Here is a 103,162-nt window from a genome sequence, read left to right on the forward strand (position 1 = left end):
GTGCGTGCTTCAATTCTTGGGCAGAATATTAGTTTAATAAATACTGAGTGTGACTCAGTCATCTGCCTGCCTGCCATCCTCCTGAATTCTCCTTCTGCAGGCTGCTGCTGTGGCAACTCAACCGCTGCTCTGGGTGTGCCGTGGCTGCTCCGCGCCACTGTCACTGTTCACTGCTGTGTGTCACAGGTAATGCACACACACAACTGCACATGCACTGATTCTCTATACACTCATTCTTAGCCCCTGTATCTCTGTGTAGCACTGGTTAATATGGTTTGTACTGTCCTTTCAGTAACATTCAGTTTTACAATATGCAGATTGTTCACTTTAATACCTAATATTTTACCTCTTTCCAGTTAACCTCACTTACAACACATTCAATTCCTAGCAGAACTCCATTCTTAATGAAACTGAGAACTTGAATTACTCCAATGACTAATCTAGATTTGCAGCATTGCATATTGTTGCTTTGTAAGAAATAAACTGAAGAGCCAATGTCTAATTAAGAGCATGAGCAACCTGAAGAAACTCAAATTGTACCAAATAAGTGTATTTTTCATTACTCCAATGAAGCTCTCATTGTCTTTACTTGCAGCTGCAGACCTTCAGAGATGCTACATATACACCCCAGAAATCAAGTCAAGACCCATAAAATAGGACACACTTCAAAAATATGAAGCCTGATTAAGCCCCTCACCAGAGCAATGCAAGAATGGCCAGGCAGACAGGTACTTTCCCAGAGTTCCTAGAATCTGCTTAATCATTTTCATACATCTTGCACTTCCTCAACAGGAAAGGTAAGGTTCCTACTATGGACAAGCTGCATGCTGAAGGAAAGCAGGAGCAAGGGAGAAATGAATGGTGATCACAGAGACCTCAGCCAGAAGCAAAAGCTGTGAGGGGCCAGGCCATGCTCTGGAGGATGAGACATGCAGTCCAGTCACATGTGAGGGCTGTGAGGGAAAGGACTGTTCAGAGATGCTCTGTGAACATTAAGATGAATTGTCACTGAGAAGGGAAATTGAAGGCTATATTTGCTTTATCAAATCAAGTACGTACAAGCCTTCTTGGTTTACCAGTTTAAATGTGGCCAAACACAAACTGATTATCAGGAATGGGAAGAGACACTTTCCAATAAAAATTTTGCTCTTTCTCAAACTTTAAGCCTATTTAAAAACAAAAAGTGGCTTTCTGCAAAAGCCTCAATTCAATCTTTCAACTTTATTTTTCTCTAGCTTTGTTCTCAGAAGCAACTACCATTTTAGCACAAGGAGCAGTATTCTCCAAGCTTGTCATAGCTACCTTGCACAGAAACCTATATTCCCAAAATGTTAAACTTTGTCCAACTTGGAGCAAGGCAACGGAAAACTGGCTTCATAATAGGAAGTACTGACCAACAGCACTGAACAGTGCTACCAGACTTGCTTACAATAATTTTGGTGGAAGGTTTTCCTCAAGAGGGAAACAGTGACTTATGAGCGTATGTAACTTGACTGAGACCATTTGTATGGAAATCTAGACAGGGCGTCTGAAGGAATTTAGCAGAATTGTTTGAAGTGACCCTGTCAAGTAGTTCATGCTGGTAGGAAATCTGTGTCACTGGAGGTGAGCATCACAAACTACCACAACTGGAGCAGCTAGTACTGGAGCCACTACTCTGAACAGACTTCTAGGCACTGGTAAAAAGCCAATAATTAATCAGAAAGCATTGAAGGAATTTATTTCCAATTTATTTGCAGAATTTATTGCAGGTTTTGTTGCAGAAATCCAGCCAGTGAAGATAGATGTTAGGAAAAAGGTGCTTGGAAAAGGAAGCAAACTGAATGTCTTGGCCAGAGAAATGAGATCTACCGAAATAATAAGTGCAGGCTATGTGGGAAGAGATCTCTTGAAACCATTTGGGAAACAGTCTTAAGAGCACTAAGAAATTAAGAACAGGAAATAAATCAAGCTGCATGTCCTTATGGGAGAGAATGGTTTCAAAAGATTCTATCTAACCAATGCTAAAAGATAAATTTCTCTCAAGATCACCACTTGCAAGTTCCCAATTGTCATTGTGCTTTCATACTATTGATCCAGTTGCCTACTGACTTTGATTTCCTTAGCTCGTCTAACTTACTTAGTACTCAGTCACTTCTATTTACTTACCTCAGACTTTGTCAGATGCTCCTGACTACAACAGATACAGTGTAACTGTGTGTGTGCATAGGACCAATTAACACATATCTCAAACAAAACAAAAAAAAACAAAAAAAAACAAACAACACCCCAAACCCTAATGCATGACTAATTTACCACCAGGTCATTTTCCTTAACATTTTAATCTTCAGCTATTTTCCTTAACATTTTAATATTTAGCCAAAATTAGCAGTAGCTGGCTGTTTTCAGCTGTGGAAGAAAGCAAGCTAGAGAAAGACTGCTAGAGCAGGAAGCATAGGCTCCACTACCTACAACACTCTTTCTGGCAGCAAAAGCTTTGAACTATTTTAAGAGTATTAACACCACAAAAGAGGGAAGCACTAAGGAAGAATGTGATACATCTTTTTTAGCCAACAGCAGAAATAGCTTCAGCATTCACCCTGACAAGATAAATGAACAATCAGCTTTTCTAAGGCTAGCCAAAAGAACATTAAAATTGTATATATAGCTGAGAGAAAATGTGACTACTTGAACATGTTCATTTTTACTGCAGATTACTCAGTCCTTCCACTGGAAATGAGGGCAAGATGCACCTGATGATGATATGATAAAATGCAAGATTTTGTCTACACATAGTGTAGACATTTGTGAAAAAAAGAGTGGATTTAATGAACATGTTACTTCTGAAATATGCTCAGACAGACAACTTCAGGGGGAGAAGGGAAAGATACAGATTGATCAAACCACTATGCCTATTCAGAGAACTGAGGGATGGATCCTAAGGTGTCATACCTTACCAGAGATGGAACAACCACCATGGCAGTACAGGCCGAGGACTGACCGAGAAGGAAAACTGGAGGTCCTGGTCTACTGTGTGATGGACAACAAGAGTAGGGCCCATCCATGAGGGCTGATAAGCTGGGAACCAAGCCTGACCACAGGACAGGCAGGGCAGTGCCCTCACCAGCCAGGGTGCAGTTCCATAGGATTTGAGCAGGACTGGATTGGTGATAGGTCTTCTTGAGAGGCCAAGACAAAGTAAGATAATGAGTGAGGTCCAGCCAGAAAGTCCAGCCATGAACAGCAGAAGACAGAATCAGAGACAAGGTCCACATGGGAGAAAGTGCTGGAGACAAGGCTATATGTTATATAGGCCCATCCAGGAAGGCTAACTGATAACCCAAGACAACAGGAGACTGCACTTGGCACAGGTAAACCTACAGTTCTGCACATACAAAGTCCCAGATCAGAGTGTCACAGCAATTAAGGCCCAGTCACGCTCTTTATTTGACCCTGACAGATACCAAGCTAAACATGAATGAGCAGAATGCCACAGCAGTGAGCAAGGCTAACTTTTACAAAGACATACTAGGTTGTTTTTACAGGCATGAAGCCAGCAGATTGAGAGAATTATTAGTCACCTTCACTCAGTACTTGTTAGATCACATCTATAAAAACACATCACACTTTGGGCTTCCCAGTATGAGAAAGACATTGACAAATTGCCCTGAGTGCAAAGAAGATGGTGAGGGGGTGGAAAGGCTGAGGGAACTGCATCCAGTCAGAAGGCTTGAAGGAGAACCCAGGAGCTTCCTTCCAGTACCTGAAGGTACTTCTTCTCCATCAAGAAAATGGAGCAAAACCCTACTAATGTGCATGGCAGCAGGATAAGAGGCAATATTCACATGGGGAGGTTCTGATTTAGGGTCAAGAAACTTCGCCATAACAACAATCAAGTATTGGCACAGATTGTGCTGTGCACTCTTCATTCTTGGAGGCTTTTAAGACGCTGCTGGACTAACCTTTAAACAACTTGGTCAGAAGGTTGGTCTAGAGACCTCTTGAGTCCCCCCAACCTGAGCACTATTTTATTTTTATTACTCGCATGGCTATTTGAGAGTGCTGCTGAACACACGAGTCCACAGGAGAATGAAGGACCTCTGAGAATATGGAAGAAGTTGTTGAAGAATCTCATTTTGAATGCAAGCTACAAGCACAGAAATCTTCCACTGAAATAGTCCTTTACAGAAAACAGAATTCTTTAAAACAGTGTTTTTCATACTCTTCAGGTTTCTTAGACATTACCTCTTTGTACACAAACTTCTAAGTCTTTAGCTTGTCTTACTGTTCTTGAAAGCAAGACTCATTGTACATTGTATTGTTTGCCCAATAAACACACTTCAGAATTTGTGTGTTGTCACACTTTCACTACCTTTGAACCCCTCCATCTCTGACTGTTGGTTCAATTTTCTTCATACTCAGCTCTCCTTTCCTGATCTCCCCACCTGCTTCAGCTGTGAATTGAATGTTACCCTGAAATACATTTTATGTTTTAACAAGAATTACATTACCTCCTAGGTAAACCACAAAATCAATCTTTTACACGGTTCTGTTGATACTTGTAATCTTGTCTAGTAGTGGGCACTGCCATACCCTTTTCAGCATTGAAAGCTGTCATTTCTTGGGAAAAAAATACTTGCGTTCTTCTTTTGAGTACGAAAGATGTATTTCTTGCTGTCATTCCATTTCCTTGATCCTCTCCTCTGCCTTTGGCTATTACATATGTGTCACCTCCATGGAAACATTGCACATTTACACTCAACTTATGTGAACAATCTGTGAGCGTTTAAGACTTTAATCAGACTGCTCAGTCAGCTGGTATGTCCCACTCTTTGCGCAAAGTTCAGTACTAGAGATCAATGTCACCTCAAGGCTGACACTGGCAGGATGAGAAACCTCACTCGAAAGACCTATTGCTAGTGGAGTAGTGTAGTGGATCTGATGCTGCTCAGTGGTCTGTGCTGTACAGGGCTAACTGTGGAGATCCAGCCTGACCCTACACACTGGTATTTGCAGATCTTCTGATTTAGTTTCATCTGAAGGTATCAAGGCTCCAAGCCTGCCCCAGTGCACAAACTGAAGTGGAAACCATCAGATTTTATTAAAAGGCAAACTCCTAAACCAAACTGAAACACAGGCACAAGCACAGAGCTCATTTGCTCCTACAGGTGTACAACAGTGTATTTTTCAGAGGTGACACTGTCTTGTAACTCACATCTAGTAACGTGACATGACCCCAAGATGGAGTTACGTGGAGAAAAATGCATTTCAGATCAGTTTTAAGCCTTGGCAGTTCCATTTGTAAAGACACTGGCCAACTTCTCCACTCCCCATCACTTTCTAAACTGTATTTAAAGACTAATCCCGCTCACCCTACTGAAAACTCGCCAGCACCTCTAAGCGACTGGCGCCCGCGGTCTCGCTAACGCCCGAGTTCACCGGCCCGCCCTCGGAAACACGACCGAACCGGGCGGCACCCGAACAAGGCTCCCGCCCTGCCCTCCGCCGCTGCCGCCTCAGCCCTGGCCGAGCGCGGGTCGCAGGTCCTCAGCCTCCACGGGCGGCACACACACCCGTAGGCCCCGGCAGTGCGCGGCAGCCTCGAACCGGCGATGGGCGGTGTCGGGCCCCGCCCCGGGGCTCCGCGGGTCCCGCCGCGTGCCCCAGGTCCGCCCCGGAGGCGGGGCGGGCGGGTGCGCGGGTGAGAGGCGGAGGAAGGCCGGTGGTGCGCAGGGTGGGGGCTGCCTTTGGCAGCGACGCGGCGCTTCCCCGGCTGGTGGCGGGCGGACACGCTGCGGCGCCGCCACCGCCACACCTCCCCGCCCGGGCCGAGCCGGGCCGGGCCGGGCCTGGCCGAGCCGAGCCGAGCCTAGCCTAGCCTAGCCTAGCCTGGGATTGGCTGCGCGGTCGCCTCGTCCCAGAATGCAGCGCATGGCGCGTCATTGAAGAGAGACCATGATGGCGGCGGCCGCATCGGCGGCGGGGGCCCCCGAGGTGATCGCCCAGCTGGAGAACGCGGCCAAAGTGCTCATGGTGAGGCGGCGCGCGCAGCGCCAGGACAGTCCGCGCCGCTCCCCTCTCCCTTTCCCGTCTCCGATCACGCCGCCCGTGGAGCCTCCCGCCGCCCTCGCCCCTCAGGCGCGGGGCTCGGGAGCAGACCGCCGGGGCGCGGAACCTTCGCCGCTGCCCCATCCGCGCCTTCTCCCTCTTCAGGAATCCCTTGCGCTGTACCTGCTCGTCCTTGTTGCCCCGCAGCCGGGGCTGGCCACAGCCGCGCACGGCTTGCCGGTCCTCCATGTGCTGCCCGCGCTGCCCCCGTCTCGGGCAGGTTGCTGGTTTCCCGCCCCGGCGGGGTGTCCCGTCCCCTCACGCCCCGAGCCCCTGCACCACCATTGTCCGCCGCAGAAACCTTTGCCGAAGTTGCTTGCGGGTAACTGTCTCCTGGCACAGGAGCTGGGCCCTGGGGCGCTTCCCGCGGCGGCGACGGCAGGGCGGAGGGGGTCCTGCCAGCTGCGCGGTCCCGGCCCGACGAGGGCAGTGAGACACCAGCGGCAGCGCGGAGGCCACCTCGGCCGTGCCGCCCAGCGCCTCTCGCTTCCAGTTTTCCTTTCAGCAGAGCAGCGCGGGGCGACCAGAGCTCACGGTGATGCCGCCTCGGAGCGGATAGTGGCACTTGGCGTCCTGGTCTGCTTATTAGCAGTTAACTGTCCGTGCCACTGTGAGTGTGTTGTGTGCCGCTTTCCATGACTGCGTGGAGAAGAAAGTCCGTGCGGCAAAGAGCAGAAATGGGATGGAGTTGAATGCATGTAGTGACCACTGGTGTTAAAACATCCTAGTCACACATCCTTGTAAAATTTGTTTGCATGAAAAGCTGTATACTGAGCTATGTCGTTTACAGGTTAGTCGTTAACAGATTTAGATCTTCTAAAAATGTTCAGCTGAAAACCTTCCCCACAAAATTTATCTTATCAAACTGTGATTCCAGCAGAAAGAAAGTTTGCAAGTTGTTCGCATCAAAAGAACTTCAGAAGAACCAGGCAACCAGTAGGAAAGTTTGCCTGGTATCTGTAATTGATCAGTGGCAAGAGCCTGGATGATTGTGTTTGATGTCTGGCTGAAGCAGCCTCACAGAAGTGACAGGTGATTAGCTCTGCTCATGAGTGTTCTCATCAAAATACATGCGTGTTGCTCCTTGTGAAATCAAAGCCAGAAAATCACCGACTGTTTCCAAATGGGAAAGTAAAGTTGGATAGCTTAGCAACAAGCACTAGCCTTTTTAGAAAAAAGCTTCTCAAAAGTATATGAACAGTGATAAGTTTTAAGCTGTAAACTGCCTTTGGTTCATGCATACCTTGGCAAAACATAACTGCGCACATTATTGCACCTTCTTGTAAGGTCTGTGTATCTCAGTTTTAAAAATAACGCAGTTGCTGAAATTACCAGCAATGTTTGACTGCGTAGGGGAAATCTGTAATGAGTATTATTATGAGACACAACACGTGTGTGGAAGGAAGCTGGCGGTTAGGTAGTTTTCACTATCGAGCTGATAGCACGTGAGGTGGCACCTCCAAAGTTTTGTAGCTGTGCTAGAAAAGTTAACATTACTTGTGTTGGCATCATCTCCCTAGCATATCCTTGCTAGCATAGAGGGAAAAGCAACTTAATGTGGAGTTAAATAAGAGTGCTAATACAATGAAAAGATGTGAGCCTCTTACACTAACATTTGTGCTTCTGTTGAAGAGTAGCTACTAAACTTGCTGGTAAAAACATGTCTTGGTTCTGCAGGCATGTGGTTGTTGGGATCCTTGTTGAATTCCTAGCTTCCTCTCTCCCTCCAGTCTCTGATAGAATGAAAACTGACTTCTGCAATCATTAGCTTTTTCTTGTTCTTTTCCATTTTCCACAAATGCTCTTGGAAATTTCATAGGCAGCACTGAACTGACAAGAATTAGTTAGATGGCTCTTCCGGAGGAAACGGATATTTAGTAAAGCTATCACTGAGGCTAAAGACCCAGAATTGGGCTTTGAACTGGGCTGGCTGTAGAAGAGCTGTGAAAACTGTTTAGGGTTATTGCACTGTGCTCCTTCTCAAAAATCATCAAGTCTTTGGAGTGATGGAGGAGAGGAGGAGTGCAGCTAACTGCGTGCTTTACAAAGGCAGATGTGAGACTACAGAGACTGAAAGGGTTATGTGCACTGCTCCTGTTCTTTCTCACTAGCAACTATGAAAGAACCTGAACAGTAGTGATCTTAATTTAATTTACACTGTTTGGTAAAATCTGGTAAAAGGTCTGCTTTGGGCTGAGGGTAGGAAGTAGCTGTATGAGGCAGTTTGAAGGTGTGAACTGATGAAGCCATCTGGTGGGATCACTTGGAAAGGTATTTATGTGAAAATATGAGTACCTGGGGGAGAGTTGTGCAAGTAATGGGGGTCCTGGGTAGAGCCTGGCGCCTTGCAGTGGAGCCATATCTGAAGTGATGGCTGAGGGCAGAGCTGTGAATTGTCTGACAATAGGTGGCAGCAGGTTTCAACTGGGCAGGGAGTTGTGCAGGGATTCAGGGAGGTTTTCTCGTGGCAGATCTGTGGCAGCTGAGACAGTAGCAATTCTTGCAAAATACAGATGGCTGGGGAGGCATCAAAGGTGGTGCAGTGTATCTGAGGATGGAGCAGGGAGTGGTGGTGGTTCATGTGATACTTGTCTTGATTTCAAACTGAAATACTGAGCCTTGAGGAGACTAATGGACTAGAGGAATTCAGACATGCTAATAAAAAAACCTGAATGTGTTCTTTTAGGGTAAGTATAGGTTACTGTGAGCTCTCTGTACCTTTGGTAAGTGTTTTTTGGTTTGGTTTTGTTTTTTTCCTGTTGCTTTGGATTAGTTAAATTTTCCTTTGGAAAACTGCTTTTTATACGTCAGATAAGAGATAAGCTAGCTCTGACCTCATAAATTGCTAATCTTTATGGACTCTACAAACCATGGTGTTCAGTGTATGAAAACTGGAAAGAGTCAGTCTGTTCTCTCATAAAGTGCAGTTACCAGTACCACTTACCTTTGTTACCAGTAACACCTTTTAAAAAGTTTTTTGTTAAAAAGTTCAAAACGTTCAAAAACCTTAGCTTGGGAAATTACTGAAATTTGCTGTAAGTTGAATTGTTATAAAAGGTGAAACTTGAGTTGTCATTAGCTGTCAAATATGACTTTGAATGCTGGTCCTGTGACAGTTTTCTCTGGTGTGTTTAAAAGCATTTCCTATATGAAAGAGTATGTGCTTTTGGGGTTCTTAATTCCTCTCCATCAAAGCTAAATGATGTTTACTTCAAGTAAGGTCCCCATGGTGCATTGTAACTTAAATCATAAAATGGTGTGTGGCATTTCAGTGCCACAGGCTGATGTACACCTTTGATCTTTGTGACTTTGGCTTGGTGAAGATCATACACCAGCATCTGTATGAATCACATGAATTTACTGCTCCTCCATTTCCAACTGGCAAGGCATCCCCCAACCAAATGTATAGGGTTTCTATGTATTATGTTCTGTGTAGCTCAGGTGCTAATTAATGCTGAATATAATTAGTTAAGCACTGTCTTAATAGCTGTCTTCATGAATCACAGAAGACATAGGTTGCATTATTAAGGAAAGAAGTGTAAATGTCATCCCATAGGTGAGAGGATGAAGTAGGAAGCGTAAGACTGTTCAGTTTTTGATTAGAGTGTATTAGAGCAGGTTGAAATTTTATAGCAGGTGATGTGCTGTGACACCTAAGTGTAAATTCACAGGTTATAGGTTATTGTTCTCACCCCTCCAAAAAGGAGTGCTCTGTTCCTACCTACAGCTTCACTTTTTCCCTTGTGCTGAACATATTAATATTGCTGAAATGACATAGGAATTAAAGAAGGGAATGGATTTCTGTCAGGTTAGCAAGACAAATTGGCTGTCTGTGCAGCCATTTAGGTTGCAGGGCTAGCCCAGGAGGGGAGGGCCTGAAATTAGATTGTTGAACATGTACAGGGCTGGTCCGCTACTGTTAGTAGTGGTGAGCTGTAAGGTTGGCTCAGGTGTATCATATACCTTCACTGTACAATCTACTTGTACAATTTTCTTAGAGGTGTACAGTGAAAAAGCAAGAAGTTATAAGTTTCAGAAAGGGAAATTCCAGCTGGAGAGAAGGCAAAAAAGAAATGAACAACACCTTAGTAAGTGTGGTTGGTGAATGCAATGGTGCAGGCTGCCTGGAGAGGCTGTGGGATCTCCCAGCTTTGGAGGTGTTTAACTCTTGACTGAACAAGGCCCTGAAGAGCCTGATCTAACTTTGAAGCAAGTTCTCTTTTGGATGGTGGCAGGGTTGAATGAAGCAAGGTCCAGAGGGCCCTGTCATCCTAAACTGTTCTATGTGATATGGCTGGGTACATTAACAGGTTCAAGAATATTTGAGCAGATTTTTTTTTTTCTTTTTTTTAAGTTTGTAAACTCTCATCTGTTTGGGGAGTGGTGGTAAGTTCTCTGGGTACTACTTAGTTTGTGGCTTATTCTGCTCTTCTGGGGAGGTTTCAGGGGAGTCTGACAATGGTCATACAAACCTCTCAGATGTTGAAATAAGTTTATAGAATAAGAGCATAAGGGAGCACATTAGTATCCCTAATTTCCAAGACCAAATTGTTTATATCATCTACCCCAAAAATTTGTATGGTTGGCTTTTTTTGACATGTCTTTCTTGGACTTAAGGGTCATGACAATCCTCATTCCATGAGGAATTTCAGTTTCTCATTGCCACCTGTCTTGTGAGACAGTTTTTCCAGCCTGTGAAGCATGAAGGGTGAAAGGGAGAGATGGACTAGCTCTGATTTGTTATGGCAGGTTACCTGTTGGAAGAAATCAGACAAATAAATCATTCTAATGCTGAGATTTGTTGGAAGTCCTCCACGTCAATACCCAGCAAAACAAGCTCTCTGCTGTTACAGTTTTGGATGAGGCCAGATGTCTGCCCAGCTGAGTTCTGTTTCTAGTGATGGTCTCTAACTGCTGATTTGGAGAAAGGGCCTGAAAAATAATCCTTTCACTAGTGTACACTTTACCTTACTTGAATTAGCAATTTCAGGAACTCGAGGTAGCATCATTGTGTTTAATAATTCTTGGTCAACTTTTCTTCCATGAATTTGCCCAGCTGTTTCTGTAATGCATTTATATTTTATGTTTTCTTAGTATTTATATTATACTTGTCTGATAGCAACGAGTTTCACAGGTGATTTTGGAAAAAAACCCCACATTATGTTCTTTGAGAGAAGCCTGCTGTTTGATAATTTAATTCCTTCTTGAATTATAAGAAATGCCTGATCATTGTTCTGATTTTTCTTCTATGATACTGCATTGTTCAGTCAACTGTTAGTTAAACTGAAGGCTCTTGTCATTTTTTTTGTGTGGTAGATTCCCCACATACCTAATCATCTCTGTACTCCTCTATAGCTTTTCACGATACCATTTTTGAAATGGGCTGATCGGAACTGCATTCTTTTGTTATGTGGGTACTTGAGGATTTTAGATGGTTGTAAATTTTTGGTATTCTTCTGTATTTTTTTCCTAATAGTACTTAACACTGTGATTTTCTTTTATTCAGAGCAGCAAGGTGATGTTTTCAGAGGACTAGGCCTGACTTAATCTGAACTTCAGATTAAAGGTTGGGAGATAAGTATGTGCAGTGTGCAGTATGCTAATGAAACTTTCATTTGGGAGCTGAGAACAAATGTGCATGGAGGATACCCAGACTAAGGGTGAGGAGCTGGGAATAAGAATATGAGGTTTGATGGAGATTCTGATGTCTTTGGAAAGTAAACATAGCATCTGATTAAATGGGATTCTTCATGCTTAGAGCTTGTTTCCTGTGGCTGTTTCATAGAGGGAATATTCATCTTTTTGAATCAGGGTGTTGTTTCACACTCATTTGACATATCACTGTTTCATTGGCATATTTCTGTATTTTGTTCTGAGTCGTCAATGGAAATACTGTGTGTCTGCTGCTAGATTTGCCTGCTGGGGAGCTTCATTAGTCTGTAACTCCATCTGGATAATTCTTCTGGCACTACCTACTGCTATCTTCCCTTTAACCTGCTTCCTAAGAGTCTTATCGTTGTTATGCTAATCTGTGTTCATTAGTTAGTTAACAGCTTTCCCTATGGAGAGGTAGAATAAATCCTCCTGATTATTAAGTTGAGCTGATGCTGTCACAAGCAGCTAAGTAAAATACTCCTTTTCATCAATTTCTGACATTGTCTTGGTAATAAAAAGTATGTTTGGATGAGGTATATATAAGATCTCCCCTTCTGTGTCCTGATTTGATGTAGGGGTGGAATTCGGGGTTTGGATGACCATGTCCTTTTCCATTTTTCCAGAGGAAAATGGTGTTTTTTGTACTTACCTTCTTTTCTGCTTTCCTCAGCTTCCCCAGAACAAACCAAAGCGGAACTGATGCCAGTGTTGGGGCAGTGAACTGATAGATGGAATGGGGTAACATTTGGAGTAATTTTGATGCATAGTGGAGTGTATGGGTAGCATAAAAACACATACATGCTGGGAAAGGTGTCGTAGAAAGGAGGGTGCCAGATCTGAGCTGTAGGAGATGTTGATAGGAATCTTCAGTTCTTCATCCAGTTAAAGTCTGCCAAAACATCTGTTGAATGACTAGCTGTTCAAATAGGGATTTTAATAGGGATTTTGTTTGTTTCTTTAGATTTTTAATGGAAAATACACTTAAAGTAATTTGGATTAATATAGGAGCAGGTGAATGAACATTTTATTGCTTTTGTTACTCTAGAAATTAGGTAAACTTGTTTAGTAATACCTATCAGATTGAAAATTTACAGAACTATAAAAGTGAATGTGAAGAAAGGATAAAGATTTATCATGGTTTGTGCTGAAATTATGAATGTCAGTATTTACCATCATGTAGTAGAGCTGTGTTATGTGCAAGCTGTGGAAATGGTGGAGGCACAGCTGTAGTAGTGTTGAAAATATGCCTTATGCCATTGTCTCCTGAAGGCTTTCTTGAAGTAATTTGTGGCTGTGAAATAAAAGCATTGAAAGGTATTTTGCCATGGAATTTTACTGTTTATGACAGGTGTTCCTGGGATTTCAAAAGGTTTGGCCAAAGTGAGGCATATCTGGATTCCAAGGCTTGCAAGTGTGACATGGATATAGGCTAAGTTTTCGCAGAAGCCTAATAGTGAGTGGCTGAGGAAAAACATTACTTGTCTTTTTACTGCATTGATTATCTGCTAGTTTAGTGAGCTGGACTAGCTAATGAAAGGACCTGCCAGCTGCCAAAGCTAGCATGAAGTAATAATGTGTGTCTAGGAGTGGAGAGGAATTAACATGGTTGGAAGGAGAGGAAGAAACTATCCGTCACTGCATTGCCTCTCAAAGAGCCACAGTCTTGGAGCTCTGGAGAGGCAGCCCCTGGCCACTAATATCAACTTAGTGATAGGATCTATCTCAACACTAGGCTTAGGGTCCTATTGTAACAAAGGAAAAGAATACCAGCATTCTTCCTAAATGCGTTTTGAAACCTGTTAATGGGAAGAGCTGCAGAAAAGTTAACATGATAGTTGTCTATCTGTGTACTTTCGTGAAGTATTCTGTTTTCTTGGTAAGAGAGGACAGTAATACTTAGAGTGCTGGCGTTCTAAGGGTGTTGCTGTAGAATGATGTTAAGGCTGTATTGGAGTGAAGGAGGGCAGAGGCAGTTTGTAGAATTCAAAAACAAGGTTACAGCCTCATTAACACAAGAGTCTGAAAATCCAGTAGCTGGGCGTACTGCAGAGGCTGGTGCATTGGCCTGTGCCACAGGACATCTGTGGCTCTGGATATAGGCATCTGTTTGTACAGAGATCAGTGGTGCAGTTGGATGAAAACTGTAATTGAATTATACCATCCTTTATTATTATAAAACTATTGCAACTATTGTGGCATTAGTGATGATGTGCAAACAGTATCAAAGCTAACAAACAGCAGAAACAATTGTACAAACACAAACCACACTGGCTCAATTAAGCACTTTTTGATGGATTACTGCAGAACTGCCACTTTTCTGTCACATGGCAGCACAAAAGATATCATACCTCCATGCCATGTGGCTGGGGACAGAAGGAAGGTTCCCATGGTGGTGATGTGGGGACAAGCATCATCCTCTCTGGACGAGGATCTACATGTGTAATTTCTCTGCCTCGGCCACACAGTGAAGACTGTTCTGGTTTTGCTGATTTTATCTGGCTCTGCAAATAGGTGGTACTCAAGGTTTTGGAATGAACTTCCCAAAACTTGATCTACCATAGCTTGAGCTTGTGTCAGTGGTCTTGGCATCACGTGAACCCATAAGTCAGTTCCTCAGTTGTCTTGCTGTGATGTTACCCAGACATCGTTGGCACTGGCAGACCCTGCCTGCTGTGGGTTTCACCTTACAACTCTGTTAAGTTTCCTCTTAAGTTACACTCCTCATCTTAAAGCTACATTTTGCACGTTTGTGACTGGTGGATTTCATGGGGACTCCTCCACAACATCTCTCTATATAGATGTGTATATAGGAACTGGAGATGCCCAAATGGGAGACCGAGTCTGTATCTCAGTTGCAACAGGACTGCAGCCCTGACAGGGAAAAAGGGGAGATGTATGTTCACCTTTGCAGCTACAGATGCTGGTTTGATATGAGGTGCCTTAAAGCTGAATTTGTGTGTTGCTAAGCAGTGGCTGAAAAGCATTACTTTAAACTTCACTGATCTTATGTGCAACCAGAACTTTGGGTATTTTCTGCACTGATCATAATTATGTTTTGTTGTTGTTTTTTGCTTTTTTTTTTTATTTCTTTAATTAAGGTGTTAACTGTTCACGTTTAGTTTAGTTTAGTTTTATAATCTCTTCAGTCACTGACTTCTACTGTTTGCTCTGCTAATAATGCTGCTATTTAACTTTTCTTTCAACCATTATTTTTTGATAGCTTCCCATATGGGTACATCTTGCGTTGTTATTGAGGAAATGTGCAAATAGGTTTACAAAACACATACAGGTCTCCCTAGTGAAGAAAACATGAATAGTACTCTCCTTACCCATCAACAGCAACAGCAAAAGCCCAACCCAAAAACCAAACATGCTTTGCCCTGAGAGAATTAGGGAGGCTTAGCCTTTATTTTGTGAGGTTGTTTAAAGTGTGATTAAGAACAGATGTTGGGTAGCTTCAGGATAATAAATTGTTTAGTGGAGAATGTGATATTAGAATTTAATATTTATATGAGAAATGGCAGTATGGTTTCTGGAGCTGTTCTCCTGTTCATGTTACAATAACATTCCCTCTAACAGTGCTGACAATAAAATATATAATTGTGACCACATTTCTTCACAGTCATTTTTCGGTAAGTATGTAGAGCCTTGTGACTGTTCAGAATTTAAGACTTTGTTAATTTATGCAGGTTTCTTAGACTGAACTCAGGCACTCAACTTTAAGGGAGTCTCAGAATTATCACTTCTAAATACAACCCCAAAATGTGTGTATGTGGAATAAAAAAATTTTCATTAAAAAAATATGCTTTTTGGAAGAGGATTTCTCAAAATACGTATTGTATGTCTGCTCCTCTGTATATTGAAGGATGAACACAGAGATATGTGACTTCTTTGGTAACCTGGTTCAGTCTGTATCTGCAAGAACAGAACAAAGTAGTAAACCAAGGTACAAGTAAATGACATCCTACCTTCTCAAGTATGTACAATTCTAGATACATTTTTGCCATGTTCCAGTAATGGGTAAAATGTTAGGGAAAGGTGCTTTTTCCAGGTGTATTTAGAAAAGGCCAGATTTTTTCCTGGTTTTGAGTGAAAGAAGTTATTCACTTCATAAAATAATTTTCAGTTTCACAATTTCTCTTGGCTTCCTTATCTTCCAGGCTGGCTTAGGTGATGAGCTTCCTCCACTGGCCTCTAATCGGTTTCTCTGTTTTTACTAAACTTTGATTTCATCTCTCTGGAGCTACATTTCGGTTTGCTTACATGATTCAGGTATTGTTTTGCATGTAGTTTACTTACGTCTTCCTGTAAGTTTTCATTAATGCCCCAACAGTTAAAAGCCATTAGTAAATGTGGTTTAGGCCATGCCATTTTGAAAGCACACTAAGCCAAAGAAGTTTTCCATATCAAAGTTAGATAAACTTTGAAAACGCTAAGATCTCCCTTATCTTGCCTTTAATCTCCTCCTTCTAAATAACTATGATGGGACAAAATAGTTACGAAATTTTAGCAAGGTTGATGGAGGAGGAGGTGCTGAAACCTGGATGTTGGCAGAGAATCTGGCTGTCGTGCCTGCCTTTCTTAGTTTGGTTAGAGGAAACCCTTCTGTGATAACAGGCAAAGCCTAAACTCTCAGAAAACAAAATGCATTTGTTTAAATCTGTCATTGAGTGATGACTTCTTTGTTGAGGTTGTAGATGAGGCAGATAGGGGGTTACCCATGTGATGTCCTGTTTTGTCTGTGACATGCTTACTGTAGAAGGCTAGATGTGAGTAAAAATAATTCCACCCTTGCAGCAATGGGTGGTTATAGTTGCTCTTTCAGCAAGTATAATTTGAAATTGGACATCAAGAAAAAACATACTGTAAGGCACTTCTTCACAAACTAATAATATTGAAGTTTCTCTTGCTAGAGGAGAGCTGTTGCTGACTATATTTCATGTACAGTGGGCCTGAAAATAGTTTGTATATCATGACCATCCAAACTTGTGCACTTTGGAAAATGAGTATTGCCACTACCAGGATTATTATGATCTGTTGTCTAGTAGAAGGGGGGGGGGTCACAATGGTTCTTTACTTAAAACTTTGTCTTGAAATTCACTGTTACAATCCTGGCATTTTTTGTTAAGCTATGTTTTATAGTTACAGAGATGAACTACCTGAATCTTATGATCAAGTTGCAAATTAGGATTTCAAGGGCTGTGGATGGGCTAGAGTTCAGTCTTTGGAGAACCAGGACCTGTCATGGGGGATGATCCACCCTGCAGCAGAGGCTGCGATATGTGTTGATGCTGAGATTCAGAATTCTCCTTCTCAGCCTCTGCAGGCTCTTGGCCTGAACTTAGGATCCATATTTCTTCTATGCCTCCTTGCAGGGGAAAAAAGAGAAGCACCTGTAGTTGGTGGCAGCTGGGGGGACAGTTTGGTCCATTTCCACCAACCTTTCTTGCTGCAGGATGAGGAGCTCAAGTTCAGCTCCAGGAGACAGGGGAAGGAAGCAGGAGAGCAGGACTTGAGTGAATGCAGTTGCAGTAAGGGCACTTTATGGCTTTTTGTATTCTTTTTCTATCCTTTAGTAATAGGATAGAAATCCTTTTAGGGTTCCTGTGCAACCAGAGTAATGATATGTCATTCCTATTGACGGCATGTTGCTTTGTAGGATCTTACTGACTTCAAGGGACTCTGCATGGATTTGCCCATTGCCATCAGCCAGGTGTTTCACATTACTCTGCTCAACAGAACTGTGGGTCAGACCTTGCTTGTGCTTTGAAACATTAGAACAGTGCATGTGGAGATTAGCAAATAAATAACATGTAAGTTAAGGGTCTGAACTGTAACCTTGTGTCAGCATTCATCCTCTGGCTGTCCACAGCCAGAAGGCTACCATAAGCTAAGTTACAGGACAGTTCTCAGATTTATTGGTTGTTAGTGTGCTTAAACTGATGTCCTAACTGCAGCTATGGAGGAAACAGTAACAAATGGGTATGAAGCACGCAAATTATTTTCTAAAGCATTTTGTGTTCACTGCTGTGTTATTGCTGTATCCTGATTTTCATTGTCTAAACTTACAGAAGTGTAAGACTATTTAACTTTACACTGAATCATCTTGAAACCAATTCAAAACCTTTTCTCGACCCAGAAATTATAAAGAAAGCATTAAAGTTTAAGAAGAAAACCAGATTTTGATTGTAGTATATGTAAGTTTTGAGATAAGTCTGTGTGCTGGTTTTGTGATTACTTCATATGAGTCTTTGTGAGTTTGGTCCAGCACTGACAAGTTTGACTTGTAGCTCTTGGGATACAAAGAATTAAATAATTTTTCCAAATTCTGTTGGAACAGTCATTTGTTGGGTGTATGAAGTCTGAGCCAATCCTGATCACCTCATTCTTCCAGAAGAGCATTTTCAATGGCATGAGTCAATGTCCTGTTACCTTAGTTGAATTTGTGGATTTTCTTGTTGAGCAATATGCGCTGTAGTCATTGTAGTCACTGTAGTTTCACTGCCCTGGACTTCAAGAGGGCAGACTTTGGCCTCTTCAGGAGCCTGCTTAATAAGGTTTCATGGGATATAGCCCTTGAGGGCAGGGGGACCCAAGACTCTTGGTTGATATTCAAGGATCACCTGCTACAAGCTCAGGAGTGTTGCATCCCAACTAGAAGGAAGTGCAGCAGGAGGGCCAGGAGACCTCCTTGGATGGATAAGGAGCTGCTGAGGAAAATTCAATTGAAAAAAGAGGCTTATAATAGGTGGAAGCAAGGACAGGCGGCCTGGGAAGAATACAGGGATGTTGTCCGGGAAGCTGGGGACCAGGTTAGGAAAACTAAGGCTCAGTTAGAATTAAACTTAGCTAGGGATGCTAAAGAAAACAGGGAGGGATTCTGCAGGTACATAGCAAATAAAAAACAGACTAGGGACAACGTAGGCCCCCTCAGGAAGCTCTCGGGAGAAGTGGCTACCCTCGATTTGGAGAAGGCTGAGGTTCTGAATGACTTCTTTGCCTCGGTCTTCACTGGCAAGGGCTCTGACCAAACCACCCAAGTCTTGGAAGGCAGACGCAGGGACTGTGAGAATGAAGACTTTGGGCCACTGTAGGAGAGGGTCTGGTTTGAGACCATCTTAAAAATCTGAACGTGCACAAGTCCATGGGACCTGATGAGATCCATCTGCGGGTCCTGAAGGAGCTGGCAAATGAAGTTGCTAAGCCACTGGCCATCATATTTGAAAAATCATGGCAGTCAGATGAAGTTCCTGACAACTGGAAAAAGGGAAATATAACCCCCATTTTCAAGAAGGGGAAAATGGATGACCCAGGGAACTACAGTCAGTCTCACTTCTGTGCCTGGCAAAATCTTGGAGCAAATTCTCCTGGAAGGCATGCTAAGGCACATGAAAAACAACAAGGTGCTTGGTGACAGCCAGCATGGCTTCACTAAGGGGAAATCCTGCCAGACCAATTTGGTGGCCTTCTATGATGGGGCTACAGAACTGATGGACTGGGGTAGAGCAGTTGATGTCATCTACCTGGACTTGTGTAAAGCATTCGACACTGTCCCACACGACATCCTTGTCTCTAAATTGGAGCGACATCAATTTGATGGATGGACCACTCGGTGGATAAAGAACTGGCTGGATGGCCGCATACAAAGTTGTGGACAATGACTCAATGTCCGGCTGGAGACCAGTAACGAGTGGTGTCCCTCAGGGATCGGTGTTGGGACCGGTCTTGTTCAACATCTTTGTCGGTGACATGGACAGTGGGATTGAGTGTGCCCTCAGCAAGTTTGCTGATGACACCAAGCTGTGTGGTTCGGTTGATAGGCTGGAGGGAAGGAATGCCATCCAGAGGGACCTTGACACTCTTGTGAGGTGGGCTGATGCCAACCTCATGAAGTTTAACCATGCCAAGTGCAAGGTCCTACACCTGGGTTGGAGCAATCCCAGGCACAGCTACAGGTTGGGCAGAGAAGAGATTCAGAGCAGCCCTGTGGAGGAGGACCTATGGGTGCTGATCGATGAGAAAATGACCATGAGCTGGCTTCTGTGTGCGCTTGCAGGCCAGAAAGCCAACCATATCCTGGGCTGCATCAAATGGAGCGTGACCAGCAGGAGGTGATCCTGCCCCTCTATTCTGCTCTTGTGAGACCTCACCTGGGGTATTGTGTGCAGTTCTGGTGTCCTCAACATAAAAAGGACATGGAACTGTTGGAACAAGTCCAGAGAAGGGCCACGAGGATGATCAGGGGACTGGAGCACCTCCTGCATGAAGACAGGCTGAGGAAGTTGGGGCTGTTCATCCTGGAGAAGAGAAGGCTGCATGGAGACCTCATAGCAGCCTTCCAGTATCTGAAGGGGGCCTATAGGGATGCTGGAGAGGGACTTTCCATTAGGTACATAGGTACGTAGACCAGCTATGGACATCTGTTTGTCAATGTTGTACTACAGGTACACCTGAGGGCTTCATTATCCTCTATTCTTTCTTCTTGCATCTCTATGATCCTGCTTTCTTAAAAAAAGACTCCATCTTCCTCCCTTTTGCTTTTCAAGTTCTACCCTCTTTTCTTCAAGTAGCAGGTCTTGGGTGCCTGTTTTGGTATGGAGAAGCAGACATGAGCAGTGGAGGCAGTTCCTCTGCAGACTGGTTGCCACAAATGATGTATCTGTATGTGTACGTACACATGTGTAGTGAACACAATGTATTGTACGTATAAATGAGTGGTCATGTCAGTGGAGAAGCCGTACCAGTCTATATTTGAGGGTTAAATTGTTTAGTGGAGAAATAAAATCTTGATAGTTTTTGTTGTTTGTCTTGGAAGTCTTACCTCAGAAAACGTATTGATGGTAATGATTTTCTCTGGCTCCCTAGTCAATTAATGTGTGTGTAGATATATATAAAGATATATATATATATATATATATACGTATATGCATAGTATCTTAGATGAGACCATTTCAGAACTGAGAATAGATCTTACCTTAGACCACAATTTATCTCCTGGTTTACTTACAAAAGACTAAAAAGTACTTCAGCTCCAAAATACAAAGCAAAAACTGATTTAAAAAAAAGAAGTATTTTTTTCCCCGATTAAGTCTCTGCATGAAAGCAAGATGTGAGTGAGTAGATGTGTAGGAGGCAATTCCTCCAGTAGTCACGCATTTGTTCCAAATATACACTGAAAAATACTGGGCACCTGGCGGTTTAAATAATTCATAATTACTCTTGTGAAAGATAGTTTTTTTAAGAGAAGTTTTTGTTCAGGAAGACTTAAATCTCCACCATGTTGTCTCTACTGCAGGTCTGGTCAGATGCTGTCTGCTGCATCTTTCTTACGGATCTTTAGACATGTTCTTTGAGTATCTTTTAAGCTGGAAGATGAGTTACTGTTCTAGCTTAAATGATTATTTGAAAAACAAGTGCAAAGGAAGTAATGGGCACATAGTTGAAGTTGTTTATTACACTAGCTAGGTTTTCTGTAGTAACTTAGCTATTACTCAAGCTAAGTAGGCTCTGGCAGTCATGTAACGAGAGATCTGGATTGCAGAAGCTTCTGTCGATATCAGTTGTCTAAACTGCCTTCTGGCCTGGTGCCCAAGGCAGGAACATCTGATCCACTTGTAAAGCAGTTACTGAATGCTGCAGAGCTGAGCATCTTCGTGTAGCCTGAATTTTGTCGGCTGCTGGCATCTGCTTCATGAGTGGATCCTTTCATTGTTAGGTATCAACATCTGCTAGAGAAGTAGAGTGAATAGCTGAGAACAAAAGTGTGGATAATCATTCAGCTGTCTGTGTCTGACCCCTGTATTCGATCTCTTTGATTAGATAGTTTATTTTATTAGCTATTGGATGTGCTGTGATACACTGTAGGAAAAAAACTTACTTAAACTCTTGAAAAGTGTTACTGCTAAAACTGCAATGGAGGCCCATGACTTCCACAGAAGTCAGGGAAATGTGGTTTTTGGGTGTGTTGCTTGATGTGACTTTGGTAAAGTTGGAATCTCCTTATTCTGAGAATCTGATTCTTTTGTATAACTTGCCTATATAGCAGAATTTGCTGCAGAGTAATTCTCTTCGGGTATTGTTATTTAAGATACAGAAATCTGGTTTTAGGGCTTCTGCATCTTAGTAGAATGCATCTTAGTAGAAGAGCACAGTAAGTTAAAATTTCATAACTTTTGATTATTCAAGGATGTTGCAGCTAAAACAATTGCTTATGTGGGTAGAGTAATATATTTTGCTGTCCTAAATGTAGTATGTGCCCTAGTTAAAAATTATTGCTTGGGCTTGTGTTTGATAACATTTTTTTTTTCCTCTTTCTCTGATTCCCCCCCCCCCCCCCCCCTTACTCCTCAGCCATGTTATCACCATCACATGGTGTTCCCCTGCACATGCTTCTCAAGTTCACTCATGATCTTTCTTCTCTGCATATGCCTCACTGTTTCTTGGCTTCCCTACCTCCTGGGACATGTTGGCAAACCATCTGGGCTTCCTTTCTTCCTTGCTTCTCTGAGCATGTTTTGCCTGATGGTGGCTGTCAGCAAGGTCCAGGCCCAATGGTGCCATTGCCATCTGTGGTGGCTTGTGCTCATCCTTGTATATTGATAGAGATTCAGTTTCTTATTCTTGTCTCTGTTGGGCTTCAAGGCTCTCTGCAGTCTAGACACCGTTCTGACGAACAACTGATGTGTTGAATTGTTTTTTCATAAGCTGGTAACAGCTCACAGACCAGAGTTCTAGAATAGTTTTATTTTACCTCTTGATTGCAGGGAAGGCAACAGTCCCCTACATATTTGGTGAGGCTTGGTTTGGAGAGTTTGTGGTGCATTTTGAGTCACACTTCAGTAGAAATCTCGGATTTTTGTTTCTATCCTTGTCAAGTTTGTAATCTACTTTACTTGTAGACATAAACATTGCCTTTGGCAAGAAAGTTCCTTCTTGGCTTTAGTAGTAGCAGGTACAAGCAATTCGATCTTCTTTTTTTAAACCCAAGAAAATTCTCTTAGCAGGCATGTTTGCCTTTCCATAATCCTACTGGTGTTTGGACTGTACTGTTCATAGGGGACTTCTTTTTGTAGGTGGGAATAGTGTGGGTGTCAGCTGAAAACACTCTGGTGCAGACTCCAGCAAAGTGCATAACTATTGTTTGTGACTTGCTAATAAGCAGATTTTCTCCAGTATAATTGTAGGAATATGCTGGGTTCTGTTTGTTCAGTGCTGTCTTGCCATAGCAAAAATCTATGAAAAATTAGACTTTGCCTCTAGCAAACGTCTCTGCAAGCAAATGGGAATGCCGTTTATCCCATCCTTCATTATGTTTATACACCATGATGGGGAGGATTTTTCTTAATAAAACCAGATGCAGAGATAACAGTGTAAACTAGCTGACTAAATCTTATTTATATAGAAAAACCTAACCCATTATTGATTTTAATAGTAATATCACGTGAATGTTAGAAGTTAATTTTAAGATACTGTCACTGTCTACAAGTGACCAATAAGTAATATTTTCTGGCACCTAAAACCATTAAGAAAATATTGTCACTTCTAGTATATAATAAAAAAATATTATATTTTGTATGTGTGTGATCATCAACATGAAACTGCCCAAACAGAATCACCTGGGGGAGGGATTTGATACTTCTGATTGTTTTTTTTAAAGCAAAAACTGTGTTTAGAAGTTGGGGGAAGGAGCAAAAAAAGCAGACACCACTTCAAATATGGATGTGGTGGTAGTTCTTCGGCCTGTTATTGGCGTATGCATGGTGACTTCAGCTGTAGTCTTATGAGGAGAGAATCTGATTATTTGCAACCCATTTGCTGCCTTTCTTATGGCTGAATTATCTTCACTGCTTGGCACTCTCCATTGTGACAAGTCGAATTACAGATATATTTTTTAAAAGGTATATTACTGAGGTAATAAATGCTTGTACTAAGCATGTTGTTCTGAATATGTATGTGTAACTTCAGATTCGCTAAATGCATCTAATTACTGATTCAATTTAAGACAAAACTGAGCCCTCAGGCCTCTTATTTTTATCCCTTATTTTTCCATATGTACATTCACCAGGTATCTTCTAGCTCTGTGTGTGTTTTTCAAATGACAGTTGGTCCAACCCTTTCTCATATCTACTTCTTTTCTGTTCTGTCACTATGAATTTATATGTTTGCGTTAATCAGTTTCTTCCTGGGTAACATATGCCACATTTTTAGCCTTTTTAATCATTTCCAGTTGTTTTGTCCTTTCTTGTAGCATCAGTGAATAATTGATGGTGTACCATCAAGGGAGGAGCAGAGAAAAAGACAAAGTTAGAAATTAGAAAACTGTGTTATATCAGAAAGAAACAAAGATGGTTTATTTTGGAGAGGAAGTATCGCCATTTATATATAAGTGGCAGTAAATAAACTTATGGAATTAAATGGTGCTGCTGTTTCAGGTGCTCTTCTTTATTTTCCCATAGTACAAAAGGATGGTTTCAGGCACAAAAAGATTCTGCATTTTTCAGATCAGTGGATTGCCACTTAGCTAAGGTTGGTAAACAGTGGCTACAATGTTGGTGCACCTCCTGTTTTGTTAGTAGGGAAGGGTGGAAGATGGAGCTTCATCTGTGATATGGTTACTTGTAACATTCTCATACTGGGGAGAAAGGGGGAAAGGAGGTTTTAAGAGGGTATGCTGACCTTGAACTCATTGGGAGAGGCTTATTTCTGATGGAAAGCTGAAACCACTTTTTATCGTGTTCCATACTGGAAAGAAAAGGTATTTGCATGGAAGTTATGTGGGGTTGTTTTTGTTTTTGTTTTTTTTTAAGAAAGTATCTGGTCAAATAGTCAAGGAAGGCAAAACCTGACTTAGAATTAGTTTTACACAACAGTTCCTGTCCTTCCAAAATAATACACTTTGCTGTTAGTAAGCTGAGACAGGTTATCTCCTGAGAGTGGGCTGATTTATTTGTTGGTGGTTTTTTAGGTGCAAAAAGTGTACACAGAATATGTGTATGTATATTTCCAACCCAGACCAGTCTATGATTCTATGCTGCGCTTTCCTTTAAAGCTTTATATTAGTAGTACTTTACTTCCAGTGTACTAGATAACCACTGCTGGAATGCAGTGAAGGCAGTGTACTGTAAGCTGTAAGCTCCCTCTGGTGGCTATATAGTTTAAAGCTCACCTGCTGCACTTGCCTGCTCTGGACAGTTTTGAGGGTCTAAGTGCATAATGTATTGTTGTGCACAGTTAAAATAAGTAAAATAAAAATTATTGTAATTTAAAAAATTAATACAGGAATATGATGTGTCGTGTGTTTCCAGGGTGCCAGAGGTCTCCTGTAATCAGACTTCAGAGAAGTAGAAAAGTTAGAGTTCTCTTCTAGTTATTGTAAGCATAAGGGGATATTTCCTGTAAAATTTTACTTTTCTTCTTTTAAGGGTGGCTGTTGATGTCCCTGAGAGTACCCTTAAGTATTACAGAACACTGAAAATAGATATGATCTCTGTATGACAAACTGAAATATTCTTTGTTAATTCAAAATTAGTTCAAGATGAGGTAGCCATGATTTGCTGCTCTTGCTCTAGGAGTGTGACTATAAATGACCTCAGACTTCCAAAATGTTTTGCTTTGTCACACCCAAAGGATTCCTTCTAATGTGGCTGTGATTAGTGAGGCTTTATGAGACTGCAGAGCTGTGAGCTGCAAGGTCAGTGCTGCTGAGAGGGCAGCATCACTCCACTCCTTTTCTCACTGTTGCACTGGCTCTGGCACTTGTCTGACTTCTTGAAGATTAAAGTAACAAAAGAGTGTTCATTGCGTTTGTCTTCTCTTCCCCCCCCCCCCCCCCGCCTTTTTTTTTGGGGGGGGGGTGGGCTAGTTATTAGATGGGATAAAGCAAGGAGGTGACAGGACCATGCAGGTGAGAGCAGGAAGAGAGTGGGATCTCTCCTTTTGATAGCAGAGAGTTACTAAAATAACTCAAGAAATTTGCTTCTTAGTTCTCATGAAACTTCACTGACTAAAGCTGTGTGTCCCAGAGACTTCAGAGTATTCCCGTTATTGCACTGCAGGAGAGGCTGTAGATTAAATGCACTTTAAATGGTAATTGGCTCTGAGAAAAGCAGCATATCACTAGCTGCTATGTCCTATATAATGCTAGCACAGCCTTCTGTGCTGGCTTCTGGTGAGCCAGGCTGGGGAACTGATCCAGAAGAAAATAACCTGCCTTTGGTGGGATGCTTTTCAGTGATTGCTTCCCCAGTCTTGTTCTCTGTGCATTTGCACCAATGCTTGCCCATACAATGGGGGAAAAGTGGGGACTGCTTTTTTGTTTGGTCTGGTTTATTTGTGATAGTGCTGACTGAAGTGCATGTGAAGGTGTTCCTGTGTAGATCATTCCTGCACTTTTGATAACCTGCTCCAGCTACTCTCCTGGCATTTAGTACAGCTGCTGGCTCTGTTGCAGTGAATGTAGCTAGAGTCCACACAGAAGTACTGTCCTTCAAACTGCAGAAGGAGGTTGGGAACAGTTCCTGCTGATGGCTGGCTGCATGCAGAACTGAGATTTTATCTCGGAAGTGTCGCATGCCCAGATTTGGTGAAGCTGCTTCTTTACAAGTTTAAATTTGCTTAAAAAGTTATTAAAGTTTGGATTTCTGCATTGGGTTGGAGTTCACTGAACCTCAGTGTCCTGGAAGGACTCAGGTGCTGCCACGCAGCTTACTTCTGTCTCAGTTGTTCAGCAGTGCATAATGCCCCAAACATCTAAAAGCTTTTCTCTGCATGCATCTGCCTGCAACCTGCTGACTTAGCCCTTGAGATGCTGCTCCCAGCACGCAAAGACAGGCATGAGCTGAAAGCATGCTGCTGTCTGTGTGTGTGCACAACCTAACACAAGCTGCTGCCTGCCCACAGGGGTGTACGGGCAAACACTGTGATGTTGCCCACAGAGCTGTTAAGGGCTGTCCTGGGGAGTTCTGCCCCCAAACTAACTGTGGAGCAGAAGAGCAGATTTGTGAAGGGACAGAGCATGTATTCTGGGTCTCTTTGCAGCCACTTTCCTGTGCTACTTATTTTGTTCCCCTCACAGGCATTCATCATATCTACGCAGGAAAAGTTCTGAGCATCAGAAGTTTGCTGTGCAAGGAGGAGCACAGCTGTTCAATAGGACCTTCTTGATCCAGGAATCAGCAGCCTGCTTTCCCTTGCTTCATTTATTCAGATTAGTGACTTTCAATCTGTGGTGTTATGTGCTTATATTTAAATCTTCTGCTGTCTTATTTTTTATCACGGATGAGAGAATTAAATCAGATTTTATATGTTTTATTTACAAAACTCTTGATCTTTTTGCTGAGGCCTTTGTGCTTTTTTCCCAAAGCAGTAGGTATAAATCAAACCAGGACTGGAATTTGGAGTTTGGAGTTCAGCTGAAGTTCAGTAACCTATGCTCTCACCTTGGTCTGGTTCTGCAGCTTGTATGCAACGAGTCTATGTTTGCATGTTCCTTTCTCAAAGGCACACCAGTTTGTCTTATGCAGCTTTGTGGTATCAGTCCGCTGTCAGAATATTTTGTGCTGTGTGCTTGCTCAGATAAATCCCAAATAGCAGGAATCAGAGGATATTAGCAGCAAAAGTGGAGAGCAGTGTGGTGTTGTGAGCAGCTGATGTTTTCTGCAGGGTTTTTACCTTGGGCAGCAGAGGGAATATTGGGGTTGCCCAATGAAGCAGGGCTGTAGTGCAGGCAGTTATCTCTCATTTGAGCTCTGTAGGCAGTATCCCACCTTACAATGATCCACGTTGCTGCATAGTTTTATGCTTTACATGTGGTTTATTTTCAGGTAGAAACCACCATGGAGCTGGCTTTCAGCAGCAGTGGAGCAGCAGGTGTTAACCGGGCAGCCAAGTTGCTCATAATGCAAGGGGATGGGTATATAAAAGAATGGGCATAAGCACCTGAGGAACCACTGTAGTCATTCCCAAATGGGCTGACCCGTCTTCAGCCAGATTCCTCGCTGTCTTTAGGTTGTCAACTTTAATGTTAAACGCTAGAGGGTAGCATGTTACTGCCAATACTTTATTTTAGAACATATGCGTAGTCAGTTACTGTCATTTCCATAGTCGAGACTTTTTTTTTTAATCCCTTCAATTTATTCTACAGTTCAATATTTAAAAAAAATGTAGAACAGCAGAAAAAATAGTGCTTTATTTCCACAACTGTGGGAGTGTGTAGCAGAATTTAGTGGTGTGTAAAGAGATCTTTTGAGTAGAAAAATATTTGGATTGAATTTAGGTCTTTTATCTGTCTCCAGAAGTGTTACTAGGAGCACAATACTTAGAATTATTCATTCTCTGCCTTATGTCTCAATATTGACCCTTATGTGCATGATATAAGTACACAGTGGTAATAAGAGGCCATGACCGAGAGAGAGCAGGTGATTTTACTAGGAGATACTAGGTTTTGATGTTCAACAAGGCAGATATTTTTAAGTTCATGACATTGCTCATACATTTACAACTGGGATTGGGTTTTAGTGCTTAAATAACTTATTTTTTTCCCCTTTTTTCTCTCAGGCACCACCTTCCATGGTCAATAATGAGCAACGCCAACATGCTGAGCACATATTCTTATCATTTAGAAAATCAAAATCACCATTTGCTGTTTGCAAACACATTTTGGGTAAGTTTTCATCAGGAAGTTGAACATGTACCTGTTTTTATAACTGCAATTTTGCTGCTGTTCTGTGGCCGGGAATATGAGCATCAGTTTTGATTTTGATGAGGGGTACTTTTGACAGAAGGTGAAGCCTGTTGCTGCCCTTTCTGGTTTTGTTTCTGGTAGCTTTAAAGCTATAAGGTGTGTAGCTAAGTTCCTAAACTGATTTCATAAATTCAGGTTTCCTCTGTGACTTGATTATTGTAATACTGTCTAAACTGTGGAATTCACAGGACTGCCTGTAGTGTGATCGCTTGGCTTGAAGCTTCCTGTTAAATCAGCCAACAGGGCAATTTTACACACCAGATTTTACACTGGTGCTGAAATTTTCCATGGTGGCAATTTATTAGAATGTTCTAGTAAGTTGCTGTTAACAGCCAGCTGCTGTGTTTAAAAAAAAAAAAGAAAAACTTAACTTTGTCACCTGGTAGAAGCAATAGAGTATTGGTTTGAAGTTCTGTGTAATTATACCTGTGGAGGAGGGAGAGAGATGGGTATGCATCATTTTTTATCAGAAATTTCTTGGGGTTTAATGGAAATGCTGTAAGTGTGGTTGTGTTACAAGATTTAAAAGAAATGTTTTTATAGGTGGACTTATTAGAGTTTGGCAGCTAAATAATCTGGAAATTGCAGGAGCAGTAAGCTTCCAAGATTCTTAATCAGTATCACTACATGTGAGTGTTGGGGGGAAAGCAAAGGAGAACATACAGTTCATGAATATTAGGATGTCAGTATTGCAGGCCTATGACTGTGTTGTTAGATTACACTGTGATATATAGAGCAGGGTATGCTTCCTTTCCTGCACCCACTTCCCAAACGCATTTTTTTCTACAAATTAGTTTCTTCTGGTTTTAATATATTATAGCACTACTTCATCTGGTCTTGAAGTCTGGAATCACACTTTTTGCTTTATGGGTCAGCAAAATCAATGCTTTTTATTTCCACATTAATTTTTGGAGATTTTTAGGTGGGCAAAAGAGCATGCTGAGTAACTTTGTTTGCAGACCATTTTGATCTGTCATGATATGTCGCTAATCAGAAATAATGAAAGTTCATTAAATCACCACATCGTTGTCTCAGAAGAGGGAATTCAGTGTAGCATTAATAATGAATGCTACATTGCAGACAGTTTTATTTCTGAAATGTGGCTGGTTGGAGGAATCCTGTTTATAACACCTTTTGGATGTCTAGTCTAGAAATCCTTAAACTGCTCATATGCTACCACCATTGAGAAAACAGTATACTTCTGCATGGGACAAGATTTTCCTGGCAGTGCAGGCAGTTGTGACACTGAGGCCTGGAACTGAGAGACTGTTCCCAAAACTCTGTGCTTCTTGAGTGTCTATACAGCCTGGACAAAAAGAACAGCTAGTTAAGACTTGGGAATTGAGAAGGGAGAGGCAGGGATTATGAAATTAGGAACCAGGGAAGAGAAACAAGCTGCTCATGCTGAAGAATAAAAGAGTTGAAGTGTGCTAATGGGCTGTGTGCAGGTAAGGATGGGCAGGAACCAGATGGCTTTATAAAGAAATAGAGGAAAAAAAAAAAAGGTCAAGACAAGAATTAGAATGTAGATAGAGGGAGATAACAAGGATCTTGGTGGTGTTCATGGAAAGAAGAATGTATGAGCAATACAGGGAGAGCAGTGATGAGGATGAGCATAAGGAAAAGGGGAACAGCCACAACCATGCAGTTTCTTTGAAAACCTGGAGTAGAGCCCCGGAAGCATGAGGCTCTATGTTCTTTTTCTTGCAAGTTTGTAGCTGTTAAATGTACTGGCAAAACTTGTCCTGCCTTTCTTCAGTAACTTCATGTAGAGGATAGTGGCACTCTGACTAATTATAAGCTTATACTGGGTGCTGGAGGCCTGCACTGTTAATGACTGCAGTTGGTAATGATTTGTTCTTGAAGGAGGAATTTCATCCTCTTCTTTTTTAATAGCATTCTCCTTTTGTGTCAGCTTTGTCTAGTTTGAAAAGCCAGAAGTTAACAACTGCCAGAATTAAAATTCCTATCCAGGAATAATTTGGCTCACTTTGTATGTGTTGGACATATGCATTAATCTTAATTAAGTGGTTAGTTAGTTTTCCAGATTTAGCTGAGTAGATTTAAAAGTGGTTTATTTTGATTTAAGGATGTTTACCTGTGGAGGGTTTAGGTTTGGAACCTGATCAAGTTACTTAAAAACATTTTAGCAAATTTGCTGCTATTTTGGGTATAGAACTTTTATATAAAGGAAATGTATATTACAAACTTGTGTGTATATAATTGGGGAAAGAAAGTTTGTTTTGTAGTCATTTAAAGCCCATCATCTCATGAGTGAGGATTTCTGAAACAAACCCAGTTTTAGCCCTGGCACATTGCCCATCATAGCTCAAACTCTACTTCTGGTTCAGGAATTTTGTTTCACCATTTCGTATTTTATGCTTTTGACATCTGGTGGATGCATCCTTTCTGAATATTCTTAAGTTTTTCTACAGAGTGTTACCTTCTTTTGCAACATCTTTTTCTATTTTCTGTAGTGCATCTATATACAAATTAATCAGATATTCGGATAAGAAGAGCTAATGATTCCTACACTGTGGTTGGGAGTTATATTTTCATTGCCTCAAGATAAATATAGGAGCTTGAGCATGATGTAGTAAACCTTAAGTGCACCAGTCTGTAAAACTTTTGCTGTGATCATAAAACGTAAATGTTTTCTTTGGATGTAAGTGTTTCTCATTATCATCTGTGAAATACACAGAATTTTATGCACTGATGGTTCCAAAGGCAAGCATGCAAATGATAGAGGTGTCTTCAGTTCTGGCATGCATGTCAAATTAATCCTATTTTAATGTATCAGGACTAAATCCATCATAATTTTTATTTTGTTCCACAGTTGGTTTAGCATTCTTATTCCTGATCTTTGGCCTAGTCTCCTTGTGCAGCCAACTTTTCTTCCCGAGTCACTGATTCATAATGTTGGACCATTTGATAATTGGGTTGATTATTTTCTCCTCTTTTGAGTTGTAAATTATTTGTGCTCTTAGCAACAAAAGTCCATTTAATAATAAAGAACGGTAAACGCCATTAATTTTTTGCTGGAAATACATACCAGCTAAATACATGTATGTTTTCTCATACCCAAGTTGCCTTTGTTTTTCTCCACAGAAACTAGTAAAGTGGACTATGTCCTTTTTCAAGCAGCTACAGCAATAATGGAAGCAGTTGTAAGAGAATGGATTCTCTTAGAAAAAACTAGCATTGAGTCACTGCGAACATTCCTTCTAACGTACGTCTTACAAAGGCCTAAGTAAGTATAGAAAATATACCTCTGAACATAAAGGATTTGCATAAAGTCTGGGTTTTCCCAAGGTAGTCTTTGGTTTCCCAGGGAAGTGGTAGAAGACCATTTCAACAATAATTTATCTTCCATTCTTAACACTCGGTTGATTTCTGTAGGGATATCAGCTTTCACTTACCAATTCATGAAAAATGTTTGAAAAAGAATTGTGTTGAAAATGTTATTGAGCACTTATATTCAGAATTATTTGCAAATATATTTTTGCAATGTGTTTGCAGCCTTCAAAAGTATGTTCGGGAGCAGATTCTATTAGCAGTAGCAGTGATAGTGAAACGGGGATCATTAGACAAATCAATCGACTGCAAAAGCATTTTCCATGAAGTCAGCCAATTGATCAGCAGTGGGAACCCCACTGTGGTAAGTATTTTGGTTTGTTGGTTTGTTTTGGCTTTGGTTTTGTTTTTGTTTTTTTTTTTCAAAATTTAAGCAGTCTGTATCAGCAGCATAAGTTACATACTTAGTGATGGTAAAGTCTTGTATGCTTCTCTTACCTAAGAATTAAAATTAGTAGTGAAGTTGATAGCTATTCAAGCAATCATTTTTGAATATTTTGGGACTAGGAGTAGTATGTGTAGCTTTTTGGTACACAATTACACCACATTTTCTTAGGGAATAGGTTTCTCTGAGTAGCTGCTTTAAGTGCCCCTGGATTTTTGTGGTTTCTCTGGGTTTCTTTAATAAATCAGATAGTGTGATCTAGAATGGATTTTCCATTAGCTAACAGCTTTTCACACACTGTTCCCTTTCCTTCTGTATAGTACTGCACCCTCCTGTAGCTCAGCTGTTGGAACAGGCTGTGAGCAAGAGGCATGGGCCTCTGCTGTTCTCTGGGTGACGGGTAGGTGGAGGGAAAGGGGCGTGAGGAACTAAAATGTGGAATGGAAATACAAAACTTACTCTTGATTTAATGTCATACTTCTAGGGCTAAGTGTTAACTTCCATACTGAGCTCAAAGTGGAAACAAAGTGTCCAATATCTATATATGCATTTAGTGAAATTCCGTTTGCTATGCCAGGAGATAAGTTTAGAATAGGTCATAATAGAGGCATGTAACTAGAGATTAAAGAGAGGTGATTTTTCTCCTACCAAACGAAAATTGAAGTGTGTGTAGATTCCATGCTGAAACTTTAACTGAAGCTTTTTTCAAACAAAAAAAAAAAAAAATAGAGGGAACCAACCCATCACACTGTTGAGTGTTTAGAGCAGCAGTTGTACAAGATGTGAGTGGCAAATGTTTAACTCTGAAAATTCCATCAAAGTGTACCAGCAGTAATGCAGCTCATGTCATGGTCCTAAAAATAGTGCATCACCTCTTGAGCACAAGTGATACCCCTCTGTGGTATGGAAATTACAGTTACACTTGTAAACTTTAATTTCACAGTTATTTAGCTTAAGGTGAACATTTTAGCCTTTTGGTTGTGTGTAACTCTTGATAGAAATGGGTATCTGTTTAGAACAATGCTGAGTTCATGTTTGTTTTTTTTTCCCCCAGGAAATATAGCCTTGTTGTTAAATGCAGTTTACAGCTAAGGTTTTAGATTTTTATGCATGCCAGTTTATATGATCTTTCCATGAAGATACAAACCTGTATCTACCTGGAGTAGATACAAACCTGGATGTTGACAGAGAAGTCCTTTTTGAACTAACTCTTGCATAGTTACATTGTATTCTGTTCAACAGTTGTATTCTGTCCATGCAGTAATACACAGGCACACTACACTGAGCAGCATACATCAACCTAAGACTGCCTGTTGTAAGTGCATCATCCCAGCCTTACTGCAGAACAGGGCGTGTTGCAGACGAGCTCTGGCTGGGTGAAGGAGTAGTATTTCACTCTCCAAGTTCCACTGACTGCCACCATACAGAGACCAAGTTAGACTCAGTTTTTAATTTTCTTTTATCCACCTCCTTTCTTCACAAGTTTTAATTTTGTCATAGTTTTTTCAGAGTATTTGTGTTCAAGCTTGAAGAATGGTATTGAAAATGTCTTGAGTATACAAAGATGTTTTCTACTGTGGTACTCTAATATATCTCGGTAGCAAAAAATGACGTGTTGATGCTGAATCACCTTTTCTGTAAGGCACAGAGTATTTGTTAGTCTTTGGCAGGCAGATTATAAACATGTATGTATGAGGTTTTTAAATTATAAAATAGTTATTAATAAAAATTTTCTTGTAATCTTCTGAGACTTTAATATAAGAGAAACGGGTACTTGCACAGCTTCATGTGACACAGGTCTTCGCGTATGCAATAATAAGTGGTAATAAAATTGTGTGTTAACACAGTGTCTGCCACAACTGAGCACTAGGGGTTCAGGGCATGCCTTTTATATAAATATATAACAACTTTGAAAGGTTGTATAAAATAAGTAGTACAATGAAATATCCACTTACCTTTTCAAATATGGTTGGGTGTGTTTTGTATTTGTGTCCCTATAATGTACAGCCATGCCCATCAGGCTAGATGGAACCATGGTGCTGTGGCTGCCTTGCTGCTGTGTGAAGTCTCAGGTAAGGGTGCTTCAGGGTATGGTATGAAGCTAAAGATTCGAGATGCCACCAGGACAGTGCCATGTACATGTCACAGGTGTTTCTGCACTTCACTGGAGGCATGTTTGCATTAGTTATTTATAGAAACAGGCCTCCATCCACGTCAGGGTGGAGGCTAGGGTATGGGTGTTAGGAGAAAACAGCAGATGTTTTCCAGCCCTCTGTGCCTGACTCCTTCCAGTTTCTTAACATGTCTTCCCTGTGATGTGATGTGCACTCTTCCCTTCAGCCTTGTATACCCAAATTTCAGAAGTCTGTCATACCTGTGACTCCTGATTCTCTGCCAAGTCTCTTGGTTGGTTTTTGTATTCTTCACAGGCTTCTGCTCCATGTTCCCTCTGACCTACTGCCTACCCATTTGTATCCTCCTGCCTGAGGACTTGGCAGCTGCCAAGTAACATACGGAGTCAGCAGCAGATCACTTCATATTTAAAAATATTTAAAACTCTCGAACATGGCTCTTAGCTATCGATAATGACTTTCTACAGGAGTTTATAGTTGAGAGAAAGTCCTTTTTAAAAAAGCAAAGTAGTCTCTCACCTGCTTCCCACTTGCTTTCTGCTCTCTGCTGTCTCTGAAGCTTTCTGGCCCTTAGCTTATAAGAATAAAATAGGTATTTAATCTTTTCCAGTCCCTGCAACCCTCCACCCAGTTCCTGTCAGACATCTGTACTAGTTTTACGTGTGTTAGGCACTCCTGCTCCGTGAAATCTTCAGGACTTTTCAGTAACATCTTTTCATGGTCAAGTCAGGAAGACTGGTGTAATGACAGCAGAGAATGTAGGTGGTACTTTTGCATGTGTCCTTTTGCAGGATTTGATGTGCTTAATACCTTAACTTCTCAAGTATTAGTTTAGAATACCTTTAGAAATGGATGTACTTTGAGGGTGGAACCTGAAGGTATGTTGAATAATGCTGTGGCAAACTGACATGGGAGCAAAACTGATGGATGAACTATTGAGAATGAAAAAAACACAGGAGATTGGGGGGTGAGGGGGGAAACAAACCCAAAACAAAAGAACACAAAGGAGATTGGAAGGAAGAGGGAGGAGAGGAATAGTGATGAGAAGAAAGCGGGCAGGAGATGAAAAAGATGGATTTGGTATCAAACAGTCTCTTAATAGTGGAACACAGTGTACATGTTAAGGAAATAACAGGGCACTAAGGAGAGGTAATACTACAGGGATGAGAAGGATGTGTGGTTAGAGCCGGGGTTTGAACCTGGAGCACTGGATCTTGCTGCCACTTCTCTGCCATATGGAGCTTTATGGATCTCAAGGACAAAACCCTTGTCTGAGAAGGGAAAGCAAACTAGAGAGAGTCTAGTTGTCTGATCATTTATAAATGAGTTTAGGTGGTAAGCCTCTGGGAGGACAAGGATTAGCTTTGTAGTTCTTGGTTTTGTTTTTCCTGGCTCCTACTGTAACATCAGTACAAGCCATCCTGCTGCTCATGAAGGAGAGTCTGATCTCCTTCCAATAGCAATTTTAGGATCTCTTTAAAAAAAATGTTCATCTCTGGGGGACACAGCTTCTGGAAGTAGACACAGTATCATAGGTGAATCTTAAAATGCCAAATACATATTTTCTATCAGCAATTTAAAAATTTTGGAGAACTTTGTAGGCCAAGTTCTTCTCAACTATAAATGCCTTTAATTTCTTGGTATTTGCTTTTTCATTAGAATATTTTGCATTTGCATAACTGATTTAATTTGTCTGTCATCCATGCCAGAAGGATAAGAATTCTGGCCACCAAAGTGATTGATTTCCATGAGGAGGAACTGGAACAACCATCAAATGTATTTTGTTTGAAACTGGGCTAGGATACAGGTCACACCTCTATTTCTTCTGGATTATAGGTAGGCGAATGCAGAGGGGTCCAGTTGTAGTCCTGACACTGGACTGGGAAGCAGCAAAAGCTGTGTTTTTTAAGATCTACAGTGCATATAGTAAAATGTAGTCTAGTATAAAGCTGCATACCTGAAGCCTAAATTTTTCTGTAAATGCAAGACTTGTCAGGAATTACTGGAGTTGCTCTGAGATCCTAGAAGTTCCATCTATCTTAAAATCTGTAAATCTGTTGTTCTATTTCCCAGTGTTCATGGTTCGGCTAGAGTAGAGATTCTGATGCATCAGGTTACCTGAAACTGCTGAAGAATGTGCTGTGGATGGATTTTACTCTAACAGTAGGAAATGTTAATAAGCAGAACTGTAGGCATTGATCTTCATTGAAATGTCAGTAATGGCTGCACAGATAACTACTTACAGTTATTTAGCATTTATTGTTATTTTTATTCTTTAAGAGGAATTTTACTTCTGTACCCCTGTCTAGCCGTTGCTGTCTCATATGGTAGGGTAGGATTTGGAGAGGCCGTCATGACTTTCACATTTTGACAAAAACATATATCGTTTTTCTCCCTATACCCTTAGCTGTGTCTTCTGGTCTAATAAAAATATTACCTGGTCCTATGAACCTTACTGCCTTTGAGACATGTTGAGTATAAAAACCATATGGTAAACCAGGATATTTAAGCTGTTTCCTTCATGCTGACAAGTACTCTATAAAGGCCTAAGTTAGTGTGTTAAAGATAGGTTTGGAAATCTTTGGGATCTAGAAACTACTCTAAATATGAGGTAAAACTCGCTAATAGAAGCGTAAGAGAACTTTAAAACATAAGTAATTTTTAGTAGTTTTATTAACCAGTGTGCCTTTTAAAGTTTTCTGATCCTTCTTTTGAAAGAGAGCCTACCTTACTGGAGATGTAGTACAACGAAATTACAGCTTAATATTCGAAACTGGTAGCTCCCAGTATTATCACTAACAGTAGAGCACAGTTTCAAAGACCAGCTTGGGAAGTGAGGAGACATGATCCAGAGGCGAGATGTGTGACCCCTGTTTTATGTGTGGCATCCAGGACCCTTCATTTCCTCAGTTCTGCCATCTTGTGCACATGTACACATGTTGAGGCCCTCACCTGAAGACCTCAGAGACTCACAGGGAAGGAAGAAATAATGTCTTTTCCATGTGTTGCACCTTTCTTTTATTACTGTGGTGACACAGAAATAAACAGGCTTGAGGGAAAAGCCTCTTAAAGAAGTTCATTGACCTTTGCTCCATCTTTAGCACCAATTTGTCTCAGGGGTACTGTCCTTCTGAATATATATGTTCAGTAATAAACTGGATATCTGTGGGACTCTACTTAAAAACAGCTTTCTCCCTTCTAATCTCCCTTTTTTCTTTAATTTTTTTTTTTCCTTCTTTAAGCAAATCTGCTGTGCAGCACAGCTACATAACAGCTCATTTGGCATATATGGCAGGCAGAGGTGGGCAAGAAGGATTAGGAATGAGTACTGGGAAAAGTGGAGAGAGAGGGAACACCTGCTACCAAAGAGCATTTGTCAGAATGATGAATATTTAAAGATGGGCAATACTGATGGTGAGCTGCCTGGCTAGTCTTGCTATTAATTATTTTGAATTTAATTGGAAGTCTTGGATTGCAGCTACTGTAGGAGTGCAGATTCAGCTGGTGCATATCAGACAAGAACCTGGAGGATATGTTACCCCTAGATAAATGGTTTTCAGACCTTCACTTCCCCCCCCCCCCCCCCCCCCCCCGATTTCTGCTTCACAACCTCACCTGTCCCGAGAGAAACAAAGAAAAGCATGTTTTATACCCTATGTTCCAGCAAACTCTGCCTGGACCTCTTTCTGTTATTAGTAGAGGCTGCTACTTCCCTTCTGTCTTTGGCCAAAGCCTGCATGCTTCACATGCCACAAGATCATCTTCCTGTGGCCCCCAGGGAGTCACTGAGGAATTGATTAATTTTTTTTTTTTTTTTTTCCTGTCTCAGCTCAACCTTGGGGGTTTCCCTTGTCTTGGTTTGCCTGGTTACCCCCCAAGGAAGGGAAGCAGGGTCTCGCCTGTTGTGCTGTTGTAGGCTTGGTGTGTTAATGTGGTTCCAGTCATCTTTCTTTGCGCTGTGGCAGAGGAAGAATGGGAAGAAAGGGCTGCGCTGTCTAGCCAGTCCCTTAACTGCTGACAGAACAAAACTGCAGCTGTGGGTCCTATTCCTATCATCCTGTCCCTGCTCTATAGCTTTTTTCCATCAGTTGGCTCATTTGGGAAGGATCGAACACATAAAATCCAGTGGGTTCTTCCTGGTCCTTGCTTATATTTCTTCAGAATATACTCAGGTTTTCTTTGGTTGGAAACCACTGCTTCAGCTCCTGTGTTTCTCTTTGTACATAATGGTATTTCTTTTGGCCCTGTGGCCATCCTGTTAACCTTTAGATTTGGAGTTGCTGCTTACATTCTGGAGATTTAGATACTCTGAAAATGTTAGCAAATACAGCTGTGCTTATTCAGGGAAGTTAGGGAAGAAGTCTATTACTGCCTTTATAAAGGAAGCCTTGCTTTAGACAATTTATTTTGTAAATTTGGTTTTGATACATTCTCATAGAGTTGCATCACCTAAGAGCATAACAGCAGAGTCTGCCTCTGGTAGATTTACTCTTTGATTCTTCTTGCTCTTGTGCAACTTAAAATTAGCGTGTTTAGGGATAGCATTAAGTGCTTCTTGTGGCTTCCCTTTTGTTTCAGTTACAGAGTTTACATTATATGAATGGAGATAAAAAGTCCTCTAAATGCATATTCTAATGTAACAGAATAGATGTTATGATTTGCTCTGTTCAGGTGAGACTTATTCTTTTAAATATACTTTCTCATTTTTCTGTAGATAGACACTTGCAGAAGGTGAGAGTGTGTTGCATGATAATTTATGCTTTGTAGTAAAATGAATGATTTAATCAAACCTCGCTGTATCTCTGCTCTGACTTCCAGAACAGAAGAAACATTTTCAGTGAGGTAGTTCGTTCTGCTTTGTCTGTTGGCTTTTCTGCCTCAGAGCTGGTGTACCACATGTCCATTTTTTCCTAAGCTGTATTTGAACTCTTCTTCCTTTCAAATGCTTTGTAACCTAACTACTCACAAATGAAACTGTTAACTTATTCCATGGGCAGTCCAGGCACAAGTGTGAAATCCCTTCAAACATTATGGCTTTAACTTTTGTTATAGGGTACATTCCATTTGGAGGAATAAGCTACGTTTAGTTGCATCTGAATTTCATTAATGATATATAAATGTTTTTTTACGGTTAAAATGGTGCATGGTCTTTCTGTAGTGTCTCTTTTACTGAAGTAATTCAAAAAGAAAACCACTAAAACGATGTTACTACTGGGTGTCTGATTGCCAAGTTAATCTCTTATCACAAGTCCCATTGATATTCTGTTTGAGCAGCTGAGAGTCTATTTTATGTATAGCGATCTTTCTTAAAGTTTATTCCTGGTAATAAAGCTAACTGGGGTGAGTGCCAAGCTATTCTCAGAGGCAGCCCGCTCTCAACAAGAGAAGTATTTTATTTTGTTAGATGGGGTTATTGTTTGGGTATGTACTTGTGGCAGAACTAGCGAAATTGCTAGCGAGTGAGTCAAACTAGGTTCAGAGGTGTACTCTTACTGGTATGGGGTTAATGGCATTACTGCGCAATAGACATTCAGATCTGACTTTTAATATGATGCCCAGAGTCATGTGCATTTTCTACTTATTACTGTATGGTATTACTAAATTGGATTTTTAATCTCTTCTAACCTTAAAAAGAAACCAAACAAACAACAACTCAAAACCCCCCAAAACTTATACTCTAAACTTTACAGGTATTAAGTGCATTTAATTTTATTATGTGTAAGGAAGTAATTTTATTTCATGTACCACAACTGTATTGGTTTATCTGAAATTATGTCGTGTTTCAGATTTTGGAAATCTTTCCAGTAGCTTACATGTATGTTGAGGTACTTAGTGTCTTCATACCAAACAAAAGTGCATTAAAAAAATGAATTTCAAAATATTAGTAGTTAAACTTCAATAAAGTTACTTTTCATAATGTAAAATTTTACTTTAAGTTTACTTTAGCTTTATACCAGAGTTTCTGAAGTATTACTGTGTATTTGGAAGAATTCAGTAGGTCTTACGGCAGTTTGAAGAAGCAGTGGTGGTTTTGTATGCAGCTCTCGTCAAATGCTTGACATTGCAGTGACAGGTTACAGGTCTTGATGTGTTCCTCTGCTCTTGTCTGTAAGCTCAACTCCTGGGGATTTGCACTACCTTCTAGGAAATAAATCTCAAGCAATCTCCCCTCAGCCTGTTGATGCAGTAAATTTTAAGTTATTGGCCAATAATCTTTGATCTTCTCTTGCTCTGGTGACCTGGATACACAGGAGTACTTACTATTCCATGTGGATTCAAGGGGTAAGCGCAGATGCAGATAGTGACAGAAGTGGATGTGCCTGCAATGAGTACAACACCCTTGGGATGGTGAGGGAATGGGGCAGGATTTGCACCCCAGGTATTAAATTATCAAAGTGAAAGAGTTGGTGGGATGCTGGGAATCCCGTGGAAGAGGGAGAGCAGAGGGATGCAGTGTTCCCTGGTGTTCACTGTGAGCTAGGGTGCTGGAGGGAGTAATAAACGTAGTAATTTTATGCTTTTCCTTTCATGCTCAGAGAAGGTACCGATGTCAGAACTACATGAAATATCTCCTACTGAAATCAGGCGAACAGGTCACTGCTCAAGCTGCTTTATCAGACTCTTGGATTCAATCAGCCTAGCTGTATCTATTGCTCTTTACATCTTTGAAGAGATTTCCTTACCATCAATCATAAAATTTAACCTTCTTTTTAAATTTCTCCTTGAAATCAGGAGAGAAGCACACAAACAAAACCTGGAATGCACTTTACTGTCCAAACAGAAAGGGATAAATTATTATATGCCACATAAACCCACTGGAGAAATTGGAAAGAGAAAAGGATCTATTATTTCATCTTATGTTAACTATTTGTAATCACAGTGGGAATAAATCTTTTTTCCCCTGTTGTTCCTTAACTGTCACTTGAATTTATGATTTATTTTCCAATGACTGGCAGCCAACTGCAAGTGCTGGGTGGTCTGCATCAGTGCTCTGCTTGTCCTTCATGGTGGTTTGGTGCAAATATCTCAGCATGATAAATCAGAAGCAGCTTAGCTTTAGCAAGCCTGTTTTACTGTTGTAGTCATTAATACCACATGGTAATTATGGTATGTCATAGAGCATCAAACTACAGATTTGTAATTGCAACTAATGATGTCTGTAAATCATGCCTTCTCTGAGCTGAAAAGTGTCAGTGTGCCAGTAATTCAAGCGCCAAATAAAAGCCTGCATTTAAAAGTATTTAGACAGCCTTGTTGGATTTCTGCATCTCCTGGTACATAATGAAACTGGGCAGTGTTCTCTGGCAACTTCACATGATTCCTTCAAAAACATGTATTCTTATCTGAAGCATTGTTCTAGAGCCAAACATGGGGAGATGGGGTGGATGGTGGAGGGAGAAGGTTTAGTTTGGAGGTTTTTTTAATCCAGATTAATTATTTTCATATGGAACTTTTACTGTTGGATTAAAAACTCAGCGTTAGACTACACTAATTTTTTTATATTGTATCAAATGGATTTTCTCTAAATAAAAAATACTTATTGTGTAAATAGCTTACACAGAAATTTGGAAATAAGATACTGAAATGTTTGAGCTAATGAGAAATCTTTCTAAATCCAGTACAGAACTGACAAAATTGCACTTTTTACTTGAATAAAGTGTGATGCTGTTTTTCACTGGCAAAAATGTTTTTTTTATCATGTGATACGTGACAATAGTGACTGTAGATGAGAAATAGTCACTTGAAATAAACAGTTATTTCTTTAAAATGGGAAAGCATGGATTTAGCAACCGAGGAGCAATATGCTAGTCCATTGCACAGCTTTATTATACAATAGAAGAGAAAACCATGTATTATCATGAAGCCGCTATGTTGGATCTGTCTGGGACTTATTTAGCAAGTAAGAATGTTAATTTAGTGTATACTGGCTAAGATAACTAGTTGTCTGGGGGGTCAAGGTACTGACTTCAGAGGCATTTCTGAACAAAGATGTTGCAGTTGGTGGGTGGATGGCACTGGTCTCAGCTGTTGTATGAGCTTGCATAAATAGTATCATCTCCACTTTAATCTTTCGGGTGTTCAGAGGTAGTGTGCATATTTCTGTTTAACCCCTGGACACTTGCTGGCATGCATGACCCTTTAACAATTCCTGTCCCTCTGTCCATCCCTGGCACCTTGGCTCCAAACAGTCTGGGAAGATAGCCAGTAATTTTGAAGGTTTTTGTTAAGAACATCTCTTTAACAAGATATATATATATCAGTATACACTTTCAGTAGTGCTTATTACAGTAGTGTATAGCACACTTCAGAAGTACTACTTGCATCTTCACTGTACAGTATCTACTCCCCTTTGTGTGTTGTGATCACTTAAAAAGAATATATTCAAGCTGGTGATGATGGTTACTGGACTTTGGCATCAGGAAAAAAAGCTATTTTAATTTCAAAAAGCAGCAACAAAGGCTGGAGCAGTGTGTTTCATAAAGGAAAGTTAGGTTTTAAGTTGTATTTTAGGATAAGCATTTGATTTACCTTACCATAAATTTTGAGAATGAAGAAGATACTTAAATCTTCAGTGTTCATGTATCATGTATCATGTGCCTTTTTCTCACCAATTTTTATATTGCTTCAGAGATGTCGTTTTAGCAGAGTAGCTTCACAAGCCTCAGAAATTACCTTTAAATGTTGTGCTTTGGAGGGAGGTATCCAGAAGCTTTCATGCATCAAAGCCTTCTGCATATTCCTCTCCTTTTTCTTTGTGGGGGAGAGGGAAAAGATGCAGTTGATGGTGTATTGTAGGTGTTACTTTTGACTAGCTTTTGTCACTTTTGGTGGTATACTTTTAACCATGATTAAATACCAACATGGTAAGTGTAGCAAATGCAAAGAAGGGCTAAAGCAAACTTCAGAGTGGCCTGAAGTATCTGATAAATAAAAATTAGTGGAAACTGAATCTCCCTTGCAACCTGTAAAGCCCTGTGCACAGGGAGAGAAGGTGAACAGCAAGGCTGGGAAATGTATTGCAGTAAGTTTGTTTCCATTTTTTTCAGTGATGATCTCACAGGTGCTAGCTTTTGTATTGCTCAAATACTGGAATTTCTTTTGTAAAGATGGAGCCTTGTCGAGTCCAGAGGTGGTTCACCCAAGGATCTATACTTCTGAAAGTTCTACTTACTCTAGTTTGTGTTAAAAGAAACTGAAGTACTAGTTGTAGAAAAATGCTAATTAAAAAATTCAAGGACAATGTAGGTGGTATTATGTTATTGGACATATTTTAATTATGTTACCCCTCCCCCCCCTTTTTTTTTGTAAAGCAAACTTTGGCCTGTTCCATTTTAACGGCGTTGTTGAGCGAATTCTCAAGTTCAAGTAAAACCAGCAACATTGGACTAAGCATGGAGTTCCATGGTAACTGTAAACGTATATTTCAGGTAAACTAGTTCTGTATAGTATATACTACCCGTCTTTCTAAAATTTAACAATTGGAAGCAGAAGTATTTTCTTGTGCCAGGTGCATTCAGGTACAGTATGTGCCTAACAGCATTTAATGGACAAATATATGCAGGTGTTGGCTACTGCAGGAAAGTTGATAATGTATTTTTTAAAAAACTTGTATCAAAAAAGTGAAATCCCTTTTTTCCCATTTTATTAATGGTAGAGCTACAGATCTTTATGTGGTTGGACTCTTTAATTCCTTGGCTACCAATTGCAAACAAAACGAATACTCTCTGGAACAATGATAGTCTTAAATATAGCTTTGGTTTAAAGCCAAGGAGAGCTATGTATTTAAAAATATTATTGCAGATGGTGTAGTCTGGTTGTCTCAGATGTATTGTTTGGCCAGGCAGAAATGTTTTTGTGAAGGCATTGCTTTAAACTGACTGTGAAACAACTTACCAACTTTTTTTCATGCCAAAGACCAACCCTCTCCTCCACCAGCTGTTAAAACATATTGTTAAGTTTTTCTTTTAGTGACTAGCATTTATGAGAAGGTTTTTATTTCTTATTCTTTAAAAACACAATCTAGTAATTTTGGCAAAAGTATGTGTGTGGGGGGGGAGTCTGACTTACAACTTCAGATTTTTTTCTGTGTTTTAATGAAAAATAGAGTGAAAACAGAATTGTTTTCTTTTTAGTAAAGTATTTCTTTTTAATCAACATCTGAATTAATGACTGACTCAATATATTGTGTTTGTCCTCACTATAGGAGGATGATCTGCGGCAGATCTTCATGCTCACAGTAGAGGTACTTCAGGAATTCAGCAGACGGGAAAACCTCAATGCTCAGATGTCTTCAGTGTTTCATCGCTATCTTGCACTAGCCAATCAGGTCTTAAGCTGGAACTTCCTTCCTCCAAATTATATCCTTTTCATGTCAGACCCTGTATTACAGCTGACTTAAGTCACTTCTACTGGCTGACAGGTAAAGTCTTTGTGAGGAGAGAAAAATGTAAAACTTATAAGCCTTTTATTTAGTCCTTGATTTATGTTTTCTTTCATTAGTGCTCTTGGTAACCCCCATGCTTACTAGTAAATGCTTACATACAGAAGCTGCTGTTGCTCTTCGTTAAAGTTGTAAAGTATTTTATATAAAAGGCAAAACCAGTTTGGCAGAGCAGCCACCAGTTATGGGTTGATGGCTTATCTGGTTAGTGCAGGGGAGAGGAAAAGCGTAATATGGTACTTTAGTGCAGAGCCAAATGGTGAAGAAGTCCAAGGTCTGTCAAATTTTTATGTGGAGATCTGATCTGTCCTACTTCTCTCTCAGAGAAGAGGAAGGGGCAGCTAAATGCCCCATTATCTGGGAATGTGCATGCTCTACTGACTCCCCGTAGAAGAGTACGGTCATATAGTAAAACATGCAGTAGGTTCACTTCAAAATGAGGAAAAAGTATTTGCTAGCTAAGAGGAGAAATGGCATCTCATTTTTACACAGGTGCAGTTGCTTCCATTTTGACACCTTTGTGATGTGTGCTGATTGTTAAAGTCCAGAGAAAGGTGGAGATGGAAACTAGGGGATGAACCATGATTAGAAACAGTCTTAATGAGGGGGAGAATTAAAAAGATACAAAAACGTTCAACCCCCAAAATGGGCTATAAAAATATTGTAGAAATAGTCGCATTCTGTAACAGAGGGTTAAGACAGCACTTGCAGTAACACATTGTGGTGCCTCTTAATAACTAGGGTGCTCAGCCAACTTTCCAAGAGCCAAATTTTTCATCTGGTTTATAAACTTTTTCTCTTAAAACCTTTTGAAATTGCTAGTAAATTATACATACTGCAGGAATCTTGATGTTGCCTTCAAATTTATGGTAAAAGATTTGTTTACTTTCCTGGTTGGATGGTTAGAAGATGGTATCTGAGTGTTACTGTTGTCTTTGCCTCTGTTCATTATGCAGCAGGCAGGAAAAATGAAATTTATTTGAAACTGGATGTTCCTTGGCTCACATCTGTAAAGCCGGATATCATACGTGTTGCCTTTATGGAAAGTGTCATGAATTAAAAGTAAATATCCCACTCCTGTCAATCATTGAAGTGCATGTGCCTACAAGACTGAAAATGGAGTCGAATTATTGCATCTTACAAAAGTTTTTGGAAGATGATTTGGGATTTGTAAGAATTCAAATAATATGTGAACACTTTCTTTGTTTCCCTAAGCTGTAATCTTAAATAGAAGGAAAATGCTCTTGTTGCACAGTGGTGGTTCCCTCTGAATTTGTCTTGCTCTGTGCAAACCTCTGATGTAGTGCTAAATACTGATCTTGTTAAAGTTTGACAATGAAGGCTCTAGTTCTTCCTGAATGCTTTATCCTAGGCCAAGGGTAAGTGGTGGAGCTAGATGTATACAAGCAAGATGTGGAGCCTTGGGAGTTCCAGCTTTCATTTATACCTCTGTATAACATGAAGTGATTTAGTCTATAGGTGCTAGTAAATAAGTGTTAACTGAAATAGCTGAGCAAGCCATACTGCTGCTTAAGGTTAACAGTGTTTTCTGCTACTTAGTCTACTTTAAGTACTGCAGCTGTTAGACAATTACAACTTCTAGAGACCAGATGGACCTTTAGTCTAAGCCACAATTGCTCTTACATGGCTACATTTCAGACCTTTTCATAACTTCTGCTGCACTTGATACCATCTTTGTGTTTTCTACCACTGCACATTTAATTTTGCTGTAGGAATTACAGCACTAGTTTGGGTCTCCCTTGTCTGTGTAGCAACCTGTTTTCAGAGAAGTTGGAATGGCTTTAATCAGCCTTGAGAAATGCACGTCTTAGCTGATGAAGATTCAAGAACTGCTGGCGTTTACAGCACCATGTTGATTGTATTGTGGCATAAATCTTCCTTCAGAAGACTGATTTAAAAGTAAGTGATGACATGGTTTAGTGCAAGGTGTCCCTGCCCATGGCAGGGGGGTTAAAACTAGATGATCTTAAGGTCCTTTCCAATCCTGACTGTTCTATCATTCTATGATAGCTTGTGGGTAGTGAAACTTAACTTTGCTGCAGTTTCTAAGTAGATAACACATTTCATAAGAACATAAGAACTGCTGTCTTGATTGATCAGTTGGTATCCTCTTGGTATTCTTTCCAGATCTTTACAGTACATTTGCTGAAGCAGGGGCATAAATTTAATACCCCAAGGATGAAGTAAAATGATCCATTGCATCCACAGCTTATATCTTTCTTCCTTTAGCTGGCATTTCCTGTGTCAAGATAACATTCATTCCCATATTCCCTGCAACATAACAATAACCTGCAGTATTTGTATGTAATTTTAGCAAGATTCTTGTATCTCCAAAAAAGGGAAGTAGCATAAATGTGTATTAACTCTACAGTGACCGTCACCAGGAGGTACATTATTTAAATCACGAGGTTGTGAGATTTGTATCAAAACATAACACTTCTCAAGAGTTTTTGTGCTGTTACAATGTAACAGCATTGTTAAAGTCTTGGACAGTGCTGTCACCAGTCATAATAGAAGAGTTGCAGTAAGTCTGTATTGTCTATTGCTGGCATGAAAGATGCATTCTGGAATAGTCACTTCATTGGAGCATCAGAAGAGAGGCTGGGACCTACCTACTTTTGAGTTGGAATTCAGTATTTTTCAAGTGTCTTGGCTTATGGTGCCCGCAGTGGGAAAGGCAGGGTATGATGAGCTAGGAGACCTTTTTTCAGTCATGTGCAGTTTCTCCCATTTCGTTTTTCTAACACACGGGTTTTTTTTTAATCTGCTACCCCAAGCTATTAGTTCACGCGGCGTTTGCAGATGCTTCAGAGGGTTTTGGCAGTACTGCTGGAAGTGACAATAACATAAGATTCCTATATTGCACTATGAACACATAGTAGTTTGTTGTGGCATGTTGGCTTCTGTAGGGTTTCTTTTTTCAGGGCTGTTACAGTGCTGTTAAATGTTGTTTACTTGGATTGAACTACTTCGAACTCCATCTTTTCTTAAATCAATGTTTTGACTAAGTGAGGAAGTGCAGGTGATCACTACTGAGAAGTACAGCCTTCTGCTTCACAAGAGTGCTTTCGGGGATCCTGCTTCTCGTACACTGCAAATGTCCGAAGTCTCCAGTTAAGGAGCTGAATGTTGCTGGGCTTTAATGCATTTTGGCATGGACGTACATGTCCTGTGGTGTCAGGATGTAATTATAATTTGTATTCTTTTACCTCCAGAGATATATCTCATTTCTCCTTGACTTGGGGATTTATCTGTTCTTGGCAGCCATATTCTAATGGACTTTGGATAAATGTCCTTAAATGCAAAAGTTCTTAAACAGAACATTAGGTTTTTGTCCAGCTGTCTTCCATCTACAGAAGGGTGTCTACTCCTGTCAGTAGGAGCTGTCATAGAATTACTTATCCTTTATGCATTAACATATGGATTATAGTATATGAATGAAAAGGAACTTGAGCTGCTTCTTGTTTTGGATTTGATGCCTCTACTGGCTTGGTGACAAGCTGTCAAGTGTTCAAGCAAATGTAAGAATAGGGTATTGGACATAAAATACAGGTTACATAAAGCCAATGGATGCACTCCATTAACATGCATCGTTGCTGTTCCATTGAAATTAATGGTGAGATGGCAATTGCATAAACTGACTGAAACTTTTGTCTGATCTGAACACTTTAAGTATGTGTGTTCTTTGGCCACACAGTTAAAGGAACAAAGCTTTTCATATCTCTCTTTTGAAAGTGTATCAAGAATGAGACACCTTTCAGAGAGATCCTGTGAACCATATAGCTCTGCAGACTTTCAAGATTTGAACTTGGTCCAACCCATATTGGTAGCATCTGTTACGCATAATGGAAATGCGTGAAAAACACATAGAATGCCTCAAGAAAACTTGAAGCTTGTTTTGAGGAATGATTCAAGTTGGCATTGCCTTTGAAAAAGCATCCTGCCTTGACACCTCCAGTGGGCATGATACTGAGGAGGGTACCACCTGGTTGAAAACTTATTTTAGCCGATTGGGGTCCCCAGTTTGATTTGTTGCATGGCTGCAGAAATGGTTGAACCTGTACCAAGGAGTGACAACAGATTTCCCTCAGCAGCAGGGCTGCTTTCCTTAGGTCTTGTGTTTGTTAGCAGCCTGGGATTATTCTGAATTTACTATAGCAGTCTGTCCTTATCTGGAAGATGAAAGGTTGGGGTAACATCCTGGCTATTGTTTGGGATATAAAATAAAATTCAGTGTAACTAAATAGTTGTATTTAAGAAAGTGCAAAAGAGAGCTGCATTTATCAGACTTACCACTCTTAGGTAAGTAGTAACTTTGAAATCCCTGAAGCTTAGAAATTATTTTGAGAGTGCTATGTGTTTTCTTGACAATCATTCTTAGCAACTTTTTAAGACAAAGTTGGGCAAAACCAAGATAGACACATCCCCTGAATTTGATCATATTGGCACTAAACGTATTTGTATTTATATTGGATTTTTCAACATTTGGGTTTACCTGAATGAATCCTGAAATCAGTTGGCAGTGAGAGAGCATCTTAAAAGCATTAAATCAGAAGAGGAAAGCAGACCATTAATGACCCTCTTTACGAAGGGGAACTGTTTATATATATGTAAACATAGAATAGTTAGGGTTGGAAAGGACCTTAAGATCATCTAATTCCACCCCCCCTCCCATGGACAGGGACACCTCACACTAAACCATGTCACCGAAGACTCCATCCAGGCTGGCACTGAACACTGTCAGGGATGGAGCATTCACAACTTCCTTGGAAAACCCATTCCAGTGCCTCACCACCCTCACAGTAAAGAGCTTCTTCCTTATATCTAACCTGTGTTTTGCTCTTCTGTTCTCTTGCCCCAGTGGTTTTACGTTTCCAGTTTTGCAGTGATTTGTCATCACCTTCCTAAATGGCAGTGAGTATATAGTGGAAAGGTGTGACTCCTGAGCTGTATCTGCATGGCAGTCACTTTGCATATGTGCTTTTAAGTGTAAGTTGGGCTTAAAGTGATTATCCTTCACACTACCAGCTGTATAACCATAGCAGTAAAATGTAGCAGGAGTTGCAGAATCCACTTGAGTGGGCAACATGAGACTTGGTACTAGCATGGTTGCACTGCATGCAGCTTCGGAATTGACCAGTTTTAAAATTAGGCTGGGTCTTCCAGCACTTCCTACACCTGTTGCTGCAATCTGAGTCCAGTGTCTCCAACACAAAGTAGCTGTTTCATTCTCATGACAGTTAATAGTGTTTAATAATTAAATATTTAAGCATTCATTCCTTCTCCTGAATCCTGAATATATTTGCTGGGAGCATTAAGCTATATAAAGATTTGTTTCTCCATAGGGGGCAGCAAGCCTCTGCATCAGTTTAGGCTGTTGCTCCCAGATTTATCCCATGTGTTCAGCTGACTGGCTAGCAAGCCAGAGGAGATCTTAAAAATCCGAACAAAATCAGTATGTTAACATTATAACACTGGATGGCAGATTTCCAGGCAGTTACCTTTCTAATGCACTTTTTGATTTATAAAATGTAAGTCTGACTGACACAAAGCTCTCCAGAAAATGTTCCAAACAACAAAGGTCAAGTGATTAAATGAATATTACGAAAGATATTCAGGCCTTGGCACTCCAGGAGTTTTCCCTCCATTTCTGAGTAGTTCTTTGCAACTGTAGACACTTGTGAATAAGGGTCTGGCAGAGGAAATCTCAGCTTTGCTTTTTTGAGTTCTTAATTTACAGCTTTGTGGAAGGACAAGCCTTGATGCTTCCAGGAATAAAGACTGGGATCTGTTCTCAGATACTGGAATCTGTGGGAAGTTCTGAAGTGAAATGTCTCATGGCTGCCTTAGGATAAAAAATATTTTGATATTCATCTTCAGCTATCAGCCCCTTCCTTTAACAGAGGCAAAGAGTGTGAGGAAAACTGTAATTTTGTTTATGTTTGATTTTCTTTTTAAAATGTGTTTCTCCAAGAAGCATATAAAACTTTCTTTTCTTCCAAAATTACAAATTTAGAACTTTAAAGAGATTGCTCTTATTCCTCTAACTCATGAAACAAAGCCAAGCATAGAACTAATGTCTATGTACATAAATTTAGGCAAAGAGAAAATAAAATCCATCTTAAAGAGTATGGTTTTCTCCTGTTCTCTAGGCACTAATTAGTGAGCATATCAGCCTTATTCACACAGGCATCTAATAACATTTTTATGCTTTTCAGTAGAGCTTGGTATATGTTATTGAATAATCTGTTCTGATTCAAGCAGAAGTTTCTTTGTAAGAATCAGTGTCCTCAGACTTGTAAACTGTGTGAAAGATTGCTGTACTTCTAGTAGTTGTTACCTAGCTTGAATTTTCATGTCACTTAAAGTGAACTGTTACTCATTCTTCAGCAGAACTGAGAATGTTACAAACGGTATTTGTTACCACAAGTGGTTTACAATTGTCTTTCATTAAAAAAAAATAAAAATAAAAAAAAAAACAACAAAACCAAAAAACCCTTCAGGACGTCATAGTACAGACTGATCTATGTTTATCCTAAGTCTGTGTTATAGCTTGAGAAGTTACAAAAAAGTGTTGTGCTAGTTCTGTGCTTTCTGTCTCTTTATATGTATTGAGGGGTAGATTAATTTTTGAAGACTGAATTTGGCCCACGTACACCCATGTACTATATAATTTAGTGCCAGTTTTTTTTTCAGGTTTGGCGTAACTGGACCGCTGTTAATAAGGCTGAACTATAGCACAGAGTAAGTTGATGTGTTTCACAGAAGCAAGCATCTCCGCAGCTAACTTTGCTAATGTTTGCATACATCCAGTACATAATGGAAAATGGGTGTAAGATCTTCATGATAGCTGCAGGCATAATTTGTATTATTCAGTGAACAGATATTTTGCCCACAAATCTGCTATTGTCAGATGTGTCATCAGTCCATTAGTATGAGAAATGGTACTAAAAATAACAGGATAGGGCTGCTAAATACTGAGGCTTGTTAAAATAGTGACAGCAAAGGAGCCCTTCTTTGATTCCATGTGAAAATTGTTATATAGCTGGTCTCTGCAGACTTAACCTAGCAAAGAGCAAATTGATTTCCAGAGATTGGTAATTTATCTAATATCATCTTCTAATGTCGATGTATTACGAAGCCAGTCATTTATTGGAGAATTACAGCAAAGGATACACATGTCAATAAAAAAAAAATTAAAATACTGTATTTTCTAAAATGTTCCAAATGAAAAAGGATGTTTGCATGTGGAATTCATCCTTTTATTTTTTTAATCTGGGAGACTTGAGGCATTTTCTGTTGCTTAAATTACATATATATTTCAGATATGAGTAAAATAGACAGTTCTGTGATTGGTATAGTTCAATACACACTGATAACTTTGAAAATGGTGAAATGTTTTACTCTAATATGAAAATCCCTGATTGTTCTTACATGTTAAAACATGCTGGCAACAGTTCTGGACATGTACCACCAGTGAAAGTCCACCTGGTACTGTGCCATGGAGAAAGTCACGCTTTTGAACTGTGATTCTGCACACTGTTGCTAGGAATTTTGGGTTTTGGCAGAACTCGGAAGACAAGTGTAAATAAACTAAAATTGTGCTTTTTGCCTTGTGCAACAATTCGTATTAAGCTAGATGTTTGCTTTATATAAAAAAAAAAAAAGTTAAGGCGTCTTCTTTCTAGAATGATACCATTGTGAAATTTATTTTCTTCTAGACATATAAATAAATCTTGATACACAATTTTTTATAATACCTTTTGACTTAGAATACAAACGTTAATGTGGTTCATTACCAATAATTAAATTGCATGCAGCTGAGCATGCTGTTACTTCTTCTGATGGTTGTGTTAGAAAGAGATCAAAGAGGATAATAAAGGGCTTAAAAAAGGCATAAGTTGCCGAGTTAAAGCAGTTTTACTGCTGCTCAGATTGGGGATGTTACAGAAGGAATCATTTTCAAAAATCTTTGATAAATATGTCTTGCATGATCAGACTGAAAGACTGAATATAACTTGTTTGTTTAAATGTTTTTGCTGATTTGCATTTGCAGAATTTTGTAGATTAAAGTTTTGCCAGAACACATGGTAAGAGCTGAAACAAGTGCAGGAAAATTGTGGCTTCATGGTGTGCATGTTTTACATGTGTGTCTCTTACAAACGTGCTTCGTATGACAATCCTTGTGGTGTCTTAAGCTTTTGTTCTTCACAGTGTGATTAGAAAATGTAGATTATTGCAGGGCTAACCTATCTGCATTCTGTGACGCATATTTGGCTATTTAGAAAAATAGGATATAGATTTCAGTGAGCTATAATTAGATCTCATAAGGCCTTTTTAAAAGCTGCCAGGAAAATTTTTTAGAAAATGATTTCCTATTTTGCATAAATTTTAACACCTGTTAATTGCGGTTGCTTTTTTCCCTTCTCGCTGTGTCACATTAGACACCCTGGTTATCAAAGTGATCGTATCACCATGGTATGTCTCATAATTATGATCAAACTGTTATCTAACATTCCTGGAGCATTCTTTTTTTCAATACTTAATACCTTTTATTCCTTGGCCTCATGCATGAATTATGCTGTGTATGTGAAGAGGCTTAAAGTTTGTTTCCATTACATTCTTTCTGAATGGATCCTGTTGTATCTAGGATTTTTTTAAAGCCAAGTAGGAATGTTATTGTTGACCTTGACACCAGATAACTGGGCAGACATTATATAGCTATGTTTGAATCCTCGCAAAATGTGATGCTAAAGCCAACAGAATCCTGGCGCGAGACCCTCCTGGACAGCAGAGTTATGGAGCTTTTCTTTACAGTAAGTTTCTTTCTTCAACTTTCATAGTCCAGACCACAGGGAAAGCAGCTCCTTCCTGTTCTAAAACGGTTTTGTTGGACTCTTCCTTTTGCAACAGGTAGGACTGATTCTGTTAACTTCAGCTTGCTTATGAAAGCAAACAGAAGTGTTGTATTTTTCTTAGGTTACAGAATATGTATTTTGCCTATAAATTGCCTAAAACTGATGATCATTAACAAAAGTAGAAGGTGTATAGTGATCTAAACTTTTACACATTTGATACTTCTTTACATGTACTCATCAAATGAGAAGCATGATGAGCAGTAATAGAGTATCTTTCAGATACAGTGTAATGGCTCTCAAAAAGATCAAATGAATGTTATGTGTTTGCTGATCTTAAAGCACTTGCTCAGTGAAACAGCTGAAAATAAGTAATATATTTGCAATTTTCTAGCCAGTTTCAGCATAGAGTTTTGCATCTCTTTCCTCAGCACAAAGTAAATCCAAAAAAGTTAAGATAAATTAAGTTAGGAAGGATGGGGAAGAGTTGGGAAAGGGTAATATAATACTCAGTTTCTGTAATTTAAAAAAAAAATATTAAACCAGATAAAATTAGCAGTATGTTCTTTCTACAACTGTTGGAAGAAGTTTGTAGTCACTGCTGAGCTATGGGTTACTGCAGCAGCAACATGTATTTGCTTATAAATTCATTTTCTGTGTTATTGTGTCTTGTTACATTTCTTAGAACCTCAGAATTGAGCATTCTCAGGCTATTTTATTTTTTGTAAAGCAGAGAAATAATGTGCTCAAAACATGGATAGGCAAGGTCGATATCACTCTCCAGCGCTCCTTGAGAGCTGTCTGATATGTGTTTGGACACATGTCTTTGCTTTATGGGATTTTTCAGTAAGTTATATATTTTTGGGGTTTGACTGCAAGTTTTTCTGTTCCAGCAGTTTTGAAAAGGTGAAAAAATCATTGGCAGAACTCTTAGCAGCTACACTCAATCTGAACAGCTGTCTAGACTATCCAGACAGTTGCTACTGTCAGCTGTGAACCTCCACATGCAAATAACTTTTTGGGTTATATATTAACCCTTCCTTGTTTAATAGTATGAATTTGTCAGAGTTGGATATCTCTTTCTTGGTTTGGTTTACAATTACTTACTCATGCTAAGTATAACACTCTGAGTAACATGCAGAATTGTTTTAATACATTTTCATTTTACGTGATAGTAACCAAAACTCGCCTGTATTTGATTATTTTTGAACGAATGCTAGGCAGGGCAATACGCCATCAGTTTTTGTTTTAGATTCCTGATTTGCAGTGGTTGAGGCTTGTAGTATTAGTTTGCTATTTGAAATAATGTGAATGGTAGTAATTTATATGCATGTATCTGATCTGAGAAATTTTAATAACCTTGCAAAAGTTGGCAGGACTGTCATTTGAGAGAGAGCCTTCAAGTCTAATCTCAGCCTAGTGTGGGACGTATATTAGGAGGGGTATTTCTGTTGCGGGGTTTGTCTCTCCTGCACCTTGATCTTCAGAGATTAATTACGCAGCTAATCCAGCTAGTTATGAGTTGGGTGAAGTTGCAACTGTAATGCCACAGAGAAATAGTTAGTGTTTTAACTGTTCTTTTATCTGTACTAATGCTGAAATAATTTAACTAACTTTGCTTCTGGGAGGAAAAGCTACCCTATGTGTATTTAGTCAGTATATCTTATGTGAAAAAATGGGAGGCATGAGCCTAAGAAAATAATTTAAATCCATAATTGACAATTAAAATAAGTACATGATAATATGATTACTGAAAAGTTAAGATTTGAATCTAGAAAGAGTCACCAGCAGAAGTAATGACATAACAGTTTGCAGATACACAGGAAGATTATTGTTGGCCTTGTATAATGTAAGGGTTGCTGCCAAGGAAGTGATGCATTCATTTTTGTCTGTCTTCAGTGTTTACCTCTGCTAAAGAAGCATCTATATAATCTTGATTGAACTTGTTGACTAACTTTAGCAAGACTCTGTAGCCTAGGCATAGTTAGCATAATAGAGATGACTGTCATTATTGCTGTTTTTAGAAGGAGCAGTATGTCTGACTGGCTGGCATCTGTTTCTCTCTTTAAGATGTAACATTCAGTAGACAGTTCAATTTTCAACATGTAGGTGAGACTTAACTAAATGTTAGTTTCAGTGAGTTAATTCGAGGCTAGGATTTTGTGAGCCAAATCATGATTTTGATGTTTACTATGGTTTAGAGAGCTGTAGAAACCTTTGCATTTCAGATTGAATGGAAGTTCTAGTAAGCTTTTTTTGGTGTGTGCTCTTTTGGATTGAGAGCCATGTGACTGTTGTAAGAACACCCTATTTTTGTGTATTATTAACTATCTCACTTCCTGAAAGGTACATCGAAAAATCAGAGAAGATACAGATATGGCCCAAGATTCATTACAGTGTCTGGCACAGCTGGCGTCTTTGCATGGGCCAGTCTTTCCCGATGAAGGTTCACAAGTTGATTACCTGGCACACTTCATTGAGGGATTACTGAATACTATCAATGGGTATGTATGCCTCCTCTCTAAATTTAGATGGTATCTTTAATCTTTAGTTTGGAGTGTAGAAAATCTGTGTGGAGAACTGGTACGGCTTGCTTATTTCTGGATGTAATTTGTGTTTACTGTTGGATTACTGAAATTAAGAGAAGGCAGTTTAAAGTAGGTGGGGCTTAAGTAACGTGAAATAAATTTGTTGATTGAAAATATATATTGACGAAATCAATTAACTTCTAGAATTTTTCTTAGTGGCAAAAACTAACTGCTATTTCTATCCTTAGAATTGAAATAGAAGACTCTGAAGCAGTGGGAATTTCCAGTATTATCAGCAACCTGATAACTGTATTTCCTCGCAATATTTTAACTGCCATTCCAAATGAACTTTTCTCTTCATTTGTTAACTGCCTTGCACACCTCACCTGTTCTTTTGGAAGAAGTGCTGCCTTGGAAGAAGTGGTAAGTATCTACTCTCAAATGGCAGGTAGTTTTTTTTGTTTTTTGGTTTTTTTTGTTTGTTTGTTTGTTTGTTTTTTTGTTCCTATTTGTGATAAGCATAAGTAACATGACACTTTGGCTGTTTTATTAATAACTGTTGTGAATTCAGTGGTTTTGTTCTAGATATTTCTGAAATCACATCTGAGGATTTTCTTTTTGTTTTAAACGACATAATTACAGTGTGCATCATTCAGACTTTGATTCAAAGCACTTGTTACGTTTTTCATTTTAGAAAGATTGGATTCATTTAAAAATATTGCTGACTTGCTCTTGTAGGACTTTTCTGAAAACTGTTGTAGATAATGAGTTAGTCTTGAAAGCTTAAAATGACTACATGAACATATGGACAGACTGAAACTTAACTGCTGTCAAGAGTTCTGAGTCAGGAACTTCTGTTTTGAGTTAATGTAGCTGTTAAGATCTGTTGATAACCCCGTATTTTTAAGCTGTTTGAATCATCCCTTCATTGCTGATGCAGTTCAAATGGGAATTCTGTGAACAAATCTAGCACAGAAATTCAGAGGACTTTTTCTGTTTACTTTTTTCAAACTTCAGTTGTAACATTTAAGAGCAGTTGGGATAGTCTGAGTTTTCTAAAAACTGCATGTAAAGATAACTTCTATAGAGACCTAGTTTAAGGGAAAAAGCCCATAAGAATTAAAGCAAAAGTCTTGCACTTGAACTATTTTTATGTGCAGTAGCTATCTTTTAAAAGTATGATTATTAAGTTACTAGCCAATATGTCCCTCATTATCATTAAAAAGTATGATTTTTTTCCATTTTTGCTGTATTGACTGGGCTTAATTACCTGCATTTGAAAACAGTTATAAAAGTACTTAGTTATAAAGTTGGTGGATGTGTTTCTTTACCAGAGATCACAGCATTTCCTGCATTTCCTGCAGAGCATTAGATCATTTCTTTGCTGCAAGGTTAAAATGTATGTTACATGTGACCCTGCACTCACTGAAACTTTCAAGTGTGTTCATGTCTTAATCAAAAAATTGGTGATTAAATTTAGATTCTATAATACAGCTAATTTCCACACATTATTGGTCAAAACTTGCTCCGCTTTTGAGACTTTCTAGCGTAATACTGAATATATGTTTTGGTGCTTGCTAGCACATTTAAGAATGCTCCTGAAACCCTTACAGAAAAGATGCAGCAAAACCACAGACACTCATCATTTAAATTAATGTTTTAATAACTTTAATAAATGTTTTTTCCTCTGCTCTGTTATTTGAGAGCTAGAATATGCAACCATATTTAATGAAAACAGTGCTTAACTTACAGCCATTCAAAACACTTCATCTCTTTGCAAAAGCTTATGGTAGCTTGTACGACTGTCTGGTACTAAGTTTGTTTTGGAAATGGCTGGCTATTTATCCGAATAAATTGTGGCTTTTTGCACTTGCATAATCCCATAATTTTTGCTGAAGAAAGTCTCTTCAGTGTTAAGTGTGTTCTCAGATTCAGCAACATCAGAGAGAATGCAAGATTTTTTTTTTTTAAGAGAGAATTTTCTCAGTGTCCTAGAATCTTTGAATCGTTCTTTGCAAATAGGAACATTTACACTTCCATGCCTTCCATTCTGTCATAGCTCTTACAGACATCTCAACTTCATGCTGTTTCTCTGATTTCTAGGAAGATACAGAATTCTGTTGGTGGTGGTCCTTCAAAAAAAATAACTCTTGTATCTTAGCAGTGTGTCAGCAGTAAGACATGCTACAGAGGCATAATGATACTGCATGCTGTGCCTTTAGATATACTGCTTTGCATCCCTGAAAACAATCTTTTGGCTTAGGAGTGCCCCAGCCATGGTTAATGTGTTCCTGAGCTTCTTTTTTAGACTGCCTGTAGTGAAACCTTCTGTGAGCTCATGTACTGTCTGTTAATTAAGAACTTTTGGTAGATAAAATACTGGTGTGTGTTGGGCTCACTAGAGGCCTCATAATATTCTTAATGCACTGCTCATGTTTCATGATTTTTTTTTTTCCATGTCATGTGATGGGAGAGATCATTCTGAATTTAGTCCTCTCTGCTGTGCTTCCAAGTCTTTCCAGCTTGTTGCTGCTTGGCAAATTTTAGAAGTTTTAAGAGTCATCAGACTGCAAAGGCAGAAATACCCATGTTTCCCATACTAGAGAAATGAAACATTTTTGCTTTGACTTTACTGATTTTTTTTTTTTTTTTTTTTTTTTTTTTTTTTTTATCCTGCCTCTCCTGAAGGTCTGAGTGCTGAACTGGGCTCTGCAATTGCTTCTGTTGGATCCATCAGAACGATTTAGCTTGCCAGTCTACAGCATGTCATTTAATTTGCCTGTGTGGCATCTTTGGTAGCCCAGCTGTAGCTCATCTGAAATAAGGATTGGGAATTTTTGGTAGTTTCTCTGTGATCAAATTTGCTCAATAAGGATAAACTCTTTCTACTACTTTGGCATGTATTTATGGAGGCTCTTATTAATCTTAGCTTCCTTATGAAAATATCATAAAGTGTTAAAAACTTTTCTTCCGTGGCATTAACTTCTGTATGAATTGGATAAATTTGAGTTCTTTTGTTGTTTATAAAAAGACATGTCTCTATTGATTTATGCTCTGGATTATTATACATTATTAAAACTTATATGTAAATTATATATGTAAATATATTATACACATGTCAAAATACTTTGGGATTGAATGACAGTCTTTGAATTCGTGTGTCTTTTAGGCAAGTTTTAGAAAGATATGGTGTCCATCCTAAATTTGTGAGTTATGTTACTGTTAAATGCGATTTTGGCTCCCTCCTTGTCATCTTCAGCTTTTGTTTTCATACTTGTATCAGTGTATCCCACATTTTCCTTCTGTAAATATGACCACTTTGCAGTTATAAAATGATGCTGTGAAACTTTCTTGAAATGCTTCCAACGTGATACCAGTTTTCCAGCCAGTGTTTTCCTTGCCTGTTCATCCAGCCATGTCTGTAACTTCACTGAAAGTCAGAAATTCTTCTATCTGGAGCATAATTAAGGCTTTAATAGTTCATTAAGCCATCATTTTACTGAGCTCTTCTATCTCAGAGTAACTTTTGTGAGTGATCCTGTTGTTTAAAACTTGAGAAGACTTCTTAGAGGATAGGAACATAGGAATGTTCAGCTTTAGCAGCATGTACAGTCACACTTAGGTTATTTGAAGTTGGATGTATAGTACCAAGTTAAATTTTTGCATCAAATCAAAAAGTTAACAGGTACATTAAAAATACCTTTAGAAAGAAATGGCCTCTTTGCTATTTGGGTCCTTTAGTTTGCCTGTAACCTGGGACTTTGTTTTTCAGATACGTTATTTCTTTTTGCAGCTTGTGTACTACATAGAAACATATAGGAATAACTAAAACCATGATGTGGTAAACAATTAGTGTAAATTGAGTAAGCAGTTGGAGGTGCAGGCTTACTCTGTGGAATTCTGCTTTTTTTTTGTTGTTGTTTTTTGTTTGTTCATAGAATGGGAAGTTGTGTATCACCATCAAAACTGGTTACCTGTAGTAAGGTTTCTTGAACGCATGCAATGTTGCAACGATTTCCTCAGGAACAGAGAATTATCATCTTTTATCTTTATTTCAGAAATAGTGGAATACATACAAATCTATATTTCCATGATTCATATTTGTCTAGTTAAAAAAGAAATAATGGCTCAATTCTTTGTTTCTAGTAAGAGCTGAGCTGCTTGGCATCTTTGGGGTAAAAGCTTGGTAGCTTCTGTGTTTAGGTAATCATGCATTAGTGGGTTAATTTAATACTGTTTTGATTTTGAACATCACATGAAGAGAAATAGCTAAACACTTTGTGTTTTTAAAGCCTAGCAAGCATGAAAGCTGCACTGACCTTTTTGATGTGTTGCTTCAGGTCATTCTGTTTTCTTGGCTATCATTACATGGGTTTTGTGACTGCTTTTTTAAATTGTTTCAGTATTAGAAGAACATTGCTTAAATAATAATGAATATAAGTGTATTCCTCTGGTGTCATTTAGGACTAAGATTTTTGTTTCTTTTATCTCTTACAGCTTGACAAAGATGACATGGTGTATATGGAAGCATATGATAAATTGCTGGAATCTTGGCTTACTTTGGTACAAGATGACAAACATTTCCACAAAGGTTTCTTTACCCAGCATGCTGTTCAGGTCTTTAATTCCTACATTCAGTGCCACCTAGCCGCTCCTGATGGTACAAGGAATTTGGTAAGCCCCCATTCTGGTAGTTTTTTATGATGATAGATAGTAACTAGCCCATGTCTTTTGGTGTGTACTGTATTATGTAGCAGAAGGGAGTAGTGTAGAATTAGTATTTGTGACTTTGAAAATGAGAATTTGCCAAATTTGTTCCTTAGTGGCTGTTTTCCACTGTTTCTCTCATTCTGAAGAGGAACTAAAGGAATATAAAGTTGTAAATAATTTGAAAAAATAAATTGAAAAAAGTAGACCTCTTACTCAAACGAACATGCGTCTTACTGTTCTTTCCACAGATAAGATGACTAAACTCTTGACTGTCCTTCTCTGGACTAGGGTCCAGAGAGACTGGACTATAGGTCCTAGAGAAGGACCTATAAAAAATCCTATATGAAATTGTAAGCCTTTTATATGGTTGGTACCTTGCACTCACACACTTTAAAATATAATTTTGAAGTGTAATTGACATGCATAAATATCTGAAAAAAATGTAGAAAGACCATGTTCAGACTAGAAGAAACTCACAATATTGTGTGGTTCTTTTGGATAAAATGAATTCCTAAATTCTAGAGAAAGCACCATATAAAACTTAATTCTACACTCCCAATATGTAACAGATGCTGATAACAGTGCCAAACCAGGGAGAAATATTTCACAACAGAACTTCGAACTCATATCAGGCGGTCTTGACATAACTTGTATACACAGGTTAATTCATGTCATTCTGTGAGATAAGTCATTTATCCCATGGGTAACCTTTTAAAAGCCACAGCTGGCATTTTAGAATGCTTCTTGTTCAATATCAAAGCAGTAACAGGAACTTTCAGTCTCTGCTTTGAGACCAGAGGCTCACCCCTCAGTAAACAGCTGCAACTTTGAAGTCGCCAGAAGAGAATGATTTGCTGGGTTACATGAAGAAAAAGATGGGTTTAAAGCACTTTGGATAAAGAGCTGTGTGTGGATTCAGTTTTCCAGAGCATTCATAGAAACAAAACAGACTGATAGCTTTCACTGTCACGTGTATTTTATTTTGTTAGTTGTGTAAATTTTATGATTCTCTAAGAGCTGTTTTTTAAAATATTTTTAACATCAATACTTAGTTTCTACATATCATGGTTCATCTCTTCAAGAATTAAGGTCTGATTATTATTTAATTGTTTTTTTATAATGTAGTTGAGATAAGCTTTGAGAAATCAAACAGTGCAACTTCTGCATCAGCAAGAAATTAGATGGCAATGATTATGATTATTAGTCTTCTGCTTCCCTGAAGTTACAGCATTTACTTTATAAAGCTCCCCTTCCCCTACCCCCCCCCCCCCCATGGGTTATGGAAAGTCTTTAGTGAAAGTGATTATTTTCATTTCATCATAAAAAATACTTATTACGTTACTGATGTGAGATCTCAGACAACTGAGAACATCCTTGACTTCTAACAGTGGATGGTCTACAGATCTGATTTATAAACAACTCTGGTGTAAAGAAGCTGGTTTTGTTACTGTTCACCTTGGGCTTTTCCTATTAATAACAAGTGTCAGTTTTCATAACTCTTTTGAGTTATCTTTTGACTGTTTTCAGATATAATGTTTTTACTTGAGAGCACTATTGGGAATGGTAGCAAGTATACAATTAACTGAATAGGGTATTTTGCTAGTGAGTTTGTGAAATGCTGATTTGAAAACAGTATGAAGCTACGTTTAGTCCTCTGTTTAACTTTTCTTTGTCTGATTTAGTATGAGTCTGTTCATCCATGCAAAATATGGATGGAAAACATGGAAAGAAAATGCGAAAATAATGTAGAATATTGTGGCAGTGATAAAATTTAAGAAGGATAATACTAACTGGTTGCTTCTGATTTTGTTGAAATAACCAAAGACTGCCAATGGTGTGGCCTCTCGGGAAGAAGAAGAAATAAGTGAGCTGCAGGAAGATGACAGAGACCAGTTCTGTGACCAGTTGGCCAGTGTAGGCATGCTGGGGAGAATTGCTGCGGAACACTGTATACCTCTTCTTACAAGGTACAAATAAAATAGTCATGAATGCAACTCAATAAAGCCATCACGTCTGAAAGGCCTGACTTTGCCGAAATAGTTTAAAACCAGTGAAGTTATGTTGTTATTTATCCACAGTTTATTAGAAGACCGAGTGACAAGGCTCCATGGTCAGTTGCAAAGGCATCAGCAGCAGTTACTTGCCTCACCAGCATCAGGGTCAATTGATAATAAAGTGCTTGATGACCTGTATGAGGATATTCATTGGCTTATTTTAGTCACAGGTTAGTGAACAGCTTTAAATAGTACTTATTCTGGTATTCTTATTGCAGCTGGAACACCTCAGGCCAAAAAAAAATCCCTGTGTATCAACTACTGACTGACTATAAATTTTATCCCTAATGATGCCTTCATCTTACATATACTACTCACAAAGTCTTTACTTTCATCTGTCTTGAGTAATCTGAACATTTATCTTTAAAAGATTGATGAAATCTTTACATGAGGTAATGTCCTTTGGAAGTTCCCACAACTAATTTTCTTATAGATTGTTTTTTTTTCTTTTTTTAACATGTGTCAACCTGTTTAAGAAATTAGTCAGTTCATGCTACCAGTCTGGGGGCACATGACTTTATAAGGGAATCAACATGAGATCAGGATAACGGTATTACTCAGAGGTGATGAAGAACTAAGTTCCAGAATCTCTCAGTGCTGATGATCTGTGTCCTGGTATTTTTTTCTTTCACGGAACTTGAATTTAGAACCTGTTTGGTTTTGATTTTTAAATGGAATTATCTTGCATCTGTTTGCAGAACATAGTAACAACTAAGATAGTGTCTGTACTTTTTTAGGAAAAATGTGTACTTGATGAAATTTTATAGGATCTTTTTGAACATCTGTCTTAGTTGCTCTCAGATGTTCACATGAATGTGGTTTACAATTTTGTATAACTGTGGAACAGAGCTCACAGATGGGTATGAGATCAGACACTGAAAACTATGACTAAAGCTGGAATTAATATTAATTGAATGGACACCAGAGTGTTAAAATCCCATGATTCACCTGGTCTGTAGTTGCTATGGTAAGAAGACTTTGTTACAGCACACGTGCTTGCTGTCTGAAAGTCTCCAACAGATTTGAAATGTTAATGGAACAGAAGTCCCAAATGAGATGGACTCAGTGGGGAAAGCTCTAAATCAAGGCTCTTTTATCACATAATAGAAGAAAAAAGTGACAACAAAATGGGTTTTCTTTGTTTGTTTCCCCCCCTGAATAGTTGAATTGGCTGAAGTGCTTTGAGGTGAACCAAAGCCTTTTCTCTTTTAAATTTTTTTTTTCTCTCTCTTTTAGTTTAGTTGTTTTTTTTTTCCAGTCTTGGTTTCTTGTCGCTTTAGGGTCATCTCTACTGAATGGTTTTAAGTATTGTAAAGTTGCACATATATAAACAGCATTAGTCAGGGTTTGTACAAACATTTGATTCTGGTGTGATGTCTGCAGTTAAGCCAATGGATTCTCTTAATTAAAAAGCCATCCATTAACCTAGGGTAGAAAGTTGTGATCACTCTTTCTTTTTTAATGTAAGGCTACCTCTTGGCTAATGATACTCAGGGAGAGACTCCGCTAATACCTCCAGAAGTAATGGAATACTCCATTAAACATTCAGCTGAGGTTGACATCAACACAACACTTCAGATTCTGGGATCTCCAGGAGAAAAAGCCTCTTCCATCCCAGGGTACAACAGAACTGATTCTGTAATTAGGTACGGTTACTTCTCATGCTATTAAGTATGTTAAATGCTTTTTCAGAGAAAAAAAAAAATTAAAATGTGAATGGACTTTTGTAAATTTGAAAAAAAAGTAAAAATTGTAAAAAAGTAAAGTAAAAAAAAAAATTGAAAAGCAGTATGTAAACACTGACCATTGGAAAAGAAATGTCTCTTAGAAATGTCTCTGAGAAATGTCTCAGACAAGTCATAAGAATGGCTTTATAACAGATATTTATTAAGGCAATGCTGTAAAAGAGATTAAGAAAAGACAGAAAAGAAGAAGTGTTTTTTTGGGGGGGAGGGGTAAAAAAAGGTAAGGGTAAATAGAGATGATATTCAAGTCATGGTGAGCCGAGAGAGGATTGAGAAGAAAAATGAGAGTAAGGCATCAAAATGGATAAAACTGAGTCAAAATGTGTGAAGGCTGAAATTGACTAGATTGACCTAATAGTCTTAACAGAGAACGTGAGCCAAAGTCTTGAAAATAAACATAAATGTTTTTCTATCTCTACTGAAACTCCATCTTTGATCTATTTATTACAGAAAATCCTTAAAATTACTTCAGTTACCATAAAGCTGGTAGATCAAAATCCTTAAATAATATACTCTGGAATTCATTCAGCACATATACAGCTTAAGCAAATGCTTTCCAGAGCACCAGTAAGCTTGTCTTCTTTGAAGATGAGTTACTGCCCAAGCTTGGCAGTAGCAGCAGAATTGGTACTCAGTGAGGGAGGAATTGTTGTCACATACACAGCCTATAAAAGGAATAGGACGGGGTATTTCTATCTTCTTTTTGCCAGAAAGCTGATGCCCACAAAGGATTCCTCAATTTGAATCCTCACACTTCAGAAAAGTACAAGATTACCCAAGATTAGCAGTTATATACTTAACTTTTCTTCTTCTGGAAGAGGCTAGGAAAAAATGGATCGTCATTAGCAATGATGTGCCTAATAGTTAGAAGTTTGAATGTTGCTCATTGATACTATTGGAAGCTTCATGAAATGGCCATCAAATGGAATTCCTTGATGCAGAGTCTCAGTGGTGATGGGAATAAAATCAGATCTAAATATGGAGAGATTTGAGGTTTCTTGGCAATAGCCCTGAAACATCTTCAAGAAATAGACTACCATCAACTCCTAAATTCCTTGTGCAATATCACATTCTTATCAAACTTAATTTATATACTACAAAAGTTACTATTTAATGTGGTTTTATGGACTGATTGTATTCTGATTGTGGTCTATTTTGGACTGTTTCTTTATAGCAATGAAAGAGAAATAACTGGACATTTCTGTATTTGTTCTTTAGTATACATCACACTGCAAAACCTGCACAATTAGGACACACTTGTTCACTAAGCTTGATCATGCAAGGGAGAATCGGTTTTTCAGAGAAGCTGTTCAAGCATTCCGAGTAGTAGTCCATTGATCTTTGTTCCCTCAATGTCAGAATGCTTTTGAGGATTCTTTGTTGCAGTAATTTTGATGTCAAAGATAATCACTGTATTTTTTTAAATGTATATTCTGACTGTTTAGATGATGTTTGGCAGTCTATCCTATCTCTCCTTGCATTTAAACAAACAATAAATTCAGGTGCTTCTTACTTCAAGTTGAACTGCTTTGTGTTACCCTGTTCCTTCTGTCATATTTTATGAAAAATGAAAGTGTTTGCCTTGCTTTCCAAAAACCACTCTTGGCATCTTTAACTGTATTTTAAATCTGCAGGTTGTTATCTGCTATTTTAAGAGTGTCAGAAGTAGAATCTAGAGCAATAAGGGCAAATCTCACACACCTCCTGAGCCCTCAGATGGGCAAAGATATTGTATGGTTCCTCAAGCGTTGGGCAAAGACTTACCTCCTAGTAGATGAAAAGCTGTATGATCAGGTAAGAATATGACTTTTATGCATTAATTGGTGAGTATTAGCAATATATCGTGTGAATGCAGATGTTAGTGTACCTATTTTAAATGTGCAATGATAAAGCATTTTTAATGTTAAATGGGTTGTGGTTTAGTTTGGAATTTGTTTGAAACTTGAGGTTTTCTTCAGTTTTTTAATCAGAAATAGAAGTTGTTAGGGGATCCATCTTGCACATTACAAATGTGATTTTTTTTATTTTTTTTCCCTGTTGTTAGGGGTTTTTTTGTTTGTTTTTTTTTTGTAGCCATTGCCATAGCAGAATTGCATAGTGTGATCTTGGGCTGCATAGTGGGTGAAACTCACTAACCACAGCCATTTTATAAGCTATCCTTACTGTCCATCAGATCTTATAATATATTTCTAATACAATGGTTGCCTTTGATTGATTTAGTAAGTAACCTAGTCATGGTTCTGAATTAGATACTTAACACCATCACAAGGTAGTAAGGTAGTATTACATTAGCTAATGTCATGTTACTTTCCTCTCCCCATTCTCATATATTCTCATTGTATATATCATGATTTCAGTGGTGCATTCTTGTAATGAGCAACTTGTTATCATATTTGAACAACACTAATCATGATTAGACCTTGATCCTGATTTTGCTTATCGAACTAACTGTAATCCAGCTGGCTGAAGGAGGCCACTCATCCTGAGGAGGTCCTGTTGTCTCTAACTTTCAAGAAAGAAGCCGCCGCCTCCTCCTCCTCCTCCTCCTTTTATTTTCACTATAGAAGCAACTAAGAATACTAATGCTTCAGGAGGCCCCTTCTTAACAAAAATATGTATGCCATAGGCTTGTAAACATTTGGAATCATATTATTCAGCTAGTACTTACAGCAGAGCCAAGAATCTGTGGAAGTACCAGCTGGGGAAGAAGTGGAAAGCAGAGAGAAGGAGATCCATAAGAAACCATGTAAAGAAACAAAATAGATTAACTAGGAAATGCACACGTTTAGTTTGTGTTGATGTGTGAAAGTGATTGAAACCTGTTTAAATGTTATGCTCAGTCATGTATATATATCATGAGTTTTAAAGTTAGAAATGTGTGCTGACAGGAAACCCCTGCACAACTGTTGCAAAAGCCTTGGATTTCACTCTTGAGATATTTTTTTTTTCAAGGACAGGAGAACAGGCAATGTCAAGGAATCATATTTTAATGTGCTAGGGCCAGAATGTGACATCTTTCCTCAAAGCTGTACAGACTGAAGGAACAATCTGCAGAAAGCAGATGCAGAAAAATTGCAATGCAGATACACTTTTACAAGATGTAATCTAGATCAACAGCTGAGGTTATTTCTGATAATTTTTATCACCGTAGGAATTTCATTGTAAATTTGTGGAAACACTTTTGGGAGATGATTTTAGGATCTTCTAATTTTTAAAGCTTTTGAACTTTCATTGGCCTTCAAAGCTAGACATACTCTAAGCAGATTCTGTAATGAAGATAAAATTTTTCTTTGTTTTAAGTGTTGTACTTAAAATTGCAAGATAAATTTGGCAAAGATTTTTCTGTTATAGGTATTCTTTGCCTTTGTCTATGTAACATTTATGTATATTAAAAGTAGGGAAGAAGTGACAGCCTGAAAAGAATTTGCTGACAATGATTACCGTACACTTTGGGGTTCTGGCTTCTGTAAAACTCACTCATTTTAATGCTTTTCTTATAGATAAGTCTGCCATTTAGTACAGCATTTGGTGCTGATACAGAGGGTTCCCAGTGGATTGTGGGTTACCTTTTAGAAAAAGTGATCAGTAACCTGGCAGTGTGGAGTTCAGAGCAGGACCTTGCAAATGATACTGTACAACTACTAGTAACATTAGTGGAAAGGAGAGAGCGGTAAGTTGCCATACCTCTGGAAGTCAAAAAATTTCTTTTGCTTCCTTTCAATTTTTTCAGCCAAAGTAATGCAGGTATAGGGCATATTCATGTCTCTGTAAGTCAAATTACTTTAGTAACATACTAGGAATAAAAATAAATAAATAAAAATTCTCTGACAAAGTGAGGAGTGAGACCTGTATTTGGCAAAACATAACCTAGTTTTTATTATTGTTTAGAAGTGCACTCTCCTTCCCTTACCTTTGTGCCTCACTCTTAAACAATGAGAAGGGAAAACTCTTCTGGTCTCCACTCTTATTGCAAGGATTTTTGCGTTTGGTTTTGTTGAACAAGTTCTTCCAGGTTAAGAATTCAGGCACTGGCTAAGCCAGTATAAAATATTTTGTAAACATACTAGACTAAAAAAAAAAAAATAAAAATGCAGGATTTGGTGGATTCAGACAAATTTCAGTTTTCTTTGGTATAACAAACTGTGAAGCAGGAAATTCTTGAATGTTTTACTTTTGTGAATTGACATGCAGTCATGTATTCATAGTCTGCTGAAAGAGTGACCTGAAGTTTGAGTATTTAAATGTTTTAGGACATTTTTAAAACAGTTAAAACCCACTGTAGCTAGTTCTGGAATAAACTCCTTATTTTATCATGACATAATGAGACTAAGCTTTTAATCCACAATATGTCCATTAACTTTATGTATGTGTATAAAACTACAGCACTTCCCTGCTTTTCTCCCATGTGAATTGAGCTGTTTTCAGAGTGTGTACTTCAAAAATCTTAGGGGTGAGGCATTAGTAAGATGAAAATTGAAAAGTGATCTAGCTTTAGAATAAAAGTATTTAAAAAATAACCCCTAAGTATTCTGACAACTGCTAAGCAACCTGATGTGTTCTGTTCATATAATTTTGTGAAGTCTTTAATTAAACTTTTTCCCTCTTTTAGGGCAAACTTAGTTATTCAGTGTGAAAACTGGTGGAATTTAGCTAAACAATTTGCAAGGCGAAGCCCTCCTCTTCATTATTTGTCCAGTTCTGTGCAGAGAACACTAATGAAAGCTTTAGTTTTAGGAGGTTTTGCTCATATGGATACAGAAACAAAGCAACAATACTGGACAGAGGTAAGCTATTTTGGTGCTTCTGTTACCTCCATTTTAGCAAGTAGTACAAACAAGTTAGTTTAGAATTTTAGAATTTTATTTTTTTAGAATTTTTTTGTTTAGAATTTTATGGTGACACAAAATCAACTTGTATAGAAGCTTTTCAGGAGCATTGCGTCCCAACAAGAAGGAAATGGGGCAAGAAGGCCAGGAGGCCTCCATGGATGGATAAGGAACTGCTGAGAAACTTGGAGGGGGTGGGGGTGGGGGAAGAAGCTTATAGAAGATGGAAGTGAGGACAGGTGGCCTAGGAAGAACGCAGAGACATTGAGAACAGTCAGGAAAGCTAAGGCCAGGTTAGAATTGAGTCTGGCCAGGGATGTCAGAGATAACAGGAAAGGCTTCTATATGTATAGGATAAGGCTGCATGGAGACCTCATAGCAGCCTTGCAGTATCTGAAGGGGGCCTGCAAGGATGCTGGAGAGAGGCTCTTCATCAGGAACTGTAGCAACAGGACGTGGGGTAATGGGTTTAAACTTAAACAGGGGAAGTTCAGGTTAGATATAAGGAAGAAGTTCTTTACTGTGAGAGTTGTGAGATACTGGAGCAGTTTGCCCACAGAAGTGGTAAATGCTCCACCCCTGGCAGTGTTCAGGGACAGGCTGGACAGAACCTTGAGTGACCTGGTCTAGTGTGAGGCATCCGTGCCCATGGCAGGGGGATTGGAACTAGATGATCTTAAGGTCCTTTCTGACCCAAACCAGTCTATGATTTGGTGATTCTAAACTTTCGATTTTAAACATCTCATAATTAAAATTTTTAAAATTATTCTCTCTGAAGGTCAATAGTTATATGGCACCCATGAGCTGCCAAAAAATTTATCTAAAACATTACAACCTAAACAGAAACAGCTAACAATTACCTGGAGGTTCATGAAGCAGCCAGTATAGCAGTATGCTAGAAGGAAACTATTATAGGAGGTTATGAATTGCCATCGGATCTGTGTCATTTCTTGCTTATATTTTAATTTGGTGGTGTTATGAATTATTCGCTTAATGGTAATGACAGTAAGAAGCTAATGCAGAACATAATGAAGAACCTTGACCAGTTTTTTCTGCCCTCACTCAATTTATGACATTTTACTACTAGAAAGGTTGGTGTTAGAAAGTACCTGAAATGTGATCAGAAAGCACTACATGAGCTTGTAAAGCATTGGCCTTGTGAGAATAACTTGCTTTTGTTAGCAAAGTTATGAAATTAGTGATGGAAAATAAGAATATAATGCACTGGAAGTAATTAGGAAAAGCTTTTAACTATTTTTATAGAAGTTTCTATATTGAATCCAAACACAGCTGATTACAAAACAGACTGCACTCTCAAGAATCATAATATGACAAAAGTAATTGTGAACATGAATCTTAATGCTTTAATTGATAAACTGTAGCAGTTTTTTCCCCCAGTACTGAATTTAGAAGACAGTCAAATACTGTGAGCCAGACATTGTCATTTGTTTAAACAGTACAAAATAATATAACATATTTATGGAGGTGTTCCATTTGAAACCAGCCTGCAGGTGATGATGGATAATGAGAATTACTAATCACTACCACTTCAGCTTACTTTAGTGTGGCAGATAATAACATAATTGAGCCTTTAGAAACTGGAATTGATTGATTCTTGTACTGCCATGCCAAAAGCAACCCATGAGCTTGCTAAATCACTTAAACCTCACATCTCACATAATAGTATGCTTATCTTAATGTGACTTTTCTAAAAAATTTCAGGTTCTTCAGCCACTTCAGCAGAGATTCTTGAATGTAATAAACCAAGAAAACTTCCAACAGATATGTCAGGAGGAAGAAGTGAAACAGGAAATCACTGCTACATTGGAAGCACTCTGTGGCATTGCTGAGGCTACCCAGATTGATAATGTAGCAATTCTCTTCAATTTCCTAATGGACTTCCTTAATAACTGCATTGGATTAATGGAAGTATACAAAAACACACCAGAGACTGTTAATCTCATAATAGAAGTTTTTGTAGAAGTTGCACATAAACAAATTTGCTATCTTGGAGAGGTAAATACAACCAGGAGAGGAAGAGTGAGAGAGTGTGTGTGTGCTCATGCATGCATGTGCTCATGAACATGTGTATACATTGCTGTCCCTTAAACAGAATAGTGTGGGGATTTTTAGATTCTATAAAGAGATGCTGTATGGCCAGATGTTGGAGGCATTCCTTTGTTTTAAAATTATAGACATGCAAAGATTAAAAGCAGGACATCTAGACTTTTCTTATACCAGTAAACTTTTAACCATGCTTCACCCCTAGTCCAGTTCTATGCAAGGGTGGCAGAAGAGTGCAGACCATGTTGAGTACGTCTTTTAACCATATCAGCCTTCCCTGAAGGCTAGTCTAGAGGAATTGCAGTGCTGTTTCATGTGGCAGATGCATACCATAGCAACACTGCCTTGGTCCTAAACTAGGCATTAAGAGATACCATGAAGTTAATAGGTAACATGAATCACTGCAGTGTGCTTGCATCTTTGTACATCGCCTAATTTTGCTTTTGCACCTGGAAGAGTTCCTGCCTGTTCTGAAGTGGGTATGCACATTGCATTGTGGCTCTAAACTTGAATAGCTGAAATGAGTCCCCAAGGGATTTTGTTAGTAATCTAGTTTGTGAATTTAGTGAGATGTGTCAGCCTGTCCCCATCACTCTTGTCTTTTTGTTAAGACTAAGGAATTGATAAAAGTGATATTCTGCTGTTTTAATCACCAGCACATCAATAAATGGCTGTAAGCATTCTTACTGTTTAAGATGGCTGTTTCTGCCATGATTTTGTGTGTACTTGTTAAAAAAGTGGTTATATAACTGAAATGAAAATCTTGAGTATCATCAAGTGTTATGCGATGGAAGTTTTCTTATTATTTAACATTGTTTTTTAGGCCAAAGCCATGAACTTGTATGAGGCCTGCCTAACTCTGCTCCAGGTATATTCCAAGAATAATCTAGGTCGACAACGGATAGATGTTACAGCAGAAGAAGACCAGTACCAGGATCTCCTTCTTATTATGGAGCTTCTCACTAATCTTTTATCAAAAGAATTTATAGATTTCAGTGATACAGGTATGAAGGGTTTAATAACTGCTGAACCATAATGTGTTTTAAACTGTAGAACCATTGTGGAGCATGTATTCAGTCCTCGTAAAGCAAAAGCTGAACTTTAGACTTTGTTAGATCAGGATATGGAAATTACTATTTAATGTGCCAGTAGCAAAGGAAGGACTTTTTACAGTATTCTGGCATCTGAAATTACTACTGCTCTCATAAAATAAATAGGGCATGTATGAAACAGCTTGAAATCTGAATGTTGCAAGTCTGAACATGTAGTAGCAGCAGTTTTATAACAAAAAACCCCATAGAGAGGTCAGAAGGGGACTGCAGGGAGAGCAGGTAGATTGTTGTCTTAGTACAGGATCCAACTTTAAAATTCCATCACATTTGAGGGTTTTCTGTATTCCTCATTCACAAAACATGCTTTATGGTATGTGGCTATAGTTAAGGATTGTTTTTTGAATCCTAGCCTATTACTTTCTTCCATATATTTGCCACTTAAAATTGCAATATTCCTGAGTAGGATCTCCTAGTTCTAGCTTAGCTCTGCTGAAACCCTTTTGAATAAGCTGAAATACATTTTCATTATTCAGATCTCGCCATGTCCTATACAGTTTGCTTGGTAACAAACAGAATCTGACTAGGTTCTTTTGATGTTATTCAGTGCTTTTTCTTGAAAGAAGAGAGTCTTGTACTCCAAAACTTAGTGTGTCTGTCTAGTTTTTTTTTCTCAATATAAATACAGAACCAGATTTAGACTTTGTCCCTTGCATGGACAATTCAATGCCACGTAAAATATTCTCTTTGAGGTCAGACACTGGATGTTAATTGCATGGAAAACACTTTAAAATACTTCCCATAAAACTAAGGAATGTGAATACTACCTAAATGTAATGCCCAGAGATCAAATATATTGAAAGTTGCCTGCATCCTGTTGCTGACTCAGTGAAAGAATTATGAAAGTAAGGTCACTGACAGTTGATGGAAAATGTAGGTCTTGCCTGTAATAGGAGAAACTCAGCAACGTGTGAACTACAGAATTTTCTGCATTTTTTCCTTGTGTTTATAAAATATATATATACACACACATATGTAAATGAAAATGCAGTAGTGTTTTGCTCACTATGTGTTTATGCTGCATGAAGCAACTATCACTAGAAACAAATGCAGTGTCCTGTAATGGAAGGGACCCTCAGAGTATCTGAAGCGTTCTGTTTTAGCATGCCATCTGGTACATGTGATAATGAAATGCTTAATCCTAATGAATATAAATATAGAGTGATGTGGCAGCCTCCGCTCACTAAGTTTCTATTTTAATACAGTGCCTCATGTTTTTTTTGGGGGGGAGAGGGGAATAGTTCTATTTTTAAAAATGTCTATATAATAAAGAAATGGGATTCTTCCTTCAATATGTTCAAGTCTCTTTTTGTATAAAACATTTTTCATGTTTTCTACAGATGAAGTATTTAGAGGACATGAACCTGGGCAAGGTACAAACAGATCTGTATCAGCAGCAGATGTTGTCTTATATGGGGTTAATCTAGTTCTGCCTCTAATGTCCCAGGATCTGCTGAAGGTAAGTATATTTTTCACACATAGCTGCTAGATTATAAAAGCTTTATAGTTATGAACTCACAGAATTCCTTCCTATATGCATTCCACCTCTGTAAATTGAGTTTTCTGTGTTTTTTTAAATGTAAATAACTGTTCCATAGTTCTAGGTACCATTTGAAAAGAAATATTGTGAGCTGAGAAAAAGTGTATTTAAAGGAGCTAAGCAAAACTTTTTTCTCCTAAAAGTGAGTCCATGCAGGTCAACAGTTAGCCAAACCTAAAATGTGGCTTGTGGAATCTGTTTTCTGATAGTGTCAGAATTGTAGAATAGTTAGGATTGGAAGCAGAAACAGTCACATTAGTTTAAAAAAATAATAATCTGGGAACTCTTTTACTTGTTTTCACAGTGCAGGTGATTTCATATCATAGACAGCAGCAGCTTATCAGTAGAACAGTAAAGCGTGAAACAATGGAATGGCAGTGTTTCATTGGGTTGCACCGTGTTCATGTTCTACTTCGAATCAGGGGAACACTTCTGAATTGTATCTCAGTTGTCCCCTCTTAACGTGCTTTCTCATCTGGTAGCATTTGCTGAGTGTGAGAGCTGCATCCATTTTACATGAAACTGAGCCGAAGGATGTACCCAAGGAGCCCCTGCTCCAAATGCTCATGAGGCTGTTATCCCACAGGTCTTAGACCTGCTTATGACTGAAGTAAAACTGCATGAATTTGTATAGAACAGCTACCAGACCTCCACTATCAACTGTTTAGTTACAGCAGTCTTTTTTTGTTGTATGACAGTGTTTGCTAATAAAGTTGTAGCCTTTCTAATATTTCTGAAGTTGTCTACTAAAATTGTCTTCTTCATATCAGTTCTGTCTCTGTACAGATGGAAATTATGTCAAAATATAGTTATGTGATTGATTCTAAGATTGCCATTTTTTTTGTAACAGTTTCCATCCCTGTGTAATCAATATTACAAATTAATCACGTTCATCTGTGAGATATTCCCTGAGAAAATTCCACAACTCCCAGAGGACCTCTTTAAGAGCCTAATGTACTCACTGGAGTTAGGGATGTCATCGTATCCTTTATAAAGCTTGGCAGTGTTTAAAAATCTGAGTTGCTTTTATAATAACCTGTTGAAATCAGGGGATGGGGGGGTTGTGTGTTCCTTGCATTTTTCCCTTTTCTGTCAATATCTGTATCTATAATTATGTATCAGTAATTGACTCTTAGTCTCTGGTGATTGAGAGTTTTGCTGTCTGTTGAGAGTCTAGTATTAGCTGAATTACCTCACTTGTGATGCTTGAATGCAGCCTTTAAGTGGTTTAGCATGTAAGTTTTTTCTGGCAGCCATTCCTCCTCCATTACTTCATTTCAGAGTGTGTAACTTCCTAAGCCTTCAGCTGGTATCTCAAAGCCATTCCTGAATTAGTTTCTCAGCTGGTAATACAAAACATTGCTGCTGTTCTATTGGGCTGGCTCCAGAGCATTTCCTGTCAGGGTGCCAATGGGCTCTCCCTCTCATAATGGGAGTACCATTTTCACTAATCTGTGGCACGTGTCAGAAACAGATGAGCTTGACCATAAGGGACTCTTTCTGAAAATGTTATGTCAGAGGGGGTTATGTTACCTTAGTGCATGCAGCTAATGAAAGAAGGCAACAAAGCTGGAATTTTTTTGCTGGTTTTCTTCCTTTTTTTTTTTTTTTTTTTTTAATTATTAACAGCTTTATAGTAAAACAAAATCTTGGAACATACAAGCAGTTAAAACATTTTCTAGTGACGCAACTGGGAATTTTAACCACAGTTTAATTTCTCACAAATCTGACTTTGATTCTTTAACACTCACTATCAGAATGAGTTCAGAGGTTTGCCAGCTCTGCCTGGAGGCTGTAACACCATTAGCAGAACAGTGTGCAAAAGCACAAGAAACAGATACAACCCTTTTTCTAGCAACAAGGCACTTTCTTAAGGTAAGGCATCCGTTTTGTGTTACTTGGGGGGATTTTTGTATATAGGTAGTGTCAAGAGGCCAAACAATGATCATATCTGACTGGGTTAATCAGGATCACACAGTAAGAAACGCGTTACCTAGAAAACTGGCAGTTTGAGAAGAAAGAGAGCATGAAGGAGTTGGAGACATTGGATGAGAGTACAAAGAAGGATGGAGGGAGGAAATTACCTACTGTCAATCAACAAAAGACCTGAGTGTCTCGGAATGCAATTCACATTCATCCATGCTCTGCACTTGAGCTCTAGAATGAACCTGATTAACAATTTTAGCAGTTAGGTTTACTGTGAAAACTGTGAAATAGAATGCTTCTAGAGTTGTGTGAACTGGAGGCTGGGTAGAATGCTAAAACAAAAGGCAGAAAAAAAGATGATAGTTGGGAACTAGAAAGAAAATGCTGTCATTTATTCAATGTAGGCAATGAATTAAGCATTTTCTTAATGCAGTCTCATATTTAGTATTTTCCTTTTAGGACATCCACTCTATCTCATTGAATTTTGGAGTGACCTGGTAACAACCAGGTTCCTGCTAACTGGGAACAAAGTAATTGTGAAATTTGTGTGCTTGTCTTTGATTTTGTAAAGACTTCAGTTTTCCTTAAGACATCTTTTCTTACCAAACAGACATTGATTGCTCATTAATAACATACATCAGACAAGCTGAGAGAATGTGAAACACCTTGCATCACCTTATTGGTCTTTCTATTAACATTGCTTTCTCCCTTTTCTCTAAATTTCCACTTCAAATTATCATACCGTTCTTATTAATCTGTTTTGTGTTTGGCTTTCTGTGAGCTGTAGGAGTCTCCAAAACTTGAGGAGGAAGTATGCTGGTTTATTCTGAAAGAGCAAAGGTTTTTTTCATTATTTCTCTGGCATAAATGCAGCTTTTGGAATAAAACACAAGACATGTAATTTCTCTCCGAACAACACATAAATCAACAGGTTTCAGTGCTTTGAGATATGAATTAGTGCTGTTAAGCCAAGACTCGACTTCTAAAAGAACTTGGCTTTTCAATTACAAAACAGTCAACCTTGCATGCTTGTAAATACACGTTCATTATTCAAGTGAAGGTGATGTTCAGCAGCAAATGTTGGTAAAATAGAAAGTTAAGTTTACACTTCTGTAACTACTTTGCTTTTGTGATTTCAGATGGTCTTTGATATGCTGGTACTTCAGAAGCACAATACAGAAATGACAACGGCAGCAGGTGAAGCATTCTACACATTAGTGTGTTTGCATCAGGTATGACATTTAGTCACTTACAACCTGAAAAGCAGTCATTTGTTAGGGTGGTTAGTTACCATGCATCTGTGAAATCACAGAATCCTTTAAGTTTTAAGGGTTTCCCAGAAGGTCTGTAATCCAGCCTCTTACTCAAAGTGGGCTCAATACTGAATTTGGATCTGGTTGCTCAGAACTTTTTTCAACTGTGTTTTAAAAAGCTCTGAAGGCTTCCTTAGCTTTTAAAAAAGCCTGGTCTGACTGAAGGACTTGAGCTCATTTAGAGGTAGGTGAAAGCTGTGGGGCCACACTTGCTTCTGGCACACTAGTCAGTGAAACTGAGCAACAGGTGGAGAGGTATTGATTGTTTTCCATCACAGCCCTGGTTCTGGATTTTTGTCCTGATGAGAGAAGTTGTATATATTGTATCCTTTTTTTTAAGCTAATAAGATTATTGTCTATTTAACAGACTGAATATTCAGAGCTAGTTGAAACGTTGCTGTCAACTCAACAAGATCCAGTAATTTACCAGCGGTTAGCAGATGCCTTCAACAAGCTTACTGCAAGCAGCACTCCTCCTACACTGGACCGTAAGCAGAAGATGGCCTTCTTAAAGAGTTTAGAAGAATTTATGGCAAATGTTGGTGGACTTCTCTGTGTAAAATAAACAACAAAACTCTATGCCTAATGTAGACCCTTTCTGCAAAATGCACTGAGAAATGCTGAATGCTGACTAAATCTTGTACCTGTCTGGGTTCTTTGCAGCCATCTCAGATTCTAGAGAGCCTGGAAGTTTGAACATAACACAGTGGAATAAGAGAGGTCAACTTTTGAATCAGCTTCTGCTATTATGTGTTAGCTGCAATCTGTCATACTTGTGTGTGGGAGAGAATGAACAGAAAATTTGAATTTAATTTGTTTTCCATATATGTGCAAACAGATATGGGCACAATGAAAAATAAATACAGTGCCTTCCCCTCACCCCCACTGGTTTAAAATATGAGTGGCTGGATAAACTTACAGATTTCTACCCAAAATCATGTTAGAGTGTAATGCAGATACGTACAAAGCTCTAAACAGTTTAGCTGATTTTAAGCTTTATTTTTCCTCTCTTTGAGTTTGTGTTCCAATGGGGAAGAAAAAACAAATGGTGTTTTAACTTCTATTTAGTTAAGTTTTTCTACATCACCCTGACATTGCATGTTTAATGCAGTGCAGGTTTTTACATTATGTTGTGCTGCCTAAAGTTCAAAAAAGAGGTGTATATTTTTGTTCCCCTAAAATGAACTTTAGGAACTGTAGCCATTTAATTGCCTTAATTTAAAAGAAAAAACACTCATATACTTTAGATGAGAAATTTAAGGCAAAATTTGACTCTTCAGAGGTGGTTTAGGATGTCGGCACTAAGCTGCTGTGTACCTCTTGCAGCCCTTCATGTTGATGTGTCATTTTGGAGTGAGTGTCTAATGCAAGGTTCATGTGTAGTTTTACTTTCAGTATCTGTTTTGATTCATACCCAGGTTGCACACAACTGCAATGTATTTCTACACTGAACTGTTTGCTTAAGCAATAACAACTCAAAAGGTGTAAATTACTGGCAAACTTTTTAAAGTTGGGGCATTAGCTAAAGCAGTTACACTAGAACAGACAAGTCAAACCCTTCTACTCAAGGGTCATATTTTTTTGACTTGAGTCAAGAAAGATTCGATTGGGATGTGTAGTGCTGTGGGAGATTTTGGGGTTTGCTGAATCTAGCTTCACTTATGCAGAGCCCTCCCAGCTGCTCGGCTCTTTCTCAATTTTTTATATCAGCACTTTAGCTATTAAGACAGCAGAATATCATGCCCTGAGTATAGTGGACCAACAGGGGAGAGCAGCACACAAATACAAAAGTAAGGCCTGGTTTGTCTCCAGTCATGAGCCAGAGGAAACTGAAGCGAACACAAATTGTTTTCTTTGTGTCTAGTAAAATTGATTTTTGTGGGAGGACATGAGGCAGAAGTGGGCCCCTTTGTTTAGACCTTGGCTAAATTATGCTGTTGAGTATTTCCCATGTGTTTTTAAAATTTATATAAAATGTACAATATACACCTTTATTTGGCTATGTATAGCATCATGTTTGCAATTCTGTGCCATTCTTCAGCTATTCATCTCAGAATAAGTCACAACAGACAGATTTTTTAAGACATAAATTTGTAATACTGTGCTGTAAGTGATCTGAGGCTTTTCTTTTTTTTTTTTTTTTAAAGTCAAATCCATACGTGTTTCAAGCATGGATCCACAAGGCCAAAAATGCCATCTCCTCATTCTACTTTTCTCTTTTAATTCATGTGAAAACTGGGCTAGGGCAGATCTAAACATTGAACAGTGACCATAAAACTTGGTAGATAATGTACTTTTGTACTTTTCCTGCTAGTATTTTATTTCTAAGATGATTTGTGTAGTGTTTTAGAATAGGGGCAATTTTTATTTCAAACTCTAATGCTTTTCTTTAAAAGATTTCTTGGCTGTGCACTTGCACAGAAGGTGATGATCCTGCAGATCCTTCTGGTTTTAAACTGTACTGGTGACTGATATTTTTTTACATCTGGCTCTGCTATGTTTTGAAACTGGTTCGGGGGCTTCTCTGAGTTTGTACATTGTATATGGCAGCAGGTCTGAAATCTTTTTTTCAGGTGAAGAGCATTAAAGCCTGGGAATGTAAGTGGCAGTAGTTGCCACTAGTTTGTAATGATTTGCTCAATGTCAAATATCTAGACCAAAGTCTTCAAAGATACCAGAGTAAATACCTTCAGATTTTTTTTTTTAATCTGACTGAATAACTGATAAACTCAACCATTATATTATTCTTTTATATCTAGTTCTGTCATTATAAATTTTTTAATCCTAAAGCTGGCTCACTAGTTAAAAAAAACATCTATTAACTTTAAAAATTTGAAATCCTCTTGCATATTGTGATTGATGAATGAGAGCATAAGTTGAGTTAGCATCCAGGACAAAGGAATGTGCATGCCCATTACTTTTCTTATTAGGCCCATTATCACAGTGGGTGAGATCAGAGCCATGGGGCATCTTTTGACTATTGAGACGTGCTGAAGTATGAACACTGACTTTCCAAAACTAGTTTTGAAGGTTACTAAAAATTTTGATTTGCCCTTCATTTTAATAATATTACATGTTAAAGGGAAACTGTCCTAGTAAGGGTTGTTTTTGTCATTTTCCTGCTTGATGTTATGTTAGACAATATTCTTACTTTCTTGATTCTTAATACTTCTTCTGTTCTCCTATATTCAACAAGGATCTTTGCATGCCATTTTGTTTCTTCTAGAGCAAATGCTAAGATGTCTCTGTTTAATGACATCCATGAAATTGTTGCAGAAGACTCTGGGAATATATTTTATTAATTAATATTTCTGCTGGAGAGGTGGCTGCTGGACTATGGGACTTCTATATCCCTTACAAAAAAAAAAAAAAGATTACTTCTACATGCCCAGTTGTAGATCGAGATGCAAAAGCTCATATAGGAAATACTTACAGACCATTTTTAGTGAATACTGTGATGTGGCTCCATGGAAGTGGTTCTGTAATTTTTACAGCATCACTGCATTGTTTTTTTCCATTCACTGTACAAAGTGAACAATGGTTCCAAGAATTCACTGGAGTTTTGAAGGAGAAACTAAAAAGGGCAACTCAAACTGAATTATAAATGCTGCATGATGCAGTTGTAACAAATTCTTACAAATTGTAACAATTTAATATACATTTGCCTAGGGTTTTTTTGTTTGGTTGGTTTTTTTGTTTGGTTTGTTTTGGTTTGTTGTTTTGTTTTTTGTTTTTTTTGCTAAAACGCATTATTTCTCCAGTGTTTCCATTCTGAGACTAGAAATCAAGTAGCTTCTTTCCCATTTTGCCAGCTCCTTCCCCATTGTAATAGCGAGATCTGATGCTGGTATAACACTTTTCTGTTGTTCAACCTAGGAATGTTTGCTGTTGGCAAGCATGAATCATTGGGTTGGGTCATGAAATTCAAGACTTTCTTGAAAGCACAGATACACATGGACAGGATGAAGTTGGCTACTATACAAAACTTCCACTTTTGTGTGCATTTATGCCTTAAGTATCTTCACTGAATACCACTGGAATCTGCCAAGTATTGCCCAGAGGTTTGTTTCACTGTTTAGTGATAAAGGGCTCACCATTTTCCTCAGGAATGAGAAACTTGTTTTCTCAGCATGTCCAAATCCAAGTAGTTGAAAGAGAGGGGTTTGAATCAGAGTCATCCCTGTGACAGCGTGTAGCACTCACTGAAGCCCCAGTGTTTACTTGGGTAAATCCCTTTATATCTAAGCCATGTAGTTCTAGAAAATGAGCTTCCTCAGAGCAGTCAGTTGTCCATTTAAAATCTAATTTTTCAAAAGGTAAAGCAAATTCTAATTTGTGATCTGTAAAAAATACAACTAGCAGCATTTTTCTTGTAAAACACTTCAAGTTATTTCAGTTTTGGTTAAATACGTACGAAGGGGTGTTTGTTATGGAAGTAGCTTGATGAATATAAGCGCAGGAGTAGGAGCCAGGCTCCTCTAGTTTTGTATCAGTTTTTCTACTGGATCCTTTGTGGCCATTTTGGCAAGTTGATAGAAGTGTCATTGTTACAACAGCGATAATACCTACCTACCTCACAGGGATGTTGTGAGGATTATCTTATGCCTATAAAATGCATTGAGGATCTCAGATACTATGTAAATATTAAATATTTTAATTTTAGTTTTGTGAGGTGTAAGATTTACTGTAACAAAACCAGAAGATTTCCATACCAGTAGATGCCCAGTAGAGGCAGGAGTGGTGCAGTATTGCCCAGGACTGTTCTACTGCAGTACAGTAATGCTTGCTGTAAAGTGTAGTTATTTCAATTACAGCTGATTGAAACAGTGGCTTCTTAAATAAGATTCCCCACCAGTGTGCCTCAGTTCTGGTCTACATAGTTAGAGAACAGTTAGTTGTTCAGGCTTTGGTGCCTCTACTTGTGACATGTGCCACTTATGGTCGTAGGATTTTGTTTAGTTTGGTTTGGGGTTTTACACTTTTATGCAAGGAGCCATTCATTTTTCCCATATTAGTTCCAGTCACTCAGTATAACCAAAGCCTAATGATAACAATTAAAATGTAAAAAGCCAGATCTGTCCCCCTGTCCGTTTGCTTTTAATGTGAGTAGATAGTGCCCTCTTTGCAGTAAATGAGATTAATGCTTTCTAGCACTAATCAGGAAGCAAATCATGAAGTGCGATTTGCTTTAGAGCCTTAAGCTCTTGGCTGTCTTGCAAAACTCTTTTTTCTTAAGTATGAGATTTCTTGGTGCCCTAGCAATGGAGAAATAAGATTTCCCTGGCTTTCCCTTCTCATCAGTGAATTAAAGTAGATTCTGCTTTTCCGTTTCTTCCCTTTCCTGCTTTTCCTGTCCTTTTAAGCCATTCTTATAAAAGACTTGGAAGACTTCCAACCTCAAGGGAAAGAAGATACTACTTGTTATTTTTCAGTCTACTACAGCTTGATACTTGAAATTGATAAAGTCCTTCCTAATAGCATTCCCAGGCACATGTCAGTCTCCCATTAACTTCTAGAGTTAATCATTGGGAAAAAAATATTATCCTCTTTTATTTGTTCCCATTGGGCAAAATAATGAGCCTTTGTGCAGTGAACATGCAGTTTTAAGGCAATAAATGCTAGTACTGCAGTTGGTCAAGTGTGTAAATATTTTAAATGTATAATTCAGTACTATGTTGAGTTTATATATTAAAAATGCAGGGATTGAAGTGCTAGTTGATTTCAAGTATTGTTTTACCTGTACAGTTGGAGATATGAAGTTGCATAGAAATATTTCACTATTTGTTGCAATAAGACTTTGGCAATGGCTATGTGATCAAGCCTTACTTAACACAACTGAATTTTCCATTTTGAAATGAACACTTTGTGTATTTTTAAGATCCATAAGCAGGAGGAGGATAAAATTGTTTTCCACTAAAGACTTATTTTATTTTGTTTTGGCCATGTGTGATTTGTGTGTATTCTTGTTTAATATTTTTCTAAAATCTCACCTGTGTTTTATCCCTGGAATAGCATTTGTTATATCTCCTTATGGGAGAAACAGAAGTAGGAATGTTATGAAACCTCAGGCACACATTGTGCTTTTTGGCTACTGCAAAAGCGCAGTAATTCAGTTAAAATTTATGGGGTAACTTTAATTTACATGGACACCCAAGGCATGAATTTATCCATCAACAGGAAAAAAAAAAGTGATTAGGTGTGTGAGAGGAGTATCTCTCACTGGACTACAATTACCAGAGTGGCTTCGAATATATAATGAAATTAATCTTTTCACCCATCCTCAAAGAAAAAAGTTAATGATGACTTTTCAGGTCACTGTTACTGGTAGTGTTTATCTACCCCAAAGTAATACTGAGTTCTGAGTCTTGAATTTTTCTTTGTGTAGATTTAATTTGAACAGTTTCTGATGATATCTGGCACAGAAAAGTTCTTCAAGCTCGTAATGTGTTCCAATGTAACTGTCATCTAACAGTCTTGTTACTTCATGTATATCAAAAAAGTTCAGTTACAGGCATGAGTTACTAATGTGCTATAATACAGCTACAGTTGGATAAAGAACAACTATTTTTTGTTGCTCCCCTCTTACTTTCATGCACTCACATTTTTCTTAAAAAAAAAAAAAGGAAAGGAATGCTTCACAAATCCTGAAAGTAAAACTACGCAACAGCGATGGTGGTGACAGCTTGCTCTACATCTTGGCTGTATGTATCACTAGAATTTTATTGGTTTCAGAAGTAAAATTATTGCAGTTATGTATTCACTGGTTTAGTTCAGTGAACATTTTGGCAAAGGACAGAAATATTTAAGGTAATTTTGAGGAAAGCCCTGAAGCAGCTGGTAAGATTAACAGCAGCAGCGTATCCAAAAGCTTTTCATGTAGAAAATGGAAATACTGCTTTACCTTTAATTACAAGGTATGGAATAAACTTGAATGATTTGGGGTACAAAGCCTTTATTCACACTTGTCTGTGTAAGTATACTCAAGAACCATCCATTTTGCCTGTATGAAGCTCACATTTGCTTCAGCCATGAGTGGTGGAGCTGGTGGTGGGTTTTTTCCTTCACTGATTTGCCATGTATTGTAAGCAGAAAGATAGGAAAACTCAACATTCCAAGTGGAATTTGTCTGGCAGGTCAACCAGAGAGGAAGTTAGGAGGGAAAAAAGTTTGCAACCTTATGTGGAGAAAAAATAAAATCAGACTAATCTGTAAGAAGAAAAGTCCATAATACAAGTGTTATCCTGTAATTTACTAGCCCGTATCATCCTGAGAAGGATTAGTAAGAGCCTGCCAATTTATCAACATTTTTTGGGGAAAAGAGAAGGCACTATTTTGGAATTGTGTGAAATGCGATACTATCTGTGTGAGTTTTGTTAGTTAAATAAGAAAATCTTTATTGGGAAACATTCCAGACAAATCTACGTCTCCAAAGGGAACACTGAAGTTACCCACTCTGATTGACACAGATACAACTCATTACTAGTTTTTCTCCCACCTATATTTGAATCTTATGGAAACTCTTTTCACCTTAATATCAGATAGATGTTGATCAGATTTTATTTTTCTGACAAACTTCCCTTTGCAAGTTAGAGTAAGGCAAAGCTTTGGGTGTGATGTACTTCCTTTTTTCTTCCCCTCTCTATGTCTGGCCTGTTTGTGGTGGCGAAGATGTGTGTATGTTTGATTTGCTTTAACTTATTGTTTTGGGTGATGCAGTTAGGTTTGTGGCATATTCAGACTGCTTCCAATCTGTTGTTTACTGAATGAAAGGTGTTGCTAGACTCCAGCAGAATTTTGATGTGAAATCCTCATTCATAACTTGGTTTAATAGGTTGTCAGGACATTTGCTTTGATTTTAGACCTGCACCGACACTTCTAATGGAATTTTGTCCATTCAAATGATTGTTGTAACTCGGAAAAAACAACCCCAAAGCCAAAACCCCACCACCACACTGTGGAGTCTTTAGGAAGATCACTGATGTCTTCACACAAGATGAACACTGCTTTGGGGGAAGGCTTACATTCTTCTGCCACTGTAAGGAAAGACTGTTCTTCTGAAGTACTTTTTGCCTGCTTTTAGGCTGTTAATGCACTTTCATGATTTCTTAAACTACTGTTAAAAATGTACTGTAACATGGTTTTTGATAAACGCACATGTATTTAAACAATTCACTCAGTCTCAGGAAAGCTGGAAAAATCAGATACCTGTTTTGTATCTTGGTTAAAATGTTTGTTACCTACATCCCCTAAAATGGCCAGATGATGTCTAGATCCTGTGAGTGTAACTATTTAAGATACCAGTATAGTCTGTAAAAGAAGGACAGTGTAATTCTACTCTAGGGACTGAGAAAATGGTGTCCTTCTCTTATTTTTCTTAGAGGTATATATAGTCTGAATTGGAGTTTCAAAAGAAAAAAAAAGGCAAAAACAGTAATAAACCCCATTTACTGTTCAGAAAAAAAAAGTGTTTTCTTTCTTAACACTAGCTTATTTCTATTCTTTCTCCTTAAAAAGCGTATGTGAAATAAGTGCAGAGGTATGTGTAGGAACAACTGTATAATCTGCTGCTGTACATAATGTTTGCTACTTGACTGCATTTTCTGTTCCACTTTAATTTTACTGGTTTTACTAAATATATTTTATATATTTTCCTTCCTGCTTCTTGTGATGGCAGAGTGATTACCTGTTTGGAGGGGTGGGGGAGCAAAACGAACCATGAGTAGGCTCTGGCCAGAAAATTCCATAAACTTTGGATGTCAGCATGTATCTTAGGGCAGTTTTTGAGAGAACAGCATAAATCGGGGGCAATAGGGCATAGTAAAATCAATGGGGACATTACAATGTATGAAGGTGTAAGATACTGAAGATTCTGTTTCAGGGTTGCTATTTTTTAATGTTTTTAAAATGTCAGCACCACTAGGTGGTATTAAGTGACTAGTGGTCACTTAAGTAGAGTGTTTTTCAGTCTGAAGATTGCAGCCCTCTTTGTGATCCCTAAATTATTTCCAAGGATCCAGAAGACCTGGCAAAATAGAAGGAAGTCACTCTGATCATGTCTCACTGTCATGTTTCTAAGAAGATGCGCATCTGCAATAGAGAGAGTTGGGAGTCCATAATACGTTGGAGGATGCAAATGTACAACTGTATTTGAATTCAGAGAGTGACTGCAAGATGTAAGAGGCTGACTGATAGTCTGTCCTCCTGTGTGAACCAAGGTCTCAGGAAGCTGTGATGCACATGGCCCACAGAGCTACCCCACAGGGCTGTAATACACTTTTTATCCTGCATCTGTAGGAGAACAGCTCGGTATTGAAAGAAGAAAGTGCAGTAAGCTTCTCTTACCAAGATGAGGTAAGAACAACTTGCAAGATGTTCTGCAAGTAGAATCATTTCTACTAATATTATTTTCCATCTTCAGAAGTAGGGTTATGTTGATAATAATTAGAAGTAATCCTTGGATGGTTGTAGACATGCTTGGCTGTCTTCCCAATGAGCATGTAGTTGGTTTGCAGCCCTAAAAGTGTCGAGATTAAGAATTTTTTTATACTTAATAGCAACAGATTATTAAATTCCAATAGTATAAGCTATTTTCATATTAGTTAAAATGTATTGTACTTCATATGGCTATGGCTTGTGCAACAGCAGGAGAACTGAAAAGTATAGACTTTTGTTAGGAAAGATAAAATACAAGACTGTAAAATAAAAAAACGCCAAAACATAAAAGCCTTATAAGTAACAAGTTGCTCTTGCTTTCCAGGGTAGAACTGTGCTTTTTAAAACTCTTATGTCCATGCTCTGTTCCTGATCTGGTTGGACAGAGAGTACTAACAAATATATTGGTAAAGTGCCAGTGGTCTGTGTTGTCAGGTTCATCTTGGAGACATCGGTGTCACTGCTGTGTGACATGGGTCTGTCAGTCAAAGGATAGAGGAGACAGCTTAACTAGAAATACCTTTCCGGGTAAAAAAAAAAAAAAAATAAATAAAAAAAGGAAACAAACTAATAATTAATAATAAATTTCCTGCAGGGTGCACTTTGCACTTTGCAGGTGTTCCTGTACCTGTGGTTCGTTTCTCCTCACATTCCAAAGCAGCTGCACTGCAAGATATAACCTGTTTTCCTTCCTACAGGGTCACTTGAGCTCCTCCTGGGCTTTCCTTCTAGAACTGTCTTGTGACATGGATTCAGGCGAGGTCTGGAACTGTCTGTGTGCTGCCAAGTAGTATCTGGTGTCATAAGGTTAGCAATGTTGGCCAAGCCTCCGTGCAGCCGTGTGCCGTTACATGACCTCTGTAACCCTCTTGTGAGGAGGCTGTTGTTACTCTGGGAAGTTTGGACTTGCACTGTGTCTCCCCAGTCTCCTTCATCCTTACGTTGTCAGCCCTGTGCAGAACATTTTTTCATGTCAAAAGCTTTACAAAAGGCATGAAACAGACTGAAATGTCACTTTGTAGAATCTAAACCAGATTTCTTACTGCACTCACTAATATGCAGGTGTCAGATAACTGTCACTCTGCAGCCACACAGGTAAAAAGGGTTGGTTGTTTTAACCTGCAGCAGTGGTGGTAACATGAATGGATAGGGGTGTGCTCCACATAAGACAACTTTTGGCAAGACCGTTTGAAGACAAAGGGGGGCTGAATGCCTGATTCAGACTACTTGGAAGTCTTTTAAAACCAGAAGGAAATGCCCACAGTTCTCCACTGTCATGCAAGCAAACCCCTGTTTCTTTAGGGGAGAGAGAGGTAAAATGTATGGGGATCTGAAGGAAAAAGGGGCCTATCCCCACATCCTGCAGTAGCAAGAAAATTTGATTCTCTGCTGCCTACAGAAGCTGTGCTGCAAATATGTGTTACCAGAATTTTGTGTTTCTGCCTTCCAAGGAAATAGTTCTCTCTCGCTGTAGGCTCCTAGTGCTGAGCCTAGGACTTTGCAAGTATTGCAACAGATCAAGATTCAACAGATTGTAGGTAAAATAGCAGTTTCTTGTTCAACTTGCTGCTGAGGGAACTGGAAAACATGACAGGGGAGTCTGCTGTTGGGTTAAATAACCCAATGGGCAGCCTTTGAGTTGGTTTATAAAAGAGTAACCGAACCATGAAAAGATGATGTTATGAAAATGCTTTTTACCAGGCTTTATAAAGGAGGAATGACAAAAACAGTGAGGAAGTTCTTGAGGTTTTGGAGCAACAGATGATACAGAATGCCAGACAAGTGTGTTGTGTCTGCACAGTATGAGAAACTGAGATCAGTTGTACACCCTGATTCGGAGAAAACTCCAGGAACAAACTCGCCAACAGAGTTTCAAGTTGACAAGCAGGTATTCTTTATTGCGGCGCCGGGAGACACGGGGGATAGCTCCTCCTAACGTGTGTCCCCGAATTGCTATACAGGTCATCTTTATATGGTCACTGAGCATGTTACATCATTTTCCAAAAAGTTTCCGGCATGCATACAAAAATGTGGTGGTCTTTAAGGGTCCTTTACTTTTCCCAACAAGCTTCATTAACATTACAGACATAGATCATCCTGGCCTCCTACTTATCAGTTAGTTTAACTGCTCTCATCCTGGACATCTGCTAGTCTGGGATACTCCCTAGTAGATGCTTACAGCAGCTTAATGGGTTTATTACACCCCAAACATAGCAATCATCCTGTCCTTTTACTTATCAGTTAGTTTATCTGTGCCCACCCTGGACATCTGCTAGTCCCAGATACTCCCCATCCCCAGGTCCTGTCCTTCTATTCTGCTTTTCTCACACCTTTTGTACTGAGGTCCTGAGGGCCTGAAACTATGTCAACTACCTTCAAGCACCGCAGTTATTTTCCATTACAAAGCCATCAAACAACATTACTTAGAACTGATTACATTTTGTACTTTTGTGCCTCCTTGCACTGAAATCAGCAGCTCATGGCTTTTAAACATTGGGCATCTAACCGGAGATATATCCGTGATTTCCAAGTCTAACGTAGCTGGCGACCGATGGATGCCTGACTGGAGGTATACCCTACCCACAGTTTCCGTATCTGCTGAAGTACCTACTCCAAATCCCGGGGCACGACCCGGCCGAGGGAGCGCGGCGCCTGCTCTCTGCGCAGACGGCCTGCTTTAGGAAGCTCTTATTTACGCTGAAAAACCGTTCTGGGGGTCGCTCTACACAACCCGAACCACCGCAGTGGTGAAGGCACAGCGAAACGGCGGGTTCCCGCCGGCAACACGCTCCAGCGGCTAAGCCCGGGCAGGCGGACATCCGCCATAGGCCGCAAGGGACCGGCGGGGCTGCTGCAGCAGGGGGAGGCCCGCACGGATCCATCTCTGCCCGGGCTCCCCACTACCGGCGGCCAGCGGCACCGCGGGTTAGGAACGCGCCTGCACGGCCCCGCCTGCGGCAAAGGCGGAGCCACCGCCGGAATCCCCGGCCCCGCCCTGCCCCGTGTCACCAGCAGGGGGCGCTCGGCGCCGGGGCTGGCTGGGAGAGGCCCGCGTGCGCGGAGGTGGCTGGCGGCCGGTGAGTGGGGAGAGAGGCGGGCTCTGTGTCAGCAGTGCGGGGGATCCGCAGGGTCGCGCGTAAGTCCGCCCGGCTGTCCGCCCTGTCAGGGCGGGCGGGTGGCGTCTGCGGCCGGGCAGCCCAGCTGCGGCGGGAGCGTTGAGGCGGGAGCGGATCCCTCAGCGGCGTTGGGCCTCATGCCGACCGGCTGCGCTCTGCTCCGCTCCGCTCCCCTCCAGCCGCGCTGGGGTGGGGGCGGTGGGTGCGCCTGGCGCGGAGCGGAGCCTGCATAGCAGGAGAGCGCGAGCGGCAGGTGCCGGCAGTGGGTGTTCAAAGCAGTTAAACACAAGAGGGAGCAGGAAGAAGGAGCATTTTTCAGAAGCCGACAGCGTTCCCTCATTCATATGCCAGAGGTAACAGCGGTCGAGTACCAGCTTACTCTCCTCTGCCCGTGCTTATTGGAAAGGAGAGCACATCATGCTCCTCTTCTCCTTCAAGTAACCACTAGCCTCCAGACTTTATTTTTTTTATTCCAGTGCAGTTCTGTGCATTCATTAATTCTCTGAAAGACTCGTCTGCAAACGCTTCTGTGTCACTTTGAAGCACCATGAAATCTCATCACTGACAGAGATCCTTGTAGCTCAGCAACACCTAGACCTACAGCTGTCTGTGAAATGACACAGAGTGGTGTGGAGAGAGTGTCTAAGAGCTCAACCTTTTGTTTTCTGATACACAAAGTATTTGCATGAAGTTAGTAGCCATTTTCACAGCAACAAAAGGTAACTATTCATAAACCCAAACTTCTTACCAGCTGACATTCTAGGTTTAAAAACTTCACGTGAATTTAAGGGACACCGGACAGGTGTCTCTAAGAGAACTGCATTCACAGAATCACTTCAAGTGCAGAAACAACTCCCATAGTGGAAAATGGTTAAAGTCTGTTAGAGGATAGAGGAGGGAGGTATCACATATACTTGCCTAATCTTATTCCTTCCAGGACAGCAGCTTTTGGCTGCCTTCAGGATACGATATTAATTAAAATAATTCAGGGTAGGAAGCAGTATCAATGCTTCAGGGTAGAAGAATGACCAGCATCAACCCTTTCTCTGAACTAGTACAGCTTTCTTCTTGAACCATTTGCCATGGATGTTAACAGAAAGTTCTCCAGACTTAATCCTGAAATGGAGCTGTTCTCAGATCTGTGGTCAAGCTGGTCCTGGTCCACAAATCCTGCCTTGTCCCTGTTTCCCTACTCCACAAAACCATGGGTACGTAAGAAAACAGCTTCAGGTTAGTGTGCAGGTTTTGTCAGTTCTGCTTTTCTGACATTCCCTGGCTTGGCTGTCATGCTCAGAGGCCATTCTGGTTTATGGCACCTGGGCCTCAAAACTTGAATTTGTTTAGGTTTTCCCAGTTGACTGCCAGGGAACAAGCTGCTGATGCTGCCTGTACTTGAGGATGACCTCTTGGATGTTTGAGAAGTTTTGATTTGCATTGGAAGATTCTACAAACCAGATGTAGGTGTCTAAATTACTTTAGACTAATGTATTTCATACACCTTGTCCTATCAGTCATTCCTGTGAAAGTGCATTCGGCAATAATCCCAGTATCTTGTCAGACAATCAACTCTCCTTAGGATTTAAAGATCTGAAAACTTGTTTCCAGTAGGAAAGATCCTTTCTCTGTCTATTCTTTTACTATGGTTGGGACAGACTCCCCCACACCTCTGTGTGGATTAGTTTTGTCACCCCTCCAATCGTCTGGAGATGAGGGATTTGGATCCATGTAAGCATTCAGGAGCTGAAGCTTGAGCAGAGCGCAGTACCTCCCTTGTTTTAAGGTTGACTAGCAAGTCATAGAATCATAGATTGGTTTGGGTTGCAAGAGACCTTAAAGCTCATCCAGTTCCAACCCCACTGCTACAGGCAGGGACACTTTCCACTTGACCAGGTTGCTCAAAGCTCTATCCAGCTTGGCCTTGAACACTGCCAGGGATGGGGCAGCCACAGCTTCTCTGGGAAACCTGTGCCAGTGCCTCACCACCCTCATAGTAAAGAATTTCTTCCTTATATCTAATTTAAATCTACCTTCTTTCAGTTTTCAGCCATTACCTTTGTCCTATTTGTGCATGTCCTTGCAGAAGTCCTTCTGCAGCTTTCTTGTGGGCCCCTTTAGGTACTAAGGTCTCCCTGGAGCCTTCTCTTCTCTGGGATCAACAAGCCCAACTCCCTAAGCCTGTCTTCATGGAAGATAAATGATACTCTGGAAAAGCCAAGAGCTTTACTCTTAACACGTGTAGGTGTGTACTGTGTCAGTGGAACAGCACAATAATCAGTGAATTCTGGTGGGTTATCTAACAGGTTGATGGTACCATTTTTCCAACAAGTAGGGAACACCTGTGTTTCAGGAAAAGTCTTGAAAGCTGTGCTAGGGTGAGCAGCACAGAGGGAAGGGTGGGAAGGGAGGAGGTTGTGGATTCTGGAGTTCTTGTTATACAGGGAATGGGAGAAGAAAAACTCTGAGCAGCTGTACTTGAAGTCATAGTTGGCTTCTGAAGTTGCACACAGTTCAGATGGCATGTGATTCTCCCAGTGACTTCTGCACAAAGGCAGGCGTCTGCCTGGTTCCAGGTTCTGTTAAAGTCATTGCTCGTGGACTTACTAGTTCTTAGATCAGAAGCAGAGAAAATGGGTTTCTTGAGAGAAGCATCTTTTCCAGTTTTCTCTAGTAGTTTTCCCGTGCAAGTTTCCTGTTTTCATCACCTTCGCTCCACGCGGTGGCACTGTCTCTTCTGGAAAGGACCCACAGCTTTCCCCCGGATGCTGTTCAGCAGTCCGGGTGAGCAGGGTGAAGTGACCTTTTGCGGTGTATCCCAGCACAAGAGGTCTCTGTGCTGTACTTCTGTGTGCACTGTGTATGCAATGGGGCTATACTTTCATGGTAGTAAATACCGTGTCTTTTTGATACGAGTTATCCCCATGTTCTCACACACAAAATACACAAGTTTGGTCAAATAGCGTTGTCTAAGGAAAACATCTTAAGTTTCTTGCCTGCTTTTGCTTGTAAGAAGGTTTCTGGCATTCAGACAAATCTTTTTATGGCATAGAAGTTAAAGCCAGGTTTCTTCATTTTGAGTCAGAATTGTGTGACTTTTGAGCATGGAAAGGAATGACCAGTATCTATCATTATTTATGGGAGGGAACAGTTTCTATATGATTTGCCAGATCCACTGAAGCTTTTTGCCCCCACCCCCACATCCCCCCCCCCCCCCCGATACAGAAAAGTTGTCCAGATTCAGGAAATTAAGAACTGCAATGACAACTTCCCTCCAAGAATACAAGCCAAATCTGTGTTGTATAGAAAGGGAACAATATTGCTGCTGTTCCTGAATTCTCTCTGGAGATGTGTTATTTCTAATCATCCTCTCACTTGTTTAAGATCTCATAAGTAAAGTGAATGTGTCTTCTCTTGTCCAGAGTTTCTCCTCGGTAGCTGTTAGCCTGAGTCTGTATTGTCAGTGAAGGTCGTTGTACAGGGGACTGTGCCATTATTAAAGTGTTCACCACTGAAAAGGGTTAATTTAATTAAATTTTTTTCTCTAGTTGGCGTCTAGAAAAATGGATGATGATGGTGATGACATTCCCCAGCTTTCATCCCATACATTGGCTGCCCTCCAGGAGTTCTATTTGGAACAGCAGCAGAGAGAGGGCATGAAGACCTCCCAAGGGTTTAATCAATATTCCATTGGCTCAATAGAAGAAGACTGGGTAAGAAACTATGAACTTCAGTGCATGAAGGAGTAGCCTTTACTGAGCTTTTTTGTGGCTGGATAATGAAATGAAATTTAAAAAGGGAACACTAAAAGGTGTTCTTAGAGTAGCAAAATCAAACTGTTCATGGACAGCAACACTCTAGGGATATTTGCTTTAATGTTAAATCTGGATATATTTGTCTGTCCTACATGGGGTGGGGGCAGGGAAAGGGGTACAACATGGAGAGGGAATAAAGCCGCTAACAGAAACATCTATCCCTTCTGGAGATTTTAATTCCAGCCTGCTATGTGAAGGTAGAAAAGATTCTTCTCAGAGTCTCAGAGTCTGAGACAAGCACCAAGTAACAAGATCAAGTGATCTTTCTTTCACATTGTACTGCATTCTGTGGTTTATGCCTTTGCTTTTGTGGATGGTTGCTTTGCTGCTTTTATTTTTTCTGATTTTTTTCTGACAGACTGATTTTTGGTTTGCCTCTGTTTTCTTTGGGTTTGTTTTTTTTTACTCATCCTTTTTCTGATCTCTTCTGATTCATTACTTTCACCCTTTATTTCCTTCTGTACTGTCACTTTTCAAGTTCCTTTTTCCTCTTCCACTAAAAATTTAAGAACACATAAATACTGTGCATCTGCAAAGTGGGTTTGAACTAACCCAGTAATCAGTGATCTTGCATTACTTGGTTTTCCTGATACCGCAGTAAATGCTTTGGAAACACACTGTGTAAGCTACCTGCTGCGTGTCCCTGGATTACAGAGGTAAAAAGACTGTCAGGAAAATACTCACTTTTCCAGCTTAACAATTGGTGAACTGAGAAGTTGTTGTGGATTTTTTCTTCAAATGCAACTCACCACACCTAACAGTACATAGCACAGTCCAAAGATTTGATATTATTTGTAATTGTGTGTTCCAGCAACTGAGCCAGTTTTGGTACAGTGATGAAACCGCATCACGCCTGGCTGATGAAGCAGTTGTGGCAGCTGGGAAGGGTGGCAGGTAGGTTTCAATAATTACATCAGAGATTCAACATGTCTTTTCTGTAAATACTTTGTTTCCACTCTGTAGGCAGAGCATGCAGTGTAATTCATTACTCATTGTACTTCATCTTTCTTCAGTTGAGATATTGCACAAATGCTTTGCTATTATTTGTATAAATAATAGTTCATCCTGATCTTATCTTTTAGCATTTCATCGAATGTTGTAGGCTCTGCCTTGTACAAGTTTACTGTGAATGTTTTCTTTTTTGAGAGAGCTCCAGAGCATATCAATGATTAGTAATTCTTTTCTCTGTTTTCATACAATGTTTCTGCAGAACAGGTGGAGAAACTTGGTTTTCTTCCTATTTCTGTAAGGAGTTGGGTTTAAGTTTTCAAGTATATTTCCTTGCTGTTCTGAAACAAGATTTTCTCTGTAGTTAAGCTTAAGTGATGCAGCATGGATGCTGAATAAATGGCTTTAATGCTTAAAACTCTACTATTAAATTAATTATTTGTTAGAGTGGAGGATGAATAGCTTACATTCTGGGACTAATATTTAAAATGTTTTCCCAAAGCAGCCCTGAGGACTGCTGTAGGATGTTTTGGTTTTTTTTGCTGTTGTTTGCCTTTTAAAAGAATATTCTCAGTTGTTGTCTCTTTTTCAGGATAGCATGTGTTAGTGCACCCAGTGTATACCAGAAACTGAAAGAACAGGATGGTAAAGATTTTTCAGTCTGTATACTGGAGTACGACAGAAGGTTTTCTGTATATGGAGAAGAATTTATCTTCTATGATTACAACCACCCTTTGAACTTACCTGAAAATCTCTTGCCACACAGTTTTGACATTGTTATAGCAGATCCACCCTATCTGTCTGAGGAATGTCTTCAAAAAACTGCAGAGACCATCAAATATTTAACAAAAGGAAAGATTCTACTTTGCACAGGTATGGTTAATAAAAATGTCACCATTAAGCATCTTTTCCTCTCTCTCAGAAGATGAAACTTTCTTAGGTGTGAAAAATACTAACTCAGTAACACTAATTTATCATTACTTCAAAGAGGAATATGTATCCTAAGCTTTTCATTGGAATACTTTAGTTCAACCTTTATTTTGAACTGCAGGTATGTGTTTTTTAAGAGTTGAAGTCAGTGCTTTCTTCATACAGCATTTTGAGTTCTACTAAATCTTTGAAGAATTGTAAGATCATCCTCTAGATCTCCAGAAGTATTTTTTTCTTGTAAAAGACCACTCTCTATAATCTGGGTATGACAAAGATAGGTGCAACTTACTGTTAATGTCTTACTGAATAAGAATTTGTGAGTTTTTAAACATGTCAGTAGCTACAGGACTTCAGCTGCCATGTAGTACTTAGCGTCTAAGGTCATCTAAGTAGAAAGAATGACAAAGAGGTTGGAATGGCCTTTGCTGAGTAAAGTGGGATGATTTTAGCAAAGTCTTGAAAAGAAAAGCAAAGTAAACTTGCCCCCACTCCACATTACCTGTCCGTACTGGTAAGCACAGGAGTTGTAATGTGAATGAATGTGTGAGGGAGATTCTGCCACTGTGATTCAAGCAAGGAGATTCTGGGCACTGAAATACAGCAGGAGGAATTAAAAACCAGTGATAAGTGCAGTGAAACTAGGTAATTTACCAGCTGTACTTGTAGGGCCTTCTTTATGGAGGTGCATTTGCTATATCTGCTTTACCCATGGTGTTTAAGCTTAAACTGTAATCTTACTACAAGACATCTGGGAAACTTTTGCAAAAAAAAAAAAGAAAAGAAGGACAAAACCCCTCTATAAATATAATGTGAGGGAAGTCAACCAAGCAGCTGAAATGAAGAAGAATGTGGTCACGGAAAACCTTTGCTTAATTGCACATGGCAATCACGCACAAGGATGGTTCTCAAAATTTCTTCCCTAAAATGGGTAGGTGGTCCTTAAGTTTACAGAGTTTGAGAAATGCTGCTCAAGGAAGTGATTTCTCAGTGTGTAGCTGTAAATACCGCATTGCGTTTATTTAAGTGGAAGAGTATATGTAATCTGTTTGCCTTTCCCATGCCTCCCTACCATGTAATTTGTTTGGCATGTAGCAAGAAGATGGAGTTCATCTCTGTTTTCTATACAGAGCTTACCCTCTACCTACTTCCATGAAACTTCATTTACATTCATTTCCTTGGGGCATCTTCCATTCTTTCAGATTTATTCTCATTTCGAAATAGATTCAGTTGTCAAAGAGGGCTGACAGTAGAGCTGCTTTAAGCCTTGCTTCCTTAAAAAAAGCAGGCTTGCTTTATATGCATTTGGGAGGAGCTATTAAAATACCCAGACATTCTGTTACTGTTTTTCTCATCAAATGCTAATTATTTTTGCTGCAGGTGCAATCATGGAGGAACAGGCAGCAAAGAATCTTGGTGTGAAGATTTGCAAGTTTATTCCAAAACACGCACGAAATTTAGCCAATGAATTTCGGTGTTACGTGAATTATGCTTCTGGGCTGAAGTGAGCCTCCTGAGAAGGTCTACAGATTTCTCAGTCATGCTCCTTTCTGTTTTTTAGCAGTGACTCCATATTTCTCAGTGCTGAAATACTCAGCTCCAAGTACTGTTTTCTGGGCCAGCTCTAATCATGATAGCCTCTCTCTTTTAAATGTGTTTTGTATTGTACATTTTTGGTAAATGGGGACCAAACAGCTCAGGTGCTAGACAATGGAAGCTTCTCTGTTAGAGGTTCATTCAAACTGTCAGGTTTTACCATTCAAGGACTCTTCAGTGACCCCTGCAAAGTGATTTTAGCTGGTTGGTGTATAACAACACACAGGTGCTTGCCTCACAGACACCAGAATCATCACTGCATCAGAACTGATGACTTCCTAGCTAGTGGATGGTTGAAAAAGCATGACCAGTGGTCTCCTTTCAATCTTGAGAGATGCTCCCTGAGTAAAAGGCTTGAGAGATGTTTGTTCTGAATGTGTCATATGTTTTCAGATTCATTAGCCAGCAGGCTGATGTTTTTATAAAGGATAACTGGAAGAGAAAATAGGTCTCCTTCTGGAGAGGCCGCTCCAGTTGCTCTTAATAATCATCAGAACTACCAAGTACTTACTACTTACTAGTAAGTAAGTTGCCAAGTAAGATAAGAATTACTCTCTCGCTATTGTTGCCAGATTGGCTTTTTAAAATATTGTGATTATTATTTTACCTTGCTTTGTCACAAACCCAGACTTTCTTTTTGTGAAAAGATCTATTTTGTCATCACTTACACCATACAAACTCGTGTACGTATGCATGCTGTACTAAGTCGTTACACATCTCCTTGCAGAAGTACAGTGCATTTATTTTGTGTTGTTTATGTGTTAGTGCAACACAAAGTCTTTTCAACTTTAAAAACCCTCACACAACTGGGTTGTTCTATTGACTAGTTAAGCTTATCTCCTGAGGTGGTATAAACCAAATGTCTCCTTGAAAAAAGCACAGTAAGGATTTCCCCATTAGAGAGAGCTTTACTGGCGTTAAGAATCCTATACATTAGTCAGGCCAAATCAACTGGAATATGAACTAATTGCTAAATAAAAATACAACACATGAGCCAGTCCTTGCGTTAGTGCTTCAGGCTGTGTGTTCCTTGATTCTTCCTTTGAGTTACTGTTGGTTATGAGATACTTCTGTAGCAATGTGACCCATATACACTAGTCCCTTAAATCTTGAATCGTAATCTGATTAAATACAGTGCCTGCTTTTTAGTGGATTTCAATATCAAGCTAAGATGATTTACAAGTATGTCAAGTTTGTAGTTACAAGAACAGGCCTTTTTTCCAATTGCTCAGTTTTATCTTTGCCTCCTGTTCCACAGATGGCTGCAGAGCAGTAGTATAGGAGCATCTTGGGAATTGCTGAATCATACAAGGCCACTGAGGTATAACAGTGTATTGATAAACTCACACTCTTTCTAATAAATGTTAAATTTTATATTGCCCAAGGTTTGGGCTGTATGTCAGTCAAAATAGATGATACTTGGAAAAACCCTGCTTTGGGACAGTAGAGATTTTTGGTAACTGGGAATTTTTAAAGCCAGTTTTGGCTATCCTATTGACTACACTTCTAATGTATTTTTGGGTGAAAGCTGGTTCATAAATTCCAAGGCTCTCAACAGTTTTATCAGCTATAAATATACTATATAAAACATATGTACTTGTATATCATAGGTATCTGTTGGGATTATGTAAAAGACTACAGAAATGCTGCATCTACAAAATAAATCACGTAAAATGAAGTATTAAGAAATTTACTTTGTGGTGGGAATAAACCTAATTAAGCATGTGAGACAAGACTTTTAAGAAGGCAGAAGTATATACTCATGTTTCTGTGCTTTTCTGCTGTTTGAATGCAGATTTTCCTGTCTGATGGAGTAAATAAATGAGCAGGAATAACATAGATGGGATATAATCCTCTGTCAGTGCTCAGAGAATCATGCTTTCTGAGCTGGAGACAACACTGTTTTATAAATACCCATCCAACCCACCACTGCTCTTCCCCATTTTCTATGAGATGTTTACTTCCTAAGGCTTTTCCCCTCCTCACATTTTATACCTGATGCTTCCTGCCCTCTTTCCCCCATACAATGTTCCTGAGTTTCATGATACCAGTTTTCTTTCTCTTTCATGTGCCTTCGTATCTATCAGACTAGTGATAGGTATTGTTAAAATGGGAAAGGTGCTGTAGAGGGAGAGCTGTCAGGGAGAATGAAGACCAGGCTCTGCTGACAAGTCTCTGAGAGCCCATATCTGATACTTTTCAGACCAGCAGCCAGCCTTGTTGCTGAGCCAGATGAAGCCAGAACACTCCCCCCAAATGACTGTCCACAGGTGATGTACAGCTGGGTTTAGGTGTTTTCCAGGAGGCTACACCATTACTTTTACTTAGGCAGCTTCAAAATAAAGCAAACCAGAATTAAATGCATAGCTATTGGCACAAATCTATCCTTCACAGTCATAAACTGTTTTATGTTTATTACCTCAATGTCTTGCACACCAAGCAGATGGAGACAATGAAGGAACTACTGAAACTATATTTTTAACTATATGCAGGGACTTCAAGAGGAACAGGTATGACTGTCAGAAGGGACGATACTCTTCCTCTGCCACACACCTAAATTAGAATGTGCTGTTCAAATACAAGCTTCGCTTATGTTGCTGCTTTAATTGCTTCAATTGCTTCATTTTGGTAAATGTGTATTAGGCCCTGTATCAGAATTGCAAGACAGCTTTGCTAACTGCATCAGAGACCCTTCTTAAACAAATGAAAAGTACACCGTTCAGTTAGACCAAGAATTTCAGTTTACCAAGCAAGTAACTGCTGCTTCTCACATGTAGGTCAGACAGTTTTGAAAAGAGGCACTGTGAAGATGCACAGTTCTGAAAATGAGGGTACATGTAAAACTGTAGATGTGCTCAACAGAGGAGGCTGCTGTTCACCGGCCTCCTGCTTAAACAGCCTTGTGAGTGCCGGCAGCTGCCCAAGCACAGCTTGAGTGGTGCCATTCACAGCCTTCATCAGTGATAGGAGGTAAAGTGGTTTTACCATGCTTGTTTCCAAGGAAGTAGCTGTGTTTCTGAGAAGCCTGCAAGTCACACAAATGCATAGTGAGTTTGTACTTTACGCCACTGCAGTAACTTTTAAGAAATACGTGACAGCAGAATCTTCTCTTCTGTAATAGAAGAATGAAAACAAACCTTCAGTATCAACTAATGCTTGGCTCGCTTTGTTGTGGGTGTCTTATGGATGTACCTTCTATTGGAACAGGCTGTGGGGAAGTGTTACCACCGTGCTGCTTTTCCACTGGCATTTATGACTGCAGAGTTGCATGGCTGCAGTAATGGGCATCATGCAGCAGCAGGACATCTTGATGGTGGAAGAGGATGTACTGCAGCTGCCTGCACCCCACCCCAGATGACAACTGAAGCATTTCTAGAGCTGCTGTTGCATGAAGTCCAAGGTACTGCTTACACTGATGTCTGATCTGTGCTTCCTGACAGGAATAGTGTTGCTCTCAGCCTCTCACCTCCAAAGTGCACAGTTAGCCGATCTCTGTACTGCACAACTGTCCTCACTGCTCTGTCCATACCCCCCTGTACCAGTGGGAGGTATCTCTGATGGTTGATCTTGTCACTCCACACTGGTTTCCTACATGGTGCATACCCAGTGCCATGCAGGCAGGTGGGAAACAGGTCCAGTGGGTTTGGGGTTTAGGTTGCAGAAGTCTCTCCTCAGCAGTGTCAGAGCTCTGCTGCTGCTCTGGGTCTGCTTATGGTCTGCAGCCCCCTCAGACAGAAGCACAGCAAAACCAAGTGGTATCTCATGCCACAACTCAGCAAAACACATAGGATTAACTAGATCTCCCTCTTGTGCCCTAGTCCAGGTAGTTGTGGCTGTTTCCTAATCCCAGTGAGATTAATGGGTGTTCATACTTTCTGAGCACACCACAGCCGTGTTCCCTTCTTCCCTGTTTTAATATTCCTCCATGCAATTTCTTGTTTACTTGCAGCTGTAGATGTCTCCCTGTTCAGACAAACACCTTCACATAATGACTGTCTGGTAAACCAAAACTAACATCTCAGTCTTTTCTCAGCCTTCCTAAATAACAGGAATTTTCCAACCTACCTTAAGTGATACTACAGAGAAGAAAATAGCAAGCATATTGTTCTGTATTTTGTGTCTCCTAATGTATTCCAGTGACAACCTCATTGAAGGAAAAGATTTTCCTGGCACAACAAAAAATTTCTGAAATCAGCTGCAGCTGCCAGATAGTTTCAGCTTTGAATTGTTTGCATTTATTGGGCCTGGAGTTGGTTCAATGAGGCATTTCATGTCTGCCTTCTGTCAACAGTTTGTGAAGCCTTGAAGCAACTCCAGTGAACCCTCCCTCCCCCCATGCAAATTAAAGGCAAGGCTGCAGCAGCTGTAACCAGAGGACTAGAAGCTGGGAAATGTCACACCACAGTTGAAGTGAAACTGATATAAATCCATGATGTGATGATCTCTTTAAAAAAAAAATCCAAACAAAAGCAAACTACATTTGATACTCAACGTTTTCCACATGAGTAATGTAGAAAGGGTTTATATATGGAGGGGTATTTTGAAGGTTAACAAATGTTTGTGTAGCTAATAGTTCTTGATGTTAAGTATTAACGAACAGTTGTTCACCAACAAATTTTTATCAAACAGTTGCTCAGGCTAGAACACAAACACAGGCTTCAACAGACACCTAACTGGAAAGCTGGAAGCAAATTAGCTCAGCTAAAGAGTCTGCCACAGACAAGAGCAAGGATTAAAAAAGGAAAATGGGCTTCTAAGTAAGATAACATGAGGTTGCTTGTAACCACAGGAAGCTTTCTGCACTTGTTGCAGTATGACGAGAAGGAGGTCGCCAACATAATCTATTGATCCACTGAGGTTTTGTAGTTCTCTAGTACTTTCCTTTCAGTCATCCAATTCCTGAAGTTATATGTAAACTAAAGCATCTGTTTTTCTGGATTGGCAAGACCAATTATGTTCCATTTACCTGATCTTAGCCTGCAGCTCCCACGAATTCCCAGAACATGCTCTTGTTACTTGGGAAACCTCAAAATGATTCCATAATTTATGCCTGAAGGACAGGAGTTGCCACAGAAAGATTCTTTTTCTTCATATCATGCAAATGAGTCCATGTGCTCTGGCAACTCATATATTGCAGACAAATTTGTATAAGGTAAGTGTGTGGGCAGAGGGATGCATTTTGCTGGAGGACAGTGTTTATCCAGAGCTGTAGCTGGTAGCCCTTCTGCGTATTTACTACAGGTTAAGGGCTGTGTGCCCTGACTTTTTTTGTTGTTGTTTGTTTTTTTTTTTACTGTGAAGACTTTGCTTTCTATGCTGTGGAGTCTGAAAGTCCAACTTTATCCTGTCTGAAGTGTGTGTAGAAAAAACCCGCAATAATGAACCCCTAAAGTCAGACTGCCTAAGCAAGCATCATCTCTTGCAGTGTTCCTCCAGGTTTGTGCGTCTGTTTCACTTCTCAGCCCCTCTGTCTTTGATTACCATTTTCCTCTCTTCAGAGGGTGAGAAGCTCTTCCACATTAGGAGGAAGGAAAAGTGGATGTAATTGCTGCAAGTATTTACATTCTCCAGAGACCAGGTAACTACCTACCACTCCTGGCAGCAGCTAGGCAATTAGCTGTTCTCTGAGCAGTATAAACACTTTATGACCTTCTTTGAACTCTCCTTTGAGGAGACCCTTGAGATAGAAGCATCACAATTTGAGGAAACACAGATCTAATGACAAGGAGAATTGTGGAAAAGCATTTGCAGAAGAAACGCAGTTATAAACTTCAATCTGACATTGTGATGGGAATCTTTTATTGGATTCTGGAGTTAAAGTTGTTTTAGGCTTTGTAAGAAGCTATAC

General features: G+C 39.4%; 2 protein-coding genes across 3 annotated transcripts; both read left to right on the forward strand.

The window, feature by feature from the left end:
* Window positions 1-5,857: 5,857 nt before the first annotated feature.
* XPO4 (exportin 4) lies at window positions 5,858-78,065 on the forward strand. 2 transcript variants are annotated; one of them, XM_057399649.1, is made up of 23 exons: window positions 5,858-6,012; window positions 28,297-28,402; window positions 31,592-31,733; window positions 32,003-32,141; window positions 43,666-43,782; window positions 44,559-44,712; window positions 53,520-53,632; window positions 56,018-56,175; window positions 56,448-56,622; window positions 60,697-60,873; window positions 62,734-62,876; window positions 62,961-63,133; window positions 64,432-64,609; window positions 66,343-66,502; window positions 68,209-68,378; window positions 69,318-69,492; window positions 71,257-71,550; window positions 72,422-72,602; window positions 74,048-74,166; window positions 75,098-75,228; window positions 76,005-76,122; window positions 77,313-77,405; window positions 77,854-78,065. In XM_057399649.1, the coding sequence occupies exons 1-23, from the start codon at window positions 5,935-5,937 to the stop codon at window positions 78,049-78,051; spliced, it is 3,492 nt and encodes a 1,163-aa protein (XP_057255632.1). In that variant the 5' UTR covers window positions 5,858-5,934; the 3' UTR covers window positions 78,052-78,065. The 2 variants fall into 2 exon arrangements, with proteins under 2 accessions (XP_057255632.1, XP_057255633.1); XM_057399650.1 differs by having other exon boundaries at window positions 62,988-63,133.
* Window positions 78,066-89,954: 11,889 nt separating this feature from the next.
* EEF1AKMT1 (EEF1A lysine methyltransferase 1) lies at window positions 89,955-97,689 on the forward strand. Its single transcript, XM_057399651.1, has 5 exons — window positions 89,955-89,995; window positions 93,577-93,741; window positions 94,655-94,737; window positions 95,384-95,664; window positions 97,099-97,689. The coding sequence occupies exons 2-5, from the start codon at window positions 93,592-93,594 to the stop codon at window positions 97,224-97,226; spliced, it is 642 nt and encodes a 213-aa protein (XP_057255634.1). The 5' UTR covers window positions 89,955-89,995; window positions 93,577-93,591; the 3' UTR covers window positions 97,227-97,689.
* Window positions 97,690-103,162: the final 5,473 nt, after the last annotated feature.

This window comes from Pezoporus wallicus, unplaced genomic scaffold, assembly GCF_028554395.1.
Source record: "Pezoporus wallicus isolate ANWC-B61680 ecotype Strahan unplaced genomic scaffold, APGP_CSIRO_Pwel_v1 scaffold_6446, whole genome shotgun sequence".
NCBI classification, from domain to species: domain Eukaryota; kingdom Metazoa; phylum Chordata; class Aves; order Psittaciformes; family Psittacidae; genus Pezoporus; species Pezoporus wallicus.

Coding starts and splice junctions, on each gene's coding strand:
- XPO4 (XM_057399649.1), top strand. CDS start 5,935: ATGATGGCGGCGGCCGCATCGGCGGCGGGGGCCCCCGAGGTGATCGCC. Junction 31,734..32,002: donor TACGTCTTACAAAGGCCTAA/GTAAGTATAGAA, acceptor ATGTGTTTGCAG/CCTTCAAAAGTATGTTCGGG. Junction 75,229..76,004: donor CTGGAGTTAGGGATGTCATC/GTATCCTTTATA, acceptor ACTCACTATCAG/AATGAGTTCAGAGGTTTGCC.
- EEF1AKMT1 (XM_057399651.1), top strand. CDS start 93,592: ATGGATGATGATGGTGATGACATTCCCCAGCTTTCATCCCATACATTG. Junction 93,742..94,654: donor GCTCAATAGAAGAAGACTGG/GTAAGAAACTAT, acceptor TGTGTGTTCCAG/CAACTGAGCCAGTTTTGGTA. Junction 94,738..95,383: donor GCAGCTGGGAAGGGTGGCAG/GTAGGTTTCAAT, acceptor TCTCTTTTTCAG/GATAGCATGTGTTAGTGCAC.